This window comes from Lonchura striata, unplaced genomic scaffold (genome assembly GCF_046129695.1).
Source record: "Lonchura striata isolate bLonStr1 unplaced genomic scaffold, bLonStr1.mat Scaffold_92, whole genome shotgun sequence".
In the NCBI taxonomy this organism is placed as follows: domain Eukaryota; kingdom Metazoa; phylum Chordata; class Aves; order Passeriformes; family Estrildidae; genus Lonchura; species Lonchura striata.
This window is the reverse complement of record NW_027461191.1, coordinates 609973-749897: the sequence shown is the minus strand read 5'-3', so window position 1 is coordinate 749897 and position 139925 is coordinate 609973. Positions and strand designations below refer to the sequence as shown.

General features: G+C 52.4%; 4 protein-coding genes, 1 long non-coding RNA gene and 2 pseudogenes across 6 annotated transcripts; 4 read left to right on the top strand and 3 right to left on the bottom strand.

The window, feature by feature from the left end:
- Nucleotides 1-37663: 37663 nt before the first annotated feature.
- LOC144248850 (uncharacterized) lies at nt 37664-48816 on the top strand. 2 transcript variants are annotated; one of them, XR_013342054.1, is made up of 4 exons: nt 37664-37739; nt 45527-45669; nt 46622-46758; nt 48668-48816. It is a non-coding gene; the product is annotated as an uncharacterized LOC144248850 (long non-coding RNA). The 2 variants fall into 2 exon arrangements; XR_013342053.1 differs by lacking the exon at nt 48668-48816 and adding an exon at nt 47040-47233.
- A 15809-nt stretch (nt 48817-64625) lies between these two features.
- On the top strand, nt 64626-127961 carry LOC144248830 (uncharacterized). Its single transcript, XM_077790812.1, is given in 4 exon segments — nt 64626-64652; nt 68770-69362; nt 98030-98635; nt 127289-127961. Coding segments are annotated over 4 exon segments (1899 nt in total).
- Nucleotides 70465-73366, bottom strand: LOC144248826 (class II histocompatibility antigen, B-L beta chain-like). The gene is made up of 4 exons (XM_077790808.1): nt 73191-73366; nt 72054-72196; nt 71186-71462; nt 70465-70621 (listed from the first exon to the last, which is right to left on the bottom strand). The coding sequence occupies exons 1-4, from the start codon at nt 73364-73366 to the stop codon at nt 70465-70467; spliced, it is 753 nt and encodes a 250-aa protein (XP_077646934.1).
- On the top strand, nt 76041-88379 carry LOC144248840 (uncharacterized; annotated as a pseudogene).
- LOC144248825 (class II histocompatibility antigen, B-L beta chain pseudogene) lies at nt 99722-101644 on the bottom strand (annotated as a pseudogene).
- On the top strand, nt 105331-114319 carry LOC144248824 (uncharacterized). Its single transcript, XM_077790807.1, has 11 exons — nt 105331-105576; nt 105919-106003; nt 108327-109007; nt 109186-109273; nt 110100-110148; nt 111161-111270; nt 112024-112141; nt 112530-112629; nt 113046-113242; nt 113660-113797; nt 114230-114319. Exons 1-11 carry the CDS (start codon nt 105496-105498, stop codon nt 114317-114319), a joined length of 1737 nt encoding a protein of 578 aa, XP_077646933.1. The 5' UTR covers nt 105331-105495.
- Nucleotides 127962-129054: 1093 nt separating the features above from the next.
- Nucleotides 129055-132030, bottom strand: LOC144248829 (class II histocompatibility antigen, B-L beta chain-like). The gene is made up of 4 exons (XM_077790811.1): nt 131855-132030; nt 130694-130836; nt 129774-130050; nt 129055-129211 (listed from the first exon to the last, which is right to left on the bottom strand). The coding sequence occupies exons 1-4, from the start codon at nt 132028-132030 to the stop codon at nt 129055-129057; spliced, it is 753 nt and encodes a 250-aa protein (XP_077646937.1).
- Nucleotides 132031-139925: the final 7895 nt, after the last annotated feature.

Here is a 139925-nt window from a genome sequence, read left to right as displayed (position 1 = left end):
ATGGAGGCCTTTGCTGAAACAAGTCATCTCCCCATACTTTTCAATGCATTATAGGGAAAAAGAGAGTCTGATGTATCAATGACATCCTTCTCCACAGCTTTACCAGAGGATTCCAGCCCCAGGATCAAGGCATCTCATCTTCAGTGACCTCGGTGTGTTCATGCTGCTCCTCTGTGTGCCTGTCCTGTGTCCTTTTCTCTCACTGAAGGGAGGATGGCAGCACTGGCAGAGTCAATATCTGCTCGGGGCTGCAGACGGTTCCGTGAGCTCAGCTGGGCTCAGTGGCCAATTCTAATTTTGGGCATGGTCCCTTGTACATGAAGACCAGTACTTTTCCATAGGAATGAAGGAACAAAGTGCCACTTCTTTAGGGGCAGATGAGAGGTGACCACCAGAGGACAGGTCCAGCCAGAGCTGCCAGATTTTGTTCTGCGAGATACCCTTGAATATCAGAAAGTTTTTTGGCAGAGTGTCAGTTTTGGCAATGGGCATCTGAAAAGATGGACGGTTCGTTTCCATACAGAGGAGAGCATGGAGCCCCAGTGCTCCAGGAGCTGATGAGGGGCAGGCCTTGACATCCCAACATCACCCAGACCTGTCAGGTGGCCCCTGGGAGGCCAAGCCAGACAGACCTGGTCCATGTTCCCTCGCTTCCATGGGGCCCCACAGTGTCCCAATGGTCCCTGGCTTCCAGAAGGCCCTGAGGTGTCACAATGCCCCCTTGGTGACACCAGGCCCTGAAGGGTCAGAATGGTCTCCATGGTTCCATCAGGCCCCACAGAGTCATAATGGTCTCTGGGTCCATGAAGCCCCGCAGTGTCACCATGGCCCCTTGGTTCCATGGGCTCCAGTGGTACCACAATGATCCCCTTGGTTCCATGAGGTGCCCACAGTGTCACAGTGATCTCCATGGGACGGAAAGAACCGAGCCCCAGTGTGGCAGGAGCAGCCACCAGAGGCCAAAGCCAGCCAGACTTGATGGTACTGGCAGATTTTGTCTGGGAGGAACCCTGGGATATAGGGAATTTTAGAGGTGAAATCCCAATTTCAGACATGGACACCCAAAGTAAAAGGATGGTTCTTTTCCACAGGAAGAAAAGCACGGAACACCAGTGTTTCAAGTACAGATGAAAGGCTTCCACCAGAGGCCTAAGCCAGCCAGACTTCTCTGTCCTGGTAGCTTTTGTCTGAAAGCAACCCTTGGATATAGCAAATTTGGGAAGTGGAACCCCAATTTCAGCCATTTCTGCGTAGATAAGGACAGTTCTTTTCCATAGGAAGGAAAGCACAGAGCTCCAGTGTTTCAGAGGCAGAAGTGAAGAGAAGTGGCTCTTGAGAGGCCAAGCCAGACAGACCTGTTTGTCCTGGCAGCTTTTGTCATGGAGAGATCCTTGGATATATGGAATTTGGGAGAAGGAATCTCAATTTTGACCATGAACACCTTGAGAAGAAGGACAGGTCTTTTTCATTGGAAGGAAACCACTGACCCCAGTGTTTTGAAAGCAGGTGAGAGGCTTCCCCAAGAGGCCAAGGGCAGCCAGACCTGTCTGTCCTGGCAGATTTCACTAGGAGCAATCATTGGATGTACAGAGTTTTGGAGGTGGAATCCCAATTCTGGCCATGGACACCTGCTCAGGATGGATATTTTTTTCCTATAGGAAAGAAAAGCACAAAATCCAAGAGTTCTGGAAGAAGATGAGAGGTGGCCACCCTTAGGCCAAGCCAGCCAGACCTCTCTCTCCTGACAACTTTCGTCTCAGGGCTATCCTTGGACATAGGGCATTTTGGAGGTGGAATCTCAGTTTTGGCCGTGGACACCTAGACAGGAAGAACAGTTCTTTTCATTAGGAAGGAAAGCACAGAGTCCCAGTGTTTCAGAGGCACATGAATGCCAGCCCTCAGGAAGCCAAGGCCAGCCAGATTTGTGATTCCTGGCATCATTTTTCTGGGAGCTATCATTGGATATAGGGAATTCTGGAGGCAGATGCCCAATTTTGGCCATGGGTACCTGGTTGAGATGGATGGTTTTTCCCCATAATAAAGAAAAGCACATGGTCCCAGTGTTTGAAAGGCAGATGAGAGGTGGCCCCCGGGCGGCCAAGGCAGCCAGATCTGTCTCTCCTGGCAGACTTAATCTATAAACAATCCTTGCAATATAAGGAAATTTGGAGGAGGAATTCCAGTTTTGGCTATAGGCCCCTGGAGGAGAAGAATAGTTCTCTCCCATAGGAAGGAAAGCCCAGAGCCCCAGTGTCACTATGGGACATGAGAAAACATGATGGGCACCTTTGCGTATGTGACGGTAAAAGAAATGAAATTTATTTCTGACTCCAACATTTATAGTTTTCCAAAGGTGACAGTGGATTGGAGGGTGAAAGTGGCACCTCTCCAATGACACTGGACAAAACTACCGTCCATCAAATTTCTCCTCCTCTTTGAAGGAATGCAAAGCAATAAGTTATTTACAGAAAGTTGTGTGAGAAAATTTGCTACAAGAATGTAAACTCAGAAGGTCTTAGAAAACCTTAAAAAATCAGGGCGACACCCCAGTGCTTCAGGGGCAGATGAGAAACAGCCCTCGACATGCCAAGGTCAGCCAGACCTGTCAGGTGGTCCCCAGGAGGCCCAGCCAGCCAGACCTGTTCCATGTTCCCTTGGTTCTGTGGGGCACCAGAGTGTCACAATGGTCTCCTTGGTTCCATCAGGCCCTGGAGTGTCACAATGTTCCCTTGCTTCTGCAGTGTCACAATGGCCCCGTGCTTCCATGAGGCCTTGCAGTGTCAGATTGGCTTCGTGGTTCCACAAAGCCCTGATGTGTCACAATGGCCCCTCGGCTCCGTGTGCCCTCGCTGTGTCACAACGGCTCCTCTGTGACACTGCGGCTGCACAAGGTCACCATGGACCCTTGGTTCCTTGGGGTCTCTGAGTTCACAATGGTCTCCTTGATTCCATGAGGCAGCACAGTGTCACCCTGCCCCTTGGTTCCATGAGGATCTACAGGGTCACACAGGTTTGTGACATTTGTCCTTGCTGCCCCTCACATTCCCCTGCCCCACAAACAGCCCCGAGCCACCCGTGAGGGACAGGCCCTGCTGTGCCAGGCTTGGCTCAGGGCTTGGCCTTTCTGCTTCCCCCAGCCAGCCCAGGCCTTGCTCAGAATTGCAGTTCCCTGCTCTGAGACTTGGGCTCCCTGCAGTCCTGGCCTCAAGGATCTGCTCTCAGCAGTCCCTGGTAGCCTTTGGCAGTCCCTGCCCTCAGTGGGGCCCAGTGATGCTCCAAGAGACTTGGACTTTTGCTTCTGACTCCTTGAGCAGCTTCTTCAGCCTTCTCTCAGTGACTGAGGGTCCTGGACTGAGTCTCAAATCCATGTTGGGGATAATCAAAATACAGAAAGCCCTCAGGGGAGCTTTGTCTTCATTCAATGGTCTGCAAATCTCCAGGGCTTGTGCAGCTGATTGGAGTCAGTTTGGAGTTCTTGTAAGGAGGAGGATTTCAAAGTGCACCTCATGACATTTTTCTTTAATTAAGTGAGTATTCTTAGTTTCCAGTTCAGAGAAGAGCTGATAGAAGTATTCCCCAGGTGATCTTGATGCTCACTGTCTCCTTAGGAGGTCTGGGCATGTAGAAGAATGAGCCCCTTGAGAGCTGACCCTGTTTGGACAAGCTGCTCCTCACCCCCAGCCTCACCATGTCTGACATTGCCCACCTGGCACTGACATCCCTGTGCCCTGCAGCAGAACCTTGTCCCTGAGCTCTGCAGCTCCATGTCCCAGCCCATTGCACCGTGTCCCACCTGCTCTCCTCAGGGCTATGCCTGCACACAGGCCCAGGAGAAGTTTTGCTCTTGGGAAAGAAAGAATGGAAAAGCCTGAGCAGGTTTCCTAAACAACAAACCCCACTCAGGAGCCACCTGCTCAGTACAGGCTGCCTGGAATGGTGTCACCTTTCTACAAGGGACAGTGTGACCAGAAATGATCTCTGGAAGCAGAATTCTCTGAGTCTCCCAGCTGAATTCTCTGTCCCTGTCCTTTTCCTGGATCCATGTTGCAGATGGAAGCTGCTGGTGCCATCCTCACCTTTAACCTCTCTTTGGAGTGCAAACAGATGTTCCCCAGTGTGTTAAGCAGGATTTTCTCAATGTTTCTATAAACCTTTTGTGTCCCCCATGGAACAAAGGGGCCATTTTGGAACTGAGGGAGTCACCTGGAAGCAAAGAGTGAATGGTGACCCTGGGGTCCCATGGAACCAAGGGGCCATGGTGACACAGCAGGGCCACGTGGATCCAGTGGTCCATTGTGACACTGTGGATCCAAGGAGACCATGGAGACACCCCCAGAACCTCATGGAACCAAGGAGTCCATGGTGACCCACCGGGGCTGCATGGAGACAATGGTCCATGGTGACACTGCCCATCCAAGGAGGCCATTTGGACACTGTGGAAGCTCATGGAGCGAGGTGGCCATTGTGACACTGAAGAACTTCATGACACCAAATATCAATGGGGACACAGCAGGGCATCATGGAACCCAAGAATCGCTCTTGACAGTGTGGAAACTCCTGGAACCAGGAGCTGTTGTGACACTGCAGCACCAACACAGCTGCTGCACCTTGTCCCCTGCCCTGCACAGCTCCTTGGGAGGCACGGCAGGAGCAGCACCCTGGGAGCCTCGGGAATGCCCCTCTGGGATCCATGGCACACGCTCCCAGGGGCTGGAATTCCAGTTCCCAGCCAGGAAAAGATGTTCCTGCCCTTGAAGGCAAAGCTCATATGGAAGAGCCAAAAGCCAAGTGGAGCAAGATCCTACAGTGACATTTCACTGCCAGCCATCATAACTTCACCCATGGTTGTTGTAGCTCGTGGATTGGGAATGAAATCACGGCAGGGCCATTGGTGGGGGCTGCCCTGGGTCAAGGGAGGCAATGAGAGAGTAACAGAGCAGGCAAAGGAAGGCAGGAGAGAAAGGAGGTGTTTTGGTTTGGAAAGACAGGTGTCTGCTAAGAAAGGCATGGGCCTCCCCTGAAATGGAAAAATGAAGACTCTTTCTTTAAGAATTGTTATAAATTTGAAATTAAGGGCGGCTGTCAGGTAAAAATATGGAAGCAGGAATAACAGTTTTTTACTAGGGGAAAAAAAATAAAAGAAACAATGAAGTGAACTAAAACAACACTGACAGGGTCAGAATACAACCTGACACTCTGTTGGACAGGGTGTTGGCCGCAGTCCAATTGGAATTGTGGCTGCAGTCCTCCAGGAGTGTCAGGTGTGGTTCTGTTGGAGAAGTGATCCTGTAGAAAAGGGAGTCTTCTTCTGAAGAGGCAGTGGAAGAGGCAGCTGTTCCTCTGGGAAATCCAGCGCAGAAAAAGCTGTGTTGGTGCGCCAGAATCTCAAGACTAGATGCAGGTAGGAATGCTTGGCTCCTCCCCGTGGCGGGGCATCTCACAATGGGATGTTACAGTTCTTATCAGTCATGCTGTGACATTCAATAGCCCATTATCAACAGATGTCTCCCCCGAGGGAGGATTGATTGTGGAAGAGATAAGGAAAACTGCCCACTTAACACAGGACAACTGCCATACAGATGGCAAATAGAACACATCTTGCTTTTCAGTCTGTGGCAGGAGGACACAAACAAAATCAGCTGAGAAGGCGGCACTCTGAAAAGCAAACCAGAACTGACAGAAAACGAATGGGACAGAAATCAATAGTTCTGGAAGTTTCATTTGCTATCAAAATAAATCACACCCACTCAGCCCCGCACAATCCTGATCCCACAACCTCAAATTTGGATCTCACTTCTCCTGATCTCCTTCCAACCCCATATCAACCTGGAGGCTGTGGAATTGAGTAATTTTGGCATGGGGCTGAGGTGGGAACCAGACATTTTGAGGTGGGATTCACCTATTTTGGGGTAAGATTTTGGGGTTTCGAGTGGGATTGAGTCATTTTGAGGTGAGAGACAAATCCACCTTGGCTTTTGGAGTGCAAAGATATGGAAAATACTACAGATATCCCCCAAGAACCAACAGATCCTCCAGAATATGTTCCCAAAGGATAAATTCCACCTCAAATACCTCTAAAATGGTGGGACTTTTAACATCTCTGGTCAATACTCTTTTTAGTCATTTTTCAGGTGTTTTTAAGTGATAAAGACAAATCAGAAGAAAATTAGGGCCAAACCAAAACCAGAGACCCCTTGAGCATCCTCTGGGCACTGAACAAAACAAACTCAGAAGATATTAAACTTAACCCTACAGATAATGCCTTGAGGAAGATTTGCTCTTTCCGCAAGTCTCTTGTGATTGAAACGCAAACAAAACCCAAACATTAATAAACCAAAAACAGAAGCAATTCTGTGGCAATTCCAAATTTTATCAGTTCAAGCACAGCTCCAGCTCAGATGCTGGCAGGTTCCAAAAAAAGAAACACAGAAATTTGTCCCAATACAGATTATTAAAAGGAAGTTAAAGGTCAGTGTAGCTGTCACAAAGGTGACAGGGACCAAGAAAATAATGCTTCTTCTCCAAGACTGTGAATTCAGGAGATATTTGTAAAATAACTTGAGCTGGGCTTCTTGTAGGACTTTAGTAGCCTTGTGTTCCTCAACAGGTCATGAATGATCCATGTCAGCCTCACTGGTGTCATCTGCTCCCTTTCTTTCAGTGATTTTAACAAACTTAAGAGAGAGATGGAAAGAAAGAGAAAAGGGGAGAGAGCAAAGGAGTGACAGGGACAGAGATCTCCCCTGGGACAGGGCAAGTGTGACATTGTCCCCTGTGTGTGTGGCCTTCCCAGGGTGGGGGTTTTACACCTGAGCCAGTTTGGGTAAGGGGGGTGGTGTTCACCCCCCACCCCAAGCAGGGATTGCCTCATTGTTTCAGGTTACAGTGTCAGATGTAACCAAAAGTGTTTTCAGTCACCATCTCCATAAACTGTTATCAACAGGTGGGGCAGTGTTCTTTATCTCTTCCATGGCTCAGCCCTGATAACGCCCTCCAGGGGCCATCTTCTCTTAATGGGCCATTGAGTGTCACTGCAGGACTGATAAAATTACATCATCCCATTGTGGGATGCTCCGCCCAGGGGGAGGAACCAAGCATTCCTACCTGGATATAATCTCACCCTTGCAACACCACGATCACCTTGCCTACTGCATTCCCAGAGGACAAGAGCTCCATAACCACCACTGGACCTTCAGAGGAAGACCAGACCCTTCTACAGGATCACTGCTTTGACAGAATCACGTTCATCACTCCAGCTGGACTGCAGCCACCATTTCATCAGACAGCTACCACCACCCTGAGCAACGGGGTGTAAGGTTATATCCTGACTCTGTCAGGTTAAGCCAGTGTTTCTCTATCATTGCCTTGATCTTAATTTTCTTACTCAATTGTGATTCTGGCTTCGACGCTCTCCCTGTTTTGCTTTGAAACAGTACAAAACTCACTGTGCTCATCCCTTGTTTTCCTCCCAAAACAGGATTTCCCATCCCAAAACCTTCACAAAATGGAGAAGGAGGCTGCAAGGAAGAGGAAGGAGACCTGGGACACTGAGGCGGGTGAGGAGGAAGTCAGTGCCCCTTTCCCCCTCTCTCCTGCTCCATCTCCCAGCCCAGCCTGGCCCCCAGCTGCAGGACAGCCCCGCTGCCAGTGCCCTCCTGCCGGAGACGCACTGAGGGGATCTCCTTGCCCTTCCCTCTGGCACAGAGGCAAATCCCATCCTCTCCTTGTCCTTCCTCCCGCAGATGAGGTGCTAAGGGTGGAGAGCAGAGAGGACAAATCCCCATGGCAGAACCTTGTGGAAGAGGCTGTTTTGAGTGGCTCCATGGTGCAGGAACCCAATGGGAGCTGCACGAGGAGGGGCTGCAAATGCAGATCGAGGGGATCTGAGGAGGAAAGATGCACTCTGGTCCAGGAAGGTGGACAGAGCTTCAGCCAGAGCTCAGGGCTGGTGGTCCCTGAGCAGCTTCATGATGAGGAGAAGCCCCATAAGTGCTCAGAGTGTGGGAAGAGCTTCAGGTCAAACTCCAACCTGATCCAGCACCAGAGGATCCACACTGGGGAGAAGCCCTATGAGTGTGAGGAATGTGGAAAGAGCTTTTGGTCAAATTCCAACGTGATCCAGCACAAGAGGATTCACACTGGGGAGAGGCCCTACGAGTGTGGGGAATGTGGGAAGAGCTTCAGGCGGATCTCCCACCTGAGCAGCCACAAGAGGATCCACACTGGGGAAAGGCCCTATGAGTGTAGGGAGTGTGGGAAGAGCTTCAGGCAGTGTGGTGCCCTGATTGTCCACCAGAAGATCCACACTGGGGAGCAACCCTATGAGTGTTCCAAGTGTGGGAAGGGGTTTCAGACTCGCTCCTATCTCCTCTTGCACTATTGAGCTCATACAGATGAGAGGCCCTTCCGCTGCCCTGACTGCGGGAAGGGATTCAAGCACAACTCCTCCCTTGTCAGGCACCGGCGCATCCACACTGGGGAGAGGCCCTACGGGTGTCCCCAGTGTGGGAAGAGCTTCACCCAGAGCTCTCACTTGACCAGACACCAACAGAGGCACCAGTAACGGAAGCCCCAAGAGTGTCCCGCCTGCAGGAAGAGCTTCGTGCTCTGCTCCAGCTCCATCCCCCACTGCAGGACCCACATTGGGCACAGGTCTGGTGACCCACATTCCCTGTGATCAATGTTGGGAACACACCTGACTGGTTATCCTTTTGGTTTGGCCCTAATTTTCCTCTGATTCATCTTTATTCTTCAAACACAGCCAAAACAGGGTTAAATTAAAGAAACTGATCAAAAATATCTGAAGTGTCACCATTTCACAGGAGTTTTAGGGGGAATTTAGGATTTGGGGACGCATTCTGTGTGGAGTGCCCCTGTTGCTAAGAGGCAGGAGTTTGATCTCACCCTTCTTGTGTTGCCAATAACTCCTCCCTTGACCCAAACCCAAACTCCACCCCTGGGATACCCTATACAAATCCCATGGCTCTGCCTTTGCCCTGTCTTTCGGTGATAAGAAATGGATTTTGGAGTTTTTTGAAACCAAGATACATCTCATTTGTTCCTGCCGCCAGCAGCTGCACTCACCCTGGACACCATGAACTCAACTTCTGGAGGATTTGTGGGTTCTGGGGTGATTTTGGGCAGTGTTCTCCACCTCTTTGCATTTCAAAAGCCAAGAGGGATGAATTTGTCACCACAAAACCACTCAATCCCACTGAAAATAACTGGATTTTAAACTATAAAGGCACAATCCCACCTCAAATTGCTTGTTCCCCCTCAAAAAAACCCTCAATCCCACACAAAGCTCACTCGATTCCAAAGCTGCCAGGGTGAGATGGGGTTGGGAGGAGATTGAAAGAAGTGGGATTCCATTTTGGAGTGGTGGGATGGGGATTGTGTGGGGCTGGGTGGCTGGGATGTATCTGATAGCAAATAAAACTTTCAGAGTTAATGATGTTTTTCCCATTCATTTTCAGTCAGTTCTATTTCCAGAGTGGCTCCTTCTCAGCTGTTTAAATTCTTATAAAAATCCTTTTTTAAAAATCGTCTAACCCAAACAATCCAAAAACCAATATCCATATAAAACCACCCATCTGCGATTATATTTTTATAAATAATTTTAATTTTTTAGAGTACTTAAGGGTGTTATTAAATTTTAATTGTTTGGTTAAATTGTATGAGACATTATAGTGGTGTTTGGTTTCGTGTTTAGTATATTTGTAGTATGAATCGTTTTACTAAGGTGTGTTCCATTGTATGTTTAGATTGGCCGGTGCTGCGAGAGGCGCTGGGCTCTGCCTGGCAACTGATGAGTCAGAGCCGTTCCGGGCGCTGATTGGCTGAAAATCGCCAGGCGGGACCAGCGCCGAGTTCCTGCCCGGGAACTGAATCGTCATCAACGCCGCGCGCTCTGATTGGCCAGGATCTGCTTCGGGGCGGGGCCGGGAGGAACTGGGGACCCCCAGGAGCCCCCCGGGTTTGGGGGTTTCCATCCCCCCTCGGCCCCCGGGGCGGCCTTGGGGCCACCCCAACACCCCAAAATGGGGAGGGTCCCCGGAGCCGCTTGGAAGTCCCAAAAATGGGCTGGAAGCGGCAGGAGCCGCCCCAAAAAGGGATTGAAGGGTCCGGTCCGGGAATGGCTCCGATCCGGATTGGGGCGGGCTGGGATTGAGGGAGGGTCCGGTCAGCGGCTGCGGAGGGGCTGGGATTGGGGAGGGGTCCGGGATTGAGGGGATGGGTCCATTCCGGGACTGGGGCAGGATCGCTCCCTGGGGGTGGGCTCCATTATTGAGTCAGGGTCTCTCCCCTTCCCGATCCCAATCCCGTTCCCTGATCCTGTTCCCGATCCCAATCCCATTCCCATTTCTGTTCCCGTTCCCGGGCCAGTTCCCGATCCCGATCTCATTCCCAACCCCATTACACTCCCATTCCCGATCCCGATCCCATTCCCGTTCCTGTTCTCGATCCCGATCCCACCGCTGTTTCCAGGGAATGGCTCCTATCCCAACCCCGACCCCAAACCGGGGGGTCAAACACTGGGGTCAAACACCCCAAATCCCAACACTGGGAGGGAAGAGGTCAAAAATCCCCAAACCCAAACTCTGGGATGTCAACCTCCCCCCTGCCCCAAACCCCAAATTTTAGGATCAAACCCCCCAAATCCCAGATCCTGGGGTGTCAAACCCTCCCCAATTCCCAAACGTTGGCATTAAACCCTCCTGACCTGAAATCCTGGGGTTCAAAACATTTGGGGTGTCCAACACCCCCAATTCCCAAAGTCTGGGGTCAAATACCCCCAAATCCCAAATCCTGATGTGTCAAACACCCCCAGCCCCCAAAGTTTGGGGTTAAAACCCTCAATCCCCGACTCCTGGGGATTGAAATATCTGGGTTGTTCAATCCTCCTCTTCTCCAAAGGTTGGGGTCAAACCCCTCAATTCCCAAACTTTGGGGTCAACCTCCTCAATCCCAAACCCTGGGGTGTCAAATCCCCCTGATCTCCCCCACTTTGGGGTTAAATCCCCCAAAATCAGTTGGTCAATCCCCCCAGTTTCCAAATTTTTGGGTCTAAACCCCCAAACCCCAAATCCTGGGGGTTGAAACACCTGGGTTGTCCAATCACCCTGATCCCAACGTTTGGGGGTGTGTCTTGGTTAGACAAGACAGGAGTCTGTGAAAGAGGGCAAAGCCTCCTGTGCAATGGAGAACGGCAAACCCCCCTCCCTCTGAATTACCAGGATCTTTAAACTAAAAGGCTCTCAGGCAAAGATATGGGAGTGGGAGTAACAATTCTTTACTAGGAGAAAACTAGACAACAATTTAAAAAGGCAAATGCAATCGGTACAAACAAAACCAGTGAAAGAAAAAGTCTAGAACCTGAGGAATGCCAGTATCAGTTTTGCTGGGACAATTGCTTTCCCTTGCAATAGTTGATGAGTTGCAGCTGAAGTGGTGATCTTTAGAAGGGTATAATTTTCCTCTGAAGATCTGGTGGCAGTGGGGCCGGTCTTCCTCTGCGCCGGGGTTGTCTCTGAGCTCCGCTGCCGTCGCCTCTGCGCGCCGGCTGCTTCGCTGCGAGTGCCGCCGAAGAGAGAGCGAGAGAGAGCTGCTTTCCCCGGGAATCCCGCGCAGAGAGAGAGAGAGCTGCTTCTCTCGGAGTCCCGCGAAGAAGAGAGAGAGCTGCTTCCCCCCTCTGGGTGGGACCCCTCACGGTGTTACATTTTTTCAGCCCTTCATTGAATCAGTCAATGGTGTATAAACAAACCATTGCCTCTACAGGACAAACCATTGTCTCTGAGAGAGATAACAAAAACCTGTCCAACCGGTTCGCCTTCGACAGATGGCAAATGGAATACAAGCTTATCTTACAACCCAGGACAGGGTGACACTCCCTGATCCCCAAATCATGGGAAAAAAACCGCAAAATCCCAAAGCCTGGGGTGTTGAACTCCCCCAGTTCCCAAAGTTTGGGGTCAAAAACTCCCAAACCCCGAGGTGTCAAACCCCCCTAAACCCCGAGGTGTCAAACCCCCCTAAACCCCAAATTTTAGGATCAATCCTCCCAGTCCCCAAAGTTTCAGGTCATGACCCCCCCATATCCACTCCAGTCCTGGGGGACACAGTGGGGTTTGTTTGGGGTTTTTTGGGGTTTGTTTGGGGTTATTTGGGGCAGCTCCAGGTGCAATGTCTGCAGAAAGACCCTGGGTACAACACCGGGAAAAAAAGGGGAATGGGTGGGAATTGGGGGATTCAGGATGGGGAAAGATCCTGCGTGGGAAAAGGGGATCTAGGGTGGACTGGGAAGGATTTGGGATGGGAAAAGGGGATTTGGGATGTGGAAAGGGGAACAAGGCGGGGAATTGGGGTGGAAAAGAGAGATTTTGGTATTGGAAAAGGGATTTGGGGACAGACAAAGGATGTGGGGAGAAAAAAGGAGAATTTGTCATGGGAAAAGGAGGATTTAGGTTGGGAAAAGAAGGATTTAGGGTCAAAAAGACATTAGGGATTAAAAGTGATTTTGGGGTTAAAAAAGGAGGATTTGGAATAAAAAAAATGAGGATTTGGGATAGAAAAGGAGGATGTAGGACAGAAAAGGATTTAGGATAAAAAAGGGAGGATTTGGGCTGGGCTGAGCTGAACTTACCTGGGGGAGTGGGGGCGTGCAGGGGCTTTGGGGCAGGGTCAGGACCATTTTTGGGGCAGTTTTCTGAGATTTTGGAGTATTTTCTTGGGATTTGGCGGGAGGTCTATGGGATTTGGGTGCAGGTTTATGGGATTTAGGGTGTTTAGGGGTGGTTTTGAGGGATTTTTGGGTGTTTCTATGGGATTTGGGAGCACTTTTATGGGATTTCAGGGGTTTCTATGGGATTTTGGGGTGCTTTGAGGGATTTCAGGGTATTTCTATGGGATTTTTAGGTGGTCTGGAGGGACTGCAGGGTGTTTCCATGGGATTTTGGGGCAGCTTGAAGGCATTTGAGGTGTTTTGGGGCAGATTTATGGCATTCAGGTGCAGCTTTGAAGAATTTCAGGGTGGTTTGGAGGGATTTCAAGGCATTCCTCTGAGATTACAGGGTGGTTTGGAGGGATTTGGGGTGTTTGGGGGCAGATTTTGGTTATTTAGTGGTGGGTTTGAGGCAGTTTTTGAGGGGTATTTCAGGCCCATTTTGGGGGGGTTTGGGGTTATTTTGGTGGGGTTTGGGGTGTTCTGGGTCACTTTTTGGCGAAGGAGATCTCCATGGCGTGGCTCTGGGTGATGCTGGAGCCCTGCAGGGCCTCGCGGGCAGCGCCCGCCTGCACCTCGGTGTCCAACTGCAGCGAGGCGATGTCGCGGCGCCCGGGCACCAGCGCAGCTCCTGGAACCCCGGGAACCTGGGATGGGAACGGGGCCAGGAGAGCCCGGAACACCCGGGAACCTTCCCCAGACACCCGGGAACCTTCCCCAGACACCCGGGAACCTTCCCCAGACACCCAGGAATGTTCCCCAGACACCCGGGAATGTTCCCCAGACACCCGGGAACCTTCCCCAGACACCCGGGAATGTTCCCCAGACACCTGGGAATGTTCGACAAAAACCTAGGAACGTTCCTCCAGAAATCTGGGAATGTTCCCCCCAAATCCAGAAATGCCATTAAAAAAAAAAAAAATCCTGAAATTTTCCCCCAGAAATTTTCTCAAAGAAACGATCCTCCAAAGAATCTTGGAACATTCTCAAAAAAACAGGAACTTCCTCCAGAAAATCCAGAAATACTCCCCCCCAAAAAAAGCCAAACCCAACTCCATTGCCCATCAAGCAACATTCCCAAAAATCCAGACATTCCCCTTCAAAAACTACCAAAAAACCCTCTCCCCCAAAAATTCAGCGTTTCCCCCCAAAAAAACCCAGAAATTTGCCGGCAAAAATCCAGAAATTTCCCAACAAAAATCCAAACATTTCCTCCCTAAGAAGTCCTGAATTTCTTCCCACTCAAATCCTGGTATTTTCCCCCCAAAATCCAGAAATTCCCCCCTAAAACCCCAGACATTCCCCCCAAAATCCCAATATTTTCCAAAAAAATCCAGCCCAAGCCCCCCTCAGCCTCTCACCCCCCAAGCCCCAAAATCCCGCAGTGCCCCAAAGCCCGGCCGGAATGCCGGAATGCCGGGATTGCCCCAGATCTCCCTGGCTGAGGAGCAGGGGGAGCATCAGCTCCTGGGGCTGCTCAGGGAGCTGGGCAGGAACAGGATGTGCTTCGGGGCTTTGCCACAGCTGGGGGACACGGGAGACAAACCCCAAAAGCTGCCCCAGAGCTGCCCAAAGTCACTCTGGATACGCAACACAAAATCTGCCCAAAATCACAAGAGAAAACACCAAAATCCCAACAAAATCCTGAGAAAAACCACAAAATACCCCACCAAAATAATAATAATAAAAAACTCACAAAAATCTCCCCAAAAATCCCCCACAAAAATATCGCCAAAATCCCATAAAAATCCCAAAAAAAAAACCCCAAATCCAGCAAAAATCTCCCTTAAGAATACCCCAAGACCCCACCGAAATAATAATAAAAAAAATCACTCAAAATCTACACAAAAAAAAAAAATCCCACCAAAAATACCATTAAAATCCCATAAAAATTCCACCATAGGATCCTTGAAAATGCCAGAAAATCCACACAAAATCCCAGGAAAATTTCCACAAAAATTCCACCCAAAAGCCCACAAAACTCACCCCAAAAATTCCCACAAATATCACCTCAAGGCTCACAGAAATCCCTCAAAATCCCCATGAAAATTGCCCCAATAGCCCCATAAATGCCACAGAAAAATCCCTCAAAAAGTCCCACTTATTTCCCATGAAAATCCCACAGAATCCACAAAGAAAACACTGTACAAAAATGCCCCCAAAAATCCCCCAATCACACAAAATCCACACAAAAAAATCCCACCAAATCACCCAAAATATCCCACCGAAATTTCTCCAAAAACCCCCCAAAATCCACTCCAAATCCACTCCAAAAATCCGTACCAAAATCCCACCAAACCCCTCTCAAATCCCACGAGAAATGCCCCCAAGTCCCTTCACATCCCACCCAAAGCCCGAGGAAATCCACCCAAAAAATCCCCACGAAAACTTCCCTCAAAATCCCAGCCAAACCTCCCAGAAGCAGCCCAAGAATCCCGCAGAGATCGCTGCGAGTGCCCGAATCGCCCGGAACAATCGCCGAGCCATCCCCGCCCGGCCCCGCGCTCCGGCCCCGCTCTCTGTGGGGCCGGGGCCTCTCCCCCCTTGGCTCTGCGCTGGTCCCGTTCGCGCTCCGCTCCCGCTCCCGCCCCACCAGCGCTCCCTGCCCTGGGCCGCGCTGGCCGAGCCCGGCCGGGCGCGCTGGATCCGCTGGGACGGCGCATCCCGGCCCCGGCCCCGGCCCCGCGGGGCTCCCGGGGCAGCTCCGGCCGGGATGCGGCACTGCCGCGGGGCTTTGGGCTTTCCCGGCGCTGCCCGGCGGCTCCCGGGGATCTGCGGCTTCCCGGGATTCGGGGAGCTTCCAGAGGGGACCTGGGCTGGCTCCGGGGGGATTTGGGATCACTCCGGGGGGAGCTGGGGACGGCTCGGGATTTTCAAGAGTTCTGAGGGATATGGGGAGGCTCCAGAAGGGATCTGGGGCATTTCCAAGAGCAATCAGGGACGTTTTTGAGGGATTTTGGCAAGTCCTAGAAGGAATTTGGGGAATTTCAGCAGGATTTTGGGGGAATTTAGAGCAATTTTGGAGGTTCCAACAGGGGTCTGGGGTCCTTCCCAGGGGATTGGGGGTGGATTTCTGTTTCTTCCCTGGATTTCAGGCTTTTTCCCAACATTTCCTGTTTTCCCAAGGATCTGTGGATTTTCCCCTGGATTTGGATCTTACTGTGGGGTAGAAGGGGAAGGCTTGGGAGATTCAGGGTGAATTCTGGGGGGTTCCTGGCTGGATTTGGGTGCTTCCCACAGGATTTTGGGTGGGTTCCCAATTGAATTTTGTGCTTTTTTTCCCAGAATTTCAGGATTGTTCCCAAAATTTGGGTATTTTTCTGAAGATCCTGCTGTTACCACGGGTTTATCCCAGAAGGGGAAGCTCTGGGGAGTTTTAGGGTGGATTTTAGGGATAATTGAGGCTGGATTTGGGTTTTTTCCCAAGGATTTTGGAGTTTTCCCCAGGATTTCAGAATTGTTCCCAAAATTGCAGGACTTCTACTCTGATTTCTCTCTCACCATGGGCTTGTGGTAGAAGGGGAAGCTTTGGGGGGCTCCTGGTTGGATTATGGGGATATTTGAGGCTACATTTTGAGTTTTTCCTCCAGGAATTCAGAATTTCTCCCAGAATTTCAGGATTTTTTCCCCAAAATGTCAGGATTTTCGCAGGGATTTGGATCTCACCATGGACTTGTCATAGAAGGGGAAGCTTTAGGAGGTTCCTGGTTGGATTTAGGGGGTGTTTCCAATTTGACTTCAGGGATTCTTGATGGGATTTTGGGGGGAATCCTGGTTGGGTTTGGTTTTTTTCCCTCAGGATTTGGGGTTTTTTCCCAGGATTCCAGGATTTTCCCCCAGCATTTCTGTCTCACCATGGGCTTGTCATAGAAGGGGAAGCTCTGGGCTGCCCAGGGTGCATTTGGAGGGATTCCAAGCTGGATTTTGGGGATAGCTGAGGCCAGAGTTTGGCGGTTTTTCCCCAGCATTGCAGTTCTTTCCCCAGTGCCAGAACTCCCCCAGTCGCTGTCTCCCCACGGGTTGGCCGCAGGAGGGGAAGCCCTGCAGGGAGCGCAGGGCGTTGGTGGCGCTGCTCATCTCCCTGAAGGTGAGGAAGGCCTGGCCCCGCAGGCCGAGACTGCGCCGCACCAAAATGTCCAAAATCTGCCCAAACGGCGAGGAAACGGCGCAGAGGGACTTCTCCAGCTCGGGGACACCCAGGGGACAGCCTGAGCCCCTGGGGACAGGCACGGACACTCTCAGAGCCCCCAGGACCCCCCAGCCATCCCCGTCCTCCTTGGTGTCCCGGTTCAGGTGGTTGATGGAGATGCTGGGCTGGGGCCGGGGGTCCTGCACCGCCAGGGCCGGGACCCCTCTGTGGGGACAGGGGGGCTTCAGGGGCGTCTGGGGGCTGCGACCCCTTCACCCCCTGGCACCCCTTTAGGTGCCCCCAGAGCCCCAAATCCACCCAGACCCACCTAAAGCCCCCAGGTACCCTCAGATCCCCCCACTTTACCCCAAAATTGACCCCAGACCCACCTGAGACCGCCCAAATCCTATTGGACCCCCCCAAATCCCCCTTACACCCCTGAATCCTACCTAAACCCTATGAAATCCCCTCAGACCCCCCCAAATTCCCTCAGATCCCCTCAGAACCCCCCAATTCCTCTTACAACCCCCCCAAAATCCCCTCAGATCCTCCAATGCCCCTCAGATCTTCCTAAACCCACCTGAGAACGCTCCAGACGCTCTCAAGCTCCCCCCTAAGCTCCCTAAACCCCCTCAGACCCACCAAAGCCCCCTCAGACCCCCTCATTCCCCCCAAACCCACCGCACACTCCCTATTTCCCGTCAATCCCCCCCAAAATCCCCAATTTCTCCCCAGACCCGCCCCAAACCCCCCCAGCTCCCCCCGGCCCCCCCTCAGCTCCTCCTCAGCCGCGCTCCCCTCACAGTTTCCCGCCTCCGCCGCGCGCGCGGGCTCCCCAGCCAATAGCGGCGCGCCCCGTGCCGAATTGACCAATCAGCGCGCGGATCCCCTCAGCAGCGCCCGCCTCCCCGCGCCGCGGCAGCCAATCAGAGGGAGCCAGGAGCGGGCTCGGGCGGGCCCTGCGGGCGGCGCTGCCAGAGCGGGGGAGGCGCTGGGAGAGGCGGGAGCTGCGGGAGCGGCTGGGGCGGCGCCGCTGGGGAGGGGGGTCCGCACAGGGGCTGGGGCTGGGGCTGGGGAGGGGCTGGGGGGATCGGGGCCTTTGGGGAGGGATCCGGGGGGAGTTTTGGGACAGGTCTGGGGGGTCCTGGAGGGGTTTTGGGAGGGGTCTTGGGGATCCTGGGGGAGGGGTCTTGGAGGGGTCTTATGAGGTCTGGGGTGGGTCCTCAGAGGTTTTGGGAGGGGTCTGGGGGGGTCCTGGAAGGGTCCTGGGTGGGGTCTTGGGAAGGGTCTGGGGGGGTCTCAGGGGACATCCTGGGCTCGATTGGGGTCTGGGGGCTCTCAGGGGGTCCTGGGCCAACCTTGGGGGTCTCTGGGGGGGTTTTGAGTTCCTGGAGGGGGTCCTGGGGAGATTTGGGGGTCCCGGGGGGTCCCAGGCCCAGCCTGAGCCAGGGTCTGGGGGTTTGGGGGAGGAGCACAACAGGGGTTCCCCCTGCCCCGATTTTGGGGGTCTCCCATGGTGCCCCCTCCCCAAAAAGCTCCGAGGGCCCCTGAAGTGGCTCCTGTTCCACTGGGCGGTGCCCCTGACCCAGGACAGCCCCCAGTGAGTCTGGTGGGCTCTGGGGGGGGGTTGGGGGGATTTTGATGGCGTTTTTGGGCTTTGGAGGATTTTGTTGGGAGTTTAGGGAGAATTATTGGGTTTTTGGAGAGAATTACTGGGTTTTGTGGCAGTTACAGGATTTTTCGGGGTTTTGTGGCTTTGGGGACATTGGATTTTGAGGGATTTTTTTTAGGGATTTGGGGATGTTTTTTGGAGGCTTTATTGAAGTTTTTGAGAGTTTTTTTGAATTGTGGTGGGTTTCACTGGGATTTTGTTGGATTCTTTGTGGTTTTGAAGAGTTTTATTGGGATTTTGGGGTGTTTAAGAAGAATTTTGGGGGGACTTTGCAGTTGTCCCAGGGTGTGGGGAAGGGCTGAGAGGCACCAAAATCTCCTTTAAACCCCTGAAAGTCCCAATAAAACTCACAAAATCCCAATTAAATCTCACAAAAACCTCATTAGAACACCCCAGAATTCCAATAAAAGCCCACAAAATCCCAAATAAACCCCACAAATCCCCCCCAAAAATGTACTCAAAACCACAAGAAAATCCCCCCAACACCCAAAGAAATCCTTGCAACTCCCAAAAACCCCACAAAATCCCCCAAAATCCCACCACAAAAAAAAAAAAAAAAAACCAAAAAACCAAAACCAAAAACCAAATCCCAAAAGAATGCCATTAAATTTCCCAAAAATTCCAATAAAATGCCCAAAATTCCAGAGTTCCACAAAATATTTAGTTATTACAAAATACACACACCAGCACTGTGAGCTGCCCCCCTCCACATACTCAGTTACACCAGAGCCAGGTTTTTGTTTGGCCAATGCCTCATTTACAATCCAATACATGTGGCTGGTCTGGAGATGGGCTGTCCCAAAAGGCGATTCTGGAACACCTGGGAGCTGATCATGCTGGTAGCGACCCAAGATTGGGATCGCTGGAGTCCTCCGGGCTGATACATCTGAATGCCACGGTTCCCATAACCTCATCAGGAAAAACTGTCCACACCTGGACCTGGATTGTTCGACCCCAGCTCAGAGAAAAGAACTTTATGACTATGTGTGACTCTGAATAGAAAGAAAAGGCAGATGACTAAAATCCTGGCCTCGAGCAGAAAATTTCCTATAAAGAACTGGCGGGTCCAGGAGGGTGGTGTGTGTGTCCAGGGGAACCTCTGCCGAGAGACTCCTTCCTGTCACACACCCAGCGCCGAACCCGGGCTCAGCGCTGTCCTTTTCCTTGTGGCTGGCTCAGAGAGAATTCATTCCTAAATAAATTTTATATTATTTAATTTTTAATTTGGCTGGACTAATTTTCATTTATAAAAGGGGAAAGGGGACTGTGGGGAGAACAGAGAACATCTAAACAACAAATCACAATAACATAACTCTGCATCAATAAAGCTTCTCTTAAGATACACACAATATTCATCCCTTAATTGCAAGAGCCAATCATCTCATTATCTATCTATTACAGTTTGGATGGAGACCAGAACTAATACCTTGCAAAAGGAAAAGAGGGTACAAAGGTCCCTGCAGTCCCCTGGCCTGGTACCCCAGCCAGTGGGGAAAGGAAGAGGGCAGCATGTGGCCAGGAGTTTAAAAGGGGGCTGTGTCCTCCAAAACTTTGAGAGAGAAAACCCCAGCAGCAGATGTCCCCATGGACTCTCTCCCTTTATTCAAATAAAGATGCAGGGCTCCTCTGGCTCCCTTATGGACACTGGCTTTTCTCAGCCTGGTTTGTATGCACACCCGTTTCCTTGTATCAGAGTATCACCAGCCTGCAGGGACTCCCTGCCACTCTGGTCTGCAGGAGAAATGGAACTAATTTCCATTAAGGCCCTCCCAGAGGGAAGGAAGAGCACACCCAGAGGAGACAAGCAACCCCTGCAGGCATCCAAACTTCTGCACCAGATGCCGAGTGAGTCGCAGAGGGGACGTAGTGGGTGCATTTCCCTCAGCCTTCTCCTGAGACTCAGCAGCCGGGGGCTTGCTCTGCACATGTGTGTTGGATAATACACAAAGTTTAATTTTTTTTCATTTCCCTAGTCAGGCTTGGTTTGCCTTTGCCTTGGGGAAAGGATTTCCAATGGGTTTTTAAAGGGATGTTACACCACTCAAGGGAAATGAGCTTAACATCTCAATAAACTGGGAATAACCCAAAAGGTACCCAAAAATATCATGACCATCGAGAAAAATCTACGACCATCATCCGCAAACAGCAAGGAACGTCAACCCCAGACACTGCCCCCTGGCATAGTTGGAGACACCTGGACTGGAAAAGCCTGAGAAGGAAATCAAGGAGTATGGCCTTTATTAACATCAGAGGTGAAGAAATCCAGGTCCAGTGGGAAAACAAATACTAAGAACTTTGCAAATGGAGACCAATGAACATTAAACAAATGGCCTTCTGTTGGTTTTGGACTGTAAAAGGTTTGGGCAAAATCTTGTAAAACTCAGGTGTCATGGGATGATTTTCTCAGCCTACCCATGCTATGTGTGTTTGAAATAATTTCTGTTGTACATTCTTGATGCGCCTAACCCTCACAGCCCCCGTATCACCAGGCTGGCCCAGATATACGGGGTCCTTGAGGGAAGGCGCGTCAGGAGTTGGGCAAAGATTCCAAAGAGGCTTCAATTCCCCTGCTGTGGTTGTCCAAGCTGTTTATTCCATGAGATGAAGGGGAAAAGAGAGAGGACCAGGAAGGGACAAGGCCTCATCTAGCTCAGAACAGGGAAGGCCCTTTGGCCCTTTGCCAACCCCGTTGGGGCAGGAAGGAGGGGACCAAACTATCAGATCCCAGTCACAGGGGTCCCTGGAAAGGGAAAAAGCATAGACCGAGAGCAATGCAACACATGGTGGCAAGAACAACATCGTGGCCAGAATAACTGCCTTGATTCTCTGACAATAAAATGTTGACAGAGGGCTTTTTTTATCTTGAGGTTCCAGTGACATCTGGACATGCCAAGCCCAGCACAGTGGGAAAGGGCCCATAGCAGCCTCATTCCTCCATGGCAGCGTCATTGCCCCACTGTTGCTTCCCTAGAGGAAGGAATGGCTCCCTGGCAGCCTCTGCTGCAGGAAGGAAGGCGATGCCAGGCACGGGCACAGGCACAGGAGGTGATTGCCGTGCCGGGCTCAGCCGGGCTCAGCCCTCGGCGGGGCTGTGTGGCAGCAGCTCTTCCCCCAGGCCCTGCCCTTGCACGGCCCGGCAGCAGCCAAAGCTGGAGGTGCCTGGGCTTCCAGGCCTCTGGAGCTCGTTGGCAGCCCCGGGGAATCGGGACTCTGCACCAACGTCCCTCCCGCTGCAGCTGCTCCCACAGCCGCCCTGAGTGCCCAGAGGCCCCAGGCACAGGAGCAGCCCCGAGCGGGAGCCCTGCTGCCAGCCCAGGGCCAGAGCCAGCCCTGGCTCCCGGCTGGGCAGGGGTGCCTGAGGGGCAAACATGTCCAGAGAGGCTGCAGTGGAGCTGTGGGCAGTCCATGGCTGTCCAAAGCACTCTGCTGAGGGTTCTGCTGCTGCCCAGTGCTTTCCTTGGCCTCTTCATTGCTGGGCCTTGTCCTGGGGGGCTGCAGCCAGTGCTGGCTCCCCCTGAGGCTGCCTGGCCAAGAGCAGCCCCAGGGGCACAGGGAAGAGGCACAGCAAGGTGGGCAGGAGAAAGAGCGGGGACGAAATGGCCCCTGAAAGGCAGAGGCGCTTGGGGGCTGCTCCTGGCCAGGGAGCCTGCCCAGAGCCGTCCCCTGCTCGCCGGGGCCTCGAGGGGCAGCTGTGCAGCTGGGCCAAAGTGTGCCAGCCGCTCCAGCCGTGCTGGGGAGCCTTGCCAGCTCTGGGCCCTCCTGGGCAAGAGGGTCCCTGTGTGCCACCGGCAACTGGGGGCCTCAGCCACTGCTCTCTCCACAGCAGCGCCTCTGCAGCTTCACAAGACCAGACGAAGACTTCAGTCACGGTGACCTGCGCCTGTTATCAGCCATCCCCAAGCCAGTTTGCAACATTTCTTCCACAGCTGCAATACCCACTTACTGATGGGGACATGCTGCCACCACCCATAACAGAACCCTCTGTCCCCAAAGGTGCTGACCCTGGTGTCCAGCCAGGACAGGAGGTGCAGCCCTCCTGCCAGTGTATGCTCTGACTCCAGCAGCATCTTTGTGCTTCAGCTCTGGCCCCTGGGTGCTACCACCAGCACTGGCGGAGGTCCTTGTCTGGGCACAGCCAGTGCTGGGCAGGCAGCAGCTGGGCTTCGGGCTCCTGAGACCAGCAGCTACTGTGCTTAGTTTTCATTTTGCAAGATTTAGGATTATTTTTCATAGAGAATTCTCCAAATATTTTGTCCTTTTTCCCACAGCAGTTCTATATTTTTCAAAGTAGTTTTAGAATTCAGAAAAACGTAGAATATTTTTACATTTCTAGAATAAAAATTAAAATTGTGTTTAATTGGTGATCTATGCTCTACTAAAACCTAAGACACCCTATGACTCACAGCCTGCTTCAGAGGCTCTTTTCTCACTGGACACTTGTGCCTAATCATAACAACTAACTTAAAACCTTTTCCCTGATGTTTGCTGGGATTCCTGACAAGCTCACCTCTCAGTCTTCAGAGGCAAACTTTGAGCACAGCAGGAATCTCTACTAGTCACCATCTTTGTTTGCTTCTGCCTGTGTCATAGAGCGGGGGCTTTGCTCAGCTTCCATCCGCCCCGCTCCCCCCAAGCCTGTCCTGAGCCCTCTCCTGCAGCTGCTGCTCTGCCATGGAGCTGCTGTAAAACACAACAGCTCTGCCACACCCGCTCAGCAGGACTGGAGAAGTTTTCTGGCCTTGCTTACATTAGGCTGCTGGCTTCTCTAAACACAAGTTGAGCTTTTGAACACTATGTCTCACCTGGCACAGGAACTGATACTGCCTTTCTCATGGAGGCTAAACTCCCACGGGCTTTAAAAGCTTTCTGGCCAGCATAAGGCTTGGAAAACCATTTAATGCAGCCATTTAGTATTGAAAATGGCCCAGTATTTGTATCAAAGTAGCTTGTTTAAATGCTGGAGCCCACCAGAGCATCCCTCCAGGGCATATCTGTCTCTCCCCCACCTCTGCCTCCATGACTGCCAAACTGCACCTTTGAGAGTTCTTTTCTCCAGAAGCTGAATGGCACCATTTTATTTGGGGGAGGAAAAAAAAAGGAAATGTTCTATGATACTATCATCATCATCATCACAATGAACTGCAAATTAGTTCAATGTCATCAACGACTCAGACTGTGGACTTACTTCTCAGAGTGCAGCACTGGCTTTACTATCCCTTGAATCTGCAGATGTGCTACAGTCTTTAAAATCCATTTCATGATTACCTAATTTGGAGTGAAGCAGAGCTCTGTGAGAGCTTTAGGGATTGGGCCTACCCTGGCACTCTCGTGTGTCTGGAGTAACCTGCCCAAGGCATCTGCCACCTGAAGAGCAAAGCAGGGTATGGAAAAGCACAGGCTGCAGAGCAGCTCGAACTGCAGGGAGCCCATTCCTGTCAGGAGTAACACGATGTCATGGTTTGACACTGGCACAATGCCAGCGCCCCCATGAAAATGTAACCTATCAATTGAATGCTGTGAAATACGATCGAGAACAGAGCAAAGCAGGCCAAACTTAATAACAAGGGGAAAACTTTATTACACTACTACTACTACTATAAAAGGAAAAAAAAGGGAGGAAAAAAAACACACACAAAATTTGAAATGAAAATCTTTCAAAACATTCCTCCTCCCACCACCCACCTCCAACAAACCACAGCGAGACACAATTGGACCCTTAATCAAGTCTTCACCCTTCAAGAAAATCAATACTGAGTCCATTGGGGGAGAGGGGAGTCCCCCTAGCACCATAGACCCCCAGGAAACACAGCTGCCACCTCTTGTGTTTCCATGTCACACATGGCACTGCCCAAACACATCGAGCCAGTGTGACACTCTCCTCTCCATGTCACAGTGCTCTCACCACCATGCATGGACGGAGACTGCTTATAGGGCCCCTTGAAGGATGCTTTGCCAAGGACCAACAGGAACAACAGTCCAGTGTCTCATTTTGGGACTACAGTCCCCCCCATTTTCCCCTGAGGCTGGGGGTCCAAGAACAGAGATCACCTTCTCTTCTTCTCTGAAGACGGAGGGCATCCTCACACCCTCCTCTGCTTTCCTCTGTTCATCCTTGAACTGGTAGTTGCTGGTGGAGTTTCTTGGCTCACATTGCGTTCCCCTAAAATGCAGTCTCTCTTGAAGGAAGGATTGGTTCAGTCTATAGCTGACAAAAAGACTCCAGCCAACAGCCACTCCATCATCTCCCCCAACCTTCTTTCCCTAATAACTGAGGTCCCTGGCTGTCTCTCTTTTTCTTCAAATTGAGGAGGAGCAATATTTCACAAAGCCTTCATTTCACAGGAAAGGGTTAAAATTCCCAGACTCCCCGGACGGCTAAAATCTCCAGCTCAGGACGCTGTGCTGTCTCCCATGCTGGGCATCTTCCCCCCTCCTCCTCCTTCTCCTCTGCCTGCAAACTCCTGGGTGTCTGCAGGCTCTCTTTGTCTTTTTCTCTAGGCTGGCCGGGGGGGAACAAAGACATCTCAGACGTTCTCCACCCTTCCATCCGCAGGAACTGGCCCAGCTCAATTCCAGACCCTTCACCCCCTGGCCTACCTCTGCAGGCCACATGGCTTCCCCTTCCCCACCCAGCTCATGGCTGGGCAGGGGAGGTTTGCACTCTGCAATGACCGGAACCAAAGAGAGCGAGTTCTCCTGGGAGTTCTGCTTTTAACCCCTCTGTGTTCTCAGAGGCGTGTCCACCTTCAATTGGTCACCCCAAGTGTCAGTATCCAAACCTGACCCCTGACTGGACTGACCTCTTCCTTCCAAGAAAATTCTTTTCCTGTGTCAAGCCACGACACACGACCATCCCACCTTAGGACTGGGTTTTGTGAGAAACAACTGCTCAATTTATGTTGGCGAGGTGCCACGGGAGACAAGACTTAAGATATCATGATCATCAAGTCTCAGTTTATTGTGACAGATTACACAGTTTATATATACTCGCTAATTAGCTCATGCATATTGTGAAAGCCAAGCTCCTAATTGGTCGCGTAGCCCTTCATACTTTGACTAATTTTACAGTTTCATGTCCCTTTCTATTTAACTATTCTTCTGCCAAGCTCCCTACAAATTTAAAAACTTTAAAATGTTTATTAAACATTTACAAAAACATAAGAGAAGGACTAATAAGGAAGAACAGGCCTGGGAAGGCCCCCTGCCCCATGGCTGCTTGCCAGGTGGCTGCCTCATCTACAAGATTGATGCTTCACCTTTCACATTCCTGGAGGGTGTCTGATGCATCAGACACCCCTGGCCCCTCCCAGAGTCTGTCAGTCAACCCTTCTTTGCCCTTTATTGGTGGAATTTATTTCTTGCAGCTGCATTTGAAGGTCAGGTGTTGTCACATCGCATCCCCCCAGCAACAAGCTTTTCCATTCCTAACTCTCCCATGCAAGGGGTATATGTCGACACCTATTGTGGTGGACCTCCACCTCAGGGAATGACGTGCATTGACTCCATGTTTGCAGAAGGCTGAACAAAAGCTTTATTAAGCTGTCCTATATTACACGATACTAAAACCTATACCACTGCTATACTGAAGAAAAACCCATGACACTTAGAGACAGTCCAACACAGAGTGGCTCCAGTTGGTCAAATGAAATCAAAACACCATCACCAGAGTCCAATGAAGAAATCCCTCTTTGGTAAACAATCTCCATTCCACATGTGCCAAACAACAGATGCAGCAAATGAAGATAATTGTTTTTCTTTCTCTGAGCTTTCTCACAGCCTTCCCCAGGATTTTCCTGGGAAAGTCTGTGTCTCTCACTGTTCAAAGGATATGTGAATATCACACATGCCTTCTTTCTACCTGTCCTAGAAAGCCCACCTGTTCCAGGTGGGAACAATAGGGAGTGAAGGGGAAGGGGGCTGTGGGGAGAACAGAGAACATCTAAACAACAAATCACAAAAACACAACTCTACATCAATAAAGCTTCTCTTAAGATACACACAATATTCATCCCTTAATTGCAAGAGCCAATCCATCTCATTATCTATCTATTACAGTTTGGATGGAGACCAGAACTAATACCTTGCAAAAGGAAAAGAGGGTACAAAGGTCCCTGTGGTCCCCTGGCCTGGTACCCCAGCCAGTGGGGAAAGGAAGAGGGCAGCATGTGGCCAGGAGTTTAAAAGGGGGCTGTGTCCTCCAAAACTTTGAGAGAGAAAACCCCAGCAGCAGATGTCCCCATGGACTCTCTCCCTTTATTCAAATAAAGATGCAGGGCTCCTCTGGCTCCCTTATGGACACTGGCTTTTCACAGCGTGGTTTGTATGCACACCTGTTTCCTTGTATCAGAGTATCACCAGCCTGCAGTGACTCCCTGCCACTCTGGTCTGCAGGAGAAATGGAACTAATTTCCATTAAGGCCCTCCCAGAGGGAAGGAAGAGCACACCCAGAGGAGACAAGCAACCCCTGCAGGCATCCAAACTTCTGCACCAGATGCCGAGTGAGTCGCAGAGGGGACGTAGTGGGTGCATTTCCCTCAGCCTTCTCCTAAGACTCAGCAGCCGGGGGCTTGCTCTGCACATGTGTGTTGAATAATATACCAACTTTAATTTTTTTTTTTCATTTCTTTAGTCAGGCTTGTTATGGACAAATTCAATTGGGGAGGCTAATTATAGATAAATCAATTAACATGAATTTATTAAGCAAGTGGTATTAAGCAAAAGAACAGCACTGGGTGGCCGGGGAGTCTCTGTTCTGCCACGGCGCACCTTCCCCCTTTGACCTTTTTGTTTTTATAGTCCCTTTTTTTTTTCTGGTTGACGTATTTTCTCCCGATGTACTCTTCGCCGGTGCAATTGGTTGCTAGGGGGTCTTTTTTCTGCCCTTGGTGGTCATAAGGATGAAGGCTCCTCATCTTCCTTGCAGATTTTCCTTGGCCTAAAAGTTAACTTGTATATAATTAGCTACACAGTCTTCTATGCTAGTTGCATCTGCACAATTCTTAAGCAGAATACTTGCTGTTTTCCCCCATTCTCCTTCTCCTCCCACATCTTGAGATTCCCTACTCCGTTCAGATTCTTATCTCCTTCAATGCTCATTTTGATGAACAAAGACCTTTTTATTTACTACAATCCCTCCTTTTTCTCTTGACCAATTTGTTCATTAAAACACTTTAACTTTTGGTAGCTTAAGACCAGGATTTCATCTACTTTTGAATCTCTGGGCAATGTTTCCTACCTATCTCTAATAAGTGTTAGATGAGCTGCCTCTAATCTTCCTTTTACAATGTCTATGTATTTATTAAGAATGCAAGTTTTAAAGTTAAACTTAGTAACAACAATATTACGGGACCTGCAATCTCCCTTATACAGAATTTCTCCTTGAGTGCCATACTCCAGAATTTTGCACCTCTCAGGGTACCATGAGACCTTTAAAAATTTATCTGGATGGGTGACAGACTAGGCGGTTGCTATGGCTTCACAGCCCTAATACTCACAGATATTCCCCAGGATAATTTCAATATCCCCCCCCAGGATTGGAACTAGGACACCAATAGGTAGCCCGGAGTTCAGGTTTACTCCATCTCCTCCACACAGAGTTTACCAAGTCCTCATTAGTAACAAAAAAAACATGGGAGTTACAGTGGTGGCATTATGCTTAACAACTTTCCCTTGCTCTATTTTGGTCAGAGTCCAATTAAATGGCTGGTATGCATAGTCCCCTTGACCAGGCCAGGTACAACATATAACTAATATGCACAGAATTTGCCAGCAAGGGTGGAGTCCAAACTGCCCCAGGGTTTGATTATCATTATCTCCCCATTCCCAGTGTTTGTTTTGACATGTTATTGCCGGGCTCACCTTTACCCTTGGGAGATCAGTATCCTTGAGGCAGTTCTTGAAATACTTTGAATTGTCCCAGTCTGAGGGCTCTTTCCTCCACCGCTTCTCATCCCTCTGCCTCGCTCGCTGACTCGGTTGCTCCGAGCCGCGAGGCGCACCATCTTCTCAGCAGCAAGGATATTCTTCAGGAGGACCCTTACTCTGTTTTTGCTGCCTCTTTTTGAATGATTCTCAGCTTTTATCCTTCACTTGTGATGAGTCACACTGAATCCCAGGTAAAGTTTTCCGGCAATTCCCTTTGATAATTTGAACAACTGGGGGAATTGGTTCACTGGAGTGGAAACAACAATTTTCAGGCCTAGCCCCCTTAGTAAACACCTCCCACCACTCTTGGATTCCCTTGGTAGGGTCCCGTTCTCTTCTCCAATCGTTAGGACTGACTCTGTCAGTTCTCTTTCTAACTGATAACACCTTTACAAATACCCCTAGGAGGAGTGCCTCTGTAACTATAGACCCACCACTGTTCCTGGCAAATTTTACAAATAGAGCATACAAAAGGGTAACAATTACAATCCTTATTTGCACAATATACTCTAAAATCATTAGTTATAGGATATCCATAGTCCAATATCTCACTCTACCAGCTGGTTCGTACAATTCTTACTGAGTCCATTCAGTCCATTTAAATGTGACCTTAAGATCCCCGGGCTGGCTGGTTATTCTCCAGGGCTCTTTGGCAGCAGCAGGAATCACTCCCTTTATTCGGCTCGCATGGGTCCACCCCTCCTCGGCGGTTCTGACTGCAGTTTCTGTAGAGAGTAAAACAACATAGGGGGCTTCCCAGTTTGGGGTCAGTGAGGTTTCTTTCCAGGTTTTTATTAACAGCTTATCACCTGGATTTATATTATGGATTGCTAGCTCTAAAGGAGGTTTTTGCACTAGTAACCCAGCTCTTCTAAGCCCTTCCCAAGCTTTCATAAGTTGCTTGACATATTGGTTAATTTGTTGATTACTCATTTCAGGGTGATCTATAGGAGAATCCATGTCATAAGGCATCCCATAAAGCATTTCAAATGGAGAAATTCCAATATCAGTTCTGGGCTGAGTTCTTATATTTAACAAGGCTAAAGGTAAACATTTTACCCAAGATAACTGTGTTTTATACATTGATTTAGTTAGTTGTTTCTTAATTTTCCCATTTACACTTTCCACTTTACCCAAGCTTTGTGGATGCCAGGGAGTATGATATTGCCACTTTGTTCCTAGCATTGTAACTACTTCTTTAATTATTTTTGAGGCAAAGTGTGGCCCTCTGTCTGAGTCTATTACTTCTGCTAGTTCATAGCGGGGGATTATCTCTTCTAATAGTATTTTTACTACTGTTTGTGTAGTTGCCCTGGAGGTAAGGAATGTCTCTACAAAGTGAGTCAAGTGATCTATTATCACCAATAAGTGTTTATACCTTCCTACTTTAGGCAAATCAGTAAAATCGATTTGAATGTGGGAAAACGGTCTATGTGCCAATTCCCGTCCCCCCATTTCCCACACCACTCAGGATTTCTCACACCTGGGTCTACTCCTGGGTCAGGGGTCTCTTCAGCCCCTCTAGAAATCTCAGCCCTCATTCTAGAGAGACTGCAGACTGTATAGAGAAAGTTACCAGATTAAACACCAGGAAGATGGTCTCTTTAACAGTCAGGGGAAACAGAACATTCTCTAATAGGGAGCTAAGAGATTCAGAGGAGAAGAAGGAAAGCAAAGGTTTAAAAGCCTCATCCCTTGCTACTCCTCTAACAAACTGGCTGCACAATCATGACCATGATCCATGCATTCCTGGAACAGACTTCAGCACCTTCATAAACTCCCTGCAAGCCATGACACCCAAGCCCAGCCTGATGGGTATTCTGGTCAGTGCTCTTCTACTCCAAAAACTACATATTAGGGACAATACTGGAGCTATTCCTGGATTAAAAAATAAACCTAGGGACCATAGAGGGATTAAGATCTCAAAAAACCCTAGGGACCAGAGACACATGCAAGCCTTCACCCCAAGACACACTATGAATTCAAACAACATAACCAGTAATTGCTCCATACCAACACAAAGTAATTGGAACCAAAATATGATTACAACAGGGTTTTTTTTCCACTCTCTCAAGCCACAAGTTTTGCAGAAAAATACTTGTTCTAGTTTAGAGCAAATTTTAGATAAAACCTCTGAAAGGAGCCCGCAGAAAACAAACCCCCACAGCCCATCCCCACCCACCTGGTTCGGGAAGAATTTTCTCGGACAGAAATTGAAAAGAACCTGTTTATTTAACAAACAAAACCCTTCCCAGCACTAAAAAAATTAACAACATCAGATGACAACAAAACTCTTTCACCATTCTGCAGAGATGACAAATCCAGAAAGTCTCTCCTGGGGGTGGTTGCCCAGGTCTGGGCGCTGGGGATTGCTCTGGGCACTGGGGATGGCTGCTGCAGATCACAGAGCGCAGGCTCCCGGTGCTCCTCGGTGTTTCCCAAATCCCATTCCGGAGCAGGTTGGATGGTATTCAGGAAAGGGAAAGGGAAAAGAAACAGTCCAGGGAAAGAACTGGACTGCTTAGCTAAACTAATTTAAAAAGCAAAGGCAAAAGCAAAAGCAAGCAAAAAAAAAAGCAAAGCAAAGCAAGCAAAAGCCAGCAAGCAAAGCAAAGCAAGCCAGCCAGCACTGGCCTCTACTAGACAGCAGACCATGGTGGGAGGTGAGCCAGCTGATAACAAGGCAAAACAAACCTTCACTTTCTGAGTCAGTTCTGAGAGCACAGAACAGAATATCAAACACACACAGAACACACAATTGGAGATACAAACACCATAACGTCACCCTCAGACATTCCACCCCTTATCTCCATATCTTCAACATCATGTAAAAACTCCATCAAGTAAAAACTTCCATCTTTCACTTACTCATAAACATTTCCTTCCATCTCATTTACTCAAACTTTTGACATTTACACATTTCCTTCTACTTCACTTGCTCAAACCTTTGACACTTACACATTTCCTTCTGTCTCATGTCTGTGTGTTTTCATGTACAGACACTGGCAGTAACATCCAGCAAACATTGATATTTGCACGAGTCTCACCCCACAGTCAGATCCCCCTGAGGTACACATCGTGTTGCTCCATCTCTCTGCATTATCCACCATGTACAGCCTGGTCCCTGAGCAAAGACAATCCCACAAATGGGTTTTTCTTACTTGAGGCAGAATTGATCCACACTGATTTCCCTAACAAACCTCTGGCATGTGCCACTGGGACTTTATCTCCATCTGCTATATTCAGGGGCTCAGACTGGGCAGGACCTGCTCAATTGGTGGAACCTCGGCTGTTAACTAACCAGGTGGCCTTTGCTAAATGTTGCTCCCAATTTTTGAAAGATCCCCCACCCAATGCTTTTAAGGTGGTTTTTAACAGTCCATTGTACCTCTCCACTTTGCCTGCAGCTGGTGCATGGTTTGGGATGTGGTACACCCACTCAATGCCATGTTCCCTAGCCCAGGTGTTGATAAGGCTGTTCTTGACATGAGTCCCATGGTCTGACTCAATCCTCTCAGGGGTACCATGCCTCCAAAGGACCTGCTTTTCAAGGCCCAGGATGGTGTTACGGGCTGTAGCATGAGACACAGGGTAGGTTTCCAACCATCCTGTGGTGGCTTCCACCATGGTCAGCACGTAGCCTTGGCGTGTCTGGGGCAGTGTGATGTAGTCAATCTGCCAGGCCTCCCCATACTTGTACTTGGACCACTGCCCACCATACCAGAGGGGCTTCATCCGCTTGGCCTGTTTGATGGCAGCACAGGTCTCACAGTCATGGATCACCTGAGAAATACTGTCCATGGTTAGAGCCACCCCTCGGTCTCGTGCCCACTTGTAGGTGGCATCTCTGCCCTGATGACCTGAGGCATCATGGGCCCATCGTGCCAGGAACAACTCCCCCTTGTGTTCCCAATCAAGGTCTATCTTTGATACCCCTATCTTTGCAGTCTGATCTACCTGCTGATTGTTTTGCTGCTCTTCATTAGCTCTGCTTCTGGGGACATGGGCATCTACATGGCGAACCTTCACAGGTAGCTTCTCTACCCAGGTAGCGATATCTTTCCACTCTTCAGCAGTCCAAATTGGTTTTCCTCTACACTGCCAGTTAGCCTCTTTCTACCTCTCTAGCCACCCCCATAGAGCACTGGCTACCATCCATGAATCAGTGTAGAGGTAGAGCTTGGGCCACTTCTCCCTTTCTGCAATGTTGAACAGCTTTGAGTTCAGCAAGCTGGCTTGATCCACCTTCTCCTTCAGTGGCCTCTGCAACCCATCATGTGGGACCCATGCAGCTGCTTTCCACTTCCAGTTCATCCCTACGATGCAACAGGAACCATCAGTAAAAAGAGCATAGCGTGTTTCCTCTGCTGGCAGTTGGTTGTATGGTGGAGCTTCTTCAGCCTGTGTCACTTCTCCCTGCTCCTCTTTGTGAGACCAAAGTTTTCACTTTCCGTCCAGTCTGTAATTATCTCCAAAATCCCAGGGCGATTCAGGTTTCCAATACGGGCACGTTGAGTGATGAGGGCAATCCATTTGCTCCATGTGGCGTCAGTGGCATGGTGGGTAGAGGGAACCTTTCCTTTAAACATCCACCCCAGCACCGGCAGTCGGGGTGCCAGGAGGAGTTGTGTTTCTGTGCCAATTACCTCCAAGGCGGCTTGAACTCCTTCAAAGGCAGCCAAGATTTCCTTCTCTGTGGGAGCGTACTTGGCTTCGGACCCTCTCTAGCTTTGGATCCAGAATCCCAGAGGTCGGCCTCAGTCTCCCAAGGCACCTTCTGCCAAAGGCTCCAAGACAAGCCATTGTTCTGGCTGCAGAGTAAAGCACATTCTTGACCTCTGGTCCTGTCCTGACTGGGCCAAGGGCTACAGTATGAGCGATCTTCTGCTTGATCTGGGTGAAGGCTTGTTGCTGTTCAGGGCCCCAGTGGAAATCATTCTTCTTACTGGTAACCAGGTAGAGAGGGCTCACAATCTGGCTATACTAAGGAATGTGCATTCTTCAAAAACTATGGCACCTAGGAAAGCTTGTGTTTCCTTTTTGCTGGTTGGTGGGGACATAGCTGTGATCTTGTTGATGACCTCAGTGGGAATCTGGCGCCGTCCATCTTTCCATTTAAATCCCAGGAACTGGATCTCTCGGGCAGGTCCCTTGACTTTGCTCTTCTTGATGGCGAAGCCAGCTTCTAGTAGTATCTGGATGATCCTCTCACCTCTCTCAAACACTTCCATTGCCATGTTCCCCCACACAACGATGCCATCGATGTACTGCAGGTGTTCTGGAGCCTCACCCTTTTCCAGTGCAGCCTGGATCAGCCCATGGCAGATGGTGGGGCTGTGTTTCAACCCCTGGGGCAGTCATTTCCAGGAGTACTGCACACGCCTCCAGGGGAAAGCAAACTGAGGCCTGCATTGTGCTGCCAGAGGAATGGAGAAAAACATGTTAGCAATGTCAATAGTGGCACACCACTTTGCTGCCTTGGACTCCAGCTCATGCTGGAGCTCCAGCATGTCCAGCACAGCAGCGCTCAGTGGTGGAGTCACTTCATTCAAGCCACAATAGTCCACAGTCAATCTCCATTCTCCATCAGACATGTGCACAGGCCAGATGGGGCTGTGGAAGGGTGAGTGGGTTTTGCTGACCACTCCTTGGCTCTCCAGCTCACGGATCATTCTGTGGATGGGGATCACGGCATCCTGATTCGTTCAATACTGCCAGCCGTGCAGTGTCGAGGTGGCAATTGGCACTCGTTGCTCTTCCACCCTCAGGAGTCCTACTGCAGATGGGTTCTCAGACAGTCCAGGCAAGGTGTTCAATTGCCTAATGTCCTCTGCCTCTACAGCAGCTATGCCAAAAGCCCACCTGAGTCCCTTTGGGTCTCTGTAACAGCCGTTCTGGAGGAAGTCTATGCCCAGAACACACGGGGCCTCTGGGCCGGTCACAATGGATGTTTCTGCTGCTCCTTCCCAGCCAGGCTCACCTCAGCTCCCAACAGGGTCAATTGCTGCGATCCCCCCGTCACCCCGGCAATGGAAACAGGTTCTGCCCCACATGTCCCAATGGCATTGGGGTACACTGTGCATGAGTATCAGCTAAAGCTTCATATTTCTGTGGCTCTGATGTGCCAGGACATTGGATCCACAACATCCAAAGGTTATGGTTTTCCCATGCCTCTCCCTGGCTAGAGACAGGGGCCCTCTAGCCCGGGTTATTATTTCTTTTCTAGGTATACATGGTAGAGGCAAGTTAAAGCGGATCTGACAGATCCTACTCGGCAGCTCGGTCATGGGAGGCTGAGGCTGCCTTCACTTCACTGGAATTCCCTCGGTCAGTGCTTCCCTCCTTGAGCTGATGTGCCCACGGTGCCAGGACAGAAATGGGTTTCCCATCCCACCTTCCCATGTCTTCCCCATGGTCACACAGAAAGAACCCCAGGCCAGCCCGTGGGGCGTACCCTCTCTCTCTGGCTGGGGAACGTTGGGCTCTGACTTTGGGGCCTGTGACTCGCACTGGGGCAATGTGGGAACTGTTCCTCCTCACCTCCACCCTCATCTCCCTCATCTCCTCTTTGAGTTCCTTGCCCACAGCAGAGCCATGAGCCTGCACTGGGCCATGGATCATACTCTCACAATTTCTCAGCTGTTGGCAGCAGAGCCCACTGTCTCTCGGCTGTTATCGGCATTGATCGTGGCAATGAAGGTGGTGTACTGAGACGGCCCCAGCCTTGCCAGACTCCACAGCATTTGCCCTGTGCCCCTGACCTTGTTGGGGTCATTATCATGCTGTCCATCCCTCCCAAAGAGTACCTCCAATGCTGCCACTTCCCTCAGCTGTTGGATCCCTTCCTCAAGGGTTTTCCAGCATGTTCTATGCTGGTGCTCCTGCATTCTCTCCCTGTGGACAAATCTCTTTCTGACACTCATTAAAATCCACTCCCAGAGGGAAAGGGACCCTGGCTCCCTTACAAAAATCTGATTCATACCTGAGTCCTCGGTCAAGGGTCCCAAATTCCTTGCCTCACCACCATCCAGCTGGACACCTGTACCCATGAGGTCTCAGACTTGAAGCAGTCAGGTTGTATAAGCCTCACGTCTCTGACGTACAATGTCCTTGTGCAGGTTACAGAGACTTTTGTACGTCAGGGACTCGGTGACGATCACAACCTCTGGCTCCCCTGTGGGTTGTGAGGGCCTTCCCTTATCTGGGTGCTCTGATTCCATCTTAGACCTCCTTGTTTCTACAGGGGCAACTGCTGCTGGCTGTGGCTGCCTTTGTGGTTCAGCTGAACCTGGACAGTTGTAACATCTGTGGGTTCCACTGCTGCCCCATCAGACTCTCCTTTTTTGGGGCAGGGGGAGGGCTTCTCACCAGCTGGGGAAATGCACTCCTTCAGCATCTCCTGCATCTCCCTCAGCAGACCCCCACCCAGTCTGGGTGGTTCATATCTGGGGTGGCTGTGGGGCAGGGTCAGGCTCTGGGGCAGCAGCATCCCTGGTCTCTGGGGCCGTGTCAGGTTCTGGGCTGGGTGTCAGGGTGGTTATCCAGGTTAATCTTCCCTTGTCTCTCAGTGCCAAATAGAACAGGGCTAACAGCAACACAGCTCCTGTATGATATCATTGGTATTTGGAGTGGATCTGAGCCCTTCACAAACTGGTGGGGCAGACCCAAAGAGATGGTTAAAGGGTTGGGAGAAAATTTCCCCCGGTGTCATTTCCTCACAGTAGGTGCCACTATTAAAGTAACCCCAAAAGCACACAGTCAGTGTGTGACAGCTGTGAATCCATGTGCCTGCTTCCCAGAGGAAGTTAAAGATGCATGAATTCTTCCCCTTATTCACCCATAAAACAAACAGGAGAACAGCCACAGCAGCCTTGGCTGTAGGAGCCGTGTTTAGATCAGGGCCTGCAAATGGAGAAATGCAGCCACGGTTCCGTGTCACCCAAACCAGGGCAGGCTGGAGCACAGGGTGCCGCTGAACGAGGTTTCTGTAGCAGCACACAAAAATCAAAACTTGGATTACTCAATAACTGTTATTCCCTTTTTTGTTCCTGTGCCCTTGAGCCACACGTTGGGTGCCAAAATCTGTCTTGGTTTGCAAAGACAGGAGTCTGCTAAGGAAGGCAGGAGCCTCCCTGAAATGGGGAAAAAAATAAATGTAGAACCCCCTCCCTGTAAATTGCTATAAATTTGAAGTTAAGGGCGACTCTCAGGCAAAAATATGGGAGCAGGAATAACAGTTCTTTATTAGGGAAGAAAATTAAAAGATAAAATAAATAATGCAGTGAACCAATCTCTAACAGATGGCAATTGAATACACCTTGCTTTCCAATTTGGACAACAACTTATTCAGCATGAATCACATCCATTTACCACATGCCGCTTACCGACAGATATTGCCCACCTGGGACTGACATGCCAAAAGCTTTTTAAAAAATTATGCATTTTTTTCATAATTAAAATTTAATTAAATCTTAATAAATGAATTCAATTAATTAATTTTAGCTTAATAACAATTAAAATTTTATTTTGCTTATGCATAAAAATATTATTAAATCTTTTATTATTTCATTTTAATGCTTGTATAAAAAAAATCTCTATATGTGTTTTCTAACGAAAAACTTATTTGTCATTGGTTCTAAGTAACACAACTCCCTTCATTAATTCATTGACCACTCTTGGCTATTGATTTTGCCCTCTTTATTCTAATTTTTGTTTATTTGTATTATTTTTGTCATAATTTCTTATCATTTTCACAGGCAGGGTAAAAGCGGCCACTTTGGGGCCCACGGAGACATTTCTGGGCACATTTGGGGCAGTTTTGTGTCTGGGGAGGGAATTCAGAGAGAACTTGAGGGTCTGGGGGACCCCTGGGGGAGCCGGGCGGGCGCTTGGAGGGGCACTCAGGGATCCTGAGGGGCAGTTCGGGGTCCGGGGGAGCACTCGGGGGTCCGGGGCCCTGGAGGTCAGCGAGGGGAATTTGGGGCCCTTCGGGGTCCGGGGGAGCACTCGGGAGGCTCGGGCGGGAATCGCTGGGGCGCGGGGGCTGATGGGAGTTGTAGGCGCGGGTGCAATGCGGTGTAACGGGGCCGCGGAGCATCACGGGAGTTCTAGAAGCCGCTACAGCGGCTCTCGGTGGGGCGCGGTGCATGACGGGAGATGACGTCACGGCTGGAACAGCCCTGCCGTGCACCGCGGAGTATGATGGGAGCTGTATCCCGGAAGTGGTTCGGACGCGACGTTTGTGATCCGGGAAGGCCTCGGGGACACTTTTGCATCCGAGCCGCGACTTAAGGTGCTCGGGGGCTCTGGGGCACTCGGGGGAGCTTGGGGAGATTTAACCGCGTTCCTTAGGGCGCAGGGCGCGGCAGGAATTTTAGGCGCAGCACTGTGTTCTGAGGGGCTCTGGGGCCGCGGGGGATGAGAGGAGAGGAATTCCCAGAAGTGGCTGTACCGGGCACCTGTGGGGCTGGGAGCACTCAGGGGATCCGAGGACGCTTTTGGGGGGTCCCGAATGGGCGCTGAGGGCACTTGGGGATCCCGGAGGGTCTGGGGGGCACTTACATGAGAGATGGGGGCGGTACCGGGGTTCTGTGGAGCGCGGGGCATGACGGGCGTTGTAGTCCCGGCCCCAATGGGGCTCTATTTGGCTGCGGGGCATGATGGGAGATGTAGGCAAAAGAAAAGATGGCGCTGTCTCCAGGCACCGCCCCCAAAGCCATGATCCCTGGCGCTGATTGGTTGGATGCTGTGATGATGGGCGGGAGACTCGGCCAATGGGAGGTGGCGGGGGCGGGAACAGCCCATTCAACTTCTCCAGTCCCTCCCAGCACAGCCCAGTTCATCCCCAGTACAGCCCAGTACAGCCCCAGTGCCCCTCCAGTCCCTCCCAGCACAGTCCAGTTCATCCCAGTACAGCCCAGTACAGCCCCAGTGCCATTCCAGTCCCTCCAAGTACAGCCCAGTCCCTCCCAATACACCTGAGTTTATTCCCAAACCCTCCCAGTTCCTCCAAGTGTCATCCACAGTATGCCCCAGTGTTGCCCAGTCTTCCCCACAATGTCCCTAGTTTATCCCAGTATCCCCCAGTTTCACTCCCAGTTTCACTCCCAATATGTCACACTGTGTCCCAGTTTACCCCCACAGTCCATCCCAGCCCACCCAGATTCCTCGCAAGCATTCCTCATGTTCCCAGGCTGTCCCAGTGCCCCACAGGATCACTCCCAGTATGTCCCAGTGTGTCCCACAGCATTCCCAGTGTTCCCCAGTATGTCCCAGTCCTCCCCAGTGTTTCCAAGGACAGTTTAATTTCTCAGGGCTGCCGTGGCAGCCAAACCCAGCAGTGGGGTCAGTGCAGTGCCCATGGCCACAGCCCCTTGCAGTGCCCAGTGCAGCTGGGGCTGATGATCCACCCTCACAGCTGGCCAAGGCCGGTCTGGAGTGGTTTTGGTGGCACCTTGGGCTGGCACACACCTGAGGAGGGTGTCTGTTTTCATGGGGAAACTCAGGGGTTTTAGATTGCTCCAAACATAGAAAAAGGGAAAGCCCCTCTTAGGCTGGGTGCAGCCAGCTCTGCAGGCACAGCAGGTCCCAGGTGAGTGAGGACAGACAGGATGGGCTGGGGCAATGTGGAGCAAGGTTGTCCACGCTGGGCCAGAGCTCAGGGCACAGCTTCTCTGAGCAGGCCAGAGCTCCTGAGGGGAGACCCTGGGTCAATATCAATCACAGAATGCTGCAGTCGCCTCTGATCTAAAGAGAAATGTAATAAAATACACCCTTTAAAACGGGAATGTGTATTTCTTACAAGCACTTTGAAATCTTTCCCCACAACTGGAATAGGAAAACTTTAATGACCCTCTCAGGGCTTTGGTGTTGTTTACATCAGACTCAGTCCCTGAGCATGTCTTCAAAAAACTTCTCAAGAACTCAACGTTAAATTAAAACTCCAGAGTTTCTTGAAGTTTTAATGGGTCCCACTGAGGGACAGCACTGAGAAAGTTTCCCCAGGTTCCCGTCAGAGCAGAACACTGGAGGCAGAGATGACAGCAGGGGACAAGCAAGGGAAAGGTGTCTCTGGTGCTGAGCAAACCTGGATGTGTTTCAGGAATGCAAAGGGCCCAGGCCTGAGCCCCAGCCCCTGGCAAGGCAGATCCTGTCCCTCCCTCATTGCTCAGGGCTCTTCCCGGGATGGGCACTGGCATGTGGGGATGTGCAGTGCCAAGGGCAGGACCATGGGGCGGCCCCTGCCAGGCTGCTGAGCAGGGACAAGGAGGCACTGAGGCCCCAGGGCTGCAAGGGTCACTTGTCCCCTCGTGGCCTCAGGCCCAGGGCCAGCAGCCATGGCCAAAGGGCTGCACAGGTTGGCTCTGTCAGGGCCTTGCAGCTGCTGCACATCCCTGAGCCCTCTGCAGCCCAGGCTGTCCCACGGTGTCCCTGCCCTGCGCCTCTGTCCCTGCAGGCTGTCGTCACCCCCGGCTGCCCCACCTGGCTGGCCCTTCCTTTGCTGGCAGCTCTGCCTCCTGCTGCCCCTGCCTGGCCACACAAAGCCTTGGGCTGCTCCAGGCTCCTGCTGGGGACGTGCTGCACCACAGCCCTGCCCTGGGAGGGAAATTCCCTTCTCCTGTGTCCAGTCTGGACTTCCCCAGCTGCATTTGTTGCATAATTTCTCTCCCTGCCTGATTCCCACTATGGAGAAAAGCTCCACCATTTCCACATCCACCCTTCAAGCCCTGCCAGGCCACTCCTGATCTGTCCTCAGTCTCTTCACAGCTGAGCCCAGGCACATCAGCCTCCATACATGGGTTATGTTCTTGAGGCCTGCAAAACCCAGCTCGGGAGATCTCTGGGCCCTCTCCAAGGTGTTTGCAAAGGAAAACATTCTGCTCATATCACCAGAGGCCAAGGCCAGGCAGAACTGTCCTTCCTGGCAGCTTTTGTCTGGGAGCAATCCTAGGATAGATGGAATTTTGGCAGCCACATTCCAGTTCCTGCCATGGCCCATGGACAAGAGGGTCAGTTCTTTTCTGCAGGAAGGAAGGCACAGAGCCCCAGTGCTTCTGAGGCAACTGAGATGCGACCATCAGAGGCCAAGGCCAGCCAGAGCTGGCAGGTTTTTTTCTGGCAGATACCCTTGCATACAGGAAATTTTTTAGGGGAAGTACCAATTTTGTCCATGGTTGTCGAAAAAGAGGGACAGTTCTTTTCCATAGCAAGGAAAGCACAGAGCCCCAGTGGTTCATGGGCAGATGAGAAGCAGCCCTGGACATTCCAAGATCAGCCAGACCTGTCAGGTGGCCCCTGGGAGGCCAAGCCAGCCAGACCTGTTCCCTGTTCCCCTCATTCCATGGAGCCTGGTCCCTTGTTTCCAGAAGGCCCTGAGGTGTCACAATGCCCCCTTGGTGACACGAGGCCCTGAAGGGTCGGAATGGTCTCCATGGTTCCACAAGGCCTCACAGAGTCATGGTGGTCTCTGGGTTCCATGGAGCTCCGCGGTGTCACCATGGCCCCAAAGTGTCACAATGGACTCCATGGTTCCTCCAGGTCCTCACTGTGCCACCATGGTCTCCACAGGAAGGGAACAACCCAGCCCCAGTGCTGCAGGGGCAGATGAGCCACAGCCACCAGAGGCCAAGGGCAGCCAGATCAGATGGTGCTGGCATATTTTGTCCTTGGATATAGGGAATTTTAGAGGTGGAACCCCAGTTTCAGACCTGGCTGCCTGGAGGAGAAGGACGGTTCTTTTCCATAGGAAGACAAGCACAGAACACCGGTGTTTCAGGGGCAGATGAAAGGTGACCATCAGAGGCCAAGGGCAGCCAGACCTCTCTGTTCTGGTATTTTTTTGTCTGAAAGCAACCCTTGGATATAGGGAATTTGGGAGGTGGAACCCCAGTTTCAGCCATTTCTGCATTGTTAAGAAGGATGGTTCTTTTCCATAGGAAGGAAAGCCCAGAGCCCCCGTGTTGCAGGGGCAGAAGCAGAGAGAGAAGGCTCCTGGGAGGCCGAGCCAGCCAGACCTGTTTGTCCTGGCAGCTTTTGTCACTGTGAAATACTTGGACCTAGGGAATTCTGGAGGAGGATTCCAAACTTTGGCCATGGGCATCTGGTCGAGATGGATGGTTTTTCCCATAGGAAAGAGAAGCGTGGAGCCCAGGTGTTTTGGAAGGAGATGAGAGGTGGTCACTATAGGCCAACAGAGCCAGACCTGTCTCTCTGGCACCTTTCATCTGGGGGAAATCCTTGGATATTCAGAATTTTGAAGGTGGAATCTCAGTTTTGGCCATGGGTACCTGGGCAGGAAGAAGAGTTCTTTTCATCATAAAGGAAGGCACAAAGCTCCAGTGTTTCAAAGGCAGATAAGGATCAGCTCTTTGGAGACCAAGGCCAGCCAGACTTGTCTCTCCTGGAAGCTTTCACCTGGGAGAAATCCCTGGATATAGGGAATCCTGGAGGCGGATTCCCAACTTTGGCCATGAGTGCCTGGATGTGAAAGGTGCTTTTTTCCCATAAGAAAGAAAAGCACAGGGTCCCAGTGTTTCACAGGAAGATGAGAGGTGGCCCCTGGGTGGCCAAGCCAGCCAGACCTGTCTGTCCTGGCAGGTTTCATCTGGAAACAATCTTTGCATAGAAGCAAACTAAGAAGAGGAATCCAAATTTTGGCCATGGGCACCTGGAAGAGAAGGACAGTTCTTTTCACAGGAAGGAGAGCACCGAGCCCCAGTGCTCCAGGGCCAGATGAGCAGCAGCCCTGGACATGCCAAGGTCAGCTGGACCTGTCAGGTGGCCCCCAGGTGGCCCAGCCAGCCAGGCCTTGATGCCTTGAGAGGCCACCTAGAGCAGAGGCTGGACAGTGTTACAGGAGTAAAGTGGGGATTTATTAAAAAGGCCTTCAAAGGATTCACCTGGGCAGTACAAGGGCATGGCTGAGGGTACAGCCAGGATGGACGGCAGGTCACACGTTTACACACTTTTGTAAGATTTGGTTCATTTCCATATTGGGGTTAATTGTCCAATTATACCTTCAGATTATGCAGTCCCACCCTCCCAGTCTGCTCTCCTCAATTCGCTGCTGTTTTCAATTTTTGGGCCTGAAGCTTCAGCGGTGTCTATGGTTCTCGGGCAGGAAAAGGATTGTTTTGTCTGACTACACTGTAAGAGAACTTGCTGACACTCTGCATGAAGTTCAGAGTTACAGACTGATACAGCACAGAATCGGGAAAATATGGAAGCTAAAACTTAAGGCATCAGCCTGTCCCATGTTCCCTTGCTTCCATGGGGACACACAGTGTTAAAATGGCTCCTCCATGACACTCTGGGCTCCACGGTGTCACCCTGGGCCCTTGGATCCATGGGAGCTTCCCAATGGTCCCCTCTGATTCCACAAGGTCCCCACAGTGTCACAACTGATCCATGGCTCCATGAGGTTCCCTGGTGTCACCACGGTGTCCTTGGACCTGCCTTGTCCCAACTCACCCATCGTCCCATGAGGGTCCCCGGTGTCACCAGGGTGTCCTTGGACCTGCCTTGTCACAACTGACCCATGGCTCCATGAGGCTCCATGAGGTTCCCCAGTGTCACCGTGGTCGCTGTCAGAGGCTGGATGAGATCAGTGTCCCCAGACACCTTGGGCTGAGCTGTCAATCAGTCACACAGATGGGACAGCGCTCACCCAGCTCTGAACACCTGAGATATCAGAAGTGCCAGCTGGGGGGAGGCCCACGAAGGCCCAGGGGCTTAAAACCAAGGAGCACAAGGTCAGCCCCTGGTATGGACTCTGCCTTCTCCTGGGGTTTGTGTCATGCCCACACTGGAGCCCCAGGAGCTGGGAGCCACATGTGTGTCTTTCTGTGGAGCTTCTGTCTTCCTGTCTCTCTCTCTTTCCTCTCCTTCTAATGCTCTTTATATGGAACATTTTTGGGTACCTGAACAACTTCAGTGTTTAGGGCTTTCCAGGCTAAATGGGCTGAGTTAATGAAGTTACAGCTGTGAAAAGTGATTTAAGTTGGATTGGATTTGTATTAAACGCTTTTCCAAAGTTCCTTGTTCTTTTGTACTTTGCCAGTAAAATTTTGGGGGTCCCGAATGGGCGCTGAGGGGCACTTGGGGGTCCCGGAGGGTCTAGGGGACACTGATGGGACAGATGGGGTCGGTACCGGGGTTCTTTGGAGCGCGGGGCATGACGGGCGTTGTAGTCCCGGCTTTATTGGGGCTCTAGGGGGCCGCAGAGCATGACGGGAGTTGTAGGCAAAAGAAAAGATGGCGCAGGCATCAGGCCCTGCCCCCAAAACCATGATCCATGTCCCTGATTGGTTGGGGCCGTGATGGGCGGGAGCCTCGGCCAATGGGAGGCAGTGCGGGTGGGAACAGCCATTCAACCCCTCCAGTCCCTCCCAGTACAGCCCAGTTCATCCCCAGTACAGCCCAGTACAGCCCCAGTGCCCCTCCAGTCCCTCCCAGTACAGCCCAGTCCCTCCCAATACACCTGAGTTCATTCCAGGCCCTCCCAGATCCCCCCAGTGCCATCCATATCCCGCTCCAGTGTCCCCCAGTCTTCCCCACAGCGTTCCTGCCCATTGCGGGGCAGCGGCGCAGACGGAATGTCGTGCGGCCCAAACCTCCTGCTCCTGCCACACAGCGCCAGCCTTCTCCCCTCCTCCTCCTCTCCCAGCACGGCACAAATTCCAGCTCGGAGGAGGCTTCCCCAGAGAGGGCTCCGGCTCCTGTCTCAGCCCGAGTGTCCCTGCAGAGGAACAGGGCATCCTTCAGGCACTTCCACAAGCTCAGGGTTCCCATTTCATGGCGAATCTGGGATGCCGGGGGAGAACGCCGGGGCATGGCCGGCCCGGGGCGCTCGGGCGGCGCTCGGGGCCGCTCCTGGCCCGGGCCGAGCGCTGACAGCCGCGTCCCGCCCGCAGGGAAGGCGCAGGAGGCCCGGCAGGAGCGGCCCCGGCGGGTTCGCTGCTGGGCAGCGGCGGCTGCGGCGGCGGCTGCGCGGCCACGCGGCTCTCGGACGGCGCCCGGGGAGCGGCGGGGCCGGCGGCGGGCGCGGAGGAGGGGAAGGAGGAGGAGGAGGGAGAGAAGGAGAAGGAGGAGAAGGATGGGGCTGTGCGGGGCAGGCGGCGAGCTCAGCCCGCTGCTGCCCTCGGCTCGCAGGTGGCCATCAAAAGGGTGCCAGGGAACCGCGTCCGGCGCCGGGGCGAGCTGGTGATGAGCCGGGCCAGCGGCAGAAGCCGGGCCGTGCCGGGCGGGGCTGAGCCGGGGCCCGGCAGGGTGGGAGCTGCCAGGACGCCTGGAGGGAGAGCGGGCGTGGGGCCAGCGCAGGGCGCAGAGCATCCCGGGCTGGCTGAGGGGTTCCCGACCCCCGGCACGGCATCAGCCCCACTGACGGCATCGTGCTCCTCCCGCAGCCCCACGGCACCAGCGCAGCCCTGGAGATCGTGCTGCTGGACAAGGTCTCCTCTGGCTGTGCTGGTGTCATTCAGCTCCTGGAGTGGCTTCAGCTCCCTGACAGCTTTGTGCTGGTGCTGGAGCATCCGGAGCGGTGCCAGGACCTGTCGGGTTTCCTGGCGGAGCGGGGGTTCCTGCCGGAGGAGGAGGCGCGGAGGCTGCTCCTCCAGGTGCTGGAGGCTGCAGCATCCCCCTGATGAACTGTGTCTGTGTTCCACAGGAACCCTGTCCTACAGCCCACCAGAGTGGATCCACCAGCAATGCTACCACGGTGAGGCAGCGACGATCTGATCCCTGGACCTTCTGCTGCACCACCTGGTCATGGGGAAGCACCCGTTCAGGAGGAGCCAGGAGATATCTGGGGGCAGATCTTGTTCCCAGGATGGCTCTCTCAAGGTGGATCCTCATCTCTGGCCTTGGGAGCAATACCAGTGCTGGGAGACAGCAGCAGCTCATGGGCATTCTGCTCTGGCAGCTGCTGAGGAGGTGGCACATGTCCTGTTCTCCTGCTCTCCTCCAAACAGAAAATCCATGGGGAAGTTTAGGCCCACCTCTAAGCACACCCAGCATGGCCTGGGCACGGGAAAAGGGGGCAACTTCTCCAAATGACTGGTGATTTCTGGTTTCTCTCCCCAGAGTGCCAGGATGTCATTAAGAGGTGTTTGTCCATGCAGCCCTTGGACAGGCCATCCTTAGAAGAGATTTTCCGTGATCCATGTTCCTCTGCCCTAGAAGATGGGAGAGATCCACATGCACAGTTGGATCCAGGGGCCTGGCAGGTAACAGCTCCACACATCTCTTGGCACTCAGTAGCAAAGCCAACCAGACAGGTTTTGTCCTGCCTGTAGCTCTGAGCAGGGGTCAGCAGGAGGGAACACAGCTCATGGGCTGGAGCTGAGCTGGAGACCTGGTGTGGCAAGCACTGGTGGCCAACATCCCCCTGGTTTTGCCTGCCATGGTTCATGGATGGCTGGGGCCCTGGGCAGAGCCCTGACAGCCTGGTCTGGCCCAGGGAAGAAGGAGCCCTTGGAGAAGCTGTCCCAGGTGGGGCTGCTGCTGCTGGGGACAGTGAGGACATCAAGGATGACAACCTCTTGCTCCACCTGACCACCGGCAGGCTGAAGATGGTGGACTTTGATTCTGACACCTCCTCCAAAGCCAGGCTCCACAGGGAGTTTCTAGATGAGTCCACACACTGGGGGATGCTCCCAGATTTGGGCATTGCACAGCCTGGCTGGGAAGCAAAGGTTCCCCCTTTGCTGGGGCGGATGCAGCTGATCCTTCAGTCGGCTGCCAGGCTGCTTTTGGAAGGGCTGGGGACATGGGCTGGGGTGGATATGAAATGGGAGTGGGCTCCTGGCCCTGCCAAAAGCCCCCAGCACCCACCGTGCCTCGGGCTGGGGCTGGGCTGGGGCAGCCAGCCTGACACAAACAAACCCCCATGGTGGGAGCAGAGGTGGGACTCCAGACCCTGTTCAGGGGCTGCTTTGCTTTGCAGGCAAGGAAGGGCTTGGGCTGCTCCACTGCCCTTGTTTGCTTTGGGATCACCATGGGGGCAGTGCAGGGGAAGGGAGAAAGCCTGGGATTCCCTCCCCCATGGTGGATTTTTCCCTGGCACGCAGGGGTTGGGCCTTCCTTAGGGCCCTGACAGAGATAAGATTTTTGACCTTTTTTCTTGTTCCCCTTTTTGTCTGTAACCTATTTTCCATAATTTGATGTTTGTCTTTCTAGAGGAAGCGTTTCAGGTGGAGTCCAGTCTGGATCAGGACGTGCTTGGGAGCAGCTGCAGCGTGGATGGGCCGTGCCCTTGGAGAAGGCTGAGGGCATCGTTTGGGAGCAGCTTTTCTTCCAGCGGGGGATGGCGTGAGGTGGGTCCTGTCTGCTGGGGATGGTGGGATCAGAGCTCTGGGGAGACGGCAGCGAGCACAGGAGCGTCCTGCTCTGGGCAGCTGCTGAGGGCTGGAGGTGCCGTGGCTGGCTGCAGGCTGGGCACATGTCCTGCCCTCCTGCTCTGCTCCCAAAGGCAGCAGTGATGGGCAGCTCTGGGCACAGCTCTGGCATGGCCAGCATGGCCTGGGCACCGCGGGCGGCTGGGACAAGGGGACAGGAGTCTTCAGCTGACGGGGCTTTCTGGTTTCTCTCCTTGCAGCCAGGCTCTGTGGTTGCTGAGGCTGCTCTGGGCTCTGCCAGGGCCCTGCTGGAGCTCAGCACGGGGCTGCAATCAGCCAAAGGAGAAATGGGGTGACCTGCAGCACAGACTGGCTTGAGCATTTTAGCAATACAGCTCAAGAAAACATGCAGCCACCCAAAAAATAAACTTGTTCAATAACTTCTGAAATGAAATCAATCTGGGATGACCCCAAATGACTTTTTGCAGCTTGCTCAAGCAGTAGCTCAGCCCTTCTCTGAACTGTTCTCTCTTCTCCCTGCCTTTTACATCCCAACTGCTTCCTCTTTTCCCCCAGTGAGTTCCCAGCCTATTCCAGTCTCCATCACACTGTTCCCTTCCTTGGTGCCCCTCGCCATGAGGAAGGCCAAGCCCCAGGCTAAGGGACTCATCCTGTCACTGGCTGAGGAGCAGCAATGTCTCAAGAGGTCTGGTGGGATTTTAGTGTCATTCAGAGCTGCTCTCCAGCCCCCAGCTCTCCTCACTGCTGAGTTCTCGCTCCCTTTTCCTCATCCTTGCAGCAGGATGAGCTCTGTGAATCCCCTGGAGCCTCCCCACTCTTTCCAGCCCACGCACCCACCTCAGTTAGGCTGAAGCTGCAGCTTCTCTGTCCCCTCTGGCACACCAGTGCAGTCCCCTGTGCAGGGAGCCCCAGCCGCAGAGCACAGCACTCAGCAGTGCAGTTGGGGCTGGAGCAGCTGCCCTGCAGCCCTGGCTTGGCTCTTTGTGGCAGGGAATGCTCCCTGTTTGCAGCTGTCCCTGCAGGATGGCCCCAGGGCAGAGCCCAGCCGGGCTCCCACTGCAGCCCCTGAAGCTTGGGGCAGACAGTGGTCCCAGAGCTGAGGTTCACAGGGAGCTCCCGGAGCTGTGCCTCGCACTCTGGTGCCGTGTGTCACCGTGCAGGCTGGCTTGTACGGGGTGAATGTACCAGCCCTGCTTTGACTGACAGGGGCCTGGCCCATCACATCTCTCCCAAGGCTGCAGGCATTGCCCAGGCCAGAATCTGAAGGGGCACAGAGATCAGAGCAGTGAAATCATCCAGACTGGGTTTTCAAAGGCCCTTTAGAAGGAAGGGCTTGAGAATAAATGTGCTCTGTTTGCCACACAAACATAAGGGTGAGTGGTCTCTTTGGCTCCAACCCACTTTCCTACCCGAGCCAACGTTACCCACTCCCTCACACGTCCCCCCCGTGCCTTCCCACTGCCTTGTCCTGTCAGGGCTCCCACAGCCCCTCATCCCTTTGTGGCCCCGTCCCCTCAGGGTCTCCCCAGCCCGGCCAGCCTGCCCGGCAGCAGCGCCGCAGCCCCACAGGAGCTCCAGAGGAGCCCCACCAAGAGGCACCTGGGAGCCCTCAGCAATCCAGCCAGGAACACACGGGCAGGAGGACACGGATGGCGCTTCCTGCCTGGGACAGGGCTTGTGGCCATCTCCAGGCACCGCTCTCACAGAGATCCCCACAGCTCCAGCCCCTGCCCGTCTGCTCTGTGGGCAGCACAGAGGCTTCAGCAGAACCACCAAAGGCCAAGGGGCTTCTGGCCATTTTCCCTGCAACCCTGCATGCCTGGGCAGCTTGCTGAGCCCAGGAACCATTTTCTCCCTCTTCCCCTAGGCCCTGCAGAGCCTGGGCAGCAAAAGAAAGAACCTGGGAGTCTGTCTATAGCAACACATCCTATATTTCTACGCTAAAGAAAAACAAAAGAAAGAAAAGAACAATCTTAAAGAAACAAAACATTCCTGCTGGCTTGGGTGGCCCTGCAGACAGAGCCTCTGGAATCAGCTCTCTGCAGATCTCCAGCAGCGCAGCCAGCCGAGCCCCGACAGACGAGGCCGTCTCCTCCATGCCCTGCAGAGCCGATCACGCAGGTTGTCAAAGGTGGAATATGGAGCTCTCTCTGCTTCCTGGAGAATGTACGATGTTTGAACTGCCAGGCTTGCGACAGCGTCACTGATGTCATTTTCCATTCCTTCAAGGGCTGAAAGAGAGAGGAACAGAGCCATGGTCAGTTCCCACATCTGAGGGGACCCGAGGGGACTCTGTGCCAGGGCCATCCCAGCCGGCTCTGGCCATGGCCAGCAGGGAGCAGGGACCAGCTGGATCAGCCCAAAGCTGCTGGCCACGAATCCCCCAGGTGCCCTGAAAGCTCTGTGTGCTCTGCCCACGCCAGCCCTGGTCCGCACAGGGAGCAGAGCCCTCCGCAGCCGGGGCAGGGCTCGCAGCTCCCCCGGCAGCCCCCGCTGGCAGCCCGCTGCCCTCACTCACCCTCAGAGAGGAGATGGAGCTCTTCCTTCCTCCCCCTCAGGTGCCGCCCGGCCGTCCCTGGGAACACAGAGCCTGTCAGGGCCAGGGCACAGCTCCCTGCCAGCGGCGCCGCCAGCCCTGTGCCCACACGCCCTCCTGGCCCGGCTCGTGGCTCACCCATGAACCTGACGGCCGCCTCTCGCAGGGGCTCCTGTGGGCTCTGCAGGTAGGGCAGGGCCCGGCGCAGGTGCTCGGCCACGCTGCTGCTGTCCTCTGCCAGCTGGAGAGAGCGGCAGGAGGGAAGGGTTGGCCCCGCAGCCCCCCGGGCCGGGGCTCCATGGGCACCCGGCTGGGGCCGCAGGAGCCTGGAGCAGAGCCCGCGCGGCCTCGGGCTGCAGCAGCGGGCAGGGGCACAGCTGCCAGCCCGCACACCGAGCACCGCGCTCAGGGGCTGCTCCAGGCTGGGGCTGCGGCTTCCCGGCCCTCCTTACCAGGATCTCAATGAACTTCCACAGCTTCTCCTTCTTTACAGATTTTTCAAGATCTGTCCTGTTCAGGAATTTGGCCACACAAAGGAGAGTTTCCTGAGAAGCCTGGAGAGCAGTAGAGACACGGAAATTGCCCTACAGCCCAGGATCAGCATCCCTGTGCCAGAGCCAGGAGGAGGATCCAGCCTACTAGGTGCCAGGGTAGGAGGCAGCCAAGCCCTCTCCCAGGGGGACAGCAGCAGCCCGCGAGTCCTCACCTCTGCCACACACTGATTCTCATCATGGCAGTGGAAGAAGAGTGGGAGCAGGCTGTGACACACTTGTGTCATCAGGAGCTTTTTTCCTTCTTCTTCTACAGTAGACAGCAAGGTTCGAAATACAAACATGGAGATCCACTGCACATGCCTGTCATCCTGTGTAACAGGAAGGAAACAAGACCTTGGCATCAGCTGATTCTGGCCCACGTTGGTGCAGGCCTGCATCTCCACAGGGCACCAAGTGTCTGGGCAGCAGCCAGTGGCCATGGCTGAGGGCACAGAGCCTTACGTGTTCAAAGAGTGGCAGGAGCACCTTAGCCAGCTGCAGGGTGATGAGGCTGGGTATTGGGGCGTCATTATCCAGGAACAAATCACTAACTAGAACAATGGCCATCCTGACCACATCACTATCATTTTCCTGCAGGAGCTCCCCGAGGCTTTCGGTCAGGCTCCACATTCTTTTGGCCTGTGCGGAGCAAAGGTGTATGAAAGGCCACCCTGCTGCCACAGTGCCCAGAGGCCAAAGGCCTGTCCCAGCACTCAGGCAGCCGAAGTGGGAGGCAGGAGAGCTGGGAGCGGCTGCCCCAGTGCCTGAAGCCCAGCCAAGTTCCAGCGACTGTGTTCCCCAGCCCCACGCTGCCTGCACGGCTTCAGCTGCTGCCCCTCCTTACCAGCGAGGGATTATCCCTGAGCAAGAGGAGGGCCCTCAGAACCTGGCGGCGCATCTCTGTGTGCTCACTCAGCAAGTGCCTCGACAAGAGATCCATGATGCTGTCACCACATGCGCTCAAGTCCAGGCAATGCAGGACCTGAAAGGCACAGGGCAGTGACAGGGGACCCGGCCGGCAGGAGCCCAGAACCGCACAGGGCGGGGACCAGGCAGCAGCACAGGGCGTGGGCACCGTCCCAGGCAGCTGCGGCTACGAGAGGGCAGAGAGCTGGGAGGCAGTGCCGGCCTTCAGACTCACCCCCACAAGGAATGCCAGGGCAGGGAAGTTCCAGTATGGCATCTCTTTGCGGAGCAACTGAAGGAGACAGTCTGAGATGCTTTTACACAAATCGATGGATTCATTGTGCATCTCCCTGGAAGGCGGAAAATGGCACTAAGATGTGGCAGCAGCTCTCTGGCCTCAGAGAGAAACAGACAACCTTCCCAGGCATCGCCTGAGAAAGTCTGAGAAGATCAGAGGAAAGAATGAAAAAACATTCTTATCTTAACATGCTGCACCTGGTATTGTGAACATCTGAATATGTTACAGAGATTTGTCTACCTAAGCGTGATTTTTTAATTAACTAATGGTGATAATGTTTAGACTTGAAAACCCATTAAATCAATCTATATCATAACTATCTATAAGAACACTGGGTTTCTTAATAATAATTATTATTGATCGGACCTCTGAAATATATGGAGTCAGTGATAATGATTACCCAGCTGGGGGCCTGCTCCTATGACACTAAGACCCTGAGCCGGGGGGGGAAGCCCCTTCCAGGACAGACTGATGCAGTTCTTGTCTTTACCCCCCACCCTGCAGGGGGACCTGGGCCCTTTGAGATGTGGCTGCTACTGGGCACCCTCCTCTCCCAGCCTTTCCCAGTCTGCTTGGCCGTCCCTCGTGCCTCTGGCCCACAGCCACAGGGACTGAATGGGATACCCCAGACACAGAGCAGAAATGCCGGGAGCAATGGGGAGAAGGGGGTCTCACCTGGCCAGCAGACCCACGGCATAAATGTGGGTGTCAGCACAGAGCAGCGTGTCCCAACCACGCTTGCGTTCCATTGACAACACCACATCCTCATAATCCATTTGACACAGCAGGGACTTCAGGGTCCTCACTGCAAACCTGAGTGCAGATCAAAGCCCGGGTCACACTGGGAGCACTGGCTCCTGCCCTGGCCATGTGGCAGGTACAGAAGGACTGGGATAGAGCACCTGCTGGGGCTGGTGGCAAGGCCGTGTTCTTCCTGGCATCCCTTCCAGAAGGTACCAACCGCCTCTGGCATCTCTTTGGTGCTGGAGAACACTTGGAAGAGCAGATGCACAAATAACTGCGGGAAATGCTCATCCACTATATCTGGGACACAGGACTCCTGGAGGATCTTCCATATCACCACAGTTGCCTGCAAAGGACAAAGCCCCCCGAGACAGCGCTCAGTGCCGAGGTGTTTGTGTGACAGGGCCCGAGCATGGCAGGGAGAGGCCCAGAGAGCCACAGGGGGAGCAGCGGGCCTGGTGGCCCTGCAGCTGTCCCTAGGCCAGCTTTCAGGCCCTGAGGCAGGGAGATGCAGTGGGGGAAGGAGGATGGAGAGCTGCTGGACAGGTGACCTTGGGGCCAGCAAAGGCCACTGGCAGAAACTCACAGCCAGGACAAAGACACCCGTTTTGTCCCCATCGGAGGTGCACGTGCTGTGCTCTGGCCAGCTCCCCAGCACATCCAGGAGTATCTGCTGTGCCAGCTCTGCAGTCCAGGGCGTGCACATGATGGTCTTCCACATAGCCATGGCAGCTCTGTGGGGTTAGAGCTCTGTCTCAGGGGATCTCAGACACAGCACCGTGGCCTGGGCATCTCTAGGGGCCCGGGTTGACCGACGGCTCTGCCTTTGCCCACTGCCCCTCTCCAGCAGCAGCCAGGCAGCCCAGCCCTGTGGGGACAGGCCCCTGTGGGGCAGCGAGGGAGCATGGCAGCAGGATCAGGGGCTGACATGCCAGGGCTGGGAAAGGGAGCAGCCAGAGGGCCCTGGGACTCTCTGTGGGTCAGACACCTGGCACAGGCTGTGCAGGGCGATGGGTTGGGGTGAGCCCTGAGCCCTCTGGGCAGGTGGGCCCCATACCTGTCACAGGATGGGGCCACACGCAGGAGTGTCATTACTGCGTCATTTGGCTGCGCTTCTGTGAGATACAGCAGGGCGTTGTCCAGCCTGTGCTCTGCAGAATCATTGGCCATGAGCCACTGGTGGATGTACCTCACCATGGCAGGCACCTGGAGAAGGCACAGGGAGACTTGGAAAGCTGCCAGAGGGAGCAGTGTTCCCAGTGTCCCCAGAGAAGTGCTTCCCTTCCCACCACAATGTGATGGCCTCAAAGGCTCACAGGGCCCAGCACTGTGGCTTGGGAAGCTGTGTGACTCATGGGGGAATTGAAGCCTGGCCACAGCTGCCTACTTGCTCTGCTCTGGAAACACCCCTCTGCACAAGCAAATCCAGCAGGGCAGCACTGGTCTCATGTCCGAGGAGCTCTGAGTAGGCTCTGAGCCCAGGGCCCATGGCGCCGGTCTCTTCCTGCCGAATTCTCTTGATGAATTTGCAAACGAGCTGTAGGAGAAGGGCAAGAAGCCATGGAGTGCTGCAGGCGTGCTGCTGGGCTGAGCAGTGCCAGCAGGCCCAGCCCAGGTGGGGATGGCTGCAGGTACCTGCGCTGTTCTGCGGAAGCGGCCACGGGTGCGTTCCTGCTCTCGTGTGCGCTGCACGGCTGCACCTGGCAAAGAGCGAGCGCAGCCCGAGCTGAGGGGCTGCGGGAGAGGCCGGAGAACACAGCCCAGCCCTGCGCTGCCCAGGCAGGGACAGTCCCGTGACGGCCCAGGGCACGGAGCACGGCTGTGGGGTGTCTGCTTGGCCCCTATTCCATCCTGTCCATGGGCATGGCCCCAGGGGATGGCATGGCATGGCATGGCATGGCATGGCATGGGGCCAAGCTGGCTGCAGGCACCATCCCTGTGGCCCAGCTCTGCCACTCACCCTTCTGCCGTGGCTGGAACTGCTCCAGCTCTTCAGGCTGCTCTGCTGGTTCAGCTCCAGGGCCTTCTTTCTCCTCCTTCCCCCGGGCCAGCTTGGGCACGCTCGCAGGTCTGAGCTCTACGTCGCTGCCTGGATTCATGGCTGCTTGCAGAAGGTGAAAAGGAAAAGGTCCGAGTCAGCAAGTGCTGCAGTCGTGCCTTGAGGGCACCTGCAAGAGTGAAGACTTGGCAAGGCTACAGGACAGCAAGTCCTGCACTCTGGTCCTGGGGGCTCCAGCCACAAGGACAGGAGACTACTGTCAAGGATGGTGCAAATGCCACGGTCTGCCCTCGAGGGCAGCTGCAGAAGAGATGCCTCGGGAAGGCCAGGGGTCACCAAGTGCTCTGGTCTGCCCATGAGGTCACCTGCAAGAGTAATACCTCTGGAAAGCTCTGGGTCAGCAAGGAACGAGTGTCTGTGCAGGGCTCCTCACAGCACCGCTCTCTCGCGTCCTCTCTCGTCGTGTGCACCGAGCACTGTGGAGTGTAACTGTAACTTGTAACTGCCAACACCTCTGCCAGAGCGTGTCACCAAGGGCCCTTGGAATCCCTGTCCCGTTCCATTCCACAGTGACCATGCTGCACCGTGTCACCAAGGGCCCTTGGAATCCCTGCCCCGTTCCATTCCACGGTGACCATGCTGCACCGTGTCACCAAGGGCCCTTGGATCCCCTGTCCCGTTCCATTCCATGGTGACCATGATGCACCGTGTCACCAAGGGCCCTTGCACGCACTGCCACCTGCCCTGGGGCCACCCCCAGCCCCCCAGAGTGGCCCAGGGTGGAAGGAATGCCTTGGCCCAGGTGTGTCAGACAGCCCAACAGGATCTTTAGGAAGGGCTCAGCCCATCAGCAAACGCTGCCCTGCTCTGCGGGCTCAGAGCAGCAGGAGCCCCCGCAGCTGCCGACGCAGCCGCGGCGGGAAGGGCACGGGGCCTCCACAGAAGCTGGCACGGCCTCCTCGGGACACGTCCCACATGGTGGCCATCCTGAGCACGGCCGTGGGACACAGACCAGGAACGTGTGGGCCAGGGCAGGAATGCTGCTCTGAGCCCTGAGGCCCGGGCAGCGCTGACAGCAGCAGGTGAGGCATAGTCCCCGCCCAAGCAGAGTTCCCCCGAGCCCTGGCAGCACCGGTGCCCGTCTCCTGCCCCAGAAACCTGTGCCCCAAAAGGGCTTCTCTGCCAGAGGGCAGCCAAAGCTGGTGTGCACTGGGGCCTGTGCTCCGTCCTACAGGGGCTGTTGGTAGCAGCACCTGGAGCAACTGGGGGCAACACTTGGTGCATGTCAGATGTTGTTGCTCCTTCCTGGGATGATTTTTTCATGGAAGGGATTAGCAGCAGCACAGAAACACCAACAACTACTGAACTTCACAGGACAAAGAGACTCCACCGAAACACTGCCATGTTTCTTTGTGCTTTTGTGTCTTTCTTGCACTCTGAAAGAAGAAGAATTGGCCCAAGCCCTGCTATTCAAATCTCCAGCTGCTGTGTGTCTTCCTGTGGCAGCTCACTGCAAACAAAACTGGCTGCCTGCTCAGCTGGGCAATGGACGGCCACAAACAGGGAGGGCCCTGGTGAACATCTCTTTGGTCTCGTGGGGCAGCGAGGGCACAGGAGACAAAGACTGCTCCTCCCGAGTTCATGGTGCAACAGAAAGATTTTATTTCCCAAGCCCCCCCTTACACAGGGCATTTGAAAGACCAGGCCTGGAAGCTCTCATTGGTTTGAGCTCCATGCCCCTTCAGGTTCTGGCCCGTGAGGTGCCTGCAGTTTTGGGAGATATTTGATTGGTCAAGACCCCTGTCAATCATGGGAACACCTCACCCTTCTTTTCTGTATCAAATTCTGTGTATTGTTCTCTGTCACCCATCTGCAAGGGCCCTTTGCAAACATGGGGACAGAGGACAGCGTGCATCTAATTTACACTGGAGCTGCAGCATTCCCCTTCAGGAACTGTTAGGGGAGAACTCAAGCCACAGGCATAATGCTTCTTGGTTACAAATTGAACTTATCTCTAAAAGCAGAAAGCTATTTAACCCTGAGCCCATTTAAACCTTAGAGAAAAACCCAATTTTAAAAAACAACCTTTCAGCACTTGATCCTTGGAGAATAACTGAACTTCCAGAAAAGAGTCTGTAAACAGAAAAACTGTTTGCAAACATGAGAAATAATTTGTAAACAAATCAAGTCCTTCCATGAACTGTCCATGAGGCAGGTGATCATTTGTAATGCTGTCTGTGGTTTCCAGTGTCCATATTTTAGGCAGCTGTATTGTACTGTTGTAGGATTTATTGTAAAACATGAGAACAGACTCAGAGGCGAGGAGGGTGTAGCCTCAATCCAACCTCTGTCCCCTTTTTTCTTTGTCTAAGAAATAATAATAGGATTAGAACATGGATTTTGAATACTATTAACTTATGCAAAGTTTCATCCACGTTTACTGATAATATTTTTCTTTACTAGCCAGGTTCAGGACAAAGAACTTGATTGGGAGATGTTTTGATAAGGGCAAGGAACTCGGTTGGGAGACATTTTCTATATTTATATTTTATCTAGTGCAAACCATATACTTTTTTCCCTTTGTTAGAAGTTAGAAATTTTTTATTGACTTTAATAGCTGACTTTTAAAATGATGATAAGTGGCAGAATTCAGTGAAAAAACTTTACAACTGCAATTTGTTTATGAAAAATCCAAGCTCTTTGTGTACCTCAGTGGATATTCTTTGAATCATACCAGTTTATCTTGAAGCAATGCAGAAATAATTACTAGAATATTAAGAAAAGGCATGTTAATACACATACTAGGACTTCTTTAAGACAATGATTTACTAAAATATGAATCTCGATCTAATATCGATATCCAACTGAGACAGACAAAAACTCCCTAAGATTTTAAAGTTCAAAAGTGTATGTTTATTGAGACAGCTGGGCAGTAGGTGGGATAATTCCCTAATGCACACTGCAAAAATCACAGGTATTACAAAGCTTTTTTATTTACAGAAGTCCTGAATACACAAAATATGAATGCATATTCATATCCCTGTCACTTCCTCTGCTCCGCTTCATATGATAATTGGCAAAAAGGCAATTAAGCATGTGTGGTTCTGTTCCCTGAAATGAGTCAGGGGTCCATTTTGGGGAGGGATCTCCAAAATGAAGAAGTAAAATAAGTCTTCCTCGTTCTGACCTTTCTGCCTTTCCCATGCATACGTGACAAATGAATCCATGCCGTTTCCCTGTGCTTAATGGATTCCTAAAGTATGGGAAGTCCGCAACTTTTTTTATCATCTTCAGTTTTGGCCCTGGCCCACACTGGGAAGGAGTCAGATAAACCCAGTGGGCATTTCCCTTCCCAAGGGGCTCCTGGGGAGACAAAGGAGACAAGAAGGATTCCCCATCTCATGACATTCCCTTTTTTCCTTCAGTAGCCCTATTGCAGTCACTGCATACAAGAGTTTAGTTGATCCCTTTGATGCCAGGGAGCAGCCAGAACTTGAACCTCGCTGGATCCAGCCCCGTCTGCCTATCACCGAACAGAGGGAAAAGATAAAGAACCTGGGTGGGGGTTGAGCCAAAATGGCATTTTGCCACTTCTGATCTGCTCCCAGCTTTTGCAGCAGGGCAACAACCCCATCGCTGCAAACCACTCCCTTTTGCAAGGCACAGTTGGACCTCGCTGGTAGCTCAGGGCTCCTGAAGGGGCTGCTGCAGTTGGCAACTGGAGCTGTTGTTGAACTTTTCACATTGCTTACCCCCACCATCCAAATGCCATCAACTGTCTGAGGAAGGACACAAAAATATTACCCTGGAGGGGCCAAAAACTTGGAAAAGGATGAAAGAAATGTTCTGATGATGACAATGACAAAAAAAACACAATTTATTTTTTACAGGAAATGAGTACCCACAGCCCTCCAGCCCTCCCAGACTGGCAGGCCGAGTGGGGCCGTTTCCATGGCATGAGGAGCTGGCAGCCTGCAGAGAGAAACCAGAGAGCCACGGTCAGTCACAGAAGGCTCCTGTGCCCCTGTCCCACCACGGCCTGTGCCTGGGCCAGGCTGCTGTGCGCTCAGAGCCCAAACCTCCTGACCCATTCTCCGTTTTTAGAGAAGGGCAGAGTGGTAAGCCACATTCCATCTCCTCTGCTGAAGCACAGCCCAGCAGCCTCCTCAGCAGCTGCAAGGGCGGGGTGCCCGTGTGCCTGGTTTCCTGGCTCCCCGGCAGACCAGGGGTTAAACGTTGGGTGTCTACTGGATTTTCCCCGGAAAGAGCCCATCTCTGCACCGAGACACCGTTTTTCATTTGTAAATTAGGTCTTTCTTTCTCTGCCACTGTGGTTTCTCCAGCCCGGGCTGCAGCTACTGGTCATATAAAACTTTAAGAATCTTTTTCTACAAGCACAACAGACTTGATGTATATTTTCCATAAGCACAAATTATTCCATAACATATATTACAATGGGGCAGAGATCCCCTGCAGATCCATGGGGATGCAGAGATCCCCCTGCAGGTCCATGGGGATGCAGAGATCCCCTGCAGGTCCATGGGGATGCAGAGATCCCCTGCAGCCCCTGGAGGAGCCGGGCTGGAGCTCGGCGATGCCTGAGAGGAGGCTGTGAGCCCGCGGGCAGAGGGGCCCCGCTGGAGCAGCCTGTCCTGGCAGGACTGAGCCCGTGGCACAGTGACCCACGCTGCAGCACTCGGAGGGGGCTGTGCCCAGGGGATGGACTCCGCTCCGAGAAGTTCCTGGAGAAGTCTCGGCCGGGAGAGAGCGCAGGGTGCAGCAGGGAACGACTCCTGTCCCTGAGCAGAGGGAGAAGCCCCGGGGGATGAGCTGAGCATGGCCCCATTCCCTGTCTCCTGCCCTGCCGGGGGAGGAGGTGCAGCTGGGAGCAGGGAGGCGTGGGGAAAGCTGCATTTAAGGCTCTGCACTGACTTCTTCTCCTGCTCCGAGTCTTTGGAGTTTTCCGCCAGAAATCTCTCCCCTGCCCCACCCACCCACAGGGCTTGGGGCAGGTTTCCCTTTTCGGGGGAAATCAAAGCGAAGCAAGGATGCGCTAACGAGGGGCAGGAGAAGTGAGGCTCCTGGGCTTCCCGCAGAGGCGGAGGCACGGGAGGCGCAGGGCCGGGAAAGCCGTGGCGGGAGGCGCGGAGAAGTTTGTTTGTGTGGGCAGCTCAATCCCGGCTCGGCCCGGGCCCGTGCCGGGGCTGTTCCTCATCTCCGGCTTTCCCCTCACGCAGCCCGGGGGCGCCGAGAGCGCGGGGCGAGGCGGGGCCGTGCGCAGAGCCCGCCCCGAGCTCGCTGCCATTGGCCGCTGGTGCCGTCAGTCGCGGTTGCGGCGCGCTGATTGGTGGGAGCGGGGCGCGGCGCGGCCCCGGCGGCGGGCTGAGGGCGGCCGTGGCCGCGCAGCGCCGCCATTGGCCGAGCGGCTGCGCGGGCCCGGCAGCGGCGGCAGCGGCCGGAGCGCGGTGAGGCGGCGGCGGCGGAGCTCGGAGGCGGCCCCGGCGCAGGTGGGAGCCGCGCTGGGCTCTGCGGGGGCTCGGGGCCGGCTGCGGGCGGAGGGGGCGGCAGGGGGCTCCGGCGGCTCGCCGGTGCCGTGTCCGGCCCGTGCCGGCCCCGGGCCGAGGGCGCTGCGGGAGCGGCTGCCCGCGGTCTCCTTCCCGCCGGGGCCGGGCAGGAGCCGCTGCCGGAGCAGCGCTGGCTCGGCCCGGCTGCTGTGGGTAGGACAGAGGGGCTGCCCCGCGGCCGGGAGCGGGCGGGGAAATTCCCGTCGCCGGAGGTTCGTGTGCCCGGCGGAGAGCGAGGAGTCCTGTCAAAGTGACTTTATTGCCGAGCAGGGGCAGAGGCCGTGGGGCATTTGCCGTGCGCTCTCTGCCGTGGCTGTAGTCCGCAGCCTCCTTTTTATCCTCATTTTCCCGGCCGATCTCCCTCTGCCTTTGCCCACCGGCTGAGTTCCTTGGAAGGTTCCGACTTCCCGATGCGCCTGCTGCCTGTCCTCGTTAATGTGCACCCTCCTTTTGTATAACAGCCGATATTCATGGCTCTGATAAGTCTTTGTTCTTCTCCTCCAAATTCAGGAATGTAGCGGGACTTTGAGCAGCTGTCTGGGTCAATTTGTAACATTTATTGGAACTGATGGTTTCTCCCCTTATCTACAGGTGCCCGACCCGATCTCCAGGCAGATTCACTCCTTGACTCTGTTTTGTTCTTCCCGGGTCCTCTTTGGTTTTGGGATTATTCTCGGTGCCCTCATTCCCTGTCCTTTTGTAGCGTTTGTGGATCAGGAGGCCTGGCTGCCACCTGCATGCCCTGGCTCAGCTGCTGGATGAGCTGCACTGCCAAGGTGTGGAGCATGGTAAAAAGATGAGAGTTGCTGCAGCACAGAAGAGGAGAAGCAGCATTCCTTTAACCCCTGGTGTGCCGGGGAGCCAGGAAACCGTGTCCCATTCCCATCCTTTCCATGTTTGGACCAATACATAAACTGCTCTCCTATTTCCTTTTTATCTTTTTTAGCAGTTTTCTCGTCATCTCTTTGCCAACAGCAATTTGAGCCATTTAGTTTTCCACAAACTCCTCCTTTTTCTGCTAAGAGATAATCTGATCCCATCCCCTGGTGAAATGTTGTGTTCCTCGTTTCAGTGGCTTGGTCGGCAGAAAGGTCAGGAGCTGGAGCTGTCTGGTTGGTTCTTATTCCGAGGACAGCTTGTTATCAAATTATGCCATTCAAATGAAAAATGGGTTCTCTGTCTCCTGATATGAATTTGTGAGAAACGCCAATCACTTGGTTTTTAAAATGTTAGAAGTTTAATATTAGTAAAATGGTTATAAAAGTAGGAATACAATTAGACTAATAAAAATTTAGAGTTAGGACAATTGCAAGACATTAAAAAGCAAAGACTTGCAGATGTCCGGATGCTCTCTTGGGCACTTAAGCCACAACAACCATACCTTGTGAATAAAGGAATCACCCCTAAAAAAATACACTGTTGCATATTCTTATATCCTTCATGGTTATGCATAAATTTTATTTAAAACAAGTAACTCTGTCTGTTGTATGTCAGCTGTTTTTTTTAATCCCCACGGCATCCTCCAGTCTGAGCATGGCCTGAAGAAATTAACTTCTTCTAGTAAGAAATCCATAAATTGCTCTTCTCTGGAGAATTTAGGTGTTCCTAGAGCGAATTTAGGTGTTCTCATTCCTTAACCCCCCCCCGCCACACACACACATGCATGTTTTCTCTTTTAACTGCTAAAGCTTCATTTTATCTACAAAGCTACGTTTACCGTACTATTAAAATGTTCATACAGCACAAGTTATCATTATAACATAATACATATAGTAACTATCTGCACAGAGCCATATAACATGCATTTTTCACAAAATCATTTTGGTTCCCAGGGGCTGGTCCATGGTGTTGTAGGATTTGTTCTGGTGGCCGTTCATCTTTTCCCCATGTTTGGGCGCTCCCTCAAGCTGGGGCTGCATCAATTGACCATTTTTTTTCTTACTCCTTCATCATATACTTGAATTCCAACTGATTTCCCTGAACTTGTTCTAGCAAAACCCCCAGTGCTCTGATACACCCTGTACAGCACAGACAGTGGCAGCAGATGTTGGAGTGGGCAGAGGGATGTTCCCCCCCTTATTTTAGTGAAGTTTTCCCAACATTCTCCATTTGCTGTTTCCCTTTGCAGCTTCAGCCATTTCTGTTGCAGAGTCAGAGATCCTCAGCATGGGCTCTGCCTTCAGCTGTGCAGATTCCATCTGTGCAAGCAGGCAGAGCTTGGGGTGAGGGGCAGAGGGAATCAGCCAATTCCTGCCCCAGGCAAGAAGAGCCAGGTACATTGTCCCCAGTTTGCCCCAGCAGTGTTAATTTGCATTTCTGAAGCTCCTCCTGGGTGCCTGGAATGCAGCTTCTCTTCCACAGCAGCCTTCAGCAGCCTCAGTTGTGCCCCCCCCACAACCTGCTGCTTTTATTTTTTCCTTCAAATCATCTATTTATTGTTTATGAGTTAAAGGGTCACCTTTAAATCTCATCTAGTTTTGAAAATTTTGAAAAACTCTAATCACTTGGTTTTTAAAATTTTAAAAGTTTATTAGTAATAGAATGGTTATAAAAATAATAATACAATTAGAGTTAGGACAATTACAAGACAAAAAGAGCAAAGAATTACGGAGGTCCAGATGCTCTCGGACCCTAAGTCAAGAAAAGCTTGACTTGTGAACAAAGGAATCACCCTTAAACCAAGACACTTGTTGCATATTCATACATCCTTCATGGTTATGCATACATTCTGTTCTAAACAAGAAACTCTGTTGTATGTCAACTGTTCCCTTTAATCCCCTGGCGTCTTCAAGTCTGAGCAAGGCCTGAAGAAATTAGCTTCTCCTGATAAGAAGACATAAATTCCTCTCCTTTGGAAGATTTAGGTGTTCTTCAAAGGGAGCATCTCATTCCTAAAAAGAAAACTCCCCCCACATACATAATCTCTATTTTAACATAATGTTGTAACCTAAAACTACACTTAACACAATATGTAAGGGAATTAATACAGCATAACTTTCTAACATGACACATATAATATTCATTGTAACATTTGTGAAAAGCCAATCATAAATATGCATTTTTCACAATCCCACCTCTTACTGCTCAAGCCAAATGCTTTATAAAGAATATTTCCTGTCCTCTTGCATTCTTTGGACTCTGTTGGTAATCAAATAAAACATGGGATTAAACAAAGAAGAAATATCAAAACACTTGTAACACATAAAAGGAAGAATCCTAATTTCTTCCACCATCCCATTCTCAATACATTACCCCACCTGCTAGTTTTTAACGTTATTTTCCCATTTTTGGACTGATACCTGGGTCATAATTTTTTTCTGATATCCTTTGTTTTTTCCAGGATGACATCCTCATTGCCATCTATTTTCAACAATCTGTACACCCCATTCTTTAGCCAATAAATAGCGTAAAGCCAACCTATTTTAATGCACTGCAGGTGATGTTTGGCTTTGCAGACTCCATATTAATTCCAATGCCTGAGCAGCTTTGTTTATTATCTTCTCTATAACTGCTTGGAGTCATTTAATATGACTCAGGATATAATTTGGGGTTAACACAGAGCTAGACTGCTGTGCTTGTTTTACCTTTTTTTTTACTAATTGTCTCTTTACCGAATCTTGGACTATATTTCTAAGATCAAATGTAAAACAAATCCATCTCTCTCCTTTTGGACATTCCATGCCCCAAGTATTACTACTTTTTCCTAAGTTCTTTGTAATGTGATAATTTTCCCCCTTTTTCCTGCAGGTACTTAATTTGGACGGGTTATAACAGTGGCTGTTGACATGGGTGTGTGTGACAAAAAGGAACTTTGGTTTCTTTCCATGTGATACTTTCTGTAGCATTTGTGACACGATCTTGCTGCTATCTCAGAAGGGAAAAGACAACAAATGAGAGACAGAAACAGGAACGACAGAGGTCTGGCGTGGCTTATACCCCCACCTCCCCTGCCTGTGGGGCTGCTGCCCACAGCAGGTACGTGTGATCTTCTCGCTGGTGAGTACAGTGCTCAATCCAGGCTTGCCCTCTGTTTCCCTTGTCACTCCTTTTTTACTCATTTCCAGGCAAATTGTTTTTGACACCTTTTAACTGTGGTTTTCCACCATTCCTCAGGTATCTCTCAGTCCACAGGCATTGATAATTCCCATCTACAAAAGCAATTTATTACTTCAGTTTTTGAGGTCTTTCTGTATAGGGGATTGATTCAGTACTCAATACTTCTTGCCACGAGAACATAGATTTTGTGAGCTACAATGCCAATTATTCTCATAATTTAAACATTCACTTATAACCCAGCTGCCATGTCCAGTATGGGGATGAATCAAATAAAGTATACAGCATAGTATTAATGGCAATTTCCCTTCTTGCCTGTACAAGCCACAGGCTAAGGCCAGACTATCAGAACTCTTTGACTCAAACACTCCCGATCCTCCTGTTTGAAGTGGCAGTGTTCCTCTGCCAAGGAGGTGTCGGAGGCGTCTCAGGGCTTATTCAGGCAGGGCTTAGAACCAGTGATGCAAGCTTTGCCTTATTTCTCAGTTAGGTGTTATTCTTTGTACCTGCCTTGGATTATTTGGGTCTTCCCAAACCATTACCACCCAGTCCTGGTTGAAAGTCAATTTGGTGTCACCCGGTTTAGATGTGATAGTCCATTCCTCACGTTTCTTCACAAATTCTTTTATTTTGCTGGCATGAATTCACCCTCTTTTCCATGGTTGGGATTGCTGCTTTAGTAGTACCTGGAAAGGACTTTTTAATAACACAGTGTTAAAAGAAAAGAAAAACAATACTGCATTAACTTTCACTATTAGTTTTCTTCAAAACTTTCTGGGTTTAACTAAAAACTTTTTCTGTAGCTGCTTCTTCTTCTTGTATCCAGCTGTGCTAATTGCTGCAGAGGCCAATTCTTCTTCTTGTGAGCTATAATTAGTTAAATAAAAAAAGACTAGCCCAAATTTAACACAAGATGTATCACATCTCTTGGTTTTTTGCTTTTTAGGCAACATCCAACTGTTTTAGTCTTACAGACCCATTCTTCAGAACAAAAGCCTCCTTTCCTTAACAACAAAAATCAGAAGGAAAAAAAAGAAGTCTTGTTTAAAAAGATAAAGCACATTGTGAGAGTCAGCTATCTCTGCTTTGATCTTATCTCTATTGGTGGTCCAGCTCTCCCTCTTTTTCACAGCTTTGCCTTTGACTGTACTTCCTCACTCCCCTCCCCTTGTTGTCACTCTGTCTAGCAGGAATGGGGGAGAACTTACAAATAGCTGCGGTATGGGGACTTTGGGGTGTATTTCACTCTTTTTCTTTCTCTCTCTTTCCCTTTCTCTCTCTTTCTCTTTTTCTCTCTTCTTCTCTCTTCTCCCTTTCTCTCTCTTTCGCTCTCTTTTTCTCTCTTCACATTTCAACATCCACATTCCAATATCAGTCCACTTTCTAACATTAGTCCTACATCCTGGAGAGGTGAGTCTGCCAATCACCTCTCCCTCCTTTTTCAACTTCCTTACAAATTTAATTACTTTTATTATGTGTGTTCTGCAGGCCTTTAATTCACGGCACCCTCCACCAAGGGCTACCAGCTACCCACAGCTGACAGTGCTAAAACTAAAGACTTATTTTGCTGTCACAATTTTCCATTCACAAGCTTGAAAGGGTTGTAGGAACAAGGTAAACAAAAACTTACTTCTGAAGTGATCTTGCCTGCAATAAAAAATTTAAAGCAATCCTTGTTAGTGCAATATAATTTGCAAAGAAGCCAAGGTATGATTTGGGAAGGGCATCTGAGGACACAGAGCATGAGTTTTACAAATCTACAATTTGAAGAGGGAATAGACAAAATGTGGATACAGTGGGGGAGACAGCAAGTAAGGAATTTATCTCTGCAATACTCTCTTTTTGACTGCCAGGAGACACTCTCTGAAGAGGTTCTTACAGTACAAACAATAACTGGATGGGAAGAGGCACTCTTGAATTTAAGCTTTGATGTCAAAATAGGAAACTGCCCCTGAGCACTGCAGTGCTGGAGCACCCTGCCTGCAAACTCACCAGAGGCAAGCCACTGCTGCCACGCTGCAGGGCTGCCTGCAGCACAGAGGGAACCATGGCCAAGCCCTCCCTGCAGGCCTGGGTAATCCACACAAGGAGTCACAATTGCTTCATAGCTCTCTAACTCATTCAAGAAATAGGAAACTGTAGTAAACAGAGATCTCCCTCACCATCTTTTTCATATGTGTGTGTCACACACCCACTGTGATGCTGGAAGTAACAAATTGTTTACATTAGAAGATACTGAAACTTTTTCTTCATCTAGCTTTGTAGTTTCCCTTTTCTATATGTAGCCACCTCCCATTGTGGGAAAAAATGAGCCCTATTTTTTTACAAGTGTTTTGTATGCACAATTTTATTTGCTCTTCTAGATACACTGCAAGTAGTTAGCACTTCCAGAAAAACTAGCAAACAAACAAAACAAAAAAACGAAGAAAGCAAAACACATTTGGGTACATGAAAAAGGATTGGTTGGAAGGAAAATTTTTTCTCATTGACCTACCAAGCAGCTGGTGTTGCCTTTAGTTTAACTTTACACACTGAGAACACTTGATTGAACAGCCTGCATTGACTCAAATTAATAGCAGGTTTTGCTATGTCACAGCTGTAAACTAGTTTTTCAATCCTAGAGTACAGTAAGTTATGTATTTCAAGATAAAAATCACAAAGCAAATTGGAAGAAATTTAGTACTGCATGAGGTGTGCACACAATTACAATTAATTTACCTCTAGAAGTCAGTTTATGACTTTCCTCTACTAGGATTGCAGTAGCTGCTGTAGCTTGAATACACACTGGCCAGCCTTGATTTACTGGATCCCACATCTTTGATAAATAAGCCATGGGTCTCTTTACTCCTCCCCACTCTTGAAACAAAACCCTATGAGCTACCCCCTTTTTTTCATTTACATACAAATGAAAGAGTGTTGCTAGTGAAGGTAAGCTTAAAGTTGATATTGGGGCTAGTTTTAACTTCTTTTTTCTTAGTTTTTCATTACCCTTTTTGATCCATTTTATATCATCTCCCTCTGTCAGTTTTTTTTATTCAAAAATTTTACTGCCTGTGTATATCCTTCAATCCACAATCTATAATATCCCAATAATCTGAGTATCTTTCTGATTTCCCCCTTTGAAGAGGGAGGGGGAAGGGATAGAATCCCTGTGTTTTAGTCTGGGTTGAGCTTCCAACTACCCTTACTAAGCAAGTGTCCAAGATATTTTACCTCTGATTCTACAAATTGCAGCTTCCCTTTTGATACCCTTAATCTTTTTTCCCCAAGAAAGTTCAAAAGCTTTATAGTAGCCTCTCCAGCTTCAGCTTCCCCAGAAAGTAAAAGATTCTCCACTTATTGGATAATTTGTATTTCAGGGGGAGTGGGGAAAGTTTGTAGTATTGTTTCTAAAGCTTGTCCGAATAAGTCTGGGGATTCTGTAAGCCCCTGTGGTAGTTTTGTCCATCTTAATTGCTGTTTTCTCCCAGTTAGTGGGTCCTTCCATTCAAAAGCAAAGATAACTTGCTCTCCTGGGCTAATGGGCAAGCCCAAAAGGCATCTTTAAGGTCCACTACACTAAACCACTGATGCTGGGGAGGAACTTTACTGAAAAGAGTATAAGGATTTGGTACCACTGGATAGCGGGTCTGAGTTCCTTTGTTAACCTCCCTTAAGGCTTGTACCAGTCTATAGCTCCCGTCAGGCTTCTTTACTGGGAGTATTGGGGTATTATGGGGAGACATACAAGGTTCTAATGTCCATCCTTTATTAGTCCTTCTATTACTGGCTTTAAACATTCCCGTCCTTCTAAAGATACAGGATAGTGCTGTACATGTATGGGACAATTTTTTTTTCCTCAGTTGTAATCTTTATGGGGTTAATATTTAATCTTCCCCTATTTCCCTCCCCAGCCCAAACTTCCTTGTTAATTCTTCTTCCATCCTCCTGGCCTAGTTTTAAAAGTCTAGCTGTCATCTTCCCATCTTCTGGAACAACCCCTATTCCTAATTTCACCTGTAAATCTTGTCCCAATAAATTGCTACCTGCCCCTGGGACCAAGAAAACATCCCTCATCCAAAATCTAGTTTCTCCCTCTATTACCACATTTTTAATAACGGGTACTGTGGAACTCTCTCCTTTTGCTCCTGTTACTATTACGGTATCTTTGCTTACACTATAACCTTTTGGAATATTTAACATAAAGGTTCTTTTTGCCCCTGTGTCTACCACAAATTCCAATTCTTCTTCTTGGGGACCCACTCTTAAAATTATCTCAGCATTCCCCACCTGGACCCACCTGCGCCCCCCCTCGGCCCCATGGCCCCGCGAGGGGAATTTGGGGAGGTGGGAGTGGGGCAGCGCCAAGGCCGGGCCCCCCCGCGCTGTCCTGGCGGGAGCGGCTGCAGTGGGGACCGAGTGCGGGCGGGAGCGGCCGAGAGCCCAGCGCTGCCCCAGCCCGACCTGCCCCAGCTCCATCCCTGCCCCTGCGCTGGGATGCTGTGGGTGTGGGGGGAAGAGGGAGCCGGCAGTGGGTGCTGGGCCTGGGGGCAGGAGGAGAAGGGAAGGAGAAGTAGCCTTGAGGAACAAAATGGTCAAAGGATGCAGGTGGCAGGAGAGGGTGGGATTGTGCAGGAGAAGGAGGAATAGGAGGAGGAAGAGGAGTGTGAGGAAGAGCAAAGACACAGGAGGAGGAGGAGGAGGAGCAGAAAGAGGAAGCAGCAGAAGGTTCCACCCCTCCCTGTGTCTGCAGCCTCCCCCCAGCCCCAGGAGCGCTGCTCCCCCCACATGCAGCAGGTGACTGTGGAGGGGGATCCACGATTTTCACGGGGTGAATCTTGGTGTTTCTGAGCTTTATTGGGCTAAATGTTGGTGCTTTGGTTTTATGTGGGAACTGAATCTTTATCTTGTAGAGGAGGTTTTTGCTGACTTGTGATGTTCAGGGAGTTTTTGATTTGTGTCTTGAAGTTTGTGGGACTTTTGGGCTGAATCTTGGTGTTTTGGAGGTTCTTACAGACACAAGATTCCCAATGACTTCCAGGGATGGACTTGGGCAAGGCGGAACCTCCAGTCCAAGCAGCTCTTCTCTTGTTTTTCCCTCTAACCAGGATTTGTCATTTCCAGGGTGTGGCTGGATGGAGGAGGAGGAAAATCCCCGGAGATGCTGCAGGAGGAGGAGCTGCAAACCCAGCCCAGGGAGCTGTGGGGAGGAAAGAGCCTCCCTGAGCCAGGAAGGCGGGCAGAGATCCAGCCAGAGCTCGGAGCTGGTGCAGAAGCCTCATGGCAGGGAGAAGCCCCACAAGTGCTTGGAATGTGGGAAGGGTTTCAGGTGGAGCTCCAGCCTCATCCGGCACCAGAGGATCCACACTGGGGAACGGCCCTACGAGTGTGGGGAGTGTGGGAAGAGGTTTCAGAGAAGCTCCACTCTCCTCAGACACAAGCGGAGTCACACAGAGGAGAGGCCCTTCCTCTGCCCCGACTGCGGGAAGGGCTTCAAGGACAACTCCCACCTCATCAGGCACCGGCACATCCACACCGGGGAGAGGCCCTACGAGTGTGGGAAGTGTGGGAAGAGCTTCATACAGGGGTCTAGCCTGTTCGAACACCAGGTGATCCACACTGGGGAACGGCCCTATGAGTGCTTGGAATGTGGGAAGAGCTTTGGGTGGAGATCCCAACTGAAAGCACACCAGCGCATCCACACTGGGGAGAGGCCCTACGAGTGTCCCCAGTGTGGGAAGAGGTTTCAGACCAGCTCCAATCTCCTCCTACATGAGCGGATTCACACAGAGGAGAGGCCCTTCCGCTGCCCCGACTGCGGGAAGGGCTTCAACCGCAACTCCAGCCTCACTGAGCACCGGCGCATCCACACTGGAGAGAGGCCCTACGAGTGTGGGAAGTGTGGGAAGAACTTCTTCGGGAGCTCTCAACTGACACAACACCAACGGAGGCACCACTAAGGGAAGCCCTGTGAGTGCCCCGAGTGAGGGAAGAGCTTGGAGTGAGGGAAGAGAGTGAGGGAAGAGCTTGGTGCGCTGCTGCAGCTCCATCCCCCATGGGAGGATCCGGGCTGGATGATCCCCAGTGACCCCCATGGGGCAGAGCCCTGGTGTCCCCGTATGGGGAATAAAACAGAGAGTAAAGCAATGGAGCTGATAAAGGGGCCCGATATCTGAGGCCTGACTGAGCAGAAACTGTGGGAGACACAGACACAGTTTAAGTCTCCCTAAGCAAGAAGTGACCAGGCAACATGGTGTGAGTCTTTGTGATAACATAAATGTTCCCAGGTTACTGGATGTCACGAAGAATGTGTAACCAATGGGAAATTGTTACCAAAAACAGAGCCCTATATAAGCACCATACAAGTAAATCCCTGTATAAACACCTGGTACACTCAATAAAATTGGCTGTGGTCTAAACTGGGATGTCCCCGTCTCTCCATGGTGGATAACCCTGTTGTGGGTGATCCCCGTTGGGTGGGGGAAGGTGCTGGAGGGATTTCTTTCCCTTCTCCTGGTGCTGCCGTGGTTTGGTTGGTAATAAATTCCCTCCCTGTGCCCAGGCTGGGTCTGTTGTCCCCGTGCCGGTGCTCGGGGCGGGATCTCTCCCGTTCCTTCTCTGCACTGCCGGGCCTCTCCTCAGCCAATGAGAGAACGCGGTGGAGAAGAGTCAGCCAATCAGCGAGAGCGGGGCTGATGACTCAGCAGTTGCCGGGCAGACCCGCAGCAGGCAGTGTTCCCCACCTGGACCCGCCCTCCCTGCCCAGGGCCGGCCCCGCCGTGGGGTCCCCCCAAGTCCCTCCCCAGTGCCCCCATGAACTGGGCTGGGTTTAACTGGGAAGCTTTACTGGGAACACTGGGAGCAGGGGGCAGGGGCAGAATGACAGCAGGGCTGGGGGGACACTCGACCCCCCCAAAATCAGCGTGGGGATGGAGCAGGGGGTGCCGGCCGGGTCCGGGGCCACGGGGAGGGGCTCTCACTGCCAGTGGCTCAGGAGCTCTGTGGGCAGAGAACGGGGGGTGACACCGGGCTGGGGTCCCCGGGGGGACCATTCACATTCTGGGGGAGGTGGGATACGACTCACGGGACCCCCCTTTCTTGTGCAGGTAGAACCAGATCCCCAGTGCCAGGAAGATGAAGCCCAACTCGGAGTCTCCAGTTCCTGCCAGCATCTTGCTGTGGCAGCATCCAGCAGCATCTCTGGGGTCTCCGCAGGGGTCAGGACCCCCCAGAAACTCTCACAGGCACCCAGGCCCCTCCAAGCACCCTCCTGGTTGCTCCCAACCTACTCAGGACCCCTGAAACCTCCCTCTTGATCCCTTCCTCACCTTCCCAGGACCCACCAAAGCCCCTCCTGTCCCTCTCAGTATCCCACAGCCTCCTTCCAGTTGCCCCCCACTGCTCCAGGACCCCCAAACTCTCTCTCATTCCCTTCCCAGCCCCACCAGGGTTCATCCAGACCCCTCCCAGTCTCTTCCCAGCACAACCAACCTTGTCCCAATCTCTGCTCTTCCATCCCCAATCTCCATCCAGCTCCTCCAGGCTCACTCACATCCCTCCCAGTCATACCCAGCACACCCAAACTCCCTCCCAGTGTCCACCAGGACCCCCAGAATCCCTTCCCACCCTCCCCGGTATCCTTCAAACCCCTTCTTAGCCCTTCCAAACCCACAACCTCCTCTCCCAGTTGAAATCAGGCTCTCTCCTACTCCCTCCCAGTTGCTCCCAGCACATCCCAATGGCTCTCCCAGTGCCCCCAATTCCTCCCCTGTATCCCAGTGCTGGCTCAAGGGGTGCTCCAGGCTGACGTGCTGCACCTGGCAGGTGGAGGTGAGCCCGGCCCGGGTTGGGGTTTCCAGCAGCACCAGGAGCTGGTGGGTCCAGTCCCAGTTGGGGACCATGTCGGTGGCCACCACAGAGAGCTCCTGCTGGCCCTGGAACCACCTCAGCTGGACGTGGGCCGGGTAGAAATCCACCAAGGAGCAGAGCAGGCGGCCGGGGCCGGGCTGGGAACTCGAGGGCACCAGCGAGATGGACACGCTGGGGGTCACTGGGAGAGAGCGGGGACACACTGGGATCAGCTGGGGGGAACTGGGAGAGAGAGGGGAGGGGTGGTGTGGCCTTGGGGCAGACTGGGAATGGACTGAGAGGGACTTGGAATGAACTGGGAAAGACTGGGATGATACTCAGAGAGAGGGGAGGGGATGGGGGGCACTCGGAGAGGGTGGAGATCTCGGAGTGAACTGGGGAGGAACCGGGAATGGGCTGGGAAGGAGTGGGAGGGACTGGGGCGGCACTGGGAGGAACTGGGAATGAAGCGCGCGGCACTGGGAGGCCGAGTCCAGTGCGGGGCACGCGGCGCTGCGGGTCTGCCTGGCAACTGATGAGTCATCAGAGACTCGCGCTCTGATTGGCTGAGGGGCGGCAGCGCCACGCCAGGCTGAGATGGACAGCCGGGAGGCGCTGGGAGAGACTGGGATGGACTGGGAGAGCCACGGGGGTCAGTGGCAGGGACAGAAGGTCTCGGGGATGGGCACAAGGAGGGCTGAGGGCTCTGGGGCGATTCCCAGGGAGGTTTTGAGGGGCCTCAGGGTCATTGCCAGAGCAGGGCTCGAGGGCACACGCTCTGCCCCGCGCTCACCTCGGCGATCCGTGAGGAACGGGCTGAGATACTCGTGGTTGTACCGGCAGAGCCAGCCCACCGCAGTCCTTCTTTGCTCCATAACGTGCGGGTCGCTGTTGCAGTACCTGGCTGCTGTCCCTGGAGTATCTGTCCCCTGGTATCTGTGGATACCATGCAAAGGCCTTTTCTGCTTCTTTACCCTGCACTCTCCTCGTAGCAGTTCAGGCTGGAACAAATGGCTCCCAGAACAGGGACCTTGGGCAGTTGTCCAGTCCCAGAGAGCGTCTCCTGAAGGTCATCGGATCCGGGATCTTTGGGAATTCAAGCGTCGTTTGGGACCAGCTTCTTCCTTCGCTTTGTGAGGACTGTTTCTCCTGGCCTGTCGGCACCCCTTTGGAATTCTGAGGAAAGGCTGCCGCTTTGGAAGGGAAGCTTTCAGAATCCAAAGGACCGGCAGGAGCCCACCAGCCCCCTCGAGGTTTCGCTTTTCCTTTGTGTCCCTCGCATTGGTGAGTACTCGCAGCGTGGGCTGCCAGGTGCCCGGGGGAGAGCACTACACATGAACACATTTATCTTAAGTTCATCCTTTTGCCTCGTGGGGGGGAATTTTGGGTTGTTTGGGAAACATGGACAATCATTTATCCCCAGCTCAATGAGAGATTTATATTCAGATTAAAGCAACCTTAGTACTAGGGAATGTTTCATTTAAAAAAACTTTTGTTCGGTTTTTGTTTGAGCACTTTCCTGAGGCTTCCCAGGAAGATGTTTTGTCAGTTTCGTTCTGGGGGAAAGTTGGGTGATGCATTTATGATATACAAGTGGGAGGGAATTATAAAGTGGGCAAGTTTAATCCTATTTTCAATTTGATTTTTAAATTAGTAAAGCCTAAGGGAGAAAGTTGGGTCCCTGGTTCTTCTTCCCCGTGTTCCTCCCTCCCTGATCCTAACCCTGCTTCCCCTATGGGTGGGATGGGAGCCAGACCCTGCCCACGGGCACAGGGCTGTCACCTACTCCCTGCTGCCTCCTGCCCCACTCAGTCCCTCTCTCGGGCTGGCCCTGGCCACTCCAGCCCGAGCCTTCCCCGCTCCCTTGTCCCCGACTGCCCTGTCCCCAGTTTGGTCCCCAGCTCCAGGAATGTCAGTTGTACAGCCCCGCCTCGGGTCCCTCCCCTGCGCTCGCAGCTGCGTCGATGGTGTCACCGTCGGGACCAGCCCCTTCTGTCCCCTGCCCACATCCCCGAGTGGGCCCTTGAGGGTGGTTCCCTCCTTCTCCAGCCCATCCCGGTTCCCACGCCGCGGAACCGAACGCGGGCCTGGCTGGAAGCCCGCCATGCTGGCCTGCAGGCCCCGAGTCACCGGGCCCCACCGCTCCGCCGGAGGCTGCGCGCTCCAGCCCGCCCCGACCCACCTTCCGAAGAGGATGAGGACGGCGGCACCCCGGCAGTAACAAGAGGCCGGGAGGAGGCTGGACACGGATCAGGGAGGAGCCCTGCGGGATGGGGACCTGGACTTGGTGAGAGATCTCGATTGCCTTGCAGCGCCTGTCGTCATTAAACGGGGAAAGGAGCCGCGATGGGAGTGGATTCCTCACACTGAGGGGAAGGAGTTGAGAAAAGCGGCCAGAGACTATGGCCGCAATTCTCCATATTTTAAAAATGTATTGGACTAAACTTTCACAGGACATACCTTAATTCCCCATGCCTTCCATTACATTACCACTGCACTATTGCAGTGGAAAAAACTTTTAAAGCCAATCCTATCCAAGTATGACTTGAGTGAAGTTTTAACGAAGGCCAGAAAGGCCTTGAGGCTTTGGCAGGAGAGGGGGAATTTAGCAGACCAGAGGATCAGGTCATGCTGCCCAACAATGTCTTAGATGACATCAAATCTGCTGCAAAGACTGCTCCTTTAAAAATCCCTGGTGTAACCACCCTTGTCCAAAACTTTTCTTCAATCCATCAGGGGGTTGAAGAGACATTTGTTAAGTTTGTTGACCACCTCCCAGAGGCCATCGATCGCCAAATTGATAATGTAGAGGCCAGGGATGAACTCCTGGGAAAAATGGCAATGTCTAACGCCAACCTGGAAACCAAAAAGCTTCTCGGAGCTCTTCCCCAAAATCCAGAGCCACCCATCCCACAGATGGTCGACACCTGCACTAAGGCCTCTTCTTCAGAAACTGCTTTAGCCCTGGCCGTGAGCAAAGGGGTGGGGGAGGCAGTGGTGCCCATTAACAACGAGAGGTGCTTGAACTGTGGCCAGTTCGGCCATTTCCAAGCAAACTGCCCTCACTGGCCTCCTGTGCACTTTAACTCACCTCGCTGCCCTCTCCAGAACACCTAGAAATGATCAGCCCTCGCAGCGTCCGGGAAACGGGCGGGGAGCGCGGCGCGGTCCCGCACGGAGACAACGAGCGGCAGCCGCGGCCCCGGGGCCGAGGGCGGGCGGGCGAGGCCGGCGGGCGGGCAGCCCCGCCGGGGGCGGCTCAGAACCGCAGTCCTGGGGCGAAACTGCCGCCCCCGCCCCGCTGCTGCTCCGGAGCTCCTGCGCCCGCAGCGTCCGCGGGCACCGGCCGGGACAGAGCCGGGAAGGAGAAGGGGCCGAGCCTCGGCGCGGCCGCCAGCGCCGGGAGCGGGACGAGCCCCGCACGGCAGCGCCCCAGCACCGGCGCCACGTCCAGCATCACCAACACACACGCAAACCCGCTGGCCAAGGTGAAAAAGTCCTTGCCATGAACGTTCTGGGGACAGGAAATGGTTCAATGTCAAAAACAGATACGGTTTCATAACCCTGAATGATAACAAACAAGATGTGTTTGTTCAACAGACTGCTATAAAAAAGAATAACCCCAGGAAATAACTCCACAGTCTAGGAGATGTAGAAATTGTGGAATTTAATATAATACAAGGAAGAAAAAGCCCCCAAGCAGCAGATGTGACAGGACCTGGTGGAGTTCCAGTGCAAGGTAGCAAACATGCACCAAACTGCAAACCTGCGAAATATTACCCATGTCATGGAAGTCCTCCACACTCCTACCGGGGAAATTAAACCTAAAACCAGCAGCCAAATCCCAGCAACAGCCCAAAAGCTGAAAGAGCACAGAACACCGATAAGCCACCTTCCATCCAAGACTCCACCTCCATATCAAAACAACTTTCCTGTCTGATAAGTCCCACTTCTTCTAATACCCTTCCCCAATTCCTGTGGCCTCCCTGCCCCCCTCCCACTTTCCCTGTTTCCTTTCCCTTGTCCTATTACCCCTTTTTTATGTTCCCACAAATTCCTACCTCCTTTTCCCTCTTTCCATGGCCTCCCTCCACTAGTCCCTTTCCCCAGAGTTCCTTCATAATACCTGAAGGAGTGTAATTGGTGGGGAAGAAAGGAAAGTTTTCCTAAATTAACCATCTTTTTCTTAAAAAGTAATGATTTCTATTTGGAGTTTCCAACAGGCACACCACCACCTACATTACCTCGTACAGAGTCTGTCACAGCCAGCAGCACTGCCACAGGGGCCAGAGAACCAGTCCCTACTGAAGGCTCCTGACTCCCTCTCCTGATAAACTGGACTAAGAAAACCCCACATCCCTCCTGCCAGCTCTAAGAAAATCTATTTGGACATTAGAGACTCAGAATTGTTTGCATTTTGAAAATTGTCGTATGAGCGCTTTTGATTGATTTTGTCATTTTGTGTTGAATCAGTTGATCCTCCAGAGAAGCTTTCTTAATAATATAAAAAGGGGAATTGTGGGGATCCTGGGGGGCATTTCCCTGGTTTGGGGAGACGCGGGAGGCTTCCCTCAAGGGGCTGTTGGACTCTGTTTGCTCCTTGCCCTGTTCCTGTGTCTGTTCCTGTGTCCCTGGGCCACTCCCTCCCTGTTCCCTGACTGGGCCTCATCTTTGTACTGCCCAGGGACCAGGGTCACCCCCACCCCGACTCCTCAGGACAGGGAGAGCTGAGAGTTGGAGCAGGGGGATGGGCGTGCTGGGGAAAACCCTGAACATCTCACGGCATGGCTGATTCAGACATCTGTGGATACCATGCAAAGGCCTTTTCTGCTTCTTTACCGTGGACTCTCCTTGTAGCAGCTCAGGCTGCAACAACTGGGGATCATCCAGCCCGGATCCTCCCATGGGGATGGAGCTGGAGCAGCGCACGAAGCTCTGCCCCCACTCAGGACACCCGCAGGGCCTCCCTGGTGTGGAAGTGCTGCTGAGTGATGATCTCTGAATTCCACCTGAAGCTCTTCTGACATTGCAAGCACTCATAGGGCCGTTCCCCAGTGTGGATCCTGTGGTGCTTGGTGAGGTTGGAGGTCCCACTGAAGCTCTTCCCACACTCCCCACACTCGTAGGGCCTCTCCCCAGTGTGGATCCTCTGGTGTTCCATCAGGTGGGAGTTCCAGCTGAAACCCTGCCCACATTCCAAGCACTTGTGGGACTTCTCCCTGCCATGAGGCTTCTCCACCAGCTCCGAGCTCCGGCTGGATCTCCGCCCACCTTCCTGGCTCAGGGGGCTCTTTCCTCCCTGCAGCTCCCTGGGCTGGGTTTGCAGCTCCTCCTCCTGCAGCATCTCCGGGGCTTTTCCTCCTCCTCCATCCAGCCACACCCAGGGAATGACAAATCCTGGTTTGGGGGAAAAACAAGAGGCGAGCACCTTGGACTGGAGGCTCCTCCTGCCCAAGTCCATCCCTAGAACTCAGCAGGACTCTTGTGTCCATGAAAATCTCCACAGTCTCAAGGTTCAGCCCAAAACAACACTCCCAGGAGTTCCCTATCTCTGATCTCTCCACTTTTGGGGTTCCAGAGGTTTCCTTTCCTTGGGATGATGGGGGTCCAATGGCTCCAGGGGTTCCCCGTTCTCAGGTGTCCTGCTTAGGGATGATCCAGGGGCTGTTGGGGCTCCATGGGGTCCCTTTTCCCCTGATGCTCTACTCTGAGATCCCAGGTGTCCCAGGGGTTCCTCCTCTCCAGGCTCCCCCCCTTTCCAGCCAGCCGGGGGTCCCCCAGCTCCAGGATCGCCCCTCTCTGCTCTCCCCACTCCGGGGGTCCCAGGGGTTCCCCTCCTCTGCTCCCCCGGGGGTCCCCAGGACAATGTCCTCCCCCTGGTGACACTGGGCAATGGCCACGTGGACTCCCAAAGATCCCCCAGGGGGCTCAGCTTTGGGGTCCTGCAAGATCCAAACCTACACACACAGAGAAAAAAACCTCCCAGGGTTTATTTGGGCCTCCCAGATGAACATCTGGGGCTCAATTCCACAATCTGCAAGCTCCCAACACACCCCAATAAAAAACCCTCTCAGAGACTCCCCGATATATTTGGGACAAGCTCCCCCTCCCCCCTCACCTGCAGGATGAGCTGGGGGCGATGGTCCCGGGGCCAAGGGTGCTGCGGCCTCAGGGGGCACTGGAACCTCCTGTTTCTCCTCCTTTTCCTGCTCCTCATCCTCATCTTCCTCCTCCTCCTTCCTAATCCCACCTCCTGCCCAGTTCCTGCCTTCTGTATATTTCGAGTGGAGCACCTTGCTTGTTTTTAGAGCGAGAACAAAGATCCCAGCGGGAACACGGCTTGCTGGCTTTAGTCAGAAGTAGCGGTGACTAAAGGTCCTGTTTCCTCTGCTGTGCTCCCGTCCTTGTTCCTCCTCAGTGTTCAGGCTGGGCTATGGGGTGTCCCTGTTTGCTGCATTTTCAGAGCTCCTCCTGGAGCCTTTGGGCAATAGGCTGTGCCCTGGGAGGGTTCTTTGTGCTCCTTTGTGACCCAGGAGAACCTTCCGGGCGGTTTCTGCGTGAGCTGCTGCTGTGATGTCACAGGAGCACTGCCACGTCCCCGAGGTGCTCCCGTGGCTGTGGGACACGGAGGCCTCAGTGTCCCCAGTGGCTCTGGGCACTGCTCCGTGCCGGAGGATCCTCCTGCCCGAGGCATTCTCAGCACCAGCCCAGCCCTGACGGGCGTCCTTGTGTGCTTGCAGGGCTGCAGTCTGCAGACGTGTGCAGCGCAGCCAGAATGATCCAGCACGTGGCTGCTGCAGTTTGCACGCTGTACTCTGTGGCTTATTCGGGCTATTTTTTAACCCACTTGGCACGTAAGTCGAGGTTTTCCCTCGGTGCTGTGGCTTTGGGCTTGCTGTGTGCTTTCTGTTCTTCCTCTGGACCCGAGCTGACTTTGTAACCAAATGGCCATGAAGGCACCATTGCTTTGGGAGAGCTCCTGCCAGCAGCTGCAGCTGAAAAAGGGGGTGTCTGCAGCCAGCGGGGCGTGCACAGCATTTGCAATGAGCCCTGGGGGGTTCTGTTCCCTCCAGCGGGGAGTCTGTGGCAGCAGAGCCGGGAACTCCCTGCCCAGCCAAGAACTGACCCAGCCCAGCATTTTGTGCTGTTCTCTTGTTGTGGGAAGGGACTGTGGCTCCTGGAGGGACGCTGGGAAAGCAAAATGCTCTCTCGGGGTTGCCTTGCACTGTGGCATTTCCCACCACAGGCAGTTTTTCCCTGACAGCATCTGGTTCATGTTCCCTCTCCCGTTGCAGGGCACCTCATGTGTGGATTCCGAGCAGCTCCTCCTCCGGTGAGTGGGAAAGGAACCTTTGGTGTTTGGAATTGTGCAGCAAGCTGTGAGCTCGGAGTGTGGCAGCCGAGTGCCAGCCTGGGAGGCTGAAGGAAAGTTCCTGTCAGAGTCTTTGCAGCAGCAGCAGCAGCAGCAAAGGGATCCCCAGCAGATTTCTCCTTTTCTGCTGCAGAGCTTTTGAAGGGCTGCAGGTCTGGTTTTGCAGGCAGAGGATTGCTTGCTGGCTTTAGCCACAGTGGAATATCGTTTTCCCAACAATAAGTAGCAATGTCGACTTTAGCCCATTGTTAGTTTGAAGGACTCCAAACCCAATTTCTGCTTTGTGCAGCTGGATGTGCAGCTGAAGGCAAATAAGGTGATCACTGAGATAGAACTTCCCGTCCCTCACGCTGCCATCTGTCCACAGGGCACAAAAGCAGCACCAGCCCCTCCTCTGGCTCCCTCTGCTTCCCAAGAGGAGGCCAAAGAGGAGGAAGACAGCGGTGAGCTCCCCGCTGTTCTGGGGGACGCTGGTGAACTTCCCTCGGTGCCGGGAGATGACAGTGAACTTCCCGCTGCTCTGGGAGACGAGGGCGAACATCCCGCGCTGTGGGAATACAGCGGCGAGGCTCCTGCGGCGTGGGACAAGGACAGTGGACATCTCCCGGCGTGGGACGAGGGCGGTGGATGTCCCCTGGTGCAGGACGAGGATGGCCAAGCCCCCATGGTGTGGGATGAGGACAGAGGACATCTCCCGCTGTGGGATGAGGACAGAGGACATCCTGTGCCTTGGGAAGAGGAGGCTGAACTTCTCCCAGCATGGGAAGAGGACAGTGAATGTCCTGTGGCTTGGAAAGATGATGGCGAACCTGCAGCATTTTGGGAAGAGAATGGAGAACCTCCCTGTGCTTGGGAAGAGGATGGAGAACCTCCCTGTGCTTGGGAAGAGGACACTGATCCTCCCTGTGCTTGGGAAGAGGACATGGAACCTCCCTCCGCTGTGGGATCCTGGGCTGAAGGTTCTGACAGCAGCACAGCCCTGCAGCCAGAGGGGAGAGGGGAGTGGTGCCTGGTGCAGCTGAGTACGTCTGCTCTGTTCCTGTGTTCAGAGCAGGGGGCTGTGTGTGTGTCTCGGCATCAGCTGCAGCCAGCGTTGCTCTGCAGCTGAATGTCACAGGGGCATTTATTGTCCTTCCCCAGCTGAGACCAAGGGGCTCACGGCCCCAGGGAGTGGGGCTGCATTCTGGCTCTGCTCTGGTGGGGTCTCGCTCTGGGAGGGAGCCTCTTCCACGTGGTTTCTTTCAGGGAACATCGTGAGCGTGGAGGAGCCTGCCGAGAAATACCTGGAAGTGGAGCAGATTGGCCAAGGGTAAGTGCACGGCAGCTACTTCTGCACAAGCAGCCCAGGGGCTGTGCTGGTGCAGGATCAAGGGAGAAGTCAGGAGAGCTCCAAACACCTTCAGACACTGGGGTGCCATCCTGCTGTCTCTCAGTCCTGATCAGAATTGAGAACTGTGGTCAGAAGGAGCCGTCACAGGCCCCTGAGGCTGGCAGTGTCCTGCCTGCAGCAAGGAGCAGGACCTGGGAGATCTTCTGTGTCTGGAACTGGATTGCTTAAAAGAGCCACTCACCATCTGGAGACTGTCAGACAACAGCTCTCAAGGGGATTTCTTTCAAATATTTTGCTTCAAAAAATATCCTCCAGTCAGAATTAACAACCTAAAGGTTTAGAAACAGGAACCAGAGATGAACTAATAAGTGCTCTATTCTAGCACAGGTCGTAGAGCCCATACATTCAGCAACAGAGAGCTGATGCACTCTGGGGGAAAATGCATCACCTGCCTGATGGCAGGGCCCTTGTGGATCCTGCAGGTCTTAGGCAGGAAATGGAAAAGGATGAAATGCATTCTTTTCCAGTTCTTTAGACACCCATTGCTCACAACAGGTTTTGAACTAAAGCAATTAAGTGTGGACATTTGGGATTTGCTCCAGCCCAATTCCTTCGTGTTGGGTCTCAGTTTTCCCTTGCACACCTGGCATGGCAGAGGGCTGGTGGCTGCTGCGCTGTTGTTGCAAGGGTCGATGCACCCAGGTGTTTGTGAGCGCTGCAGGCAGCAGAGATCTCCTGTCTGGGCTGGCTTTCACTCCCAGGGCCTCAAGCACTGCTTCTTTCTTCTCTGCTGTTTTGTCTCCAGGGCTTTCGGAACCGTTTCCAAAGGACTCGACAGGGCCACTGGAGGAGAGGTCAGTGCCAACACGCCCAGCACGTCTGGCAGCTCTCCAGGGCTCTCCCCTCTGCTGGGAGCTGTGGCTGCAGCTCTGGGGGCCAGCAGAGCTTTCCTGCACAGGCTGCTCCTCTGAAGGCAGAGCAGTGTCAGCCTGCAGAGCACAGCTGGGACACACTTGGTCCTTCTGGAGTGCCCAAAGGGATGCAAGGAAGGCAGCGGTGTCTGTCAGAGCAGGACACGCTGGCTTGCTCTTCATATCTAAAAGTGTGAACGCATCAGGGCTGGAGACTGAGGCCCAATTTATCTTCACCCCAGCCGCAGACAGGAGCACTATTTAGCAGTTTTTCCATCCTGCCTTTTATCTTCAAAGGGTACCTCAAGGCTTAATTAGGGTGAGATCCTGCTTGGGCTCAATTTGGGGATTTAATTCCACTTCAGCTGTCCACAGAGAGAGAAGGAGAGAAATGAGAAGATGGATGTCCAGAGCAAAGCTCTCTCCTAAACCCTGCAGTTGTGTTTGGGTCTGGGGTCAGTGACAGCCTGTGACAGGGATCACCTGAGCAATGGATGTGTGTGTTTGCTTTGTTGTGCAATCCCAAACAGAGCAGCTGCATCTGAAATCATGACCAAATCCCATGGAATTGCTAAAGGGTTCCTGGCTGTTTTGCTCTGTTTTCACAGAACCAGAATTACCTCCTGCTTGCAAAATGTGTTTGAATAATAATGAGAGTGTTGAGGCCATTTGAGAAGACTGTAGGTGCAGAGAATGTGGTTAGAGCTGGGAGGCTGACAGCTGAGGGGCCATTTCTGCAGAGCTTGCAAGGCCAAATGTCTCTGGCCGTGTGTCCTGTAAGCAGCCCCAGCAAGCAGAGCAATGGGCTGTGGGAGTGGCCCTTGCTGAGCTCTGGTGCCCATCCCAGGGCAGTTTGGCACAGCCCGGCTCTGTCGCTCCAAAAAGCCTCACCCCGTGTTGGCTGCGGCCTCCTGCCACAGACTCCTCCAGTTAAAGATCTGCAATGTCCCCTCAGGTGGCCATAAAGAAAATGAGTCTCAGAGGGCAGAACAGGGAACGCGCTGTGAATGAGCTCCTGCTCCTGAAGGACAAGAAGAACCCCAACATTGTCAACTCTTTGGACAGGTGAGTGCTCCAGGCCTCATCCCGTGCACGGGCCCTGCCTTAACCTTTCCTGGCACCCGTAGTCTGTAGCCTGTTTTGAAAATGCCTGACCCAGCCGTATCTTCCCAAAATAACAGCCTGGCAGTTCGCTCCCTCTGTGTGCTTTGGTTGCTTTGGTTTGGTTTTTCCTTCAAGCTGACCCTGTTTTCTGTGTCTTACAACAAGTGCTGATAAACCACAGCAGAAATTATTTCCCTTGGTTTCTTCTTCCCAGCCCTTTTCCATTGCTGCGGATGCCAGGAAGACCAGGTCCTTGTTTCCAGAAATGCCTCATTTGCCCATTTTGCACTGGCCTTGCCTGTTTCTGAAGGGACTTTCTGAAAGGTTTTCTGATTGCTTTTGTCCCAAGTGCTGCACGGCCTCCTCCCCTGGATAACCCTGGGGGTTGTGTTGCCTTGTCTGCAGGGAATGGTGGAACTGATGAGCTCAGAAGCTGAACCAGCTGGGGGCCAGTGTTGTGGTTCCACACTGATCTGGGCTGTTGCTAAACTGCATTTTTCACCTGCTTGCCATCTAAGGACTCTCCTTTCTCACAGGTGTCTCTTCCCTTAGACTGTGCAGATTCCAAGGACTCTGCAGCCTGGCAGGGATGTCTCTCCATGGGATTCTGTCCTCATGGACAAGTGACCTGGAAACAAAACTCCACTCCAGGCTTTTCCATGGGGGAATTGAGCACTGCACATTCATCTCCATGCCACTGCTTTCCTCTTCCAGCTTCCTTGTTGGCGGAGATCTCTGGCTGGTGATGGAATACATGGATGGAGGAACTTTGCAGGACGTTGTCAGACAGACACGCATGGCTGAAGGAGAGATGGCAGCTGTCAGTCGGGAGGTGAGGGATCCTGCCTGTGGCTGCCACGGCTTGGACACGATGGTCCTTCCACACAGGCGTGAGAACAGGAGTGGCTCCATGCTCAGGGCTCTGTTTGTTGGTTTCATGAGCTGGAGAAGAAAGAGCCTCTGCAGTGAACGGCCTGCCAGCATCGCTGCACTTCTGCTCTGTTCTTGCTCTCTTTCCTGCTGTTGTGGCACTCTCTGTCTGTTCTGGATTTGATGTGCTGTTCTCAGCTTTGCCCTGAACCGTTTGCCTGGAGCCTGTCTGCTCTGCACTCCTGGCCTGTCACAGCAAAGCTGCTGCTGGCAGAATTCGGACCTGTCCTTTCTTGTGTGATAGATTCCGGCCATTGGTTTTTGTCCTGGTGTTTCTTGTTCTCTCTCAGTGCCTGCAGGGCCTGGATTTCCTGCATGTGAACCGGGTGATCCACAGAGATCTGAAGAGCTCCAACATCCTCCTGGGCATGGCCGGCTCTGTCAAGCTGGGTGGGTGTTCCTGGCCAGGCACGGCGCTCCCGGGTGCGGCTGTGGGGCTGCTTCCCAGTGCCGGCCAGAGCCCCACAAGGGCTGCTGGGGGCACTGCCCGGCCCCTGCTGCCAGCTGAGAGCGGCTGCCCCTGCAGAGAGCTCCGGAGAGCAGCAGGGTGCCAGGAGTGGCTTTGCTCTGGATATGGCCCTCCCAGAGGGCAGGAGTTGGAATCTAAAGCTTCAAGGGAATCAGTAAAAGCCACTGCACGAAAGCTGAGGGTTTCTTTAAGGGTCCAGTTCCACCTTCCCTTGGCTACAGCCCTCAGCACTTTTCCAGCTGACTTCACTACTCCATTCTCAGACTGAGAATGGGGAGTCTTGGTGCTTGGTTTCCTCATTCCAGCTGCCTTTGACAGTGTTTGTTTCTGTCCTCAGCTGATTTTGGCCTCTGTGCTCAGCTCAGCTCTGAGCAGGACTGGTGCAGCTCCATGGTGGGCACTGCTCACTGGATGGCCCCAGAAGTTGTGACCAGTTCTCCTTATGGCCCCAAGGTGGACATATGGTCCTTTGGCATTGTGACCATTGAGATGGTGGAAGGAGAACCTCCTTACTTCAAGGAAACGAGGGCCATGGTAAGAGGCAAATTCTCCAGGGGCTGCAGAGCCCTGTGAGCACAGGGTGACCCTGCACTGGCAGCAGCAGCTGGAGGTTTCTGCACCTGGGGAAGGGAATTCCCAGAGCACTTGAACCTCAACACAGACAAATATTCTGCAGTCTCCAACAACAATTTGCTTTGGGATTTATGCTGTTCCAGCTCTTCTGTCTGTAAGGATGACCTGAAAATTTGAAGCAAGTACATCAGCTCTTTCCAATGGCTGTGGCAGCACCAGGGTTTGGGTTTTTTGGTTGGCATAGGAAAATGAGCTGTGAGCAGCATCTCTGCCAGGGAGGAAAGTGCCCCTGGAGCTGGGGCTGAGAACCCGGGGTCGCTGTGAGCACCTGTGGGTGGGAAGGAAGCTGGCAGAGCGCTGAGTTTGCTTTTCCTGCAGGCTCGCGCTCTGATCCGGCACAACGGGACCCCGCAGCTGCAGGAGCCCCGGCGCCTGTCGGCTCTGCTGCGGGACTTCCTCGAGTGCAGCCTGGAGCCGGACGAGGAGCAGCGCTGGTCTGCCCAGGAGCTGCTGCAGGTGAATGCCGAGCAGCTGAGGGGAAGCAGCAGCACCAGGGAGGGGTTTTCTGCTGGGGCCCCTCCGATAGTCTCCAGCCTCGCTGCGTTCCACACGCAAAGCAAGCAGAATCCTCGCCGGGTTTGGCTTGGCAGGGTCCTTTCGAGGGCATCTGCCCCTGGTGCCCCACAAGGAGCAGGGCCACCTTCAGGCAGGTCCAGTGCTCAGAGCCCTGCCTGGCCTGAGCTTGGATGTTCCCAGGGAGGAGGCACCTCCCACATGCCTGGGCACCTTCTGTCAGTGTTTCCCCACTCCTGGCAAAAAGATTCTGCCTTAGATCTAACCTGAGCCTGCTTCCCTCTCCTGAGTTTCTGACCATTTCCCTTTGTCCTGTTGCAACAGAGCCTGTGAGAAAGTAACAGTTCATTTCTTTCTTTTTTATCCTTTGGGCAGCACCCGTTTTTATCATCAGCCAAGCCTCTCTCCAGCCTGACCCCTCTGATCACCGCAGCAAAGCAACTGAGGGAGCAGCGGAGGAGATGAAGCACTGGAGGACAGCTGTCAGTTACAGTAGTTAGTTAGGACAACTAGTTAGTGATGGTAGTTAGCAGTGCTAGTTGGTTATGGTAGTTAGGACAGCCTGTTTGTTACGGCTCTTATGACAGCCTGTTTGGTATGGCAGTTTTTTGAATAAAAACTCTTTTAAACCTCAAGTCCCTTGAGGTGTCCCTTCCTCCTCCTCCCTCCGTGACTCGGCTGCCCGGAGCAATGTGAGGGGAGAGCGGGCCCAGCCTGGCCCAGAGCTGAGCCCCAGCAGAGCCCTGGCAGAGCCCAGAGCAGCCTCGGATCTGCAGAGTCAGCCTGGGAGGAGGCGCTCGGAGCCTTCTGGGCTGCACCCGACTCTTGGTTACAAACTGCGTGTGCTGGAAAATGCCACCGGCTCTGCCAGAGGGCAGAAGGGGCCCGGGGAAGGCCCCAGTGCTCCCTGCAAGGGAAACACCTGCCCTGGGTTTGTTATAGAGAACTATGTAGTTGGTGGCTTTTGCTCTTATGTCTTGACTTCTGCAACTTATTCTTAATCACAACGATTTTGATACAGTACAGTTTGTAATCACTTTTAACTGCTTTTGCTGTAATATAATTTGTCAGCTTTTTGTTGCCAATGCCCTGGCCCCTGTGTAGCTCATATCCTCAGAACATCATTCATGGCTGATAGTTTAGTTTGTGCACAGTGTGAAAAACATACATACTAGTTTTGGCTTTTGCAAAATATTGAAGTGGATTCCATGGGTTGTGCATTAGAATGTTAACTTTTGCAGAAGTAGCTGTAGTTGTGAAATAATAACTAATGCTTTTATTTTTGTAACTAACTGAAATGGGAAAACAGTGGGAAAACAGTGTTAAAAACTAACTGGTGGGGTAATGTATTGAGGATGGGATGGTGGAAGAAATGGGGATTCTTCCTTTTACGTGTTAGAACTGTTATAAATGAAAATTTGTCCAGCCAAATTAATATGAAAAAATAAAATATTTATTTTGCAATCAAATTCTATCTAGGCCACAAGGAAAGAACAGAGCCGAGCCCGGGGTCGGCCCTGGGTGTGCAACAAGGAGTCAGCCTCAGCAGAGGTTTTCCTCTAAGCCCACACACCTCCATCCTGGCACAAGCGGTTTTTATAGGGAAAATTCTGCCTGAGGCCAAGATTTCGGCAGTCAGTCTTCTCTTCAGAGTCCACATGTTAATAAGATTTTCTTTTTTGGTGATGAGGGAGAACAATTCAGTGTCCGGAGTTTGTTGAATCCCTTGATGAAATTTACGGGAGGGAACGCTGCATTCACCTGTGTCTGCCCAAGGATTTCCATGATATCCATCTCGGGTCCTTCAGGCAAGGATCAGCACCTGGGGTTCCTGCATCTCCCCAGCCATGGCCCATCTCCTGGGGAGCCGCACCTTCTTACTTGTAAATCAGTTTCCAATATACACCCGGTCTCACCTGCGAGGGTGGGGGGGGGAATCCTAATACAAACGTGTAGAGTCTTAGAGTGTTCTAACAAATTAACAAATATTCAATGTCACATATATCATATTAGAATCGGCACCAATTATATCTGCTACATATAACAGTATGGTAAATGTAGCTTTGTAGATAAAATGAAGCTTTAGTAGTAAAAAAGAAACTATGTCTGTGTGTGTGTGGGGGGGGGGGGGGGGTTAAGGAATGAGATACTCGCTTCAAGGAACACACAAATTCTCCAGAGAAGAGCAATTTATGGTTTTCTTATTAGAAGAAGCTGATTTCTTCATGCCTTGCTCAAACTGGAAGACCCCGGGGAATTAAAGAAAGCAGTTGACATACAACAGAGTTTTTTGTTTCAAATATAATGTATGTATAACCATGAAGCATATATGTATATGCAACAGTGTATTGTTTTAGGGGTGATTCCTTCATTCACAAGGTACATTCCTCTTGGCTTAAGTGCCTGAGAGCATCTGGACCTCAGATATTCTTTCCATTTTATTGTCTTGTAATTGTCCTAACTATAAATTTTTATCAGTCTAATTATATTCCTATTTATTTCACCATTTTATTATTATTAAACTTTTAAAATTCTAAAAACCAAGTGATTGGCATTTTTCACAAATTCCTATCAGGAGACAGAGAAACAATTTATCATTTCAATGGCATCATTAGATTACAAGCTGTCCTCGGAATAAGAACCAACCAGACAACTCCAACTCCTGACCTTCCTGCCGACCAAGCCACTGAAATGAGGAACACAACATTTCACCAGGAGATAGGATCAGATTATCTGTTAGCAGAAAAAAAAGCAGTTTGTGGAAAACTAAATTACTCAAACTGATGTTGGCAAAGAGATGACAAGGGGAAAGTGTTGAAAAAGATAAGAAAGGAAATAGGAAAGCAGTTTCTGTATTGGTCCAAGCATGGAAAGGATGGGAATGGGACACGGTTTCCTGGCTCCCCGGCAGACCAGGGGTCAAACGTTGGGTGTCTCCTGGATTGTCCCCAGAAAGGGCCCATCTCTGCACAGAGGCATCTTTTTTCATTTGTAAATTAGGTCTTTCTTTCTCTGCCAACAGTGGTTTCTCCAGCCCCGGCTGCAGCCACTGGTCATTTAAAACTTAAAGAATCTTTTTGTACAGGCACAACTGACTTGATGCATATTTTTCATAAGCACGAATTATTCCATAACATATATTACAATGGTGTTATAAATTGTGACACGACAATTTGAAGTGTCTTAATTCAATAAAGCAATTTTATTTAAAACAGCAAGCGAGTAAGGCAGGCAAAGCACAGCGCTGGGCGGCCGGGAGTCTCCTGCTCCACCAACGGCGCGCAAAAATGTTCTGTCCCAACCTTCCTTTTATCCCCCCCCTTCTCCTTGCAGGCGTGACTCTCCAGATGTAGTCTGAGTCTGGTCGTTGTGATAGCTTCCAAGTCTCTTCTTTTGAGATGCAGCAAGCAGACCAGATACACACACCCAGGACTTTAATCTTAACCTCCTTATCACCTTGTAAGGAAATAAGCATTTCAAAGACACACCAGTACATTCTTATGCAAACCAAGGTAAGCAAGCATACCGCAGTCTTGCTTCAGTGAACAAATGATCTTCCACTTATCTCAATGGGGCTGTGGAGATCCTCCTGCAGGTCCATGGGAATGCAGAGATCCCCTGAACGTCCATGGGGATGCAGAGATCCCCTGCGGGTCCATGGGGATGCAGAGATCCCCTGCGGGTCCATGGGGCTGCAGAGATCCCCCTGCAGGTCCATGGGGATGCAGAGATCCCCCGCAGCCCCTGGAGGAGCCGGGCTGGAGCTCGGCGATGCCCGAGAGGAGCTGTGAGCCCGCGGGCAGAGGGGCCCCGCTGGAGCAGCCTGTCCTGGCAGGACTGAGCCCGTGGCACAGTGACCCACGCTGCAGCACTCGGAGGGGGCTGTGCCCAGGGGATGGACTCCGCTCCGAGAAGTTCCTGGAGAAGTCTCGGCCGGGAGAGAGCGCAGGGTGCAGCAGGGAACGACTCCTGTCCCTGAGCAGAGGGAGAAGCCCCGGGGGATGAGCTGAGCATGGCCCCATTCCCTGTCTCCTGCCCTGCCGGGGGAGGAGGTGCAGCTGGGAGCAGGGAGGCGTGGGGAAAGCTGCATTTAAGGCTCTGCACCGGCTTCTCCTGCTCCTGCTCCGAGTCTTTGGAGTTTTCTGCCAGAAATCTCTCCCCTGCCCCACCCACCCACAGGGCTTGGGGCAGGTTTCCCTTTTCGGGGGAAATCAAAGCGAAGCTCTGAAGCGCTAACGAGGGGCAGGAGAAGTGAGGCTCCTGGGCTTCCCGCAGAGGCGGAGGCACGGGAGGCGCAGGGCCGGGAAAGCCGTGGCGGGAGGCGCGGAGAAGTTTGTTTGTGTGGGCAGCTCAATCCCGGCTCGGGCCGGGCCCGTGCCGGGGCTGTTCCTCATCTCCGGCTTTCCCCTCACGCAGCCCGGGGGCGCCGAGAGCGCGGGGCGAGGCGGGGCCGTGCGCAGAGCCCGCCCCGAGCTCGCTGCCATTGGCCGCCGGTGCCGTCAGTCGCGGTTGCGGCGCGCTGATTGGTGGGAGCGGGGCGCGGCGCGGCCCCGGCGGCGGGCTGAGGGCGGCCGTGGCCGCGCAGCGCCGCCATTGGCCGAGCGGCTGCGCGGGCCCGGCAGCGGCGGCAGCGGCCGGAGCGCGGTGAGGCGGCGGCGGCGGAGCTCGGAGGCGGCCCCGGCGCAGGTGGGAGCCGCGCTGGGCTCTGCGGGGGCTCGGGGCCGGCTGCGGGCGGAGGGGGCGGCAGGGGGCTCCGGCGGCTCGCCGGTGCCGTGTCCGGCCCGTGCCGGCCCCGGGCTGAGGGCGCTGCGGGAGCGGCTGCCCGCGGTCTCCTTCCCGCCGGGGCCGGGCAGGAGCCGCTGCCGGAGCAGCGCTGGCTCGGCCCGGCTGCTGTGGGTAGGACAGAGGGGCTGCCCCGCGGCCGGGAGCGGGCGGGGAAATTCCCGTCGCCGGAGGTTCGTGTGCCCGGCGGAGAGCGAGGAGTCCTGTCAAAGTGACTTTATTGCCGAGCAGGGGCAGAGGCCGTGGGGCATTTGCCGTGCGCTCTCTGCCGTGGCTGTAGCCCGCAGCCTCCTTTTTATCCTCATTTTCCCGGCCGCATCTCCCTCTGCCTTTGCCCACCGGCTGAGTTCCTTGGCAGGTTCAGACTTCCCGATGCGCCTGGAGCCTGTCCTCGTTAATGTGCACCCTCCTTTTGTATAACAGCCGATATTCATGGCTCTGTTAAGTCTTTGTTCTACTCCTCGAAGTTCGGGAATGTAGCGGGACTTTGAGCAGCTCTCTGGGTCAATTTCTAACATTTATTGGACCTGATGGTTTCTCCCCTTCTCTACAACTCCCTGGCCCTATCTCCAGGCAGATTCACTCCTTGACTCTGTTTTGTTCTTCCCAGGCCCTCTTTGGTTTTGGGATTATTCTCGGTGCCCTCATTCCCTGTCCTTTTGTAGCCGTTTGTGGATCAGGAGGCCTGGCTGCCACCTGCATGCCCTGGCTCAGCTGCTGGATGAGCTGCACTGCCAAGGTGTGGAGCATGGTAAAAAGATGAGAGTTGCTGCAGCACAGGAGAGGAGAAGCAGCATTCGTTTAACCCCTGGTGTGCTGGGGAGCCACGAAACCGTGTCCCATTCCCATTCTTTCCATGTTTGGACCAATACATAAACTGCTCTCCTATTTCCTTTGTTAGCTTTTTCACCACTTTTCCCTTGTAATTTCTTTACCAGCAGCCGTTTAAGCCATTTAGTTTTCCACAAACTGCTTTTTTTTCTGCTCACAGGTAATCTGATCCCATCCCCTGGTGAAATGTTGTGTTCCTCATTTCAGTGGCTTGGTCGACAGGAAGGTCAGGAGCTGGAGCTGTCTGGTTGGTTCTTATTCTGAGGACAGCTTGTAATCAAATGATGCCATTCAAATGATAAATGGGTTCTCTGCCTCCTGATATGAATTGGTTTGGGTTCTCAGGGGCTGGTCCATGGTGTTGTAGGATTTTTTCTGGTGGTCCTTCAATACTTTTCCCTGTTTTTGGGTGCTCCCTTCAGCTGGGGCTGCCTCAGTTGACTGCTTTTTTCTAATTACATCATCAAATACTTGAATTCCAACTGATTTCCCTGAACTTGTTCTAGCAAAACCCCCAGTGCTCTGATACACCCTGTACAGCACAGACAGTGACAGCAGATGTTGGAGTGGGCAGAGGGATGATCCCCCCCTTATTTTAGTGAAGTTTTCCCAACATTCTCCATTTGCTGTTTCCCTTTGCAGCTTCAGCCATTTCTGTTGCAGAGTCAGAGATCCTCAGCATGGGCTCTGCCTTCAGCTGTGCAGATTCCATCTGTGCAAGCAGGCAGAGCTTGGGGTGAGGGACAGAGGGAATCAGCCAATTCCTGCCCCAGGCAAGAAGAGCCAGGTACATTGTCCCCAGTTTGCCCCAGCAGTGTTAATTTGCATTTCTGAAGCTCCTCCTGGGTGCCTGGAATGCAGCTTCTCTTCCACAGCAGCCTTCAGCAGCCTCAGTTGTGCACCCCCCCCACCATCTGCTGCTTTTTTTTTTTTTCCTTCAAATCATCTATTTATTGTTTATGAGTTAAAGGGTCACCTTTAAATCTCATCTAGTTTTGAAAATTTTGAAAAACTCTAATCACTTGGTTTTTAAAATTTTAAAAGTTTAATAATAACAAAATGGTTATAAAAATAATAATACAATTAGAGTTAGGACAATTACAAGACAAAAAGAGCAAAGAATTACGGACGTCCAGATGCTCTCGGACCCTAAGTCAAGAAAAGCTTGACTTGTGAACAAAGGAAACACCCTTAAACCAAGACACTTGTTGCATATTCATACATCCTTCATGGTTATGCATACATCCTATTCTAAACAAGAAACTCTGTTGTATGTCAACTGTTCCCTTTAATCCCCTGGTGTCTTCAAGTCTGAGCAAGGCCTGAAGAAATTAGCTTCTCCTGATCAGAAGCCATAAATTCCTCTCCTTTGGAAGATTTAGGTGTTCTTCGAAGGGAGCATCTCATTCCTAAAAAGAAAACTCCCCCCACATACATAATCTCTATTTTAACATAATGTTGTAACCTAAAACTACACTTAACACAATACGTAAGGGAATTAATACAGCATAACTTTCTAGCATTACACATATAATATTCATTGTAACATTTGCGAAAAGCCAATCATAAATATGCATTTTTCACAATCCCACCTCTTACAGCGCAAGCCAAATGATTTATAAAGAATATTTCCTGTCCTCTTGCATTCTTTGGACTCTGTTGGTAATCAAATAAAACATGGGATTAAACAAAGAAGAAATATCAAAACACTTGTAACACATAAAAGGAAGAATCCTAATTTCTTCCACCATCCCATTCTCAATACATTACCCCACCTGCTAGTTTTTAACGTTATTTTCCCATTTTTGGACTGATACCTAGGTCATAACTTTTTTCTGATATCCTTTGTTTTTTCCAGGATGACATCCTCATTGCCATCTATTTTCAACAATCTGTACACCCCATTCTTTAGCCAATAAATAGCGTAAAGCCAACCTATTTTAATGCACTGCAGGTGATGTTTGGCTTTGCAGACTCAATATTAATTCCAATGCCTGAGCAGCTTTGTTTATTATCTTCTCTATAACTGCTTGGAGTCCTTTAATACGACTGAGGATATAATTTGGGGTTAACACAGAGCTAGACTGCTGTGCTTGTTTTACCTTTTTTTTTAACTAATTGTCTCTTTACCGAATCTTGGACTATATTTCTAAGATCAAATGTAAAACAAATCCGTCTCTCTCCTTTTGGACATTCCATGCCCCAAGTATTACTACTTTTCCCTAAGTTCTTTGTAATGTGATAATTTTCCCCCTTTTTCCTGCAGGTACTTAATTTGGACGGGTTATAACAGTGGCTGTTGACATGGGTGTGTGTGACAAAAAGGAACTTTGGTTTCTTTCCATGTGATACTTTCTGTAGCATTTGTGACACGATCTTGCTGCTATCTCAGAAGGGAAAAGACAACAAATGAGAGACAGAAACAGGAATGACAGAGGTCTGGCGTGGCTTATACCCCCACCTCCCCTGCCTGTGGGGCTGCTGCCCACAGCAGGTACGTGTGATCTTCTCGCTGCTGAGTACAGTGCTCAATCCAGGCTTGCCCTCTGTTTCCCTTGTCACTCCTTTTTTACTCATTTCCAGGCAAATTGTTTTTAACACCTTTTAACTGTGGTTTTCCACCATTCCTCAGGTATCTCTCAGTCCACAGGCATTGATAATCCCCATCTACAAAAGCAATTTATTACTTCAGTTTTTGAGGTCTTTCTCTATAGGGGATTGATTCAGTACTCAATACTTCTTGCCACGAGAACATAGATTTTGTGAGCTACAATGCCAATTATTCTCATAATTTAAACATTCACTTATAACCCAGCTGCCATGTCCAATATGAGGATGAATCAAATAAAGTATACAGCATAGTATTAATGGCAATTTCCCTTCTTGCCTGTACAAGCCACAGGCTAAGGCCAGACTATCAGAACTCTTTGACTCAAACACTCCCGATCCTCCTGTTTGAAGTGGCAGTGTTCCTCTGCCAAGGAGGTGTCGGAGGCGTCTCAGGGCTTATTCAGGCAGGGCTTAGAACCAGTGATGCAAGCTTTGCCTTATTTCTCAGTTAGGTGTTATTCTTTGTACCTGCCTTGGATCATTTGGGTCTTCCCAAACCATTACCACCCAGTCCTGGTTGAAAGTCAATTTGGTATCACCTGGTTTAGATGTGATAGTCCATTCCTCACGTTTCTTCACAAATTCTTTTATTTTGCTGGCATGAATTCACCCTCTTTTCCATGGTTGGGATTGCTGCTTTAGTAGTACCTGGAAAGGACTTCTTAATAACACAGTGTTAAAAGAAAAACAATACTGCATTAACTTTCACCATTAGTTTTCTTCAAAACTTTCTGGGTTTAACTAAAATCTTTTTCTGTTGCTGCTTCTTCTTCTTGTATCCAGCTGTGCTAATTGCTGCAGAGGCCAATTCTTCTTCTTGTGAGCTATAATTAGTTAAATAAAAAAAGACTAGCCCAAATTTAACACAAGATGTATCACATCTCTTGGTTTTTTGCTTTTTAGGCAACATCCAACTGTTTTAGTCTTACAGACCCATTCTTCAGAACAAAAGCCTCCTTTCCTTAACAACAAAAATCAGAAGGAAAAAAAAGAAGTCTTGTTTAAAAAAATAAAGCACATTGTGAGAGTCAGCTATCTCTGCTTTGATCTTATCTCTATTGGTGGTCCAGCTCTCCCTCTTTTTCACAGCTTTGCCTTTGACTGTACTTCCTCACTCCCCTCCCCTTGTTGTCACTCTGTCTAGCAGGAATGGGGGAGAACTTACAAATAGCTGCGGTATGGGGACTTTGGGGTGTATTTCGCTCTTTCTCTCTCTTTCCCTTTCTCTCTCTTTCTCTTTTTCTCTCTTCTTCTCTCTTCTCCCTTTCTCTCTGTTTCGCCCTCTTTTTCTCTCTTCACATTTCAACATCCACATTCCAATATCAGTCCACTTTCTAACATTAGTCCTACAGCCTGGAGAGGTGAGTCTGCCAATCACCTCTCCCTCCTTTTCCAACTTCCTTACAAATTTAATTACTTTTGTTATGTGTGTTCTGCAGGCCTTTAATTCACGGCACCCTCCACCAAGGGCTACCAGCTACCCACAGCTGACAGTGCTAAAACTAAAGACTTATTTTGCTGTCACAATTTTCCATTCACAAGCTTGAAAGGGTTGTAGGAACAAGGTAAACAAAAACTTACTTCTGAAGTGATCTTGCCTGCAATAAAAAATTTAAGGCAATGCTTGTTAGTGCAATATAATTTGCAAAGAAGCCAAGGTTTGATTTGGGAAGGGCATCTGAGGACACAGAGCATGAGTTTTACAAATCTATAATTTGAAGAGGGAATAGACAAAATGTGGATACAGTGGGGGAGACAGCAAGTAAGGAATTTATCTCTGCGATACTCTCTTTTTGACTGCCAGGAGACACTCTCTGAAGAGGTTCTTACAGTACAAACAATAACTGGATGGGAAGAGGCACTCTTGAATTTAAGCTTTGGTGTCAAAGTAGGAAACTGCCCCTGAGCACTGCAGTGCTGGAGCACCCTGCCTGCAAACTCACCAGAGGCAAGCCACTGCTGCCACGCTGCAGGGCTGCCTGCAGCACAGAGGGAACCATGGCCAAGCCCTCCCTGCAGGCCTGGGTAATCCACACAAGGAATCACAATTGCTTCATAGCTCTCTAACTAATTCAAGAAATAGGAAACTGTAGTAAACAGAGATCTCCCTCACCATCTTTTTCATATGTGTGTGTCACACACCCACTGTGATGCTGGAAGTAACAAATTGTTTACATTAGAAGATACTGAAACTTTTTCTTCATTTAGATTTGTAGTTTCCCTTTTCTATATGTAGCCACCTCCCATTCTGGGAAAAAATGAGCCCTATTTTTTTACAAGTGTTTTGTATGCACAATTTTATTTGCTGTTCTAGATACACTGCAAGTAGTTAGCACTTCCAGAAAAACTAGCAAACAAACAAAACAAAAAAACTAAGAAAGCAAAACACATTTGGGTACATGAAAAAGGACTGGTTGGAAGGAAAATTGTTTCTCATTGACCTACCAAGCAGTTGGTGTTACCTTTAGTTTAACTTTACACACTGAGAACACTTGATTGAACAGCCTGCACTGACTCAAATTAATAGCAGGTTTTGCTATGTCACAGCTGTAAACTAGTTTTTCAATCCTAGAGTACAGTAAGTTATGTATTTCAAGATAAAAATCACAATGCAAATTGGAAGAAATTTAGTACTGCATCAGGTGTGCACACAATTAATTTACCTCTAGAAGTCAGTTTATGACTTTCCTCTACTAGGATTGCAGTAGCTGCTATAGCTTGAATACACACTGGCCAGCCTTGATTTACTGGATCCCACATCTTTGATAAATAAGCCACGGGTCTCTTTACTCCTCCCCACTCTGGAAACAAAACCCTATGAGCTACCCCCTTTTTTTCATTTACATACAAATGAAAGGGTTTTGCTAGTGAAGGTGAGCTTAAAGTTGATATTGGGGCTAGTTTTAACTTTTTTCTTAATTTTTCATTATCCTTTTTGATCCATTTTATATCATCTCCCTCTGTCAATTTTTTTTATTCAAAAATTTTACTGCCTGTGTATATCCTTCAATCCACAATCTATAATATGCCAATAATCTGAGTATCTTTCTGATTTCCCCCTTTGAAGAGGGAGGGGGAAGGGATAGAATCCCTGTGTTTCAGTCTGGGTTGAGCTTCCAACTACCCTTCCTAATCAAGTGTCCAAGATATTTTACCTCTGATTCTACAAATTGCAGCTTCCCTTTTGATACCCTTAATCCTTTTTCCCCAAGAAAATTCAAAAGCTTTATAGTAGCCTCTCTAACTTCAGCTTCAGCTTCCCCAGAAAGTAAAAGATTATCCACATATTGGATAATTTGTATTTCAGGGGGAGTGTGGAAAGTTTGTAGTATTGTTTCTAAAGCTTGTCCAAATAAGGTTGGGGATTCTGTAAGCCCCTGTGGTAGTTTTGTCCATCTTAATTGCTGTTTTCTCCAGTTAGTGGGTCCTTCCATTCAAAAGCAAAGATAACTTGCTCTCCTGGGCTAATGGGCAAGCCCAAAAGGGATCTTTAAGGTCCACTACACTAAACCACTGATGCTGGGGAGGAACTTTACTGAAAAGAGTATAAGGATTTGGTACCACTGGATAGCGGGTCTGAGTTCCTTTGTTAACCTCCCTTAAGGCTTGTACCAGTCTATAGCTCCCGTCAGGCTTCTTTACTGGGAGTATTGGGGTATTATGGGGAGACATACAAGGTTCTAATGTCCCATCCTTTGTTAGTCCTTCTATTACTGGCTTTAAACATTCCCGTCCTTCTAAAGATACAGGATAGTGCCGTACATGTATGGGACAATTTTTTTTTCCTCAGTTGTAATCTTTATGGGGTCAATATTTAATCTTCCCCTATTTCCCTCCCCAGCCCAAACTTCCTTGTTAATTCTTCTTCCATCCTCCTGGCCTAGTTTTAAAAGTCTAGCTGTCATCTTCCCATCTTCTGGAACAACCCCTATTCCTAATTTCACCTGTAAATCTTGTCCCAATAAATTGCTACCTGCCCCTGGGACCAAGAAAACATCTCTCATCCAAAATTTAGTTTCTCCTTCTATTACCACATTTTTAATAACGGGTACTGTGAAACTCTCCTTTTGCTCCTGTTACTATTACGGTATCTTTGCTTACACTATAACCTTTTGGAATATTTAACAGAAAGGTTAATTCTGCCCCTGTGTCTACCACAAATTCCAATTCTTCTTCTTGGGGTCCCACTCTTGAAATTATCTCAGCATTCCCCACCTGGACCCCACCTGCGCCCCCCCTCGGCCCCATGGCCCCGCGAGGGGAATTTGGGGAGGTGGGAGTGGGGCAGCGCCAAGGCCGGGCCCCCCCGCGCTGTCCTGGCGGGAGCGGCTGCAGTGGGGACCGAGTGCGGGCGGGAGCGGCCGAGAGCCCAGCGCTGCCCCAGCCCGACCTGCCCCAGCTCCATCCCTGCCCCTGCGCTGGGATGCTGTGGGGCTGGGGGGAAGAGGGAGCCGGCAGTGGGTGCTGGGCCTGGGGGCAGGAGGAGAAGGGAAGGAGAAGCAGGCTTGAGGAACAGAATGGTCAAAGGATGCAGGTGGCAGGAGAGGGTGGGATTGTGCAGGAGAAGGAGGAATAGCAGGAGCAAGAGGAGTGTGAGGAAGAGCAGAGACACAGGAGGAGGAGGAGAAGGAGCAGAAAGAGGAAGCAGCAGAAGGTTCTGCCCCTCCCTGTGTCTGCAGCCTCCCCCCAGCCCCAGGAGCGCTGCTCCCCCCACATGTAGCAGGTGACTGTGGAGGGGTATCCACGATTTTCAGGGGGTGAATCTTGGTGTTTCTGAGCTTTCTTGGGTTAAATGTTGGTGCTTTGGTTTTATGTGGCAGCTGAATCTTCCTCTTTTGAAGGAGGTTTTTGCTGACTTGTGATGTTCAGGGAGTTTTTGATTTGTGTCTTGAAGTTTGTGGGATTTTTGGTCTGAATCTTGGTGTTTTGGAGGTTCTTACAGACACAGGATTCCCAATGACTTCCTGAGATGAACTTGGGCAAGGAGGAACCTCCAGTCCAAGGAGCTCTTCTCTTGTTTTTCCCTCAAACCAGGATTTGTCTTTGCCAGGGCTTGGCTGGATGGAGGAGGAGAAAAAGCCCCGGAGATGCTGCAGGAGGAAGAGCTGCAAACCCAGCCCAGGGAGCTGCAGGGAGGAAAGAGCCTCCTGAGCCAGGAAGGCGGGCGGAGATCCAGCCAGAGCTCAGAGCTGGTGGAGAAGCCTCATGGCAGGGAGAAGCCCCACAAGTGCTTGGAATGTGGGAAGGGTTTCAGCCGGAGATCCAACCTGATCGAGCACCAGAGGATCCACACTGGGGAGAGGCCCTACGAGTGTCCCCAGTGTGGGAAGAGGTTTCGGACCAGCTCCCATCTCCTCGTACATGAGCGGATTCACACAGAGGAGAGGCCCTACCGCTGCCCCGACTGCGGGAAGGGCTTTCAGCACAACTCCAATCTCACTGTGCACCGGCGCATCCACACTGGGGAGAGCCCCTACGAGTGTGGGAAATGTGGGAAGGGCTTCAAAGACATGTCTGGCCTGATCCAGCACCAGGTGATCCACACTGGGGAACGGCCCTATGAGTGCTTGGAATGTGGGAAGAGCTTTGGGAGGAGCTCAGGCCTGAGAACACACCAGCGCATCCACACTGGGGTGAGGCCCTACGAGTGTCCCCAGTGTGGGAAGAGGTTTCGGACCAGCTCCAGTGTCCTCCTACATGAGCGGATTCACACAGAGGAGAGGCCCTTCCGCTGCCCCGACTGCGGGAAGGGCTTCAAGCAAAGCTCCAGCCTCGCCGTGCACCAGCGCATCCACACCAGGGAGAGGCCCTATGAGTGTGGGAAGTGTGGGAAGAGCTTCTCCATGAGCTCAAAGTTGATCAGACACCAACGGAGGCATCACTAAAGGAAGTCCTGTGAGTGCCCCGAGTGTGGGAAGTGCTTGGAGTGAGGGAAGAGAGTGAGGGAAGAGTTTGGTGTGCTGCTGCAGCTCCATCCCCCATGGGAGGATCCAGGCTGGATGATCCCCAGTGACCCCCGTTGGGCAGAGCCCTGGTGCCCCCATATGGGGAATAAAACAGAGAGTAAAGCAATGGAGCTGATCAAGGGGCCCGATATCTGAGGCCTGACTGAGCAGAAACTGTGGGAGACACAGACACAGTTTCAGTCTCCCTGGGCAAGAAGTGACCAGAAAAAATGGTGTGAGTCTTTGTGATAAGATAAATGTTCCCAGGTTACTGGATGTCTCGAAGAATGTGTAACCAATGGGAAATTGTTACCAAAAACAGAGCCCTCTATAAGCACCATACAAGTCAATCCCTGTATAAACACCTGGTACACTCAATAAAATTGGCTTTGCTCTAAACTGGGATGTCCCCGTCTCTCCATGGTGGATAACCCTGTTGTGGGTGATCCCCGTTGGGTGGGGGGAAGGTGCTGGAGGGATTTCTTTCCCTTCTCCTGGTGCTGCCGTGGTTTGGTTGGTAATAAATTCCCTCCCTGTGCCCAGGCCGGGTCTGTTGTCCCCGTGCCGGTGCTCGGGGCGGGATCTCTCCCGTTCCTTCTCTGCACTGCCGGGCCTCTCCTCAGCCAATGAGAGAACGCGGTGGAGAAGAGTCAGCCAATGAGAGCGAGCGGGGCTGATGACTCACCAGTTGCCGGGCAGACCCGCAGCAGGCAGTGTTCCCCACCTGGACCCGCCCTCCCTGCCCAGGGCCGGCCCCGCCGTGGGGTCCCCCCAAGTCCCTCCCCAGTGCCCCCAGGAACTGGGCTGGGTTTAACTGGGAAGCTTTACTGGGAACACTGGGAGCAGGGGGCAGGGGCAGAGTGACAGCAGGGCTGGGGGACACTCGACCCCCCCAAAATCAGCATCATGATGGAGCGGGGATCCCGGCCGGGTCCGGGGCCACGGGGAGGGGCTCTCACTGCCAGTGGCTCAGGAGCTCTGTGGGCAGAGTAAAGGGGGTGACACCGGGCTGGGGGCCCCGGGGGGACCATTCACATTCTGGGGGAGGTGGGATACGACTCACGGGACCCCCCTTTCTTGTGCAGGTAGAACCAGATCCCCAGTGCCAGGAAGATGAAGCCCAACTTGGAGTCTCCAGTTCCTGCCAGCATCTTGCTGTGGCAGCATCCAGCAGCATCTCTGGGGTCTCCGCAGGGGTCAGGACCCCCCAGAAACTCTCACAGGCACCCAGGCCCCTCCAAGCACCCTCCAGGTTGCTCCCAACCTACTCAGGACCCCTGAAACCTCCCTCTTGATCCCTTCCTCACCTTCCCAGGACCCACCAAAGCCCCTCCTGTCCCTCTCAGTATCCCACAGCCTCCTTCCAGTTGCCCCCCACTGCTCCAGGACCCCCAAACTCTCTCTCATTCCCTTCCCAGCCCCACCAGGGTTCATCCAGACCCCTCCCAGTCTCTTCCCAGCAACCAACCTTGTCCCAATCTCTGCTCTTCCATCCCCAATCTCCATCCAGCTCCTCCAGGCTCACTCACATCCCTCCCAGTCACACCCAGCACAACCAAACTCCCTCCCAGTGTCCACCAGGACCCCCAGAACCCCATCCCACCCTCCCCAGTATCCTTCAAACCCCTTCTTAGCCCTTCCAAACCCACAACCTCCTCTCCCAGTTGAAACCAGGCTCTCTCCAACTCCCTCCCAGTTGAAATCAGCACATCCCAGTGGCTGTCCCAGTGCCCCCAATTCCTCCCCTGTATCCCAGTGCTGGCTCAAGGGGTGCTCCAGGCTGACGTGCTGCACCTGGCAGGTGGAGGTGAGCCCGGCCCGGGTTGGGGTTTCCAGCAGCACCAGGAGCTGGTGGGTCCAGTCCCAGTTGGGGACCATGTCGGTGGCCACCACAGAGAGCTCCTGCTGGCCCTGGAACCACCTCAGCTGGACGTGGGCCGGGTAGAAATCCACCAAGGAGCAGAGCAGGTGGCCGGGGCTGGGCCGGGAGCTCGAGGGCACCAGCGAGATGGACACGCTGGGGGTCACTGGGAGAGAGCGGGGACACACTGGGATCAGCTGGGGGGAACTGGGAGAGAGAGGGGAGGGGTGGTGTGGCCTTGGGGCAGACTGGGAATGGACTGAGAGGGACTTGGAATGAACTGGGAAAGACTGGGATGATACTCAGAGAGAGGGGAGGGGATGGGGGGCACTGGCAGAGGGTGGAGATCTCGGAGTGAACTGGGGAGGAACTGGGAATGGGCTGGGAAGGAGTGGGAGGGACTGGGGCGGCACTGGGAGGAACTGGGAATGGGCTGGGAAGGAGTGGGAGGGACTGGGGCGGCACTGGGAGGAACTGGGAATGAAGCGCGCGGCACTGGGAGGCCGAGTCCAGCGCGGGGCACGCGGCGCTGCGGGTCTGCCTGGCAACTGATGAGTCATCAGAGACTCGCGCTCTGATTGGCTGAGAGGCGGCAGCGCCACGCCAGGCTGAGATGGACAGCCGGGAGGCGCTGGGAGAGACTGGGATGGACTGGGAGAGCCACGGGGGTCAGTGGCAGGGACAGAAGGTCTCGGGGATGGGCACAAGGAGGGCTGAGGGCTCTGGGGCGATTCCCAGGGAGGTTTTGAGGGGCCTCAGGGTCATTGCCAGAGCAGGGCTCGAGGGCACACGCTGTGCCCCACGCTCACCTCGGCGCTCCGTGAGGAACGGGCTGAGATACTCGTGGTTGTACCGGCAGAGCCAGCCCACCGCAGTCCTTCTTTGCTCCATAACGTGCGGGTCGCTGTTGCAGTACCTGGCTGCTGTCCCTGGAGTATCTGTCCCGTGGTATCTGTGGATACCATGCAAAGGCCTTTTCTGCTTCTTTACCCTGCACTCTCCTTGTAGCAGTTCAGGCTGGAACAAATGGCTCCCAGAACAGGGACCTTGGGCAGTTGTCCAGTCCCGGAGAGCGTCTCCTGAAGGTCATCGGATCTGGGATCTTTGGGAATTCAAGCGTCGTTTGGGACCAGCTCCAGGAGGAGCTTCTTCCTTCGCTTTGTGAGGACTGTTTCTCCTGGCCTGTCGGCACCCCTTTGGAATTCTGAGGGAAGGCTGCCGCTTTGGAAGGGAAGCTTTCAGAATCCAAAGGACCGGCAGGAGCCCACCAGCCCCCTCGAGGTTTCGCTTTTCCTTTGTGTCCCTCGCATTGGTGAGTACTTGCAGCGTGGGCTGCCAGGTGCCCGGGGGAGAGCACTACACATGAACACATTTATCTTAAGTTAATCCTTTTGCCTCGTGGGGGGGAATTTTGGGTTGTTTGGGGAACATGGACAATCATTTATCCCCAGCTCAACGAGAGATTTATATTCAGATTAAAGCAACCTTAGTACTAGGGAATGTTTCATTTAAAAAGAGGGATCTTAAAACTTTTGTTCAGTTTTTGTTTGAGCACTTTCCTGAGGCTTCCCAGGAAGATGTTTTGTCACTTTCATTCTGGGGGAAAGTTGGGTGATGCATTTATGATATACAAGTGGGTGGAAATTATAAAGTGGGCAAGTTTAATCCTATTTTCAATTTGATTTTTAAATTAGTAAAGCCTAAGTGAGAAAGTTGGGTCCCTGGTTCTTCTTCCCCGTGTTACTCCCTCCCTGATCCTAACCCTGCTTCCCCTATGGGTGGGATGGGAGCCAGACCCTGCCCACGGGCACAGGGCTGTCACCTACTCCCTGCTGCCTCCTGCCCCACTCAGTCCCTCTCTCGGGCTGGCCCTGGCCACTCCAGCCCGAGCCTTCCCCGCTCCCTTGTCCCCGACTGCCCTGTCCCCAGTTTGGTCCCCAGCTCCAGGAATGTCAGTTGTACAGCCCCGCCTCGGGTCCCTCCCCTGCGCTCGCAGCTGCGTCGATGGTGTCACCGTCGGGACCAGCCCCTTCTGTCCCCTGCCCACATCCCCGAGTGGGCCCTTGAGGGTGGTTCCCTCCTTCTCCAGCCCATCCCGGTTCCCACGCCGCGGAACCGAACGCGGGCCTGGCTGGAAGCCCGCCATGCTGGCCTGCAGGCCCCGAGTCACCGGGCCCCACCGCTCCGCCGGAGGCTGCGCGCTCCAGCCCGCCCTGACCCACCTTCCGAAGAGGATGAGGACGGCGGCACCCCGGCAGTAACAACAGGCCGGGAGGAGGCTGGACACGGATCAGGGAGGAGCCCTGCGGGATGGGGACCTGGACTTGGTGAGAGATCTCGATTGCCTTGCGGCGCCTGTCGTCATTAAACGGGGAAAGGAGCCGCGATGGGAGCGGATTCCTCACACTGAGGTGAAGGAGTTGAGAAAAGCGGCCAGAGACTATGGCCGCAATTCTCCATATTTTAAAAATGTATTGGACTAAACTTTCACAGGACATACCTTAATTCCCCATGCCTTCCATTACATTACCACTGCACTATTGCAGTGGAAAAAACTTTTAAAGCCAATCCTATCCAAGTATGACTTGAGTGAAGTTTTAGGCGAAGGCCAGGAAGGCCCTGAGGCTTTGGCAGGAGAGGGGGAATTCAGCAGACCAGAGGATCAGGTCATGCTGCCCAACAATGTCTTAGATGACATCAAATCTGCTGCAAAGACTGCTCCTTTAAAAATCCCTGGTGGAACCACCCTTGTCCAAAACTTTTCTTCAATCCATCAGGGGGTTGAAGAGACATTTGTTAAGTTTGTTGACCACCTCCCAGAGGCCATCGATCGCCAAATTGATAATGTAGAGGCCAGGGATGAACTCCTGGGAAAAATGGCAATGTCTAATGCCAACCCGGAAACCAAAAAGCTTCTCGGAGCTCTTCCCCAAGATCTAGAGCCAACCATCCCACAGATGGTCGACACCTGCACTAAGGCCTCTTCTTCAGAAACTGCTTTAGCCCTGGCCGTGAGCAAAGGGGTGGGGGAGGCAGTGGTGCCCATTAACAACGTGAGGTGCTTGAACTGTGGCCAGTTCGGCCATTTCCAAGCAAACTGCCCTCACTGGCCTCCTGTGCACTTTAACTCACCTCGCTGCCCTCTCCAGAACACCTAGAAATGATCAGCCCTCGCAGCGTCCGGGAAACGGGCGGGGAGCGCGGCGCGGTCCCGCACGGAGACAACGAGCGGCAGCCGCGGCCCCGGGGCCGAGGGCGGGCGGGCGAGGCCGGCGGGCGGGCAGCCCCGCCGGGGGCGGCTCAGAACCGCAGTCCTGGGGCGAAACTGCCGCCCCCGCCCCGCTGCTGCTCCGGAGCTCCTGCGCCCGCAGCGTCCGCGGGCACCGGCCGGGACAGAGCCGGGAAGGAGAAGGGGCCGAGCCTCGGCGCGGCCGCCAGCGCCGGGAGCGGGACGAGCCCCGCACGGCAGCGCCCCAGCACCGGCGCCACGTCCAGCATCACCAACACACACGCAAACCCGCTGGCCAAGGTGAAAAAGTCCTTGCCATGAACGTTCTGGGGACAGGAAATGGTTCAATGTCAAAAACAGATACGGTTTCATAACCCTGAATGATAACAAACAAGATGTGTTTGTTCAACAGACTGCTATAAAAAAGAATAACCCCAGGAAATAACTCCACAGTCTAGGAGATGTAGAAATTGTGGAATTTAATATAATACAAGGAAGAAAAAGCCCCCAAGCAGCAGATGTGACAGGACCTGGTGGAGTTCCAGTGCAAGGTAGCAAACATGCACCAAACTGCAAACCTGCGAAATATTACCCATGTCATGGAAGTCCTCCACACTCCTACCGGGGAAATTAAACCTAAAACCAGCAGCCAAATCCCAGCAACAGCCCAAAAGCTGAAAGAGCACAGAACACCGATAAGCCACCTTCCATCCAAGACTCCACCTCCATATCAAAACAACTTTCCTGTCTGATAAGTCCCACTTCTTCTAATACCCTTCCCCAATTCCTGTGGCCTCCCTGCCCCCCTCCCACTTTCCCTGTTTCCTTTCCCTTGTCCTATTACCCCTTTTTTATGTTCCCACAAATTCCTACCTCCTTTTCCCTCTTTCCATGGCCTCCCTCCACTAGTCCCTTTCCCCAGAGTTCCTTCATAATACCTGAAGGAGTGTAATTGGTGGGGAAGAAAGGAAAGTTTTCCTAAATTAACCATCTTTTTCTTAAAAAGTAATGATTTCTATTTGGAGTTTCCAACAGGCACACCACCACCTACATTACCTCGTACAGAGTCTGTCACAGCCAGCAGCACTGCCACAGGGTCCAGAGAACCAGTCCCTACTGAAGGCTCCTGATTCCATCTCCTGATAAACCGGACTAAGAAAACCCCACATCCCTCCTGCCAGCTCTAAGAAAATCTATTTGGACATTAGAGACTCAGAATTGTTTGCATTTTGAAAATTGTCGTATGAGCGCTTTTGATTGATTTTGTCATTTTGTGTTGAATCAGTTGATCCTCCAGAGAAGCTTTCTTAATAATATAAAAAGGGGAATTGTGGGGATCCTGGGGGGCATTTCCCTGGTTTGGGGAGACGCGGGAGGCTTCCCTCAAGGGGCTGTTGGACTCTGTTTGCTCCTTGCCCTGTTCCTGTGTCTGTTCCTGTGTCCCTGGGCCACTCCCTCCCTGTTCCCTGACTGGGCCTCATCTTTGTACTGCCCAGGGACCAGGGTCACCCCCACCCCGACTCCTCAGGACAGGGAGAGCTGAGAGTTGGAGCAGGGGGATGGGCGTGCTGGGGAAAACCCTGAACATCTCACGGCATGGCTGATTCAGACATCTGTGGATACCATGCAAAGGCCTTTTCTGCTTCTTTACCGTGGACTCTCCTTGTAGCAGCTCAGGCTGCAACAACTGGGGATCATCCAGCCCGGATCCTCCCATGGGGATGGAGCTGGAGCAGCGCACGAAGCTCTGCCCCCACTCAGGACACCCGCAGGGCCTCCCTGGTGTGGAGGTGCTGGTGAGTGATGATCTCTGAATTCCACCTGAAGCTCTTCTGACATTCCAAGCACTCATAGGGCCGTTCCCCAGTGTGGATCCTGTGGTGCTTGGTGAGGTTGGAGGTCCCACTGAAGCTCTTCCCACACTCCCCACACTCGTAGGGCCTCTCCCCAGTGTGGATCCTCTGGTGTTCCATCAGGTGGGAGTTCCAGCTGAAACCCTGCCCACATTCCAAGCACTTGTGGGACTTCTCCCTGCCATGAGGCTTCTCCACCAGCTCCGAGCTCCGGCTGGATCTCCGCCCACCTTCCTGGCTCAGGGGGCTCTTTCCTCCCTGCAGCTCCCTGGGCTGGGTTTGCAGCTCCTCCTCCTGCAGCATCTCCGGGGCTTTTCCTCCTCCTCCATCCAGCCACACCCAGGGAATGACAAATCCTGGTTTGGGGGAAAAACAAGAGGCGAGCACCTTGGACTGGAGGCTCCTCCTGCCCAAGTCCATCCCTAGAACTCAGCAGGACTCTTGTGTCCATGAAAATCTCCACAGTCTCAAGGTTCAGCCCAAAACAACACTCCCAGGAGTTCCCTATCTCTGATCTCTCCACTTTTGGGGTTCCAGAGGTTTCCTTTCCTTGGGATGATGGGGGTCCAATGGCTCCAGGGGTTCCCCGTTCTCAGGTGTCCTGCTTAGGGATGATCCAGGGGCTGTTGGGGCTCCATGGGGTCCCTTTTCCCCTGATGCTCTACTCTGAGATCCCAGGTGTCCCAGGGGTTCCTCCTCTCCAGGCTCCCCCCCTTTCCAGCCAGCCGGGGGTCCCCCAGCTCCAGGATCGCCCCTCTCTGCTCTCCCCACTCCGGGGGTCCCAGGGGTTCCCCTCCTCTGCTCCCCCGGGGGTCCCCAGGACAATGTCCTCCCCCTGGTGACACTGGGCAATGGCCACGTGGACTCCCAAAGATCCCCCAGGGGGCTCAGCTTTGGGGTCCTGCAAGATCCAAACCTACACACACACAGAAAAAAACCTCCCAGGGTTTATTTGGGCCTCCCAGATGAACATCTGGGGCTCAATTCCACAATCTGCAAGCTCCCAACACACCCCAATAAAAAACTCTCTCAGAGACTCCCCGATATATTTGGGACAAGCTCCCCCTCCCCCCTCACCTGCAGGATGAGCTGGGGGCGATGGTCCCGGGGCCAAGGGTGCTGCGGCCTCAGGGGGCACTGGAACCTCCTGTTTCTCCTCCTTTTCCTGCTCCTCATCCTCATCTTCCTCCTCCTCCTTCCTAATCCCACCTCCTGCCCAGTTCCTGCCTTCTGTATATTTCGAGTGGAGCACCTTGCTTGTTTTTAGAGCGAGAACAAAGATCCCAGCGGGAACACGGCTTGCTGGCTTTAGTCAGAAGTAGCGGTGACTAAAGGTCCTGTTTCCTCTGCTGTGCTCCCGTCCTTGTTCCTCCTCAGTGTTCAGGCTGGGCTATGGGGTGTCCCTGTTTGCTGCATTTTCAGAGCTCCTCCTGGAGCCTTTGGGCAATAGGCTGTGCCCTGGGAGGGTTCTTTGTGCTCCTTTGTGACCCAGGAGAACCTTCCGGGCGGTTTCTGCGTGAGCTGCTGCTGTGATGTCACAGGAGCACTGCCACATCCCCGAGGTGCTCCCGTGGCTGTGGGACACGGAGGCCTCAGTGTCCCCAGTGGCTCTGGGCACTGCTCCGTGCCGGAGGATCCTCCTGCCCGAGGCATTCTCAGCACCAGCCCAGCCCTGACGGGCGTCCTTGTGTGCTTGCAGGGCTGCAGTCTGCAGACGTGTGCAGCGCAGCCAGAATGATCCAGCACGTGGCTGCTGCAGTTTGCACGCTGTACTCTGTGGCTTATTCGGGGTATTTTTTAACCCACTTGGCACGTAAGTCGAGGTTTTCCCTCGGTGCTGTGGCTTTGGGCTTGCTGTGTGCTTTCTGTTCTTCCTCTGGACCCGAGCTGACTTTGTAACCAAATGGCCATGAAGGCACCATTGCTTTGGGAGAGCTCCTGCCAGCAGCTGCAGCTGAAAAAGGGGGTGTCTGCAGCCAGCGGGGCGTGCACAGCATTTGCAATGAGCCCTGGGGGGTTCTGTTCCCTCCAGCGGGGAGTCTGTGGCAGCAGAGCCGGGAACTCCCTGCCCAGCCAAGAACTGACCCAGCCCAGCATTTTGTGCTGTTCTCTTGTTGTGGGAAGGGACTGTGGCTCCTGGAGGGACGCTGGGAAAGCAAAATGCTCTCTCGGGGTTGCCTTGCACTGTGGCATTTCCCACCACAGGCAGTTTTTCCCTGACAGCATCTGGTTCATGTTCCCTCTCCCGTTGCAGGGCACCTCATGTGTGGATTCCGAGCAGCTCCTCCTCCGGTGAGTGGGAAAGGAACCTTTGGTGTTTGGAATTGTGCAGCAAGCTGTGAGCTCGGAGTGTGGCAGCCGAGTGCCAGCCTGGGAGGCTGAAGGAAAGTTCCTGTCAGAGTCTTTGCAGCAGCAGCAGCAGCAGCAAAGGGATCCCCAGCAGATTTCTCCTTTTCTGCTGCAGAGCTTTTGAAGGGCTGCAGGTCTGGTTTTGCAGGCAGAGGATTGCTTGCTGGCTTTAGCCACAGTGGAATATCGTTTTCCCAACAATAAGTAGCAATGTCGACTTTAGCCCATTGTTAGTTTGAAGGACTCCAAACCCAATTTCTGCTTTGTGCAGCTGGATGTGCAGCTGAAGGCAAATAAGGTGATCACTGAGATAGAACTTCCCGTCCCTCACGCTGCCATCTGTCCACAGGGCACAAAAGCAGCACCAGCCCCTCCTCTGGCTCCCTCTGCTTCCCAAGAGGAGGCCAAAGAGGAGGAAGACAGCAGTGAGCTCCCCGCTGTTCTGGGGGACGCTGGTGAACTTCCCTCGGTGCCGGGAGATGACAGTGAACTTCCCGCTGCTCTGGGAGACGAGGGCGAACATCCCGCGCTGTGGGAATACAGCGGCGAGGCTCCTGCGGCGTGGGACAAGGACAGTGGACATCTCCCGGCGTGGGACGAGGGCGGTGGATGTCCCCTGGTGCAGGACGAGGATGGCCAAGCCCCCATGGTGTGGGATGAGGACAGAGGACATCTCCCGCTGTGGGATGAGGACAGAGGACATCCTGTGCCTTGGGAAGAGGAGGGTGAACTTCTCCCAGCATGGGAAGAGGACAGTGAACATCCCCTGGCTTGGAAAGATGATGGCGAACCTGCAGCATTTTGGGAAGAGAATGGAGAACCTCCCTGTGCTTGGGAAGAGGATGGAGAACCTCCCTGTGCTTGGGAAGAGGACACTGATCCTCCCTGTGCTTGGGAAGAGGACATGGAACCTCCCTCCGCTGTGGGATCCTGGGCTGAAGGTTCTGACAGCAGCACAGCCCTGCAGCCAGAGGGGAGAGGGGAGTGGTGCCTGGTGCAGCTGAGTACGTCTGCTCTGTTCCTGTGTTCAGAGCAGGGGGCTGTGTGTGTGTCTCGGCATCAGCTGCAGCCAGCGTTGCTCTGCAGCTGAATGTCACAGGGGCATTTATTGTCCTTCCCCAGCTGAGACCAAGGGGCTCACGGCCCCAGGGAGTGGGGCTGCATTCTGGCTCTGCTCTGGCGGGGTCTCACTCTGGGAGGGAGCCTCTTCCACGTGTTTTCTTTCAGGGAATATCGTGAGCGTGGCGGAGCCTGCCGAGAAATACCTGGAAGTGGAGCAGATTGGCCAAGGGTAAGTGCACGGCAGCTACTTCTGCACAAGCAGCCCAGGGGCTGTGCTGGTGCAGGATCAAGGGAGAAGTCAGGAGAGCTCCAAACACCTTCAGACACTGGGGTGCCATCCTGCTGTCTCTCAGTCCTGATCAGAATTGAGAACTGTGGTCAGAAGGAGCCGTCACAGGCCCCTGAGGCTGGCAGTGTCCTGCCTGCAGCAAGGAGCAGGACCTGGGAGATCTTCTGTGTCTGGAACTGGATTGCTTAAAAGAGCCACTCACCATCTGGAGACTGTCAGACAACAGCTCTCAAGGGGATTTCTTTCAAATATTTTGCTTCAAAAAATATCCTCCAGTCAGAATTAACAACCTAAAGGTTTAGAAACAGGAACCAGAGATGAACTAATAAGTGCTCTATTCTAGCACAGGTCGTAGAGCCCATACATTCAGCAACAGAGAGCTGATGCACTCTGGGGGAAAATGCATCACCTGCCTGATGGCAGGGCCCTTGTGGATCCTGCAGGTCTTAGGCAGGAAATGGAAAAGGATGAAATGCATTCTTTTCCAGTTCTTTAGACACCCATTGCTCACAACAGGTTTTGAACTAAAGCAATTAAGTGTGGACATTTGGGATTTGCTCCAGCCCAATTCCTTCGTGTTGGGTCTCAGTTTTCCCTTGCACACCTGGCATGGCAGAGGGCTGGTGGCTGCTGCGCTGTTGTTGCAAGGGTCGATGCACCCAGGTGTTTGTGAGCGCTGCAGGCAGCAGAGATCTCCTGTCTGGGCTGGCTTTCACTCCCAGGGCCTCAAGCACTGCTTCTTTCTTCTCTGCTGTTTTGTCTCCAGGGCTTTCGGAACCGTTTCCAAAGGACTCGACAGGGCCACTGGAGGAGAGGTCAGTGCCAACACGCCCAGCACGTCTGGCAGCTCTCCAGGGCTCTCCCCTCTGCTGGGAGCTGTGGCTGCAGCTCTGGGGGCCAGCAGAGCTTTCCTGCACAGGCTGCTCCTCTGAAGGCAGAGCAGTGTCAGCCTGCAGAGCACAGCTGGGACACACTTGGTCCTTCTGGAGTGCCCAAAGGGATGCAAGGAAGGCAGCGGTGTCTGTCAGAGCAGGACACGCTGGCTTGCTCTTCATATCTAAAAGTGTGAACGCATCAGGGCTGGAGACTGAGGCCCAATTTATCTTCACCCCAGCCGCAGACAGGAACACTATTTAGCAGTTTTTCCATCCTGCCTTTTATCTTCAAAGGGTACCTCAAGGCTTAATTAGGGTGAGATCCTGCTTGGGCTCAATTTGGGGATTTAATTCCACTTCAGCTGTCCACAGAGAGAGAAGGAGAGAAATGAGAAGATGGATGTCCAGAGCAAAGCTCTCTCCTAAACCCTGCAGTTGTGTTTGGGTCTGGGGTCAGTGACAGCCTGTGACAGGGATCACCTGAGCAATGGATGTGTGTGTTTGCTTTGTTGTGCAATCCCAAACAGAGCAGCTGCATCTGAAATCATGACCAAATCCCATGGAATTGCTAAAGGGTTCCTGGCTGTTTTGCTCTGTTTTCACAGAACCAGAATTACCTCCTGCTTGCAAAATGTGTTTGAATAATAATGAGAGTGTTGAGGCCATTTGAGAAGACTGTAGGTGCAGAGAATGTGGTTAGAGCTGGGAGGCTGACAGCTGAGGGGCCATTTCTGCAGAGCTTGCAAGGCCAAATGTCTCTGGCCGTGTGTCCTGTAAGCAGCCCCAGTGAGCAGAGCAATGGGCTGTGGGAGTGGCCCTTGCTGAGCTCTGGTGCCCATCCCAGGGCAGTTTGGCACAGCCCAGCTCCGTCGCTCCAAAAAGCCTCGCCCCGTGTTGGCTGTGGCCTCCTGCCACAGACTCCTCCAGTTAAAGGTCTGCAATGTCCCCTCAGGTGGCCATAAAGAAAATGAGTCTCAGAGGGCAGAACAGGGAACGCGCTGTGAATGAGCTCCTGCTCCTGAAGGACAAGAAGAACCCCAACATTGTCAACTCTTTGGACAGGTGAGTGCTCCAGGCCTCATCCCGTGCACGGGCCCTGCCTTAACCTTTCCTGGCACCCGTAGTCTGTAGCCTGTTTTGAAAATGCCTGACCCAGCCGTATCTTCCCAAAATAACAGCCTGGCAGTTCGCTCCCTCTGTGTGCTTTGGTTGCTTTGGTTTGGTTTTTCCTTCAAGCTGACCCTGTTTTCTGTGTCTTACAACAAGTGCTGATAAACCACAGCAGAAATTATTTCCCTTGGTTTCTTCTTCCCAGCCCTTTTCCATTGCTGCGGATGCCAGGAAGACCAGGTCCTTGTTTCCAGAAATGCCTCATTTGCCCATTTTGCACTGGCCTTGCCTGTTTCTGAAGGGACTTTCTGAAAGGTTTTCTGATTGCTTTTGTCCCAAGTGCTGCACGGCCTCCTCCCCTGGATAACCCTGGGAGTTGTGTTGCCTTGTCTGCAGGGAATGGTGGAACTGATGAGCTCAGAAGCTGAACCAGCTGGGGGCCAGTGTTGTGGTTCCACACTGATCTGGGCTGTTGCTAAACTGCATTTTTCACCTGCTTGCCATCTAAGGACTCTCCTTTCTCACAGGTGTCTCTTCCCTTAGACTGTGCAGATTCCAAGGACTCTGCAGCCTGGCAGGGATGTCTCTCCATGGGATTCTGTCCTCATGGACAAGTGACCTGGAAACAAAACTCCACTCCAGGCTTTTCCATGGGGGAATTGAGCACTGCACATTCATCTCCATGCCACTGCTTTCCTCTTCCAGCTTCCTTGTTGGCGGAGATCTCTGGCTGGTGATGGAATACATGGATGGAGGAACTTTGCAGGACGTTGTCAGACAGACACGCATGGCTGAAGGAGAGATGGCAGCTGTCAGTCGGGAGGTGAGGGATCCTGCCTGTGGCTGCCACGGCTTGGACACGATGGTCCTTCCACAGAGGCGTGAGAACAGGAGTGGCTCCATGCTCAGGGCTCTGTTTGTTGGTTTCATGAGCTGGAGAAGAAAGAGCCTCTGCAGTGAACGGCCTGCCAGCATCGCTGCACTTCTGCTCTGTTCTTGCTCTCTTTCCTGCTGTTGTGGCACTCTCTGTCTGTTCTGGATTTGATGTGCTGTTCTCAGCTTTGCCCTGAACCGTTTGCCTGGAGCCTGTCTGCTCTGCACTCCTGGCCTGTCACAGCAAAGCTGCTGCTGGCAGAATTCGGACCTGTCCTTTCTTGTGTGATAGATTCCGGCCATTGGTTTTTGTCCTGGTGTTTCTTGTTCTCTCTCAGTGCCTGCAGGGCCTGGATTTCCTCCATGCGAACCAGGTGATCCACAGAGATCTGAAGAGCTCCAACATCCTCCTGGGCATGGCCGGCTCTGTCAAGCTGGGTGGGTGTTCCTGGCCAGGCACGGCGCTCCCGGGTGCGGCTGTGGGGCTGCTTCCCAGTGCCGGCCAGAGCCCCACAAGGGCTGCTGGGGGCACTGCCCGGCCCCTGCTGCCAGCTGAGAGCGGCTGCCCCTGCAGAGAGCTCCGGAGAGCAGCAGGGTGCCAGGGGTGGCTTTGCTCTGGGTATGGCCCTCCCAGAGGGCAGGAGTTGGAATCTAAAGCTTAAAGGGAATCAGTAAAAGCCACTGCATGAAAGCTGAGGGTTTCTTTAAGGGTCCAGTTCCACCTTCCCTTGGCTACAGCCCTCAGCACTTTTCCAGCTGACTTCACTACTCCATTCTCAGACTGAGAATGGGGAGTCTTGGTGCTTGGTTTCCTCATTCCAGCTGCCTTTGACAGTGTTTGTTTCTGTCCTCAGCTGATTTTGGCCTCTGTGCTCAGCTCAGCTCTGAGCAGGACTGGTGCAGCTCCATGGTGGGCACTGCTCACTGGATGGCCCCAGAAGTTGTGACCAGTTCTCCTTATGGCCCCAAGGTGGACATATGGTCCTTTGGCATTGTGACCATTGAGATGGTGGAAGGAGAACCTCCTTACTTCAAGGAAACGAGGGCCATGGTAAGAGGCAAATTCTCCAGGGGCTGCAGAGCCCTGTGAGCACAGGGTGACCCTGCACTGGCAGCAGCAGCTGGAGGTTTCTGCACCTGGGGAAGGGAATTCCCAGAGCACTTGAACCTCAACACAGACAAATATTCTGCAGTCTCCAACAACAATTTGCTTTGGGATTTATGCTGTTCCAGCTCTTCTGTCTGTAAGGATGACCTGAAAATTTGAAGCAAGTACATCAGCTCTTTCCAATGGCTGTGGCAGCACCAGGGTTTGGGTTTTTTGGTTGGCATAGGAAAATGAGCTGTGAGCAGCATCTCTGCCAGGGAGGAAAGTGCCCCTGGAGCTGGGGCTGAGAACCCGGGGTCGCTGTGAGCACCTGTGGGTGGGAAGGAAGCTGGCAGAGCGCTGAGTTTGCTTTTCCTGCAGGCTCGCGCTCTGATCCGGCACAACGGGACCCCGCAGCTGCAGGAGCCCCGGCGCCTGTCGGCTCTGCTGCGGGACTTCCTCGAGTGCAGCCTGGAGCCGGACGAGGAGCAGCGCTGGTCTGCCCAGGAGCTGCTGCAGGTGAATGCCGAGCAGCTGAGGGGAAGCAGCAGCACCAGGGAGGGGTTTTCTGCTGGGGCCCCTCCGATAGTCTCCAGCCTCGCTGCGTTCCACACGCAAAGCAAGCAGAATCCTCGCCGGGTTTGGCTTGGCAGGGTCCTTTCGAGGGCATCTGCCCCTGGTGCCCCACAAGGAGCAGGGCCACCTTCAGGCAGGTCCAGTGCTCAGAGCCCTGCCTGGCCTGAGCTTGGATGTTCCCAGGGAGGAGGCACCTCCCACATGCCTGGGCACCTTCTGTCAGTGTTTCCCCACTCCTGGCAAAAAGATTCTGCCTTAGATCTAACCTGAGCCTGCTTCCCTCTCCTGAGTTTCTGACCATTTCCCTTTGTCCTGTTGCAACAGAGCCTGTGAGAAAGTAACAGTTCATTTCTTTCTTTTTTATCCTTTGGGCAGCACCCGTTTTTATCATCAGCCAAGCCTCTCTCCAGCCTGACCCCTCTGATCACCGCAGCAAAGCAACTGAGGGAGCAGCGGAGGAGATGAAGCACTGGAGGACAGCTGTCAGTTACAGTAGTTAGTTAGGACAACTAGTTAGTGATGGTAGTTAGCAGTGCTAGTTGGTTATGGTAGTTAGGACAGCCTGTTTGTTACGGCTCTTATGACAGCCTGTTTGGTATGGCAGTTTTTTGAATAAAAACTCTTTTAAACCTCAAGTCCCTTGAGGTGTCCCTTCCTCCTCCTCCCTCCGTGACTCGGCTGCCCGGAGCAATGTGAGGGGAGAGCGGGCCCAGCCTGGCCCAGAGCTGAGCCCCAGCAGAGCCCTGGCAGAGCCCAGAGCAGCCTCGGATCTGCAGAGTCAGCCTGGGAGGAGGCGCTCGGAGCCTTCTGGGCTGCACCCGACTCTTGGTTACAAACTGCGTGTGCTGGAAAATGCCACCGGCTCTGCCAGAGGGCAGAAGGGGCCCGGGGAAGGCCCCAGTGCTCCCTGCAAGGGAAACACCTGCCCTGGGTTTGTTATAGAGAACTATGTAGTTGGTGGCTTTTGCTCTTATGTCTTGACTTCTGCAACTTATTCTTAATCACAACGATTTTGATACAGTACAGTTTGTAATCACTTTTAACTGCTTTTGCTGTAATATAATTTGTCAGCTTTTTGTTGCCAATGCCCTGGCCCCTGTGTAGCTCATATCCTCAGAACATCATTCATGGCTGATAGTTTAGTTTGTGCACAGTGTGAAAAACATACATACTAGTTTTGGCTTTTGCAAAATATTGAAGTGGATTCCATGGGTTGTGCATTAGAATGTTAACTTTTGCAGAAGTAGCTGTAGTTGTGAAATAATAACTAATGCTTTTATTTTTGTAACTAACTGAAATGGGAAAACAGTGGGAAAACAGTGTTAAAAACTAACTGGTGGGGTAATGTATTGAGGATGGGATGGTGGAAGAAATGGGGATTCTTCCTTTTACGTGTTAGAACTGTTATAAATGAAAATTTGTCCAGCCAAATTAATATGAAAAAATAAAATATTTATTTTGCAATCAAATTCTATCTAGGCCACAAGGAAAGAACAGAGCCGAGCCCGGGGTCGGCCCTGGGTGTGCAACAAGGAGTCAGCCTCAGCAGAGGTTTTCCTCTAAGCCCACACACCTCCATCCTGGCACAAGCGGTTTTTATAGGGAAAATTCTGCCTGAGGCCAAGATTTCGGCAGTCAGTCTTCTCTTCAGAGTCCACATGTTAATAAGATTTTCTTTTTTGGTGATGAGGGAGAACAATTCAGTGTCCGGAGTTTGTTGAATCCCTTGATGAAATTTACGGGAGGGAACGCTGCATTCACCTGTGTCTGCCCAAGGATTTCCATGATATCCATCTCGGGTCCTTCAGGCAAGGATCAGCACCTGGGGTTCCTGCATCTCCCCAGCCATGGCCCATCTCCTGGGGAGCCGCACCTTCTTACTTGTAAATCAGTTTCCAATATACACCCGGTCTCACCTGCGAGGGTGGGGGGGGGAATCCTAATACAAACGTGTAGAGTCTTAGAGTGTTCTAACAAATTAACAAATATTCAATGTCACATATATCATATTAGAATCGGCACCAATTATATCTGCTACATATAACAGTATGGTAAATGTAGCTTTGTAGATAAAATGAAGCTTTAGTAGTAAAAAAGAAACTATGTCTGTGTGTGTGTGGGGGGGGGGGGGGGGTTAAGGAATGAGATACTCGCTTCAAGGAACACACAAATTCTCCAGAGAAGAGCAATTTATGGTTTTCTTATTAGAAGAAGCTGATTTCTTCATGCCTTGCTCAAACTGGAAGACCCCGGGGAATTAAAGAAAGCAGTTGACATACAACAGAGTTTTTTGTTTCAAATATAATGTATGTATAACCATGAAGCATATATGTATATGCAACAGTGTATTGTTTTAGGGGTGATTCCTTCATTCACAAGGTACATTCCTCTTGGCTTAAGTGCCTGAGAGCATCTGGACCTCAGATATTCTTTCCATTTTATTGTCTTGTAATTGTCCTAACTATAAATTTTTATCAGTCTAATTATATTCCTATTTATTTCACCATTTTATTATTATTAAACTTTTAAAATTCTAAAAACCAAGTGATTGGCATTTTTCACAAATTCCTATCAGGAGACAGAGAAACAATTTATCATTTCAATGGCATCATTAGATTACAAGCTGTCCTCGGAATAAGAACCAACCAGACAACTCCAACTCCTGACCTTCCTGCCGACCAAGCCACTGAAATGAGGAACACAACATTTCACCAGGAGATAGGATCAGATTATCTGTTAGCAGAAAAAAAAGCAGTTTGTGGAAAACTAAATTACTCAAACTGATGTTGGCAAAGAGATGACAAGGGGAAAGTGTTGAAAAAGATAAGAAAGGAAATAGGAAAGCAGTTTCTGTATTGGTCCAAGCATGGAAAGGATGGGAATGGGACACGGTTTCCTGGCTCCCCGGCAGACCAGGGGTCAAACGTTGGGTGTCTCCTGGATTGTCCCCAGAAAGGGCCCATCTCTGCACAGAGGCATCTTTTTTCATTTGTAAATTAGGTCTTTCTTTCTCTGCCAACAGTGGTTTCTCCAGCCCCGGCTGCAGCCACTGGTCATTTAAAACTTAAAGAATCTTTTTGTACAGGCACAACTGACTTGATGCATATTTTTCATAAGCACGAATTATTCCATAACATATATTACAATGGTGTTATAAATTGTGACACGACAATTTGAAGTGTCTTAATTCAATAAAGCAATTTTATTTAAAACAGCAAGCGAGTAAGGCAGGCAAAGCACAGCGCTGGGCGGCCGGGAGTCTCCTGCTCCACCAACGGCGCGCAAAAATGTTCTGTCCCAACCTTCCTTTTATCCCCCCCCTTCTCCTTGCAGGCGTGACTCTCCAGATGTAGTCTGAGTCTGGTCGTTGTGATAGCTTCCAAGTCTCTTCTTTTGAGATGCAGCAAGCAGACCAGATACACACACCCAGGACTTTAATCTTAACCTCCTTATCACCTTGTAAGGAAATAAGCATTTCAAAGACACACCAGTACATTCTTATGCAAACCAAGGTAAGCAAGCATACCGCAGTCTTGCTTCAGTGAACAAATGATCTTCCACTTATCTCAATGGGGCTGTGGAGATCCTCCTGCAGGTCCATGGGAATGCAGAGATCCCCTGAACGTCCATGGGGCTGCAGAGATCCCCCTGCAGGTCCATGGGGATGCGGAGATCCCCTGCAGGTCCATGGGGCTGCAGAGATCCCCCTGCAGGTCCATGGGGATGCAGAGATCCCCTGCAGCCCCTGGAGGAGCCGGGCTGGAGCTCGGCGATGCCGAGAGGAGGCTGTGAGCCCGCGGGCAGAGGGGCCCCGCTGGAGCAGCCTGTCCTGGCAGGATTGAGCCCGTGGCACAGTGACCCACGCTGCAGCACTCGGAGGGGGCTGTGCCCAGGGGATGGACTCCGCTCCGAGAAGTTCCTGGAGAAGTCTCGGCCGGGAGAGAGCGCAGGGTGCAGCAGGGAACGACTCCTGTCCCTGAGCAGAGGGAGAAGCCCCGGGGGATGAGCTGAGCATGGCCCCATTCCCTGTCTCCTGCCCTGCCGGGGGAGGAGGTGCAGCTGGGAGCAGGGAGGCGTGGGGAAAGCTGCATTTAAGGCTCTGCACCGGCTTCTCCTGCTCCTGCTCCGAGTCTTTGGAGTTTTCTGCCAGAAATCTCTCCCCTGCCCCACCCACCCACAGGGCTTGGGGCAGGTTTCCCTTTTCGGGGGAAATCAAAGCGAAGCTCTGAAGCGCTAACGAGGGGCAGGAGAAGTGAGGCTCCTGGGCTTCCCGCAGAGGCGGAGGCACGGGAGGCGCAGGGCCGGGAAAGCCGTGGCGGGAGGCGCGGAGAAGTTTGTTTGTGTTGGCAGCTCAATCCCGGCTCGGCCCGGGCCCGTGCCGGGGCTGTTCCTCATCTCCGGCTTTCCCCTCACGCAGCCCGGGGGCGCCGAGAGCGCGGGGCGAGGCGGGGCCGTGCGCAGAGCCCGCCCCGAGCTCGCTGCCATTGGCCGCCGGTGCCGTCAGTCGCGGTTGCGGCGCGCTGATTGGTGGAGCGGGGCGCGGCGCGGCCCCGGCGGCGGGCTGAGGGCGGCCGTGGCCGCGCAGCGCCGCCATTGGCCGAGCGGCTGCGCGGGCCCGGCAGCGGCGGCAGCGGCCGGAGCGCGGTGAGGCGGCGGCGGCGGAGCTCGGAGGCGGCCCCGGCGCAGGTGGGAGCCGCGCTGGGCTCTGCGGGGGCTCGGGGCCGGCTGCGGGCGGAGGGGGCGGCAGGGGGCTCCGGCGGCTCGCCGGTGCCGTGTCCGGCCCGTGCCGGCCCCGGGCTGAGGGCGCTGCGGGAGCGGCTGCCCGCGGTCTCCTTCCCGCCGGGGCCGGGCAGGAGCCGCTGCCGGAGCAGCGCTGGCTCGGCCCGGCTGCTGTGGGTAGGACAGAGGGGCTGCCCCGCGGCCGGGAGCGGGCGGGGAAATTCCCGTCGCCGGAGGTTCGTGTGCCCGGCGGAGAGCGAGGAGTCCTGTCAAAGTGACTTTATTGCCGAGCAGGGGCAGAGGCCGTGGGGCATTTGCCGTGCGCTCTCTGCCGTGGCTGTAGCCCGCAGCCTCCTTTTTATCCTCATTTTCCCGGCCGATCTCCCTCTGCCTTTGCCCACCGGCTGAGTTCCTTGGCAGGTTCAGACTTCCCGATGCGCCTGGAGCCTGTCCTCGTTAATGTGCACCCTCCTTTTGTATAACAGCCGATATTCATGGCTCTGTTAAGTCTTTGTTCTACTCCTCGAAGTTCGGGAATGTAGCGGGACTTTGAGCAGCTCTCTGGGTCAATTTCTAACATTTATTGGACCTGATGGTTTCTCCCCTTCTCTACAACTCCCTGGCCCTATCTCCAGGCAGATTCACTCCTTGACTCTGTTTTGTTCTTCCCAGGCCCTCTTTGGTTTTGGGATTATTCTCGGTGCCCTCATTCCCTGTCCTTTTGTAGCCGTTTGTGGATCAGGAGGCCTGGCTGCCACCTGCATGCCCTGGCTCAGCTGCTGGATGAGCTGCACTGCCAAGGTGTGGAGCATGGTAAAAAGATGAGAGTTGCTGCAGCACAGGAGAGGAGAAGCAGCATTCGTTTAACCCCTGGTGTGCTGGGGAGCCACGAAACCGTGTCCCATTCCCATTCTTTCCATGTTTGGACCAATACATAAACTGCTCTCCTATTTCCTTTGTTAGCTTTTTCACCACTTTTCCCTTGTAATTTCTTTACCAGCAGCCGTTTAAGCCATTTAGTTTTCCACAAACTGCTTTTTTTTCTGCTCACAGGTAATCTGATCCCATCCCCTGGTGAAATGTTGTGTTCCTCATTTCAGTGGCTTGGTCGACAGGAAGGTCAGGAGCTGGAGCTGTCTGGTTGGTTCTTATTCTGAGGACAGCTTGTAATCAAATGATGCCATTCAAATGATAAATGGGTTCTCTGCCTCCTGATATGAATTGGTTTGGGTTCTCAGGGGCTGGTCCATGGTGTTGTAGGATTTTTTCTGGTGGTCCTTCAATACTTTTCCCTGTTTTTGGGTGCTCCCTTCAGCTGGGGCTGCCTCAGTTGACTGCTTTTTTCTAATTACATCATCAAATACTTGAATTCCAACTGATTTCCCTGAACTTGTTCTAGCAAAACCCCCAGTGCTCTGATACACCCTGTACAGCACAGACAGTGACAGCAGATGTTGGAGTGGGCAGAGGGATGATCCCCCCCTTATTTTAGTGAAGTTTTCCCAACATTCTCCATTTGCTGTTTCCCTTTGCAGCTTCAGCCATTTCTGTTGCAGAGTCAGAGATCCTCAGCATGGGCTCTGCCTTCAGCTGTGCAGATTCCATCTGTGCAAGCAGGCAGAGCTTGGGGTGAGGGACAGAGGGAATCAGCCAATTCCTGCCCCAGGCAAGAAGAGCCAGGTACATTGTCCCCAGTTTGCCCCAGCAGTGTTAATTTGCATTTCTGAAGCTCCTCCTGGGTGCCTGGAATGCAGCTTCTCTTCCACAGCAGCCTTCAGCAGCCTCAGTTGTGCACCCCCCCCACCATCTGCTGCTTTTTTTTTTTTTTCCTTCAAATCATCTATTTATTGTTTATGAGTTAAAGGGTCACCTTTAAATCTCATCTAGTTTTGAAAATTTTGAAAAACTCTAATCACTTGGTTTTTAAAATTTTAAAAGTTTAATAATAACAAAATGGTTATAAAAATAATAATACAATTAGAGTTAGGACAATTACAAGACAAAAAGAGCAAAGAATTACGGACGTCCAGATGCTCTCGGACCCTAAGTCAAGAAAAGCTTGACTTGTGAACAAAGGAAACACCCTTAAACCAAGACACTTGTTGCATATTCATACATCCTTCATGGTTATGCATACATCCTATTCTAAACAAGAAACTCTGTTGTATGTCAACTGTTCCCTTTAATCCCCTGGTGTCTTCAAGTCTGAGCAAGGCCTGAAGAAATTAGCTTCTCCTGATCAGAAGCCATAAATTCCTCTCCTTTGGAAGATTTAGGTGTTCTTCGAAGGGAGCATCTCATTCCTAAAAAGAAAACTCCCCCCACATACATAATCTCTATTTTAACATAATGTTGTAACCTAAAACTACACTTAACACAATATGTAAGGGAATTAATACAGCATAACTTTCTAACATTACACATATAATATTCATTGTAACATTTGCGAAAAGCCAATCATAAATATGCATTTTTCACAATCCCACCTCTTACTGCGCAAGCCAAATGATTTATAAAGAATATTTCCTGTCCTCTTGCATTCTTTGGACTCTGTTGGTAATCAAATAAAACATGGGATTAAACAAAGAAGAAATATCAAAACACTTGTAACACATAAAAGGAAGAATCCTAATTTCTTCCACCATCCCATTCTCAATACATTACCCCACCTGCTAGTTTTTAACGTTATTTTCCCATTTTTGGACTGATACCTAGGTCATAACTTTTTTCTGATATCCTTTGTTTTTTCCAGGATGACATCCTCATTGCCATCTATTTTCAACAATCTGTACACCCCATTCTTTAGCCAATAAATAGCGTAAAGCCAACCTATTTTAATGCACTGCAGGTGATGTTTGGCTTTGCAGACTCAATATTAATTCCAATGCCTGAGCAGCTTTGTTTATTATCTTCTCTATAACTGCTTGGAGTCCTTTAATACGACTGAGGATATAATTTGGGGTTAACACAGAGCTAGACTGCTGTGCTTGTTTTACCTTTTTTTTTAACTAATTGTCTCTTTACCGAATCTTGGACTATATTTCTAAGATCAAATGTAAAACAAATCCGTCTCTCTCCTTTTGGACATTCCATGCCCCAAGTATTACTACTTTTTCCTAAGTTCTTTGTAATGTGATAATTTTCCCCCTTTTTCCTGCAGGTACTTAATTTGGACGGGTTATAACAGTGGCTGTTGACATGGGTGTGTGTGACAAAAAGGAACTTTGGTTTCTTTCCATGTGATACCTTCTGTAGCATTTGTGACACGATCTTGCTGCTATCTCAGAAGGGAAAAGACAACAAATGAGAGACAGAAACAGGAATGACAGAGGTCTGGCATGGCTTATACCCCCACCTCCCCTGCCTGTGGGGCTGCTGCCCACAGCAGGTACGTGTGATCTTCTCGCTGCTGAGTACAGTGCTCAATCCAGGCTTGCCCTCTGTTTCCCTTGTCACTCCTTTTTTACTCATTTCCAGGCAAATTGTTTTTAACACCTTTTAACTGTGGTTTTCCACCATTCCTCAGGTATCTCTCAGTCCACAGGCATTGATAATCCCCATCTACAAAAGCAATTTATTACTTCAGTTTTTGAGGTCTTTCTCTATAGGGGATTGATTCAGTACTCAATACTTCTTGCCACGAGAACATAGATTTTGTGAGCTACAATGCCAATTATTCTCATAATTTAAACATTCACTTATAACCCAGCTGCCATGTCCAATATGAGGATGAATCAAATAAAGTATACAGCATAGTATTAATGGCAATTTCCCTTCTTGCCTGTACAAGTCACAGGCTAAGGCCAGACTATAAGAACTCTTTGACTCAAACACTCCCGATCCTCCTGTTTGAAGTGGCAGTGTTCCTCTGCCAAGGAGGTGTCGGAGGCGTCTCAGGGCTTATTCAGGCAGGGCTTAGAACCAGTGATGCAAGCTTTGCCTTATTTCTCAGTTAGGTGTTATTCTTTGTACCTGCCTTGGATCATTTGGGTCTTCCCAAACCATTACCACCCAGTCCTGGTTGAAAGTCAATTTGGTATCACCTGTTTTAGATGTGATAGTCCATTCCTCACGTTTCTTCACAAATTCTTTTATTTTGCTGGCATGAATTCACCCTCTTTTCCATGGTTGGGATTGCTGCTTTAGTAGTACCTGGAAAGGACTTCTTAATAACACAGTGTTAAAAGAAAAACAATACTGCATTAACTTTCACCATTAGTTTTCTTCAAAACTTTCTGGGTTTAACTAAAATCTTTTTCTGTTGCTGCTTCTTCTTCTTGTATCCAGCTGTGCTAATTGCTGCAGAGGCCAATTCTTCTTCTTGTGAGCTATAATTAGTTAAATAAAAAAAGACTAGCCCAAATTTAACACAAGATGTATCACATCTCTTGGTTTTTTGCTTTTTAGGCAACATCCAACTGTTTTAGTCTTACAGACCCATTCTTCAGAACAAAAGCCTCCTTTCCTTAACAACAAAAATCAGAAGGAAAAAAAAGAAGTCTTGTTTAAAAAAATAAAGCACATTGTGAGAGTCAGCTATCTCTGCTTTGATCTTATCTCTATTGGTGGTCCAGCTCTCCCTCTTTTTCACAGCTTTGCCTTTGACTGTACTTCCTCACTCCCCTCCCCTTGTTGTCACTCTGTCTAGCAGGAATGGGGGAGAACTTACAAATAGCTGCGGTATGGGGACTTTGGGGTGTATTTCGCTCTTTCTCTCTCTTTCCCTTTCTCTCTCTTTCTCTTTTTCTCTCTTCTTCTCTCTTCTCCCTTTCTCTCTGTTTCGCCCTCTTTTTCTCTCTTCACATTTCAACATCCACATTCCAATATCAGTCCACTTTCTAACATTAGTCCTACAGCCTGGAGAGGTGAGTCTGCCAATCACCTCTCCCTCCTTTTCCAACTTCCTTACAAATTTAATTACTTTTGTTATGTGTGTTCTGCAGGCCTTTAATTCACGGCACCCTCCACCAAGGGCTACCAGCTACCCACAGCTGACAGTGCTAAAACTAAAGACTTATTTTGCTGTCACAATTTTCCATTCACAAGCTTGAAAGGGTTGTAGGAACAAGGTAAACAAAAACTTACTTCTGAAGTGATCTTGCCTGCAATAAAAAATTTAAGGCAATGCTTGTTAGTGCAATATAATTTGCAAAGAAGCCAAGGTTTGATTTGGGAAGGGCATCTGAGGACACAGAGCATGAGTTTTACAAATCTATAATTTGAAGAGGGAATAGACAAAATGTGGATACAGTGGGGGAGACAGCAAGTAAGGAATTTATCTCTGCGATACTCTCTTTTTGACTGCCAGGAGACACTCTCTGAAGAGGTTCTTACAGTACAAACAATAACTGGATGGGAAGAGGCACTCTTGAATTTAAGCTTTGGTGTCAAAGTAGGAAACTGCCCCTGAGCACTGCAGTGCTGGAGCACCCTGCCTGCAAACTCACCAGAGGCAAGCCACTGCTGCCACGCTGCAGGGCTGCCTGCAGCACAGAGGGAACCATGGCCAAGCCCTCCCTGCAGGCCTGGGCAATCCACACAAGGAATCACAATTGCTTCATAGCTCTCTAACTCATTCAAGAAATAGGAAACTGTAGTAAACAGAGATCTCCCTCACCATCTTTTTCATATGTGTGTGTCACACACCCACTGTGATGCTGGAAGTAACAAATTGTTTACATTAGAAGATACTGAAACTTTTTCTTCATTTAGATTTGTAGTTTCCCTTTTCTATATGTAGCCACCTCCCATTCTGGGAAAAAATGAGCCCTATTTTTTTACAAGTGTTTTGTATGCACAATTTTATTTGCTGTTCTAGATACACTGCAAGTAGTTAGCACTTCCAGAAAAACTAGCAAACAAACAAAACAAAAAAACTAAGAAAGCAAAACACATTTGGGTACATGAAAAAGGACTGGTTGGAAGGAAAATTGTTTCTCATTGACCTACCAAGCAGTTGGTGTTACCTTTAGTTTAACTTTACACACTGAGAACACTTGATTGAACAGCCTGCACTGACTCAAATTAATAGCAGGTTTTGCTATGTCACAGCTGTAAACTAGTTTTTCAATCCTAGAGTACAGTAAGTTATGTATTTCAAGATAAAAATCACAATGCAAATTGGAAGAAATTTAGTACTGCATCAGGTGTGCACACAATTAATTTACCTCTAGAAGTCAGTTTATGACTTTCCTCTACTAGGATTGCAGTAGCTGCTATAGCTTGAATACACACTGGCCAGCCTTGATTTACTGGATCCCACATCTTTGATAAATAAGCCACGGGTCTCTTTACTCCTCCCCACTCTGGAAACAAAACCCTATGAGCTACCCCCTTTTTTTCATTTACATACAAATGAAAGGGTTTTGCTAGTGAAGGTGAGCTTAAAGTTGATATTGGGGCTAGTTTTAACTTTTTTCTTAATTTTTCATTATCCTTTTTGATCCATTTTATATCATCTCCCTCTGTCAATTTTTTTTATTCAAAAATTTTACTGCCTGTGTATATCCTTCAATCCACAATCTATAATATGCCAATAATCTGAGTATCTTTCTGATTTCCCCCTTTGAAGAGGGAGGGGGAAGGGATAGAATCCCTGTGTTTCAGTCTGGGTTGAGCTTCCAACTACCCTTCCTAATCAAGTGTCCAAGATATTTTACCTCTGATTCTACAAATTGCAGCTTCCCTTTTGATACCCTTAATCCTTTTTCCCCAAGAAAATTCAAAAGCTTTATAGTAGCCTCTCTAACTTCAGCTTCAGCTTCCCCAGAAAGTAAAAGATTATCCACATATTGGATAATTTGTATTTCAGGGGGAGTGTGGAAAGTTTGTAGTATTGTTTCTAAAGCTTGTCCAAATAAGGTTGGGGATTCTGTAAGCCCCTGTGGTAGTTTTGTCCATCTTAATTGCTGTTTTCTCCAGTTAGTGGGTCCTTCCATTCAAAAGCAAAGATAACTTGCTCTCCTGGGCTAATGGGCAAGCCCAAAAGGGATCTTTAAGGTCCACTACACTAAACCACTGATGCTGGGGAGGAACTTTACTGAAAAGAGTATAAGGATTTGGTACCCATGGATAGCGGGTCTGAGTTCCTTTGTTAACCTCCCTTAAGGCTTGTACCAGTCTATAGCTCCCGTCAGGCTTCTTTACTGGGAGTATTGGGGTATTATGGGGAGACATACAAGGTTCTAATGTCCCATCCTTTGTTAGTCCTTCTATTACTGGCTTTAAACATTCCTGTCCTTCTAAAGATACAGGATAGTGCCGTACATGTATGGGACAATTTTTTTTTCCTCAGTTGTAATCTTTATGGGGTCAATATTTAATCTTCCCCTATTTCCCTCCCCAGCCCAAACTTCCTTGTTAATTCTTCTTCCATCCTCCTGGCCTAGTTTTAAAAGTCTAGCTGTCATCTTCCCATCTTCTGGAACAACCCCTATTCCTAATTTCACCTGTAAATCTTGTCCCAATAAATTGCTACCTGCCCCTGGGACCAAGAAAACATCTCTCATCCAAAATTTAGTTTCTCCTTCTATTACCACATTTTTAATAACGGGTACTGTGAAACTCTCCTTTTGCTCCTGTTACTATTACGGTATCTTTGCTTACACTATAACCTTTTGGAATATTTAACAGAAAGGTTAATTCTGCCCCTGTGTCTACCACAAATTCCAATTCTTCTTCTTGGGGTCCCACTCTTGAAATTATCTCAGCATTCCCCACCTGGACCCACCTGTGCCCCCCCTCGGCCCCATGGCCCCGCGAGGGGAATTTGGGGAGGTGGGAGTGGGGCAGCGCCAAGGCCGGGCCCCCCCGCGCTGTCCTGGCGGGAGCGGCTGCAGTGGGGACCGAGTGCGGGCGGGAGCGGCCGAGAGCCCAGCGCTGCCCCAGCCCGACCTGCCCCAGCTCCATCCCTGCCCCTGCGCTGGGATGCTGTGGGGCTGGGGGGAAGAGGGAGCCGGCAGTGGGTGCTGGGCCTGGGGGCAGGAGGAGAAGGGAAGGAGAAGCAGGCTTGAGGAACAGAATGGTCAAACGATGCAGGTGGCAGGAGAGGGTGGGATTGTGCAGGAGAAGGAGGAACAGCAGGAGCAAGAGGAGTGTGAGGAAGAGCAGAGACACAGGAGGAGGAGGAGAAGGAGCAGAAAGAGGAAGCAGCAGAAGGTTCTGCCCCTCCCTGTGTCTGCAGCCTCCCCCCAGCCCCAGGAGCGCTGCTCCCCCCACATGTAGCAGGTGACTGTGGAGGAGGATCCACGATTTTCACGGGGTGAATCTTGGTGTTTCTGAGCTTTCTTGGGTTAAATGTTGGTGCTTTGGTTTTATGTGGCAGCTGAATCTTCCTCTTTTGAAGGAGGTTTTTGCTGACTTGTGATGTTCAGGGAGTTTTTGATTTGTGTCTTGAAGTTTGTGGGATTTTTGGTCTGAATCTTGGTGTTTTGGAGGTTCTTACAGACACAGGATTCCCAATGACTTCCTGAGATGAACTTGGGCAAGGAGGAACCTCCAGTCCAAGGAGCTCTTCTCTTGTTTTTCCCTCAAACCAGGATTTGTCTTTGCCAGGGCTTGGCTGGATGGAGGAGGAGAAAAAGCCCCGGAGATGCTGCAGGAGGAAGAGCTGCAAACCCAGCCCAGGGAGCTGCAGGGAGGAAAGAGCCTCCTGAGCCAGGAAGGCGGGCGGAGATCCAGCCAGAGCTCAGAGCTGGTGGAGAAGCCTCATGGCAGGGAGAAGCCCCACAAGTGCTTGGAATGTGGGAAGGGTTTCAGCCGGAGATCCAACCTGATCGAGCACCAGAGGATCCACACTGGGGAGAGGCCCTACGAGTGTCCCCAGTGTGGGAAGAGGTTTCAGACCAGCTCCCATCTCCTCGTACATGAGCGGATTCACACAGAGGAGAGGCCCTACCGCTGCCCCGACTGCGGGAAGGGCTTTCAGCACAACTCCAATCTCACTGTGCACCGGCGCATCCACACTGGGGAGAGGCCCTACGAGTGTGGGAAATGTGGGAAGGGCTTCAAAGACATGTCTGGCCTGATCCAGCACCAGGTGATCCACACCGGGGAACGGCCCTATGAGTGCTTGGAATGTGGGAAGAGCTTTGGGAGGAGCTCAGGCCTGAGAACACACCAGCGCATCCACACTGGGGTGAGGCCCTACGAGTGTCCCCAGTGTGGGAAGAGGTTTCGGACCAGCTCCAGTGTCCTCCTACATGAGCGGATTCACACAGAGGAGAGGCCCTTCCGCTGCCCCGACTGCGGGAAGGGCTTCAAGCAAAGCTCCAGCCTCGCCGTGCACCAGCGCATCCACACCAGGGAGAGGCCCTACGAGTGTGGGAAGTGTGGGAAGAGCTTCTCCATGAGCTCAAAGTTGATCAGACACCAACGGAGGCATCACTAAAGGAAGTCCTGTGAGTGCCCCGAGTGTGGGAAGTGCTTGGAGTGAGGGAAGAGAGTGAGGGAAGAGTTTGGTGTGCTGCTGCAGCTCCATCCCCCATGGGAGGATCCAGGCTGGATGATCCCCAGTGACCCCCGTTGGGCAGAGCCCTGGTGCCCCCATATGGGGAATAAAACAGAGAGTAAAGCAATGGAGCTGATCAAGGGGCCCGATATCTGAGGCCTGACTGAGCAGAAACTGTGGGAGACACAGACACAGTTTCAGTCTCCCTGGGCAAGAAGTGACCAGAAAAAATGGTGTGAGTCTTTGTGATAAGATAAATGTTCCCAGGTTACTGGATGTCTCGAAGAATGTGTAACCAATGGGAAATTGTTACCAAAAACAGAGCCCTCTATAAGCACCATACAAGTCAATCCCTGTATAAACACCTGGTACACTCAATAAAATTGGCTTTGCTCTAAACTGGGATGTCCCCGTCTCTCCATGGTGGATAACCCTGTTGTGGGTGATCCCCGTTGGGTGGGGGGAAGGTGCTGGAGGGATTTCTTTCCCTTCTCCTGGTGCTGCCGTGGTTTGGTTGGTAATAAATTCCCTCCCTGTGCCCAGGCCGGGTCTGTTGTCCCCGTGCCGGTGCTCGGGGCGGGATCTCTCCCGTTCCTTCTCTGCACTGCCGGGCCTCTCCTCAGCCAATGAGAGAACGCGGTGGAGAAGAGTCAGCCAATCAGCGAGAGCGGGGCTGATGACTCACCAGTTGCCGGGCAGACCCGCAGCAGGCAGTGTTCCCCACCTGGACCCGCCCTCCCTGCCCAGGGCCGGCCCCGCCGTGGGGTCCCCCCAAGTCCCTCCCCAGTGCCCCCAGGAACTGGGCTGGGTTTAACTGGGAAGCTTTACTGGGAACACTGGGAGCAGGGGGCAGGGGCAGAGTGACAGCAGGGCTGGGGGGACACTCAATCCCCCCAAAATCAGCGTGGAGCTGGAGCAGGGGGTGCCGGCCGGGTCCGGGGCCACGGGGAGGGGCTCTCACTGCCAGTGGCTCAGGAGCTCTGTGGGCAGAGTAAAGGGGGTGACACCGGGCTGGGGGCCCCGGGGGGACCATTCACATTCTGGGGGAGGTGGGATACGACTCACGGGACCCCCCTTTCTTGTGCAGGTAGAACCAGATCCCCAGTGCCAGGAAGATGAAGCCCAACTTGGAGTCTCCAGTTCCTGCCAGCATCTTGCTGTGGCAGCATCCAGCAGCATCTCTGGGGTCTCCGCAGGGGTCAGGACCCCCCAGAAACTCTCACAGGCACCCAGGCCCCTCCAAGCACCCTCCAGGTTGCTCCCAACCTACTCAGGACCCCTGAAACCTCCCTCTTGATCCCTTCCTCACCTTCCCAGGACCCACCAAAGCCCCTCCTGTCCCTCTCAGTATCCCACAGCCTCCTTCCAGTTGCCCCCCACTGCTCCAGGACCCCCAAACTCTCTCTCATTCCCTTCCCAGCCCCACCAGGGTTCATCCAGACCCCTCCCAGTCTCTTCCCAGCAACCAACCTTGTCCCAATCTCTGCTCTTCCATCCCCAATCTCCATCCAGCTCCTCCAGGCTCACTCACATCCCTCCCAGTCATACCCAGCACACCCAAACTCCCTCCCAGTGTCCACCAGGACCCCCAGAACCCCATCCCACCCTCCCCAGTATCCTTCAAACCCCTTCTTAGCCCTTCCAAACCCACAACCTCCTCTCCCAGTTGAAACCAGGCTCTCTCCAACTCCCTCCCAGTTGAAATCAGCACATCCCAGTGGCTGTCCCAGTGCCCCCAATTCCTCCCCTGTATCCCAGTGCTGGCTCAAGGGGTGCTCCAGGCTGACGTGCTGCACCTGGCAGGTGGAGGTGAGCCCGGCCCGGGTTGGGGTTTCCAGCAGCACCAGGAGCTGGTGGGTCCAGTCCCAGTTGGGGACCATGTCGGTGGCCACCACAGAGAGCTCCTGCTGGCCCTGGAACCACCTCAGCTGGACGTGGGCCGGGTAGAAATCCACCAAGGAGCAGAGCAGGTGGCCGGGGCTGGGCCGGGAGCTCGAGGGCACCAGCGAGATGGACACGCTGGGGGTCACTGGGAGAGAGCGGGGACACACTGGGATCAGCTGGGGGGAACTGGGAGAGAGAGGGGAGGGGTGGTGTGGCCTTGGGGCAGACTGGGAATGGACTGAGAGGGACTTGGAATGAACTGGGAAAGACTGGGATGATACTCAGAGAGAGGGGAGGGGATGGGGGGCACTGGCAGAGGGTGGAGATCTCGGAGTGAACTGGGGAGGAACTGGGAATGGGCTGGGAAGGAGTGGGAGGGACTGGGGCGGCACTGGGAGGAACTGGGAATGGGCTGGGAAGGAGTGGGAGGGACTGGGGCGGCACTGGGAGGAACTGGGAATGAAGCGCGCGGCACTGGGAGGCCGAGTCCAGTGCGGGGCACGCGGCGCTGCGGGTCTGCCTGGCAACTGATGAGTCATCAGAGACTCGCGCTCTGATTGGCTGAGAGGCGGCAGCGCCACGCCAGGCTGAGATGGACAGCCGGGAGGCGCTGGGAGAGACTGGGATGGACTGGGAGAGCCACGGGGGTCAGTGGCAGGGACAGAAGGTCTCGGGGATGGGCACAAGGAGGGCTGAGGGCTCTGGGGCGATTCCCAGGGAGGTTTTGAGGGGCCTCAGGGTCATTGCCAGAGCAGGGCTCGAGGGCACACGCTGTGCCCCACGCTCACCTCGGCGCTCCGTGAGGAACGGGCTGAGATACTCGTGGTTGTACCGGCAGAGCCAGCCCACCGCAGTCCTTCTTTGCTCCATAACGTGCGGGTCGCTGTTGCAGTACCTGGCTGCTGTCCCTGGAGTCTCTGTCCCGTGGTATCTGTGGATACCATGCAAAGGCCTTTTCTGCTTCTTTACCCTGCACTCTCCTTGTAGCAGTTCAGGCTGGAACAAATGGCTCCCAGAACAGGGACCTTGGGCAGTTGTCCAGTCCCGGAGAGCGTCTCCTGAAGGTCATCGGATCTGGGATCTTTGGGAATTCAAGCGCCGTTTGGGACCAGCTCCAGGAGGAGCTTCTTCCTTCGCTTTGTGAGGACTGTTTCTCCTGGCCTGTCGGCACCCCTTTGGAATTCTGAGGGAAGGCTGCCGCTTTGGAAGGGAAGCTTTCAGAATCCAAAGGACCGGCAGGAGCCCACCAGCCCCCTCGAGGTTTCGCTTTTCCTTTGTGTCCCTCGCATTGGTGAGTACTTGCAGCGTGGGCTGCCAGGTGCCCGGGGGAGAGCACTACACATGAACACATTTATCTTAAGTTAATCCTTTTGCCTCGTGGGGGGGAATTTTGGGTTGTTTGGGGAACATGGACAATCATTTATCCCCAGCTCAACGAGAGATTTATATTCAGATTAAAGCAACCTTAGTACTAGGGAATGTTTCATTTAAAAAGAGGGATCTTAAAACTTTTGTTCAGTTTTTGTTTGAGCACTTTCCTGAGGCTTCCCAGGAAGATGTTTTGTCACTTTCATTCTGGGGGAAAGTTGGGTGATGCATTTATGATATACAAGTGGGTGGAAATTATAAAGTGGGCAAGTTTAATCCTATTTTCAATTTGATTTTTAAATTAGTAAAGCCTAAGTGAGAAAGTTGGGTCCCTGGTTCTTCTTCCCCGTGTTACTCCCTCCCTGATCCTAACCCTGCTTCCCCTATGGGTGGGATGGGAGCCAGACCCTGCCCACGGGCACAGGGCTGTCACCTACTCCCTGCTGCCTCCTGCCCCACTCAGTCCCTCTCTCGGGCTGGCCCTGGCCACTCCAGCCCGAGCCTTCCCCGCTCCCTTGTCCCCGACTGCCCTGTCCCCAGTTTGGTCCCCAGCTCCAGGAATGTCAGTTGTACAGCCCCGCCTCGGGTCCCTCCCCTGCGCTCGCAGCTGCGTCGATGGTGTCACCGTCGGGACCAGCCCCTTCTGTCCCCTGCCCACATCCCCGAGTGGGCCCTTGAGGGTGGTTCCCTCCTTCTCCAGCCCATCCCGGTTCCCACGCCGCGGAACCGAACGCGGGCCTGGCTGGAAGCCCGCCATGCTGGCCTGCAGGCCCCGAGTCACCGGGCCCCACCGCTCCGCCGGAGGCTGCGCGCTCCAGCCCGCCCCGACCCACCTTCCGAAGAGGATGAGGACGGCGGCACCCCGGCAGTAACAACAGGCCGGGAGGAGGCTGGACACGGATCAGGGAGGAGCCCTGCGGGATGGGGACCTGGACTTGGTGAGAGATCTCGATTGCCTTGCGGCGCCTGTCGTCATTAAACGGGGAAAGGAGCCGCGATGGGAGCGGATTCCTCACACTGAGGTGAAGGAGTTGAGAAAAGCGGCCAGAGACTATGGCCGCAATTCTCCATATTTTAAAAATGTATTGGACTAAACTTTCACAGGACATACCTTAATTCCCCATGCCTTCCATTACATTACCACTGCACTATTGCAGTGGAAAAAACTTTTAAAGCCAATCCTATCCAAGTATGACTTGAGTGAAGTTTTAGGCGAAGGCCAGGAAGGCCCTGAGGCTTTGGCAGGAGAGGGGGAATTCAGCAGACCAGAGGATCAGGTCATGCTGCCTAACAATGTCTTAGATGACATCAAATCTGCTGCAAAGACTGCTCCTTTAAAAATCCCTGGTGGAACCACCCTTGTCCAAAACTTTTCTTCAATCCATCAGGGGGTTGAAGAGACATTTGTTAAGTTTGTTGACCACCTCCCAGAGGCCATCGATCGCCAAATTGATAATGTAGAGGCCAGGGATGAACTCCTGGGAAAAATGGCAATGTCTAATGCCAACCCGGAAACCAAAAAGCTTCTCGGAGCTCTTCCCCAAGATCTAGAGCCAACCATCCCACAGATGGTCGACACCTGCACTAAGGCCTCTTCTTCAGAAACTGCTTTAGCCCTGGCCGTGAGCAAAGGGGTGGGGGAGGCAGTGGTGCCCATTAACAACGTGAGGTGCTTGAACTGTGGCCAGTTCGGCCATTTCCAAGCAAACTGCCCTCACTGGCCTCCTGTGCACTTTAACTCACCTCGCTGCCCTCTCCAGAACACCTAGAAATGATCAGCCCTCGCAGCGTCCGGGAAACGGGCGGGGAGCGCGGCGCGGTCCCGCACGGAGACAACGAGCGGCAGCCGCGGCCCCGGGGCCGAGGGCGGGCGGGCGAGGCCGGCGGGCGGGCAGCCCCGCCGGGGGCGGCTCAGAACCGCAGTCCTGGGGCGAAACTGCCGCCCCCGCCCCGCTGCTGCTCCGGAGCTCCTGCGCCCGCAGCGTCCGCGGGCACCGGCCGGGACAGAGCCGGGAAGGAGAAGGGGCCGAGCCTCGGCGCGGCCGCCAGCGCCGGGAGCGGGACGAGCCCCGCACGGCAGCGCCCCAGCACCGGCGCCACGTCCAGCATCACCAACACACACGCAAACCCGCTGGCCAAGGTGAAAAAGTCCTTGCCATGAACGTTCTGGGGACAGGAAATGGTTCAATGTCAAAAACAGATATGGTTTCATAACCCTGAATGATAACAAACAAGATGTGTTTGTTCAACAGACTGCTATAAAAAAGAATAACCGCAGGAAATAACTCCACAGTCTAGGAGATGTAGAAATTGTGGAATTTAATATAATACAAGGAAGAAAAAGCCCCCAAGCAGCAGATATGACAGGACCTGGTGGAGTTCCAGTGCAAGGTAGCAAACATGCACCAAACTGCAAACCTGCGAAATATTACCCATGTCATGGAAGTCCTCCACACTCCTACCAGGGAAATTAAACCCAAAACCAGCAGCCAAATCCCAGCAACAGCCCAAAAGCTGAAAGAGCACAGAACACCGATAAGCCACCTTCCATCCAAGACTCCACCTCCATATCAAAACAACTTTCCTGTCTGATAAGTCCCACTTCTTCTAATACCCTTCCCCAATTCCTGTGGCCTCCCTGCCCCCCTCCCACTTTCCCTGTTTCCTTTCCCTTGTCCTATTACCCCTTTTTTATGTTCCCACAAATTCCTACCTCCTTTTCCCTCTTTCCATGGCCTCCCTCCACTAGTCCCTTTCCCCAGAGTTCCTTCATAATACCTGAAGGAGTGTAATTGGTGGGGAAGAAAGGAAAGTTTTCCTAAATTAACCATCTTTTTCTTAAAAAGTAATGATTTCTATTTGGAGTTTCCAACAGGCACACCACCACCTACATTACCTCGTACAGAGTCTGTCACAGCCAGCAGCACTGCCACAGGGGCCAGAGAACCAGTCCCTACTGAAGGCTCCTGATTCCATCTCCTGATAAACCGGACTAAGAAAACCCCACATCCCTCCTGCCAGCTCTAAGAAAATCTATTTGGACATTAGAGACTCAGAATTGTTTGCATTTTGAAAATTGTCGTATGAGCGCTTTTGATTGATTTTGTCATTTTGTGTTGAATCAGTTGATCCTCCAGAGAAGCTTTCTTAATAATATAAAAAGGGGAATTGTGGGGATCCTGGGGGGCATTTCCCTGGTTTGGGGAGACGCGGGAGGCTTCCCTCAAGGGGCTGTTGGACTCTGTTTGCTCCTTGCCCTGTTCCTGTGTCTGTTCCTGTGTCCCTGGGCCACTCCCTCCCTGTTCCCTGACTGGGCCTCATCTTTGTACTGCCCAGGGACCAGGGTCACCCCCACCCCGACTCCTCAGGACAGGGAGAGCTGAGAGTTGGAGCAGGGGGATGGGCGTGCTGGGGAAAACCCTGAACATCTCACGGCATGGCTGATTCAGACATCTGTGGATACCATGCAAAGGCCTTTTCTGCTTCTTTACCGTGGACTCTCCTTGTAGCAGCTCAGGCTGCAACAACTGGGGATCATCCAGCCCGGATCCTCCCATGGGGATGGAGCTGGAGCAGCGCACGAAGCTCTGCCCCCACTCAGGACACCCGCAGGGCCTCCCTGGTGTGGAAGTGCTGCTGAGTGATGATCTCTGAATTCCACCTGAAGCTCTTCTGACATTCCAAGCACTCATAGGGCCGTTCCCCAGTGTGGATCCTGTGGTGCTTGGTGAGGTTGGAGGTCCCACTGAAGCTCTTCCCACACTCCCCACACTCGTAGGGCCTCTCCCCAGTGTGGATCCTCTGGTGTTCCATCAGGTGGGAGTTCCAGCTGAAACCCTGCCCACATTCCAAGCACTTGTGGGACTTCTCCCTGCCATGAGGCTTCTCCACCAGCTCCGAGCTCCGGCTGGATCTCCGCCCACCTTCCTGGCTCAGGGGGCTCTTTCCTCCCTGCAGCTCCCTGGGCTGGGTTTGCAGCTCCTCCTCCTGCAGCATCTCCGGGGCTTTTCCTCCTCCTCCATCCAGCCACACCCAGGGAATGACAAATCCTGGTTTGGGGGAAAAACAAGAGGCGAGCACCTTGGACTGGAGGCTCCTCCTGCCCAAGTCCATCCCTAGAACTCAGCAGGACTCTTGTGTCCATGAAAATCTCCACAGTCTCAAGGTTCAGCCCAAAACAACACTCCCAGGAGTTCCCTATCTCTGATCTCTCCACTTTTGGGGTTCCAGAGGTTTCCTTTCCTTGGGATGATGGGGGTCCAATGGCTCCAGGGGTTCCCCGTTCTCAGGTGTCCTGCTTAGGGATGATCCAGGGGCTGTTGGGGCTCCATGGGGTCCCTTTTCCCCTGATGCTCTACTCTGAGATCCCAGGTGTCCCAGGGGTTCCTCCTCTCCAGGCTCCCCCCCTTTCCAGCCAGCCGGGGGTCCCCCAGCTCCAGGATCGCCCCTCTCTGCTCTCCCCACTCCGGGGGTCCCAGGGGTTCCCCTCCTCTGCTCCCCCGGGGGTCCCCAGGACAATGTCCTCCCCCTGGTGACACTGGGCAATGGCCACGTGGACTCCCAAAGATCCCCCAGGGGGCTCAGCTTTGGGGTCCTGCAAGATCCAAACCTACACACACAGAGAAAAAAACCTCCCAGGGTTTATTTGGGCCTCCCAGATGAACATCTGGGGCTCAATTCCACAATCTGCAAGCTCCCAACACACCCCAATAAAAAACCCTCTCAGAGACTCCCCGATATATTTGGGACAAGCTCCCCCTCCCCCCTCACCTGCAGGATGAGCTGGGGGCGATGGTCCCGGGGCCAAGGGTGCTGCGGCCTCAGGGGGCACTGGAACCTCCTGTTTCTCCTCCTTTTCCTGCTCCTGATCCTCATCTTCCTCCTCCTCCTTCCTAATCCCACCTCCTGCCCAGTTCCTGCCTTCTGTATATTTCGAGTGGAGCACCTTGCTTGTTTTTAGAGCGAGAACAAAGATCCCAGCGGGAACACGGCTTGCTGGCTTTAGTCAGAAGTAGCGGTGACTAAAGGTCCTGTTTCCTCTGCTGTGCTCCCGTCCTTGTTCCTCCTCAGTGTTCAGGCTGGGCTATGGGGTGTCCCTGTTTGCTGCATTTTCAGAGCTCCTCCTGGAGCCTTTGGGCAATAGGCTGTGCCCTGGGAGGGTTCTTTGTGCTCCTTTGTGACCCAGGAGAACCTTCCGGGCGGTTTCTGTGTGAGCTGCTGCTGTGATGTCACAGGAGCACTGCCACGTCCCCGAGGTGCTCCCGTGGCTGTGGGACACGGAGGCCTCAGTGTCCCCAGTGGCTCTGGGCACTGCTCCTTGCCGGAGGATCCTCCTGCCCGAGGCATTCTCAGCACCAGCCCAGCCCTGACGGGTGTCCTTGTGTGCTTGCAGGGCTGCAGTCTGCAGGCGTGTGCAGCGCAGCCAAAATGATCCAGCACGTGGCTGCTGCAGTTTGCACGCTGTACTCTGTGGCTTATTCGGGGTATTTTTTAACCCACTTGGCACGTAAGTCGAGGTTTTCCCTCGGTGCTGTGGCTTTGGGCTTGCTGTGTGCTTTCTGTTCTTCCTCTGGACCCGAGCTGACTTTGTAACCAAATGGCCATGAAGGCACCATTGCTTTGGGAGAGCTCCTGCCAGCAGCTGCAGCTGAAAAAGGGGGTGTCTGCAGCCAGCGGGGCGTGCACAGCATTTGCAATGAGCCCTGGGGGGTTCTGTTCCCTCCAGCGGGGAGTCTGTGGCAGCAGAGCCGGGAACTCCCTGTCCAGCCAAGAACTGACCCAGCCCAGCATTTTGTGCTGTTCTCTTGCTGTGGGAAGGGACTGTGGCTCTTGGAGGGACGCTGGGAAAGCAAAATGCTCTCTCGGGGTTGCCTTGCTCCATGGCATTTCCCACGACAGGCAGTTTTTTCCTGACAGCATCTGGTTCATGTTCCCTCTCCCGTTGCAGGGCACCTCATGTGTGGATTCCGAGCAGCTCCTCCTCTGGTGAGTGGGAAAGGAATCTTTGGTGTTTGGAATTGTGCAGCAAGCTGTGAGCTCGGAGTGTGGCAGCCGAGTGCCAGCCTGGGAGGCTGAAGGAAAGTTCCTGTCAGAGTCTTTGCAGCAGCAGCAGCAGCAGCAAAGGGATCCCCAGCAGATTTCTCCTTTTCTGCTGCAGAGCTTTTGAAGGGCTGCAGGTCTGGTTTTGCAGGCAGAGGATTGCTTGCTGGCTTTAGCCACAGTGGAATATCGTTTTCCCAACAATAAGTAGCAATGTCGACTTTAGCCCATTGTTAGTTTGAAGAGCCCCAAACCCAATTTCTGCTTTGTGCAGCTGGATGTGCAGCTGAAGGCAAATAAGGTGATCACTGAGATAGAACTTCCCGTCCCTCACGCTGCCATCTGTCCACAGGGCACAAAAGCAGCACCAGCCCCTCCTCTGGCTCCCTCTGCTTCCCAAGAGGAGGCCAAAGAGGAGGAAGACAGCAGTGAGCTCCCCGCTGTTCTGGGGGATGCTGGTGAACTTCCCTCGGTGCCGGGAGATGACAGTGAACTTCCCGCTGCTCTGGGAGACGAGGGCGAACATCCCATGCTGTGGGAATACAGTGGCGAGGCTCCCGCGGCATGGGACAAGGACAGTGGACATCTCCCGGAGTGGGACGAGGGCAGTGGATGTCCCCTGGTGCGGGACGAGGATGGCCAAGCCCCCATGGTGTGGGATGAGGACAGAGGACATCTCCCGCTGTGGGATGAGGACAGAGGACATCCTGTGCCTTGGGAAGAGGAGGCTGAACTTCTCCCAGCATGGGAAGAGGACAGTGAACATCCCCTGGCTTGGAAAGATGATGGCGAACCTGCAGCATTTTGGGAAGAGGATGGAGAACCTCCCTGTGCTTGGGAAGAGGACCCAGAACCTCCCTGTGGTTGGGAAGAGGACACTGATCCTCCCTGTGCTTGGGAAGAGGACACGGAACCTCCCTCCGCTGTGGGATCCTGGGCTGAAGGTTCTGACAGCAGCACAGCCCTGCAGCCAGAGGGGAGAGGGGAGTGGTGCCTGGTGCAGCTGAGTACGTCTGCTCTGTTCCTGTGTTCAGAGCAGGGGGCTGTGTGTGTGTCTCGGCATCAGCTGCAGCCAGCGTTGCTCTGCAGCTGAATGTCACAGGGGCATTTATTGTCCTTCCCCAGCTGAGACCAAGGGGCTCACGGCCCCAGGGAGTGGGGCTGCATTCTGGCTCTGCTCTGGCGGGGTCTCGCTCTGGGAGGGAGCCTCTTCCACGTGGTTTCTTTCAGGGAACATCGTGAGCGTGGAGGAGCCTGCCGAGAAATACCTGGAAGTGGAGCAGATTGGCCAAGGGTAAGTGCACGGCAGCTACTTCTGCACAAGCAGCCCAGGAGGGGCTGTGCTGGTGCAGGATCAAGGGAGAAGTCAGGAGAGCTGCAAACACCTTCAGACACTGGGGTGCCATCCTGCTGTCTCTCAGTCCTGATCAGAACTGAGAACTGTGGTCAGAAGGAGCCGTCACAGGCCCCTGAAGCTGGCAGTGTCCTGCCTGCAGCAAGGAGCAGGACCTGGAAGATCTTCTGTGTCTGGAACTGGATTGCTTAAAAGAGCCACTCACCATCTGGAGACTGTCAGACAACAGCTCTCAAGGAGATTTCTTTCAAATATTTTACTTCATAAAATATCTTCCGGTCAGAATTAACAACCTAATGGTTTAGAAACAGGAACCAGAGATGAACTAATGAGTGCTCTATTCTAGCACAACTCGTAGAGCCCATACATTCAGGAACAGACACAGAGCTGGTGCACTCTGGGGGAAAATGCATCACCTGCCTGATGGCAGGGCCCTTGTGGATCCTGCAGGTCTTAGGCAGGAAATGGAAAAGGATGAAATGCATTCTTTTCCAGTTCTTTAGACACCCATTGCTCACCTCAGGTTTTGAACTAAAGCAATTCAGCGTGGACATTTGGGATTTGCTCCAGCCCAATTCCTTCGTGTTGGGTCTCAGTTTTCCCTTGCACACCTGGCATGGCAGAGGGCTGGTGGCTGCTGCGCTGTTGTTGCAAGGGTCGATGCACCCAGGTGTTTGTGAGCGCTGCAGGCAGCAGAGATCTCCTGTCTGGGCTGGCTTTCACTCCCAGGGCCTCAAGCACTGCTTCTTTCTTCTCTGCTGTTTTGTCTCCAGGGCTTTCGGAACCGTTTCCAAAGGACTCGACAGGGCCACTGGAGGAGAGGTCAGTGCCAACACGCCCAGCACGTCTGGCAGCTCTCCAGGGCTCTCCCCTCTGCTGGGAGCTGTGGCTGCAGCTCTGGGGGCCAGCAGAGCTTTCCTGCACAGGCTGCTCCTCTGAAGGCAGAGCAGTGTCAGCCTGCAGAGCACAGCTGGGACACACTTGGTCCTTCTGGAGTGCCCAAAGGGATGCAAGGAGGGCAGCGGTGTCTGTCAGAGCAGGACACGCTGGCTTGCTCTTCATATCTAAAAGTATGAATGGATCAGGGCTGGAGACTGAGGCCCAATTTATCTTCACCCCAGCCTCAGACAGGAACACTATTTAGCAGTTTTTCCATCCTGCCTTTCATCTTCAAAGGGTACCTCAAGGCCTAATTAGGGAGAGATTCTGCTTGGGCTCAATTTGGGGCTTTAGTTCCACTTCAGCTGTCCACAGAGAGA

Excerpts from the sequence above, each read along its gene's own strand:
- LOC144248829 (XM_077790811.1), bottom strand. The coding sequence starts at position 132,030 with ATGGCGGGCTTCCAGCCAGGCCCGCGTTCGGTTCCGCGGCGTGGGAAC. Across the intron at positions 130,837-131,854 it reads GCGCAGGGGAGGGACCCGAG|ATACCACGGGACAGAGACTC; the intron begins GCGGGGCTGTAC and ends TGGTATCCACAG. Across the intron at positions 130,051-130,693 it reads GTTCCTCACGGAGCGCCGAG|TGACCCCCAGCGTGTCCATC; the intron begins GTGAGCGTGGGG and ends GCTCTCTCCCAG.
- LOC144248826 (XM_077790808.1), bottom strand. The coding sequence starts at position 73,366 with ATGGCGGGCTTCCAGCCAGGCCCGCGTTCGGTTCCGCGGCGTGGGAAC. Across the intron at positions 72,197-73,190 it reads GCGCAGGGGAGGGACCCGAG|ATACCAGGGGACAGATACTC; the intron begins GCGGGGCTGTAC and ends TGGTATCCACAG. Across the intron at positions 71,463-72,053 it reads GTTCCTCACGGATCGCCGAG|TGACCCCCAGCGTGTCCATC; the intron begins GTGAGCGCGGGG and ends GCTCTCTCCCAG.
- LOC144248824 (XM_077790807.1), top strand. The coding sequence starts at position 105,496 with ATGGGGATGGAGCTGGAGCAGCGCACGAAGCTCTGCCCCCACTCAGGA. Across the intron at positions 105,577-105,918 it reads TCCCTGGTGTGGAGGTGCTG|CTCCTCCTCCTGCAGCATCT; the intron begins GTGAGTGATGAT and ends CTGGGTTTGCAG. Across the intron at positions 110,149-111,160 it reads ACAGGGCCACTGGAGGAGAG|GTGGCCATAAAGAAAATGAG; the intron begins GTCAGTGCCAAC and ends ATGTCCCCTCAG.